This window comes from Patella vulgata, chromosome 2, assembly GCF_932274485.2.
Source record: "Patella vulgata chromosome 2, xgPatVulg1.2, whole genome shotgun sequence".
In the NCBI taxonomy this organism is placed as follows: Eukaryota; Metazoa; Mollusca; class Gastropoda; family Patellidae; genus Patella; species Patella vulgata.
Genome location: NC_065880.2, coordinates 17,839,549 through 17,983,727, shown reverse-complemented (window position 1 = coordinate 17,983,727; position 144,179 = coordinate 17,839,549). Strand labels below are relative to the sequence as shown.

Sequence of the window (144,179 nt, the reverse complement as noted above, 5' to 3'; positions counted from 1 at the left end):
GATCATCCAGTGGGACTTTATCTCCAATTAAAATATTGGCTAGTTACGTCCTCGCCGTGTCGATTAATTAATTGATCGTAACTGCAAGAAACAATTGGTAACAAATGATGCACTTTTATTTCCAACATTATTAAAAAAAGGCCGTGCCCGTTTCATACTAATTCGATTCAACCAATGTATTATTCGACCATATTGGGGAATTAAACTGTTTTTATGATTTCCGGTTTATAAATATACTAATGTTGGTACTCTTACAAAAAGTCCGGACACTATGACATTGAAGAAGGGAATTGTTATTAGTATTTTGCTCTTGAACTCAATGCATTAATTACATCGTAGCATGGCAAATTGAAGATATCGTTTGATGTTCCTACTTGACTGTTATTGTATTCTATAATACATGCTATTGTTTCCTACATTCCATTAAATGCGATTGTTTTCTATATTACCTATATTACATTACATGTTATTGGGTTTTTTTATATTGCTTGCTATTGTTTTCTATATTACATGCTATTGTTTTCTATATTCCATTACATGTTGGTGTTTTGCATATTGCATGCTATTGTTTCTATATTTCATGTTAATGTTGTTTTTTTTATATTGCATGTTATTGTGTTCTTTATTCCATTTTTGTCACATTGCAGTTTATGGTTTTCTATATTTGCATTACATGCTTTTACTTCTACATTCTACTACATATTGTTGTTTTCTATATTGCCTGCTATTGTTTGCTATATAGCCTTTTATTGTTTTCTATATTACATGTTATTGTGAACATAACTGATTTATATTCAAATTAAATCACACATACTATATCCAGAGGCTCTGACACTACTTTTCTGTTTTAATTAATTTAGTTGTTTGTTTGTTTGTTTGTTTACTGTTTGTTTATTTTATGTATTCATGAGTGTTTTATTACTAGTATGTCAAATTAAAATACTACAACAGTTCATCTGAGAGTAACGCCATGAAATACGATATCGTCCATCATATGTGATGCAAAGCTATAACGCTAAATCTTTCCTGAAACATCGACCATTCTTAGTTATATCTTCTTCAATGAAGGCTAATTATACACATCCTTGACATGTTTGATAAGGGTCAGTTGGTTTTGGGCAGTTAAGGTCACCCAGGAGATTTGAGATGAATGGAGATAAAGATGTTAGTATCATGCTATTGATCGCCGTCCAGTAAGATAAGCTCCGTCATGACCAATGGTCAAATTTTATCTATATAGATCAAATGTAGGTGTCATAGTATCTGATAGCTGTCTATAACTCATGCATATTAAATAATCACTGATTTTGTAAACAAATATAATGTCAACAACACATAACATGTCCACTTATCAGTATACATTTAATTCATCATTCATTTTGTTGTTAAGTTAATTGATTGGTATCATGTTGTGTTGTCGCCCGTCACAACCCGATATCACTACATTTTAACCCGATAATACGAATGTCGTAATGTCGCGTAAAAATGTCATATTGTCGGGTAAGATGTTGTGATGTCGGGTTATTGGCCATATTCTTCTCAATATGATTATGTACACTGATCCTGGTGTTGGTTAAGAAAGTTTCCCGGGATTTTGCTGCGTGGTTTCTCCCTGTCAGTAGTGCAGCATAAATGATCTGGCAAAGAACAATATCTAGTTGTGTAGATGTGACGAAAAAATAAGCTCCTGTGTAGGCTACACATTGGCATCCACATGAAAGAATCCTTCACAGTTGAAATTCGATGACGAAATGCCACGGTTCGTTGAAAATTTCCGTCATATCACTCTGCATAGCGTATGCCTATCTTCAATAGTCCGATTGGTGCAGAATGAAATGGAATGGAATGAAATGGGGTTTAACGTCCTTCTGCTCTGGGAGCCACGGTGGCTAAGCGAATAAGACGGTAGCTCACTAACCTAGAGGTCGCGGGCTCGCTCCCGGTGTTGGCTGAGATTTTCGAGATTTTCCAACGTAGTTTCCTCTTGTCAGGGGTGCATGAAGGAGTGCCTGACAAGGACAGCTGTCTAGCCGTTCGGATGCGACGAAACACCGAGGTCCCGTGTATACATTGGCGTGCACATAAAAGATCCCTTGGCAGATGGAATTTGACATCAGAGTAGCGCTGTCCGGGCAAAATGTCACTCATAGCACACTGTATAGCGCATGTCTGTCTTCATTAGTCCAGTCGGAGCAGAACAGTAGGACGTTAAACTCCATTTCATTTCGTTCTGTTCCGACTTGTCTAATACGGACATACGCTATACAGTGTACTATGGGGGTCCAGCAGTATTCCATAAAACTACACAAGGTTGAAACCACAGCTCTTCGTTAGATGCACTGCGATCTCTGTGTTCAGGACACAATGAAGTTGTCGGGGTCCAATCGTAGCTCATACAGTGATCACTCGTAAAAGATATCGCGACCACAATCATATCATGTCGCAAAAGCGGGCATCGTTTCCTATTGATCGTATGGGAACATATTCGAACATATCTGCGCATACCAGATCGTAAACTCAATAATAGGGCCAATCCTATTGGAAGGTATCTGAACGTAGGTGAAATTTCAGAGAAGATAAAAATCCACGATTAGTTAAGAATGGCCAATCGTCGCGTTCGTAACGCATCGCAACGACAGTGCGAACTTAGCATAAAAAAATTAATCCTAACAAATATCAGATTTTGTATGTTTTGTATAAATATTGAAGGACTTTTAATATTGAATAACAACATTTTATGAAAATTAGGTAACACTATACATCTATTTTTGACCTCGATAACCTAGAGGATAGAGGTAGTGTTCTATTGATGCCCATGTTAAATAAATAGAAAAACTTCCATGAGCTGAGATTAGGGAAACACAAGAGTGACACTAGTGTTGGATTCACTTCACTAGAGTAATTAAAAACCAAGATAATGTTACAAATTTGGTTGAGGTCAAAACAGTAAGTCAGTGTTAAGTTTAGAGGTAAAAAGGTAAGTAAAAAATAAAGTTTTAACTGCTTGTGTCAAATGCCTTATATAATTTTCCACTAATAATGTACTTATAGGTTGATAGAACAAAACAATTATGGAAAATGACTATGAGTTTCAATCTTAAAATTTAATGTATTTTTCAAAGTGTAACCTTTTTTCTAACTTGAACATCATATTAAGGGACTCGGGTTAACTCTTTTACTGACACAAACTCTAATACTAGCACTAACGTTTTGGTCTGGCCACACCCATGATTATTGACTGGAATCAGACAGGGTTGTTAAATAGTGCTAAATCTATCCATAGTATGTTTTCGCAATATTTTTCGGTGTAGGGCACCTAGGGCACCATATATGCAATTATCCATTGTACCAAAAACTATACAGGCCTACACTCGGCGTCTATTGCGATTAGTTGAACTTTCTATTGTAACTTTTCGCCGTTTGTTGCTTTATTAATATTCAAAACACATCATGATAGCTGATGATTGACATGATGTCCACGTCAACCTGTCATTTAGCTGATAAAGTGCGAAGGTTTGTATATTTATTTATTTATTTATTAACTGAGCACAGAACAAGAAATATTTTGCTTAAAGTTCGACTTTATCATTCATTACTGGGGGATCTGATTATATTTACAGATCTTGCACGTAAATTCGGCTACTTTGTGGGTCAAAGTAGAATTTGGACCGGATGATGAACCCCGTAGCCCTCAAAAACTAATGTACCGAATAATACTGATTAACTAGCCAATTGCTTTACTAACTGTATACATGTAGTTCAGATTCGGTACATTTATATTGACTTATTTGTGGCGGAAGGCACACGGTGCTCCTAATGGCGATTGCAGAAAATGTGCTATAATATTAGGAATCTGGCAGTAAATACTCATTTAAGTAGACCAAATGTCTGTAATATCGGTCAGTCGATTAAAATGCAACAGAGGAGAACTCCCTTGATTTACAGACACAACTAGGATGGTCGTTCACATAAATCTAAAGTGTAAAAAAATATCACTGATTTCTAATGAAAGGATATTGTTATTATGTATTTGAGCACACCCCAATACCAAAACAACTCACCTTTTATGAAGTACTGACTGAGTTGAAAGAAAAGGACAAAGCAATCAGTATTACTTTATTTATCTAAGATGCATAAAGATGGCGGTGATAAATAGAAACCAGCGTGAGTGTTTAAAGGGCGTATGGCTCTATTTTTTGGAACCCTGAAATGGACAAAAATGTTTCTAAAAGCACATATTAATGTAATATGAATGTATGTAAAGTGATGATTTATATTCAATTTATTAAAAAAAAAGCGTAATTTCTAATCAATTATGTTCGGTGAAATACGTCAATTACTACGCCTGCTTTAATTACTATTTTGTCGTTTGTCAATCAGTCTTTAGTAATTACTTCCACGTTGTGTTGTAGGATATCTTTTTATTTATTCATTACAAAATGATACCCGAAACCATAGGGTTCTCGACTCGTGTACTAATTATAAAATGTTAATTGTGTCTTAATATTGGATATTATGATCCTATAGTTTCACGGCAAGATAACAACATCAATATTGATCGAAATTGATCAATATTGAATTCTAATTCGTCTTTTTAATCTCGAATATTGTGGAAAATATTGAGTTAGAGACTTGGCTCCTTTAAATAGCAATAACAATAACTTTATTATTTATTACTTAGAATGTCCGTTAGTTGTCAATTGAATGTATTAGAACAGTAGGACGTTAAATCCCATTTCATTTCATTTTCAATTGTCGGCGCAATTATACCTGGCTTAGACTGAATCTGTTACCACCTTCTGTAAACGTATGTGGGTCAACTCACTACGATCTTCTTTATGCAAAGTTGGAATTTTAGATTCATAATTCATTTTTTTTAAAATTGTCTTCGAATGTCTAGCAAACGGAAGATATAATTATGTCAGGAAAATGACATATATGTATGTAATGACAAAAAAAACCTTCTGATATCCATCTCTATGTTCACAAACTATACTAGCTCCTCCACTGGTATCTAGATTTTGATACTTATTGTATATTTAACAACATTTTGTACAAATAGTCTGTAATATATGGTCTATAACATTCTACACAGAATAAATATTATTATTATTATTATTATTATATGTGATGAGTGTGCGTTATGTTTCTTGTCCGCGGGATTTTCCTATATATTTGGTGGATCAGTGGATTAGTGAGTAAGACGCTGGCTCATACTATCCATGAGGTCCCGAAGTTGGAATTCGGTGGAAACACTCAAATATATTAAAATCGTATAAAAATGAAGGCGCGATATCAAATTGCTAAAACTATAACCAGTAGTATTGCTAGTTTTAATAATGTTCGAATCAATATGTTGGGTTTTTTTAGTAAGCACACTTACAGTTAGTGGCTAATCTTCTATATGGTTATTTCAAATGAAAGCTCACCTGCGCTTGTTGAAATTGTCGGAATCATTTAATTAATACTATATGTTATTGTCATTACGTTTAACCAAATCTACCAATTACTTGTCTTTTTTCTAGCTTCAAATGTTATATAAAATATCAGTCATTCATTCACATGACAAAGCCCATAACATACTCCCAAGACTATCGGGTGGCTAATAAAACTCTCAAGACCATTGGGTGGCTAAAATATTGTGTGGATTAGGCAATGGCTGCCATATCTTCGTTAAACGTTAATATGGACGTTACTCATTAGAAATCGAGACTTCGTTTATTATCTTACCGATGGTACTTGACAATCGAGTCTAGGTTATTTCTCGTGAAAACTTCAAACATTCAAAACTTCGCTCAAAATAATGTAATTTATGGAGCTTAAAATAATATATGTTTATATCCCAAAGATCTTGGCGCTTAATGGACAGTACCTTCCTGGATTATGGCCCCTGGATGTGCAAAAAGTCATGTTTTCATTTGATTTTAAAAACCGTTTATTTTTATCTGTTTTACACCATGAATTCGAATTTGGTGAAAATCGGACCGAAATTTCCGATCAGATTTTCCCCAACCTATACACATATAGTAGCGAAGAAATACTAATGTTATGGACCCTCTAGATTTAGATAAAACTTAAAATGTATATTAAGGGTCAAAGTTCTTGGATTAGTTAGATCTTGGTGTGCATCAGACCTTCCATTCCGGAGTTATGCCCCGCCCCTGCCTTTAAAGCTTAACCTATATATTAACGCATCAGATGAAACTTTGTGTTAAGAATCAAAATATCTTGGGTGAGTCCGATTTTGGTGCGCATCGGGCCTATCGTCCTGGGGTTATGCTCGTGGCCTTTGCGCAAAATGTGAAATATGTACAAAGATTATCGACCATGTAGAGACCAAAATGTCATTTAGATGAAATTTTAAGTATTTATTAAAGATTAAAAGATCTCAGATGAGTTTGATTTTGGTGTGCATCGGATCGTGTGTTCCAAAGTTATGGCCTCTTTTCCGAAAACCTTATGACCGCGATAAAGGCTACTTTTAATATATTTTTTTTCAAATACGGTCTGAAGCTTTGGGGTCATATAAGAGGTCGATTCGAATCAATAATCAGCGTTCCGCGACCTTATGGTTCAGAGTTATGCCTACTTAGCGGATTTATTTCAAATTTGGCATCTTTAATAGCTGAAGGTGTGTTTATGTAACGCGCGTGATCAATTTCTGAAAAAAGCATACTAGTATCATTCACCTTGATTAGACATCCAAGCATAAGTCTGAATGTTCAAAGTCCATCAACAGAGTTTGAGATATACTATTCTATATAGCTGGTTTTGATACAGTTTGATCTGAGGTAGACCAATCACAACCTGCACATTACCATACGCGACTTTTAATGAAATGTCTTTAGATGAGATAAAATCAGATCTTTTGCATTTTATCAGAAAATAAAAACCAGGCGATAAATTAGATTAAAACTACGGAATATACTATTCAAAAAAAGTAGGGGATATTTGATTTTTAAGTGTTATTAAAGTCACCTAATGAAACTGACGAAGAAACAAATGACAAAATGAAATGAAGTTCACATTCATCGATTTATTCCAAATGATCGTTAGACTAAGTAAGGCACAGACTGACCATTATAAGGGTAAAATGATACCCGGGGTCAAACAGCAAAGTTACCACAGCATCACAACCAAGTCAGTAACGGGTAAATCCTCCTCTGTTTGCCAAACAATCATTGATCCGACGTGGCATACTCCTAATGAGACGTCTAAGGTCATTTTGGTCTAGATTGTCCCATTCCTGTCGCAACGCAGCAGCAAGTTCTTGGACATTGGCAGGACGTTGTTGACGTTGACGTAACCTCTGTCCAAGCATGTCCCAGACATGCTCGATGGGGGAGAGGTCGGGACTCAGTGCTGGCCAAGGTAATGTGGTGATGTTCTGTTGTTGGAGGTAACCTGTAACGATCCTGGCCCTGTGACATCTTGCGTTGTCATCCTGGAAGATGATACGGCGGCCATGACGTCGTGCGAACGGCACAACATGGACTGCCAAGATGTTGTCCCGGTAGTACTGGCCTGTAACACGCCCTGCAACAACATGTAAAGCCGTTCTTCCAGCAACAGTGATGCCTCCCCACACCATAACTGAACCACCCCCAAATCGATCATGTCTGATGACGTTAACGTCTTGGAAGCGCTCGTTTCGACGACGCCACACCCTCCTACGTCTGTCCAAAAAATCAACAGTGAACCTTGACTCATCTGAAAACATCACATTGCTCCAGCGTCGATTATCCCAGTGTTGACGATCCCTACACCAACGACGTCTTGCCCGAATGTGATGATCTCTCAAACAAGGGATCACGCGAGGACGTCGGGCGCGAAGATGACCCCTATGCAGTCGATTCCGAATTGTCTGGCCACTCACTCTCACACCAGTGTCTGTTTGAAGACGAGCGCTGATCTGATTTGCTGTGATGACACGATTTCTCAAGGCCAAGGTACAGATAAATCGATCCTGGGCTTGAGTTGTCGCCCTTGGTCGACCTGAGCGTGGTCTGTCCTGTACAGATTGTGTATCACGGTATCTGGACCATAGTCTGCTTATGACAGACTGAGAAACATTCATCGTCCGCGCCACAACCGCCTGTGTTGTGCCGATCTGTAGCATGCCAAGGGCACGTAACCTTTCATTTTGGGTAACCGACGCATATCAAAATTTGTTTTCTGGTCACTAAAACAATTAAACTGATGTTTCCACCCTGGAATTCAATGCCACAATGACTGTAACATTCAAAGTCAGAGTCGTGCAAATCTTGGGTTGGACCCCCATGATGATCCCAAGCATCACCTGCATTCCATGCGGTAGCTATTGGTGCGTTTGGGCGTCACATGTAACTGGAAATGTTTCTTCTGTTAGGTTCTATAGTGACTTTTTTCGTAGTCATTTGCATATTTTAGTATTATGCCCCCAAAATCAAATATCCCCTACTTTTTTTGAATAGTATAATAAAAAGGGTTGAAATATAATTCATATGGACTTGATGTCATCACCACCTGGGCAATCTACCAATGTAACAGCATAACCTTGTACTAGTAGTAGAAAACAACAAAACATAACCGATGTACTTAAAACATAGAGAGACAACATTCTGATAAGCTACTAGCCAAATATGTAAGCACTGACCTGTGGCAATATTAATACACAAAGCATAAATTTCTAAGATAATATCGCGTAATTTACAGGCAAATAATAAGTGTGGTGCCTTTTAAATCAAAGTAAATGGTTTGCACTGAATAACTTGCTGTATCACCGGTTTACCTACCGCCAGTATTCTGTTTTAGATAATAAATTACATTATGATCTTAAAGGAGCTGGTCTGTGAAGTATATTATAGCAGACTCTGGTGTCTTAGGAACTAGCCATTTAAACTTTCGCAAGCTATGCCATGCCGGATTTAGATAAAACGAGACACTAGACTATTAAAGTTATGAGGCCCCCTCCCAACCACCTCTTCTCGCCAGGTGGACTTTGAAGAAAATTGAACAAAGTCGTGGAAGATTACAGTGTCTATTAGTATAAGGAAGGTTTATGACCGGGTCACAAATATTATACACCATGGCCGGAAGCCCCTTAGATCTTGAGTCCCTAGGCTTCAGCCTGCCAAGCCTATGGTTAAATCCAGCACTGGAATTATGTCATATTTTTACACGGTCAGTTTTCATTTTCTCGGCGCCATGCTTCCTGGACAATTTAGTATACGGAGTACCATAATTGATAACTTATCTAATATTATTGATGATTTCTTTATTACAAGCAGCACAGGAACGAAAAGATGTCATACATCCATAATAATCTAAAACCTAGTACATGAAATATACATCAGGTTGTAGTTCTAATGATCATCAGCACCCTTGATAGTATTTAACAATCATTGATATGCTATAATATATCCGTTATTAGAACGACATACTTTATACGAGATATTGGCGAGATATCTCACTAACTAAATTAATTAATACATTCACAACTTTAGGATCAATAATTGTAGATTAATTTAACAATAAGCCACACACCTGCTATAACATTATTTAACAATAATGTACCCTTACTTCCAAATGTGCAAAGGTGGTGGTCAAAATTTTCAACTGAATCTTCCAGGCAAAGCAAAAAGTAATATTTTGTTGTTTGTGAATCAGCCTTTACTAATTACTTCCACATTGTGTTGAAGGATATACTTTTATTTGTTCATTATAAAATGCCACCCGAAACCAAACTCGTGTACTCGTTAGAGACTTAGCTCCTTTAAATATAATAGAACCATATGTTCGTCCAGGGGTTACGTTGTAAATAGTATAGCAGTTGAGCATACTTGCGTTTATTTTTCTTCATTTCGGTTACCCTCGCTTTAATGTTCCACTAAATAAATTTAGTAATAATATGTCTTCAGAGGACCGGTGTTTTATATATTTTATTATATTATGTGATTAATACAGTTCCGATATGTTTATCATGATGGTTCCTGTATGTCTTTGATGTTGTAATGAAAAAGAATTAAAATAAACTATAATGATGCTGTAACTTTAGTCTGGTATTCTTTATAGGTTATAGTAAGGATGGCTTTAAAATGGAAATATTCCAATGGAAGTTGCATTTAATCATAAAGCATAAGTTTCCATGCAACGCAACATACGTATTCCTCACAATGCTTTGTTTGGCTGGCTTAAATTAAGGTTAATCTCTTTTTAACTTGCAATCTGATTAAAATACAGATCCTATTTCGTTTCGTTTTTATAGTTTAAAATTTCGTTTTACTTGCCTTTACTACACTTCATGTAGTATAGGCCATCGAAAGTATAAAAAAAACCGAAACGAAATATAGATCTGTATTTTAATCAGATTGTTTAATTTGCTACATGGCGATTGATTCGTTGTCCAATGACATAAAATCAAAAGGGGTTTAACTTCCCACTTGTAACGTGACAGACAATTCGGCCATTTTAGCAGGCTCGGATTAAAGGGGGTGGGGCTGACTGGGCTGCAGCCAGAGGACCCCATAATTATTTTTTTTTTAAAAATCGAACCATATATTAATATGTCATTTATTATGTTGTATATGCTTGTGCGAATTATATCTATCTATATATCTACCATACTGACCTACAAATTGCATTTGTGTGAGTGTGACAGACAATGACCAGAATATTATGCCCTTATTTCACTGTAGATGCAAGAGTCCCAGTGACATTTCCGAGCTTAATTCGGCTCTGTATACGTCAAGCATATTAATGTGAAAGAGATTATACGTGTGGGCGAACAAAAAGTGATTCGTCATATGCTAAAATAAAAGGCCGGAATTCGCGAGGTTGATTCACAGCGTCTTAGGTTATTTTTAGTCATTACAAAATTGTATTATATTTCTAATTGCACCAGGGAGCCGTAATGGCTCCGCGAGTAAAAAATTGGCTCGCTAACCTGGAGGTCTGGTGTTTGTTCCCGGTGCTGGCCTGGTAAGGGAGAAGGTATAGCAGTTCGGACGGGACGCAAAACAGAGATCCCGTGTACACATTGAGAGTTAGAATTCGAGTAGGTTGTTTGTCCTACTGCTCAAAACACTGGCCCAATTCAAAGACTGTCGGTGGACTTAAACCTGATCAGGTGTTATCCCCATAATTCTGAAAACTTTTATAATGGTATTTTATACCTTAGTATAAAATGATTGTTCAGTAGGAATTATAGTAAGACAGCACGCGACTCGGATTCGGATGTTTGTTTACATTAGCGAAACAAATTGCAACAATTTCAAATATGAATATATTTTTAAAGAAATACTCTGACTTGCATTTTAATGTTTGTGGGGTATATTTAAAATACATGCATTATTAATTCGTATTAGTACAGTTTAATGTTTTATCTGTTAGCCTAAGCGTTCGGTGATCTTCGTTTACTTATTTGGTAAATATAGTTTTAAAGTCTAATGCATCTTGATGAGTATTTGAGATATGATTTGGTTGAAATTGTTTCGAACCATGACTTTCAATTTCAAATTTCCAGGGATTAATTATTATTAGAAATATAACAATCTTTCTTTGTCACGATTTTCTACTTTCATCATCAAAACACCGGGAACCCTTGTTTGTCCCGACCAAAACACTGGAAATTTTTAATTTTGATGGGATTGGTGACTAGTGATGACACACTAGTATCCTCCCCTGCTGACGCAGAGCAATTTTTCTTCTCCTACTCCAGATGAAATGAAATGAAATGAGATGGGGTTTAACGTCCTACTGTTTTGCTCATAAACTGGGCTAATGATACGCCATACAGTGTGCTATGAGGGAAATTTTGCCCAGGCAGTGGCACTACGGCCTACTCTTATATCGAATTTCAACTGCCAAGGGATCCTTTACGTGCACGCCAATTTGTACACGGGACCTCGGTTTTTCGTCCCATCCGAACGACTAGACAGCTGTCCTTGTCAGGCCCTCCGTCCTGCATCACTGACAAGGGGAAACCACGCCGGAAAATCTGGATGAACTTTCTCGGCAAATGCAGGGATCGAACAGTCGACCTCCAGGCTAGCGAGCCAGCGTCTTACCCACTTAGCCACGTGATCCCCCTACTCCAGATGAACTTTCTCGGCCCACACTGGGGTCAAAAAACGGGTTAGCCAGCCAACCTCTTACTCACTGAGCTACGAGGATCCGGGTACGTGTCTACTGTGTCAACACATCATGACAAACTCGTTGGGTGGGAATTAATATAGACATGTTTAAGAAATGTGAAGGCAGGTGATGTTGTATTCGAGAAACTTGACAAAGGTACATAAATCACTCTGGCGAGAGATTTCTTATACCCATTAGCATCTTAGTATATCTAACGACAGCTTAATTATAGCAACAATAATACATATTCTATATTAAGAAATTAAAGAGCCGGTATGAATTTTAAAGGAGCTAAGTGCTAAGTCGCTAATATTTGGGACCTAGAAATTGACACAAATGGGTTGCAACGCATACATATGAATGTATATAAATTGATTTACATATTCAATTGTTCCTGTTTTTACTGTAATTTCTAATCTGTTAGGTTCGGCGAAATACGCCAGTATTCTCAATCGAATTTCAATCTCTAGCGTCTGGTTTTTCCAGTCTACGCCGATAGTATTTATTGGGCATGCTCTCCAGATAAGACTATAGCGTCACCGTTTGACATGACTTGTTGAATATGCCTAGCCTCGTTTTTCGAGTCCCTTATTACAAACAGCGCTGAAACGCATTATGGTAAACGATTCGTGTACCAATTGTAAAATGTTTATTTTGTCTTAAATATTGGATATCAGAAGGTTATCTTTTCCCGGTAAGTTCACAAAGTCAATGTTGATTTAAAGCGACAAATAAATCGTGTTTTCAATGTCGAAGATTTTTGGTGATATTGAGTTAGAGACTTAGCTACTTTAAGTAAAAACATAAATGTAATGTTAAGCTCTTTGAAAATCTTTATAGGGTATAATATGAGCTATACCATTTTTAAGGAATCCTCAAATTGAACTAGTTGTCAAAAAAACATCAATTTTAAGAAACAGGCAAGATCACCCAAGCACGCATGTCCGTTTAACTGTATGATAATCTTATAATTGAACAGGATCTATCGAATGGATTTTGAAATAGAATACAATCTTTCCTATACACAACTTAGATTTTGTTAAATCACGCCTTATAAGGTCTGTCTTGAGTTTTCCCGACTTTAGTTTATAAAAATATCACCCATGTGACATGCCCAGGAAAATATATAATAAGACTTATGAGTAAAATAAGAGACAACTAGGACTATAAAGGCGATAAAGTTTAAATATTCTCTTTTAGTTTCTGATATTGCAAGATTGTGCACCGGGAACTTTGATATTTCGTTTCAAATAGTCACAATGGATCTACGTTGTAAATTTATAATACTGGTGATATTATGTTTATTTCTAATCAATATAATTTCTGCAGATGTCAGTAAGTATGGGTATAATGTGTGCCAAATTTCTTAAACTTTACTCGACGCTTCGCCAATTCATAGCTCGAGAATATACAAAACACAACGGTTGAACTTTAAAATTACTTCATAATATCTAGTTGTTTATTTTCAAATAATTATACAAGGGGCTAGTTATTTTGTACTTGGTGCAGTATTTAATGCTGGAATTAGTGATTATATTATGGATGTTAGAAACACTCAAAAAGATACCATACTTTTCTAAACTGACCCATTAGCTTCTGGAAATTTCTTTATTATCTGGCAAATCCAAGCTACATAAGACATCCACACGCTTAGTACCGGGCAACTAAGTTTGGTTTAACGTATTTGATTAAGTACTTCAATGTTATTTATGTTCATCAATTGATTATTTAACGTCTTAAATCAGGGGGGGGGGGGTAGATGGCCGAATAGTTAGCACGTGCGCGTTGTATCATAAGGTTTGTCACTGAGTCAACTGGCGTGGTTTGGAATTCCCGGTTGTACGTGACAAGGAGTAGGGTCGCCTGTCCAACGTCGTGGGTTTTCGCCGGGTCCTCAGGTTTCCTCACATTGCTAAATACATTGCGAATTATTGAACTAAAATTGAACCCTGTGTTAGTCCCGAAATGACTTAGTTTGTGTAGAGTGGACGTTAAACCCCATTTCTGTCTCTCTTTCTCTCTCCCTCTCCCTCTCTCTCTTTAATCTTAACGGTTTACATTGGAATGATACGGTTTTGTAAAATGTGTGTAATTATAAAATTAGGCTCGACGTTTACATTATAAAAGAGTTAATTACTTAATGTATTTTATTTTGGAAATTAGAATTTTAAAAAAAATGCAGAATTTAGGGCAGGGTGTACATAAACTCTGACTGTTCCCCAATCCCTTTCAGGCAATTTCCTGAATATGCTTTAGAAAGTTTTAAAGCATTGCGTCACGTGATTCTTATTTCTTTAATCAAACATTGAAAAATATCGATTAAATAAGAATTCATTTTGTTTCAGGTATCCAAGGTCTAACTGGTTCTATTCTTTCCCAAATTTTATGTAAGAGTTGTCGGAAAGATATGTCGTGCAGACTGAGATACTGTTTGAGAGAATGATTCAACGACAATTCTTGTTTAAAGCTGATGCATCAAATAAATTTCTAAAGCTGAATTGGGTGGGCTCCAAACAACAACAAACGACTTTCTGTGTTTCTAAATTTGCAGCTATGGCCTCATTATATACATCAAATCTTGTTTCAAGATATATTCATTTGATTAATTTATAGTAAATACTCTTTATAGTTCCGCCAGAATATATTGTGTAAAACTATTGAATTATGCAGATGTTTGTAAATTATTTTGGTCCACTTCTTTCAAAAGTATGAATTCGTAAAATAAAATTTTGCCTCTCTTTTTTACTCGTAAGAGTTATAAGAAAGGGGATTTTCATTAGCTTGGAATTGTTTATTTCTTTTTGGGTGCGAGAGGGAGAGAGTGGGTGTGGAAAGAAAAAAAACATCCAGTGGTAGTTGTATTTTATTTAATACTTATAAATACATTTCTTACATAACTATTCGAGATTCTAATTACACGACCATGGTATACCCAAATGCCGGGAAAAATGGATTTATTGCTCAGAAAACCAAACATTATTGCTTTACACAGTTATGCATTGTACATCTCTTTAATATACACGCTCTCCGCCCCTTTGTCTCACTATTTCCCAACAATTTTGTTTATTTACTAAAATTAACAGTTTATCTCTTACAATTGCCACATCATGTATTACTCATGAACATCCGATGTTAATATACAAGCGGACAAGTGAGAGACAATCTATTTAACCTGCCACTTTTGAATACATTAAATACAACTAAATGACTCATCAAGTATTTGTAGTAGTTCCTGCGGACTTGATTCAAAATTTCTAAGAAATAAGTAACACTTCGGGATATATAAAGGGTTGATGATATGTTCTGATATAATAGATTACTGGCTACTGAGTAGAAGTTGTGTACGATTTTACAGTATGAATCAAAGAATTAAAATAACCCTATTAATAGTGTGTTTACTATTACTGACAATAGAAGCAGCAAATTTAGCTGATTTAAAGCGTCAACTTAGTAAGTATATGTTTTTGTTACTTAACAAAATGTCGTTTTTTTTTAATTCAATTTTAACTTTGTCGATTTGTTGTTTGAATTCTTGTTTTCTTTAAACTTTATCGAACTTAAAATGGTCAGATCTCTTTCGGTTTCATTGGATTTTTTTACGCTGATTTGCTTTATTGAATATATTTCATCTATAGGTAGTCTAAGTGACTAAAAATTGGGCATGCATGATCATGGTAGACGCGAGGAAAAATAAGTCGTTCATTTGCATTAGATCGACCTTTCGCAGTCGAAAACTAGCGCGAAGAGGGCCGACCTCGTAACAAATTCATTATAGAATTGCCAAATTACTAAATGAAACACACCAAATCTACTCAATCCAATGCTTTATTTTGGCCTAAATCTAAAAGGCTAAACATATCTAGTTGTGACAATATTAATATAGAAATAGTTCAGTATTATTTAGTTGTATATATTCTGGTATATTAAAGACCCAAAACATATATGCAAATAATGTTTTTCTTAAAGGGAGAACTTTTATAAAAAAAATTTATGAAGATTGACAATATTATGATGTTTTGTTTTATTTCAGGAAGATTGGGAATTGCTAGATCCATAATTGCCAGAATTATATGTCATACTTGTAAACAAACAAACAACCAACCTTGTATTAGGAGATATTGCACGTAGACTACAAACATTCACAAGTCCATTACAAAGACCAAATGTTTATCAAAGTGTTTATGTTTAAATGGTACACTCCTTAGGTTTATTATTAATATTTTGTTTCGCTTAATTTTCGTTTTAAGTTCCAACTATATTATACCAATGTCAGGGCTGTAACGTTTGCGCAGTGGTGGAATTTACTGGAATTATGTTGTTGGTTGATTTTGCATTACGGACAGAAGGCAAGATTCCATAGTTACTGCAAGTAGTTGCCAAGGGAGGCTTGTGAGATATCAATCATTATGGAAAATTCCATGGAAATCTGATTTCTGCTCTCTAAAACCAGCCCATGGAAGATTTCTCTTGGTTTTATACAGCAACGTCAATGAGGCTTAGTTTCTAGATTTATTATATCTTGATACAATAAAACATAAAAATATATGATTAAATTGCTTTTTCGGAAATTAACAAACTTCCAAAATTTCTAGAGCTGAATTTCAGCAACACATTGACTGTTATAAATTGACTGTAAACATGAATGTGAATACATGTACATGTATTCTGTAATAACTTGCCCTTGTCTCGGGTTAATCGTACCCGCAAAATGGACTTATAGATTTGCTTTGGGACTTGTTATGTTCGTGACATAACTTTCAAGTTTATATTCCAAAAACGTATCCGAAGATATTGAAACTTTCTCAGCATGTATGCATATTGGTGTCAAATGTATCAATCCTTCATAGATAGGTAACATAGAAGACCAAATTTTAGAATGTATATACATGATCAGATGAGACAAACTGTGCATAAAATTGGTGTCGATCTTTTATAGATAACGTTTCTGTAATATTTCCAATTGTATTATCTTTACCTACGCGGATAATAAGAAATACTCTTGCTGAAAAAGAAACGTTATCTAAGATTACTTGGGGAAATGAAATGGGTTTAACGTCCTACTGTTATGCTCCTGTCAAGAGATTTTTTACATACACGACAATGTGTACACGGGACCTCGGTTTTTGTCCCATCCGAACGACTAGACAGCTGTCGTTATCAGGCCCTACGTCCTGCATCGGAATGACCTTTCTCGGCCAATGCATGGATCGAACACCCGACCTCTAGGCTAGCGAGCCAGCGCCTTACCCAACTTACCCCCGTGACTTACTTGGTAATTGGATACTAAGAAATAACATCGTTAGAGCGACAGATACTTTTGGTACGTCTTCGAAAATCATATGAATATCCAATTCATTTGTATAATTGCTTTAATCGATGGATATATTTAATTGAACATTAATAGTCCAATAAAGATAACTGTTATATATATTGGTTATAGTATTTGGTTGATTTCTGATCATACATCTGTTTACAGCATCATATTGCAGGTGTTAAAGAGTAGGTAAAGGTCCTTTCTTGTTGAGCCTGGACAAATTGTCAGTATATTGGGAAAAGTAAACAGTCTGTGTTGATGATCTGTGTAATCAACCCTGTTCTGAACCCTTCAGCAATAATCGACATACATCTAAACATTTTGAAATAGAGATGACTGACAGACGTAATTATAAGTTGGGTAATTTCGGAACTAACATACGATTCAATTTTATGTCAGTTATTCGCTCGTGCGTATGGGTCTTTAGCAGGGGAACCCAGAGAAAATCAAGGAGAAAAACCACGAGGCTGGAAGGCGACCCTACTCCTTATCACGTACAGACGTGGAATCGAAACCACGCGGCTTGACTCAATTACAGACCTTATAATGCAACGCGCATGCGTTAACCATTCGACCACCCAAGAAAATAAGAAAGATCATGATTGTAACAAAATAGAGCGGGAGTCCAGGGGGTTAACCTAGCTGAAAAGTGTACCAATTTTCTCCTATATGGTATCAATGCATATATATCTGGTATCATCAGAATGTAAGTCTGCCGAGTTTCCGGTGGTGGGCGTGGTATGTCTGTTAGAGTGTTTTTGTAACACCTGAAGATGTACGGTACACTGCTGTACGATTTTCATGTGGTACACTTTTGAGCTAATCTAGCCTAGTTGGGGTGCATGTCATTTTGGGCGTGGAATACCACGCCCACTACCGGAAACTCGGCAGACTTACATTCTGATGATACCAGATATACATGCATTGATAACATATAGGAAAAAATTGGTACATTTTTCAGCTAGGTTGGCCCCCTGGGCTCCCGGTCTAAACGTGCAACTGAATAGGCGAGGACAACTGTGTTTAATCCACATTGAGGGATGATTGATTAATTTTAAACCGTAGTTCAATTCCTCGAGTGTACCGAACACCTGTAATTCTCTCATTGAGGTTTTGTATTCAGGTAATAAATTCTAATCCGGATTTCTATTTAGAGTTGTCTAACATAACAAGTATTGTTAAATATGATATATTAATATACTGCTGTTGGTCTATAGTTGTTAAATCGTCGGGAGTAGGAAGTAATTAGCTTTATTATAATGTCTTTTAATAATACACTTTTTATTATGTACGGTATTATGCCATTTTGTTGAGTTTAACTAATAACCAATCGCAATAGCTTTTGTATCCTTTTTTAATATTTGAATGATTATATTTGTAACAATATTCTTTAAAACCTAATGCCCTTGTTATTTTCATTATGATTTCATCAAATCCGCATTAAAATATATGTATAACATCGATATAATTAATTTCTGTTATTAGTCGATTTTGTAGTAATCCCGTTTAACACAGGTATCTTATAAAATACATAATACGCCATTGTTATTAGCATAATTGGTTTTATCAGTTTTATAAAATCCAGGTATAATTGTATATCCTCGTATAAGCTATTTCATAAGACCCACACGGGTCCTGAATGGCAATACGTTTATATTTTATCACCTGTTATGAAAACAATAATGTATAAGCAGGTGGCAAAATCCATTACAAGAACCTTGTTGAAACAATAATTGTATATTGAGAAGGCGACGAACAAATTGCATTAGTTTCAATTCTATTTTACAAAGCCTTAAGATTATTTTAAGAAACTGTAGAGCCAAGGGTAGACCGGTCTTTCAATTGAACAAATACGATCATATCCGATGGAAGCTTCTGACGGCAGTCAGCTGTGTCCACCCTTTCGAGTGGGTAGGCACATCGACAGCAACTATGGGAAAACTAATTAAAAAGACTTTCTGTTCCAGAATCTTCTGTACAGCTTGGATTCTAAAGTTATTGACCAATTTGAATGAAAGCTGGTATACAGACGTTAAGTGCCAATTTCATGCGATTCCGACATTTTGTTCAGGCCACTATCAGAAAGTTATTGTGTTTAATCGGTTGCGACCCCGCAGTCCGGAGAAACTGGACACAACTTTATCCCGAAAAGAAAAACGTGAGCTACCTGTAGACCAACCCGTTTCCAGCCAGCTACTGGTTGCCGCCATTTGCTTTCAGTCGCTTACAAATTGCTGGCTGTACCCTGTCGCTAACTCGGTCTACGCTAGGCATAACAGGAAAGATTTTTGAAAACCATAAGGCCACAGATCACTAATGAATTCCCCATTGACTTTAATGGTAATTCTCATCTCTTAGACCGGCTCTAACTTTTTCCCAAATTTGTTGGGTAGAAATCTTTCTACCACAAATGAAGCAACATGTGGCAACCTCTTACCCAGAAGCACGTATGAGGGTCTTCATAAAAAACTTGAGATACACAAGTTGGAAGTAGAGAGAAGTAAATATGCAATTTTTGGCCCTACATTTTAACCTAACCAACCGCTCAACACTTGTATTCTTCCGCCTCTTCAAACCCTTTTCTTCGATTCTACGCGAAAAAGTCAACAAAAATCGCCATGCAAATGGGGGGAAAAGGGAAAGGGAGAGAAAATAAAAATAACTTTCGCCCTACATTGGTGAGCTGTGTCCATAAGACGATTTATACGGCACCGGACTTTAATTCATGTAAACATATTTACCGTTATGTAAACAATAAGCAGTAATGCATTTCCACGAAAGAAAATTGAAGAAAAGAAACCACCGCAAAATTGTTAGCCCATTGAATTGTGGTCGCGAAACGGGTTCGAAATTTGATTATTGATGACAAATAATCTGCAGTATAGCCAGTGTATGCCTATAATAAGTCTTCTGGTTCTTTATACTCTATTCGACTGTTTTTTTGTGTCCAAAAAATAACTATAGACTCAAATTGCATTATAAGACCCCATAATCCAGAATATTTGTTAGCACTAAATGTATTTTTCCGGGTAGTTTCAATATAATTTCCAAACGATTTTTATGTATTTAGGATCTAATAAACTGACTATCATTAATAATTATAATAGAAGAAAATAATCATTTAAATCTGTCTATTAAACACTTCAGTTGATCATTTTGTTCGCGTGTCAGTTTCCATTCAAATCATCCAAATGTTATAGTGATCCATTTTTGTTGTTATGTTTGAAATTAACGGCAAATGTTCTAAGTAGTTAATTTTCTGCTGATATTCCTGTTTTATTTATTATGGCAACTAGAAAACTGATCAAATTAGAACTTGGAAAAAAAGGTAATAATGATGCCTCGCAGGAATTTATCCTTGCTGACCCCAGAATTTAAGATGGACGCATTGCACCGAATGTATAGTTCAAACAAACAGACACAGAATATGTCTTAAAATAACTGGAGATTCCATTCCACATTCTCCAAATAATGGCGAAATCAGTAATGACCATGATGACTATTTTAGCATTTGTATATTAAACATGACTTGATTAGGTTAATTATCTTACCTCATCTAACTCTACCAATTGTCTGAATAAATAAACACACGGGTTGCTTAATAACAAGTTTATTATATTAATCTTCCCTTAAATTTAGAGCAAATAATTGGATGCGGGTTGATTCGTACAAAGGCGTTGTGTAAACAACGATGTCTTAATTTGGTTGTTCCTCTCTGTATGTATGGACGTAATACTAATAATTAGACGACTTAACACTTATAAAAATGTGCAAATATATAGTGTTTTTATGATCAAACGACTCTAAATTTCAATAGTGTTCTGCCTAGATCAGATGAATAACGTATAGCCTGGAATATTCCAATAGTAAGTGCAGGAGGACTGCACCATACATAATATACACAAAAACAAAGACACAAGACATAACACGCAGAAATCCCAAACAGACGAACAATTCAAATTAAGTGAATGGATCCGGGGGCTAGCCGTAAGCGTCTAGGGGCTGTAGTGATACAGACTTCACTCAAATTTGAACACAATCAGGAATAAACTTTAAAATAAAATAGATCTCAGTGCCTCTGGACTGTATACAGCGTTTACAGGGTGATAGTGGCGATCATTCCACATAAAAATAATGTGTGATTCTCGATCTTGACAGGGTTATTCTTTATGACTAATCCAACAATCCCCGCAAGTTTGAATAAAATTCTTAAAAACTCTGACCAACTAAGTGTTTACAATTATGAACGAATGAGTGTGACAATAGTACACTGTCACTGGCTATTAGAGGGATATCAAAGTTTTGGTGACAGAAGCTGTATTAGCTGGACTCTAAATTCTGGTAGGATATGTTATTGTTTATGGCTTGTCAGATTATTCCCACCAAATGACGGAACCCGGATGAAGATAAATTCTCAATCTGACACCAACAAGCTTTGAATTGTCCTATGTACTTGGTCGTTGCAAAACTATTTACTTAAAGTAGCTAAGTCTCTAACTCAATATCATTTAAAATCTTCGACATTGAAAACACGATTTTCTTGTCGGTTTAAATCAACATTTGATGTTGTGATCTTACCGGGAAAATATTTAAGACAAAATAAACATTTTACAATTGGTACACGAATCGTGTACCATAATGCGTTTCAGCGCTATTTGTAATAAGGGACTCGAAAAACGAGGCTAGGCATATTCAACAAGTCATGTCAAACGGTGACGCTATATTCTTATCTGGAGAGCATGCCCAATAAATACTATCGGCGTAGACTGGAAAAACCAGACGCTAGAGATTGAAATTCGATTGAGAATACTGGCATATTTCGCCGAACGTAACTGATTAGAAATTACCGTAAAAACAGAGACGATTGAATGTAAATCAATTTATATACATTCATATTACATTATTGTATGAGTTGCGACCCATTTGTGTCAAGTTCTAGGTCCCAAATATTGGCGACTTAGCTCCTTTAAAATTCAACTGTAAGCTGTCTAACACTAAGTAATGATTTACTGATCGCGAAGTCTAAACATTGATCTTTCCTATAACTATGAGTGTAAAGTAATGTTGATTTTTCTATTTACGTGAAAATCGAAAGAATACATTGTCTTGTACGGAAACGATGTGAACTGGGTTAATGTTTCAATCTAAGGAGGTTACTAGTTATCACAAGATTAACCTTGTAAAATACTGAAATTATTAAAGATGCCTTATGTAAGATTTAGACAAAGAACCGTTCTTGCTATAATAAAAATTAATATATTGAAAAGCTCAGATGACCTTTCTTTTTTGTATGTTTGAAGTATGGACAAGATACAATGTAAATAGTACTGATTGTAAGTACCGTTGCTACGATAATAAACGTAGTCTCTATTTTCCATGTTATCGCTTAACGAAACTACGGCAGACATTTTCTAATCCACTAAATATCTCAGCCACCCAGTGGTCTTGTACAGTAAACAATATGTCTAAATAATAATTTATATAACATTTGAACCTGCAATTATCAGATTTAGCTTTTATATAGCGCATCTTTAACAAGAATATATTACTTGTATGTTTAAAGGCAATGCACTTTCAATGCACTTTCAATGCAAGGGTGTTGTCGAAACACGGGGCGGAACTTTACTGAGAAAACAAATGTCGGTTTTATAGTATTTTTTGTCATTTAAAGGAGGCTTGCTTAATAGACACCCTGCGTCATTTCTGATTTATAACAATAAATATCACAGTGTGATGACATTAATAAGTGCGCCAGTCGCTATATAGCTTTATAGTAAACCTACTCAGTGTAAAATTATTTGTATGCACGTATAAGTTTTCCGATTAGATCCGTAATCCATAATGTCTTAAATTTTGAATACTATTTTTTTATTTTGAATTTATTGTCATCTCCGTCGTCCGTCACTCAATCATCCGCCAACAGTTTATGGTTTAATTTTTGTTTATATTCGCAGGTGTCTTTCACTGTATTAAAATGAAGATCCCCATTGAAATTCCGAATGTTTCGATAGCAAATTCCGTGACAGTGAGTACGAAAAAAATGATGTCGAAACCCGTAAATTGGAAAATGAAATCTTAAAATCTTTGTAAATAGTTAACTCACCATTTTGAATTTCGATGGCGCTAATGATTATGCAGCCAAATGAGCCTTGTAAATTTTATGTAAAATCTGAGAAACGGCGATCAGAAAAAAAGATATGTTCAGCGTACCTTTCATGAATATTTGGTACTATATTCCAATATGGTATGGCCGAGTCCACTTGCTCTATATTTTTATATTTTTGAGAAATCGTTGATTTGGCGTTTATTTTGATTGCTGGCTACTGGGCAATTTATATGTTAGAATAACAAAAAGGGCTTATGTTTCATAAAGTCTGACTGTCTAAAGCAAACTAATTTTTAAATGGATTCATTTAATTAAATGGTGTTATATGGTGTCAAGGCAGCTTAAACACCCGGACGACCACCTATATTTTCGTATGGTAAGGTTGCAGAAAAAATTGACCAGACCGACATATGCGAATGTTTATAATCCTAGTAGAAATAGGTTAATGCTACTAATAGTCCTGACCACACTACTTTCCGTTCTGCTGTTTATATATATAATTTGATTTGATTATCAAATAATTTGATTATAGTTGATAAACTTATTGTTAATTGCGGTTTAACTAGAAGTAGATTCTAGTAATACGACTAACGAGCCCCAGAAAGAAGACTACGGTATTAATATTTCTAGGTTAACTTAACGTTTAAACCCCATATCTTTATCATTACCAGAAGCTATAATGAAAGAACGCCCACCAACAGGTAGGCAAGAACTTTACAGTGTGTTGTAATGTAATTGACAGTTCTTGACATTTTAATGAAATAAACTATAATTAAGAGCGCCTAGGCCTAAATGCCTAGTAAATCTGTACTATTTCTGAAATGTTAGGTTTTTATTTTTTTAAGAGAATTTCTAAAAACATATCTTAATATATGTATAGCTTGTGCTTTCATGTGGTTAATCGCATGAGATAAAAATCTCGCCGTCATGATACTTAGTAATCGGACCCCCTTTATATGTATCTACTAAACGTTCCACTACGAGAATATACTTGATTGTGTAATGTAGGTCATAGGTTTAAAAGGTATTATTACTGATGATCAACATTATCTGTTTTATATATTCACATCAACCTCGCCATGTTTACAAGATAAAATGTTATGTAAGCAATGGTAAAAACCAGTACAAAGAAGGTTAATAATGCCTGCTTACATAATAACGACGGTGTTACGAACATTTATAGAGCTTACTCTCACAGGTGACAATAATATTTACATTATGTGGATGAGTCTGATTAAACCATTCCATGTCAGTTTACTTTCACTTACCCAATCAAAACGTAATGGATGCTGCTAATTTTGCAGGTGCACTTAGTCTGTGTTAAATATGTAATGGAAGACATGCAAAGGTATAATAAACAAGCCTTGGTGTAATATGAGAAGCAATATCACGATTTCTAGAAAGGTCACATCATGCCTTGTATATGACACCCGTCACTACTTATAGCTAAATGGGGCTGATGGTTACAAGTCTGTAACCTCGGGGCAAGACATCACCAGCGGTCACCAGATCCATTTTTTTTCCTCTGTGAACTCAAATGAAAACTGATGTCATCAAGAATTAATGTACATAAATCGATGAGCAGTTGTCCAAGGAACAAGCGGCCCGCAAAAACAAGAATAACAACAGCGCCTGGTTCAAAGAGAAACATACCCTGCTACCTGCACGCAAATTATTACTTTAGTGGGTCTCAGCTGTTTAAAGCGTTTCTTATAGTTTAAATTTAAATACTTTTTAAATTATATAAAAATAAAAACATTTAGAAAATGATATTTGAAATTGAATTCAAATAAAAAAAAAACTGGTATGGAAAGCCAACACGGGGTTGTAAACACATTACTCTCCCTACAGTAAGCCATACATAATCAGATTTGAATTTAAGGTGTGCCAGAAGATTATCTACATGTACTTAATTAAAACATTTGGTTAAATTAATAACACTAATCTAAATTTCTCTCTTCCAAGTGGTCTTGGTCATAAACAAAACATTGCCAAAAATCTAGCGAATTAGTGTCACCGTTAGTAAATTATCTTTGCAAGCAGTCTGTCTATTAAGATTCCAAGCATTGTCATTTTGACATCGAAGGAACAGACATATCATTTACCACCCTGGGGCACTATCATGCTTCTTCTTTCATAATGATGGTAAATTATCTGCATCAGGATCCACTTGTTATGGCTGCTTTTGTGGGGAATGAATCAAATTCGAAATATATATATACATGTTCGAGAATGTTCACCTAAACTCATCTCTGAAAGACATTACCTTATAACTCTGTTCGAAAGTGGGGGGGGGGGGGGTTGGATGGCCGGATGGTTAGCACCTGCGCGCTGTATCATAAGGTCTGTCATTGAGTCAATTGGCGTGGTTTCGAAGCCCCGGCCGCCTGTCCAACCTCGTGGGTTTTACCGGGTCCTACGGTTTCCTCCCACTGCTAAAGACCCCAACACGCAAGCGCATTATTGAAATAAAATTAAACCATGTGTTAGTCCTGAAATAACATAGTTTGTGTCGAGTGGACATTAAGCCCCATTTCTCTCTCTCTCTCTCTCTCTCTTTCTCTCTCTCTCTCTCTGTTCGAAAGTTTGAATTTATCAAAAACAACTTCCTGCCTCTTAACTTGCTACCAACCTTAAAACTAGTTATAAAAAGTATGGGATAGGGAGGAGCTGTGCGTCTTAGGTTATGACTTGGTAGTTGTGAGATGAAATCTTTTAACTTACACGAATCGCGTTTATGTCGCCCATGAGGCGTAACATTTTTCTTAAAATCATTTTGCAGGTTTAATGCGGTACCTTGATCGTTTAACATATGTTCAAAATGCGTAATAATTAAGAGGAGTCTAATGTAATCACAAGATGACATTTCTGTAAATTAATTGGGGTTTTTTATTCGCAAACGCGACAATGCCCTTTTAAAAGCTAAGCTGTGTTTATAGGAGCAGTAGCCAATCCCCGGTATGGTCGACAGAAAACTGTCTAATAGATAATAAAAAGAGTATGAATAAATTTATGCTTAATTGGTTATAGAGTCCTGAACTTTATTTGAAGTTCAAAATATTTATAAAAATAAAAATGAAGGACTAACTTCACCTTTGGCTACATATTATGATAATATATATTTAATGTATTGATGTTATGATGTGTAAGCCACTATCACGGCGCATCGGTTAAGATACTCCAGTCATATGAATTGGTAGACATTTTAATATAATTATTTTTTTTTTCAAACGTGACACGCCAAGGTTATGCTATTTACCATGATCAAGATCACGTGAAATCGTTTTTATTTAGTTAATTTTTTGATAATATTCAGTGAATAGATTATATTTTGATACAAAATTGATACACTTATAGGGTTATTCTAGTACATGGCCTTTAACGATATAGAATACTATTACTGTGCCACTTTTCGACAGGGATTCTATATTTTTTATCAAGCAACTGACACAATCCTAAACGTTATGGGACATAATATACATGTAAACAACAATAACAATAACAATCAGAGACATGTCACTAATAACCTTGAAATGAAATGAAATGAAATGGAGTTTAACGTCCTACTACTGGGCTAATGAAGACGGGCATACGCCATACAGTGTGCTATGAGAGAAATTTTGCCCGGGCAGCTAATAACCTTAAACGAGACCTATATTTATTAATTGTTTTAATATAAAACCATTAAAAAGAGGTCACACCTCTTATGTTTTGGTAATAAAGGATCAAACACAAATAAACAAATAATATCACCCAATCTTATTTTAGAAAACAACAACAGCCGTTTACCTGGAAAATGAAGCAAATTAATAAAATGATAAAAGATGATTATGTTTAATCTGGTTCTAAATAATGACAACACCCGTTCTCAGTTTTGTTTTTCTGATGCAACATCCATCATGCGAATATTATATTTGATACACACATCCATTTGGCTCTACATTTAAGAACGCTTATTTGCTCGGTCAAATGAGAAAATTGTATGACTCGATAAAACGTTATTTTACAATTATTGTTGTCCAGTATAACTCTGCATTTAAAAATAAACAATATTAAAATTGTTATATACAGATTATGTATACAACTTTTGACAGAACTTACTGCGCGTGAAGTGTACATCCGGTTTGCGACCATGTATAGTGTTGGTGGGAAGTTTCTGTAAATCCCATGACTGTTTTTGATTATTTTAAAGTAATTATTGATGTATCCTGATCCAAAGAACATTGTGGAAAACCGACGCAAAAATTGAAAAGGTGGTATCAGTTGTTCTAGAGAGAGAGTAACATATGCTTACTTGAGTTTCCCACATGGCGGTCAATCCATAAGTAAGAGATAATGCAAGGAAAACAAAGTTTGTATTAAATGTGAAAATTCTTTTGACCAGAACTAATGGAGCGTAATCTGGCTATTTTGTTTTATCTGTGGAGATAATTTAGCTCACATGAAGTAGTTAATTTACACGTACATGTATGATGAGTTTACCACACAAGATACATGAACTCTTTGATCCCCACTTGATGGTAAAGAGAAGACATGGTAATCAAGTGATAAAATCACCCACCTCCATCTTCTCGTCAGTGTTATTAACTACTAATGTGTGAAGAACCATACAATAATTAAGTTGTATATAATATATCCGCTTGGACAGTTTGACAAAATAGCTTTTTTGGAAAAAAAACGCACCCAAAATGTGATCAACTAATAAAAGCCGACATATTGCGTACACTAAAAGTAATTTCTGGGAGACCTTTCCTCACCGGTGAATTATTTCTGGGTAATGAAATGAAATGAGGTTTACGTCCTACTGTCCTGCACGTACCGTGCTAACAAAGTGTGCTTTGTGGCAATTTATCCCCAGACAGCGGCATTCCACCTATTCGTCTTTGACGAATATGTAGAAGGGGCAACCAAACTGGAAATTCTCGAGGAACTCTCTCTGCCAACACACGCTGTGGTCGATACCCGGACCTCCAGGTTAGTGAGCCGCCGCGGCAAGGAAGGCGGGTGAGTCTTTGGTCGTATAATATATGGCCGTATATGGGAATATAAACCGAGGTCCACCCATTGACTCTTTGGCATGCACGTAAAAGAACCCAGAGCGATTGCTTTCAGAATTCACGGTACGTGTAATACAGGCGACGTGACTCGTGGGCATGTTCGAGCCCAAATTCAGGTTTTTACTAAGCTTCAGTATGTTTCTGTTTAGACAATAAGATTCAACATGTTTTGCATAGATATTCATCATCAGCATATATATATATATATACATATATATATATATATATATATATATCCAAAATTATTAGCACAACCGCAAAGCTGCACTACTTTGTTTCACGGTAAATGATGAAAAGATAAAAAAAAGGTATGCCGACACAAACTGATTTCAACACTGGTTTAATAACATTTTAACATTTTAAAGTACTTTTCGTCCGTCTTAGGACTATTCATAAATAATGTCATTGATATAAATATATATATATATATATATATATATATATATATATATATATATATATCAATCTGTTTATGTCCAATTCTGTTGGCATTGACTTCGCCGAACTGATATTCTGGCAGTATACAACCCTTAAGGATTTATGAGTACCTTACTTATTACTTACTATATAAAACACCACATGAAGATTTATACTATACAATAAACTAAAATCTAGACTGAAGGATGTCATTAATCAAGTATTCAAACATAACTTGTCAGGCAATAACATATACCAGGTTCTGAATAAGACTTACGATTTTTTTCCCCTGAAAACACCGACAATCAATAGGAATCAGCTTTAGCTCAATACTAACTATTTTGGAAATTTTTAAAAACAATTGGGCTCTCGCTAGAGTGAGTACAAATACGGTAATTCAAGTTTATAAACAATCGCATAAGTCAAAGGAAACAACATTGGAACTAGATTTTCAAAAACATTTTGAACCGATTGAGATCATCTCTACATCATCATTACTAACATTTCCAAAAAGTTTGACCAAAGTCTGTTAAGAACTGAATTCTGGAGACAATCGATACTATTGTAATTGAAACAATCAACTCAATCGACCATTTATCAATACAAGGATCGTAAATGGGATATCGATCTAATCAACTCTTGGACATTCAATGTGGTCGTAATGATACGATCCAATCAACTTCATAAGTATAAATTCTTCAATGGTACGCTATCAATACGATCGTACATGTGATATATTATAAACCGAAGACAATCCATGCGTACCATTTTCCAAGTGAGATTTGTTTTCCCATTTGGAAGGTCCACTTATGTTCAATCTTGTCTTATATTAACACAGAGACAGGGGTTAGGACTGACTGTACTTTCTATAAGAATGAAGTTTATTAGCAACGTAAGATCGCCGCTCCCCCGCCCCCACCCACCCACACACAAAGACAAACCTCCCTTGATTCCGTTAGTATGTCAATTGTTGTTGACTAACGTTTCCTTTCCGAATTGGCATCGTTCTGAGATAGAAGCAGATGGGTTAAACAGACATGTAATAGTCGCAGTCAAAATGTTCCTTGGACCTCGAGTAGAAATAAGTCGAGTTAACTAGAAAGCTTTTGCTTTCAAAGAGTTTGACGGTGGGCTTAATTTTGGACCTAATACTACCCCCCCCCCCCTCCCGCTTTTTATTCGAAAGACGTTGACGACAATAAATGAACAGTCGAAATAGTACTGAGTTCTCATAGTCGCGATTTAACTAGCGTGTAGCCTTGTTGAATGGTAAATAAAGTTTAAACAGGTCAAAAAGTTTACCCGTCTTAATTATGGGTTAAAAGTACAATAGCAAGGTCACAGTTTGCACAACCTATTTCGCTCATGACACTAGTATATACATTGGACTAACCGCTTTTCCGTGCAATCTAGGCCCGATACAGATACAAGAAGGCCGAATTTAGTTCTGTAAGATAAAATAAATTAAGTTGTAATGGACGACTAATTCAATTCACGGCGGTAGTGTTTAGCTAACTTTAGCTCACAGCTGGAAATAGCCCCCCCCCTCCCTTTCTCTCTCCCTCTCTTCGTCTTAGCAAAAAAAAAGCTCAACCATTGGCTATAAGCTACAGTTTTATAATTGACACTTCAGTACTCCATCTAATAAATTGTTATTAAGTTTGTCATTAGAACATCTCAATGTCAGTTTAGTGGTGATACTTTGACGCTTAACGCGTGTATATGGTCACTTTTATGACATGAAGGTCACGTTTCTAAGTAAATAATATATAAACAGAAGGCATGGAGAGAGTTTAGACGATATATATGCTACCACAAATCTGTTAAGAGAACAAATGAGAAATCTATCCCGATCTATTATCGTGACAGAATGTGTAACTGCAGGTTTTTCTGTCGTGGCCTACATTTGCATGCTTTGCTTCCAGGGCACTAATCTGTTTAGCATGAAATACTCAGAAAAACTAGTTAACATTTACCTGTTGCTAATTGAACACACCCCTGTTGCAATAAAAAACTGCTTTATTTATTTTTTTTAAATCAAGTAGTTTGTATAGCTTGCAATTAATTCAAAAGAAAATGCTAGGTTTAAACTTTGCGGTTGGTCTTGTATTTCTCTGACGACTGAATATATGATTCTCAGCCAGGATATTTTTATTATCCCCGTGTGTTATCTTCTTGGTATAAATTATCTTAATTTGCATATAACCACACCGATGTGAACGAAAGCATTTTACCGTAAACTGACTTGTTTACTAATGAATGTACCCCCTGTGTTAAAGTTCACTCGTCAAAAGTTAAATTCAATACATACGTGTATGATATGAAAGGATACGTCGTCAGATCTGATCCCGGGGAAATCACAAATAGAAATATCTTAACGTTGTTCTTCATTAAAGTTTATCAAGGCGTGAAGACTGTATAATATTGCCCCATTACTAACAAAGCATTCTCAGACTAAAATTAAGAATTTACTCAAAATTGTTCGCCTTATTTTAACTAAAATATAGCCCTTTATAAAACTTTTGTTTTATCAAATACATCAATACGAAACTATGTGCAAAGTTGTTTGTTTCTAATTCAAAGATATTTCTCATAAACAGTGACTGAAAGTTGAGCAAATTCTGAACTTAAGTCTGAGAATGCTTTGTGAACTCGTTTCCATGGAAAATGGAAGAAACGGCTACTGAATGTAAAGTACACTTGAAGCATGTTCTGCGACAAGCTTGGTATCGACTTCAGTCCCGCCCCTGCGATATATCGGAAATATTTTATTCTTATATTTAACACCCGGTGTTTCCAAATCCATCACGTCCGTAGACACTTGCAGACGCGCTCTAAAGGTAGTGTTTCCCGCACTGGTAGGTAACGAGGTTACCTTTAAACGTGTTATTTATGGATAAATAAGTTTGTCACTAAATACACGAACTTGTCCTATATGACCAAACTATAACAAATAATCATCCAATTGCAATTTTATGAAAATAACAAGGGTATTTGCACTAATTTTAATAAACAGATGTAATATAATATGATTTAAAACCTTTATTCGGGTCGGTTGAGGGCGATTTACACAATGATTACAAAATATTTTCATGAAATATGCCCTATAAATAACATTTCAACATAAAAATAAATTAAAGCCGAACATCCAAATTAATCAAAATTATTCCACAATTTTGTTCCACTTTATTTTTTTTATTTCACTTCTTCTTAGACACTTTTTAATTATACAGCACTTTCAGCCACGTGGAAGCTGTGATTGAACGACTCGAGATCAATTCCGTATACATAAGATCCAAACTATTAATATATCTGTAAAAACTATAAACGATGACAAGGGTCAGACAATGCTTACTCCCCCTGGAACATCCTATATCACTTTTCATTTATTTGAAAAGCTAGCATTGTTTTATTGTATGTTGTCCATAAGTAGTGAAAAGTAACATCGTAGGCTTACTGTTTCAAAAAACCTGATACCTCTTTTCATTTACTTGGAGAGTTCATATTGCTATTTTTGCCTCTGTGATTTATTCAAAGCATAAACAGTTGACACATTTCGTGTCGATGTTACGTATTAAAACATGTCAGTGACCGTGAGTATGTTTATGTATTTACAATTGTCGTATCAGTATTTACATATTGGATGGTAAAATCTTCGCATTTTTCAAATGAAAAGTTACTTTGAACATGGAAATATTAGTCGTGTCCGAACAAAGCAAGGAACTTTACTATAAACTTACATTGATTCGATTACTTTCCATTTATCAGAAAAAAGCGAGACCTGTTTGCAAACTCTTTCAGTTTCTTCGTGTCTGATATACCGAATAATTCGATTATAGTTTTAGGATAGGCCACCCTTTCTTCAAAGATATTTTCCTTTGAGGTCACGATCCTTATTATGAAATAAAATGGGGTTTAACGTCCTACTGTTCTGCTCCGACTGGCCTAATGAAGACGGGCATACGCCATACAATGTGCTATGAGGGAAATTTTTCCCAGGCAGCGGCACTATGGCCTACTGTTATATCGAATTCCAACTGTCAAGGGATCTTTTACGTGCACGCTAATGTATACACGGGACCTCAGTTTTCCGTCCCACCCGAACGACTAGACAGCTTTCCTTGTCAGGCCCGCCTGTCCTGCATCACTAACAAGGGGGAACCTGATGAACTGACTTGGCCAATGCAGGGATCGAACACACGACCTCCAGACTAGCGAGACAGCGTCTTACCCACTTAGCCACCGTGGCTCCCCTTATTATGTAACTATCGATTGCGAAAAAGACGTTTATGGGAAGTATGTATAGCAAATGTAAATATCTTGTACTTTGACTGTACCAATGCTCATCAGAACTATGGACTGCACCTGTATCTGTCAATCATTCACTGTGGCCCTTGGGGTTATTCCTGAGCACGCGCATGCATACTTAAGGTTAACAAGTTCTGTAACGAGGACCGATACCACATCATAGAAAGTTGAGACACGTGGCGAAATAGAATAATATATAAAGGCACGACAGCGCCTACCGGAGTAGCGGACTATATTAGGTTATGAAGCAATCTGCGTATAAACGGAAATAACATAACATTACGCACTTCTGTGAATTCTTTAATAGTTGGGAATACAGACTACGTGAAGGAAATCAATCCAACGATTTATAGTAAGGAATTGTTCCATTATTCTTGAGGTGCCAAAATACGATTTTCAAAATTTCAAACCACTCCACTAGAAATCACGATTTCCAGATGTTGCGATCATATTCGAAGCTAGGTTCTTGACAAGGTCATTGACGTCCGGATGAAACCCGTATTATCCAGGTGCGTTATTACAAATGCCACTATTATAATATCATTATTCATAGACGGTGATATTTTGTCAACAGATGTAATTTGTCTGAACGCAGTTCAATTACCCACCATGGTTGAGCATGACCTGCATTTTAAGCAGATCTTTGCTACTTGATATTAATCGACGTGTTGTTATTATATGTTTAATCTATTCATAAACAGAGAAGTTGTTATAAGAGTCCCAGAGGTACTCATCGGAGTTATTAATTAGCACCACTAAACAGGTTCAGTGTTGACCAGGATAGTTAATGAGTTATGATAATACATTGTGGACATTGCATGTGGGCTTTAAATCGTTTTTATTTATGACTCTATGGGATGAAGCGGTGACCTAGCTGGATTCTGCCCTACGTTGGCTCATAAAGCGGTGTAGTTTGGTGGTTTTTATATATACTGTGTATACATACTTACATTGTATATATTATCGTATAGATAGTAGTATATCGTTAACATCTAGAACATCTTTATGTGGAGTGTATGAAACTATTAGTGTTCAGCTAACCACTTCTGTAACTAGACGGTTTTTCATAGTGTGTGTCCACCTTTTAATACACAGATTATACGTAAAGTATATAAGGATACATATCATTAATAACTCATATACAGTTGGGAGTGACAAGGTAAGTACGTATAATGATTATTTATTTATTCATTCATTCATTCTTTCTTTTTATCTTACAATCCAGTCTATCCATTACTATTGTATAAATAATAGGATGTATATGTGTATACTCCATTTGTATAGTATCAAAACACACTCCCACATCCCAAAATAATTACGCCCGTGGCTTTTTGTTTTTAATAAAGAGCTTTTAAGCATCAAAAATTACTAAACACTATTGTGGCGTATCTTTCTAATTTTAAAAGGTTAATTTTAAACGATTAACTTGAAACGTTTAATTCGAATTTTCTTGACAATACTTAAAGCAGCAATAATGTTAATATTTTGAAAAAAGCCACGTCCAGCCTTTGCACGGAGTTAAAACATGATACAACGTTTGAAAAAACTAATTATTAAATTGGTTGGCTACAAAAAAATCTCGTTTGTTTACAGTAAGTGACATGATAGAGATATTCATAACAAAACACAACACAAGGTATATATGGATAAACCGTGCTTCTAGATGTCATTTTAAAGAATTGAAATGATATAGATACACAATGGGCATTATTCAAGAAGATTGTTAGTACCAGAGTTATAGTTTCTAAATTAATATCCTTATCTTGGACAATGAATATGATTAAAAGCTGATTTATGACAAATTATTTTGGTTGGTACAGACTTTAATTGTTTTTATGTTTTGTCCCTCCCAGAGATGTAGATATTTAAAGGGATTTGTTTAAATCTGTATATATATATATATAACTAAATATCTGTAAGTACAGATATGTCAAATGGATAAAGTCTGTATCTTGGTTGTATTGAGATTTGTGGAAAAGTTTGAATTTTTGTTAGCAATATATAGATTCATTATCCTGTTTCAAACACTTTGAATTTAAATAGATGTCATTACTTGTAAATTATTTTTAAAGTAGGTTTATATTTGAAGCGGAAAAATAATGAATAAATGAATACGTCTTCAGTTTGTACCATTTAAATTGAAGGTCACCTTTCCATGCTGATAGGGTTTAAAATTTGATACTTAAGTTCTTACCCTCTAAAAGCTAACGAACTGTTAAATATGTGTCATGAGTTTAAAAACCAGGTAACGCCTGATAAACACAAAGAAAACAAAACCTGATATGAAGCGTGGAGATGATACTAGAGTAGTATTTCTAAAGAGAAATAATAACGTGATCATCTTCAATGTTATCCTCAGGAGAAGAAAATTATTCAAAATATTCACTAACTTCACAAAATGAGTAATGTCATAAATTTGACTTTGATATGACAAAAAGAAAGGTTACACCAACCCTCCTATATTACCATTAGTATTATTGACGTTATGATAACCTTAGTGTGTCCTTAAAGATGCATTCCCACAAAAGTATTTATCGAGTGTTATTTCCAATAAAAGTGTGGCAATTTTGGTATATTTGGGAAGCAGAGACACTCAGTTTTATTAGAATAACACTGGATTTCGTGAAAAACACCCATGGGGCGCGAACAGTACAAAAATGAGAGGGTGTCGCTAAATGTGAGCCCAACCATTAGGGCTCTCTGCTCGAGTGACGTCAAAGATTGCCCCACAGATTGTCTGACTTCTTTGCATTTAGGGAGCTCTTAATGTTTATGTTGATAATCATGTTGACGAGCAGACGTCGAAAAGGCGCATTCTGAGATTAAACTGTGGAAAAAGAATCGGGCAGGGGATAATCCCGGAATTTACTTAGGCTTCGACAGTAAGTTTATTGCATAAAAACGCCACAGCATGCAATTATAAAATGAAAGAAAAATCACATTAGATATGTATGGTAAATTGACAGCGATTAAAGACAATCTCATTTTCTATATATATAGGGGTTGGATGGCTAAATGGTTAGCGTGCGCGCGCTGTATCATAAAGTCTGTCATTGAGTCGACTGGCGTGGTTTCGAATCCCCGGTTGTACGTGACAAGGAGTAGGGTCGCCTGTCCAACCTCGTGGGTTTTCTCCCGGTCCTCCGGTTTCCTCCCACTGCTAAAGACCCCTACGCGCAGGCGAATTATTGAAATAAAATTAACCCATATGTTAGTCCCGAAATGACCTAGTTTGTGTCGAGTGGACGTTAAACTCCATTTCTCTCTCTCTCTCGTTTTCTATATGCAATGAATTCTCCCTCGGCTTGGCATGTTTCCGCGATAAATATGGATTCATTAAATAGATTTTTATATTGTTGTGGTATGTCCTCGCGAATACAATGTTTTGAGAGATTTGAAGCAATTTTTTGATAGATTAATTAGTTTGAACGTGTTTTTTAGTCTAAATATATCATCAAATCACGCAGTTTGTACATGTGAAACCATTTTTAAGATTTTGCATTTAACCCGACCCCATTATTCGTTGGCCGTATCCGAATATTGTCCGTCAATGGACACTAATTCACATCGCATCCGATATGATTGTAATTTATTTGTGTGCATTATTTTTTTTTACAATTAAAACATTGTAATTGGACCACTTCGAAAGACGTTGACTAAGGAATGTATTGTAGTTGTTTCGAAAAATACGGAAGGAAGGTAAGGCAAGATTCATTTACACAGATCGCACGAAATATGTGCTAGTGGCCGTATATTCGGCTGCGGGACAATTTGTTTTAAGATACACTTTAATATTTTAGAATACACATTATTCAGTCGCACTTGACGAAAATCAGTAATATTGGGATTTAGGAAATTCACCAAACATTTAAAGGAGCTAAATCGCTAACATTTTGGACCTAGAAATTGACAAAAGTGGGTCGCAACGCATACAATACTGTAATATGAATGTATATAAACTGATTTGCATTCAATGGTTTCCGTTTTTACTCCAATTTCAAATCAGTTATGTTCGGCGAAATAAGCCAGCAGTCTCAAGCGAGTGCAAATTTCTAGCGTCTGGTTATTCCAGTCAACATACGCCGTTTGATATGGTGCAATGTGTCTAGCCTCGTCCCTCGAGTCTCTTGATACAACTGGGGCTGAAGCGCATTATGGTACACGATTCGTGTACCAATGGTAAAATGTTTATTTTGTCTTAAATATTGGATATCAAAAGCCCATCTTTTTCCGGTAAGATCACAACATGAATGTTGATGTAATTTGACAAATAAATCGTGTTTTCAATGTTGAAGATTTTTGATGATATTGAGTTAGAGACTTAGCTCCGTTAAGTTGGAGAATGTGGAATTTTATATTATGAGAATCGATTTTAAGGGGGCATATTGTGTTATTTGGGTGGTTTGCTTTCTATTAGTATAAATTAACCCAGATTGTGATATTTAAAGCTGATAAACATGTGGTATCCCACGAGTGCTTTTAGCCAGCAATTGTACTTTGTAATTAATTGAAATATGATATAAAATGTACCGTAAATAGGTTGATTCATTTTCGTTATCTAAATAACATTATCGCTTATATGGCAATAATTTTGTTGTCAAATTGATAGGCAAAGCATAAAATGAAAGAAAATGGGATTTAACGCCCTACTGTTAAGCAAAGCAGGCCCAAGGAATCAATATGGTTAAGAAAAGATGATAAAACTTTAGGTTTAAAACAATTACTGCCCTAATGTTCAAGTAAGGGGGCAGAAAATGAAATTGACGAATTCAAATTATCACAATAATAGTAGATTGTGAGCAGAACATCCAATTTAAGTTGGTATTATAAAGAACAAATTACTAGAATTATTTTTCTTGTGGTGGTTTAAACCTTTAATAATTAAAGCCAAACAATGAGATGGAAGTACTCTCTAAGGACATTCGCCTGCTACTGAATGCTGCGTAGACAGGTTTCCAGTCGTATGAATATTGATAACAATTCATAAATAATTATACTGAAAATACTGTTTTTTCCATGTTTCTAACGACTGGGGATTTAAATCTGCTAATTGCAGGTCTTTCTTTAGGCCTGAAATGTTATCTAAATTATTAATTAGACATTAATTAAGTTATCCAGACCATAATCAACTCTCGATGTCATCGCCAGCCTGTGATATTTCTTGGATTACATGTAGGTTCCGATTTGCTGATCAACTTCCATTCATGATTTAATCATGAAATGTATAATCGAGACTATGTTTTTTATCGTATCGACTTTAGTAATGATAACCGAGGCTAGGCCGAAAATTCAATCGCTAAATTCTCGGTTCCGAGTGGGTCAATTTGACTGAAATTTTCAGCAAATTCCCTTTACATTATCTTGTTTTTAACTATTATAGTGAGAACTGCCAGCTCTTTATCTAATCTCCCATAATATATCTTTAACTATCATTTCTCAAACAATTAATACTTTCTATAATAGGACCAAAGGTGACGTCACAGACATGGACCACAGTTAGTCGTGTAGAATGGCAGCGCACAGCTCGCTCTATTTGAGAACTAATCTAAGTGCTTCTAGTATAATAATAATAGTCCCTACATTTATGCGGTAAAATTGCACCTAAATATTTATAGGGGATGATACAGGGGGTCATTAGAAGGATTTTTTACTACCGTCATCTTACCTACCTGGTTTGATTAACGATTCGTAGCTAACGTATTAACGATTTCTCAGATAACGACCGCTTGTAACAGATGGAAGGGGAGAAACAGACACAGGGAATGTATACAGATCTTATATCGTGTTTATGATTTTAAAGGATCAAATACGGAACAAATGAGAGAAATAAAACACTTCATATTTATATTTCAGATCATGATCATGTAAATATTTTTTATGAAAATGAACACGGTCACGTTGTGGTTATAGGTTTTATACATTCAACAAATATCCACAAAGCCTTTATAATTCAAAGCTTTAAATACATGTAGTTTTTAAGGCAGTTGTAAAAACACTTAACCGTGTTGTTATATTCCCGTATAAAACACAATCAACATGAAACACATTTTATTAAAAAAAAAATAAAAAATAGGATATCGTTCCAGTGTGCAATCAAAAGAGCGTTCGATTTGCGCTATTAATTTTAGTCTTGTAGACTGTGTAGAAAATAAACATTTCAAAGAAGGAAATGTTGTTTGATATTTATTATGATGTATTGTTTGCATGTTAATCAGAACATGTTGGAATCATTTTATCGTGAATAAATTATATTTTTATTTTAGATATCACGTATTGTTATGCTGTATATTGTTATGGCAATGGGTTCGAATTGTGTTCAAATTAGGACAAGGCTTGACTTAATTTCTGCACTGCAGATATCTTGGTTATACCTTAAGCTATAAAAGTAATGTCAACAATTAAAAGGAAAGTAAATATTTTCCAACACCTTCTTCATGTTTATAGTTTTTATGGCGTGCAGATATTTGACCTTAGCTACCCATGTTAACGGCATGGTAAATGGACGACATTCTTGGGCCATACTCCAATAGTAGAATGTTTAATTAGTATACACGAAACGCATTGATGCCTACAGCATTCCACATTCTCCACAAATAATGAAAATTGGAGTAGCCCGGTCAAGTTAATATGAAATGGAATGAAATGAAATGACGGGCATATGCCATGCAATGTGCTATGCGGGTTATTTTGCCCGGACAGCGGCGCTACGGCCTACTCTTATTTCCATTTCCAACTGTTAAGGTTTCTTTTACGTTCACGTCAAAGTGTACACGGGACCTTCTTTTTTTTATCCTATCCGAACGACTAGACCCTGTCCCTTGCCCCCTCCCCCGCCGCCTCCTACGCTGCCCACAATAGGAAACCATGCCGGAATATCTCCAGAAAGTCTCTCGGCCAACATCTGGAGCGAACCCGAGACCGTCTGGACCACCACGGCATGAAGTTAATATGACCCTAAATATAGACATCAGGCCATTCAAGATAAAATTAAACGTTTTCCTTCAATCAGATTTCTTCATATCGATCACATGACTCTCTTCCTTTTCATTATGAAGCCAGAAACATAGCCTGGATAATGATGATAATGAGTCAATCAAGAGAACACGTGCACTAATCCTTAGGTGGCTAAAAAAGTTCAATAACTGTGAAGTATTTCCTAGTTTTGTTCTAACTCTTAAGCCCTCAATCATTGACCATGTGACAGTGTTCTATATTAAATCTTAAAAAGAAATCAACCATTTGGCTTGTTCGATATGAATGAATTGGTGGTTAAATAAGTTAATACATTTCTTGATATATTCTAATTGTTACTGAAAGATAATTAGAACCACTACATCCTTACTTCTTGAACGAAACAGAGATCATAAAAATATATTATGTGTAGTTTGTAATATTGTTTTCAATTATAGGGGTCACAATCTGCAAGTGTACGGGGGGTAGGTGGCCTAATGGTTAACGCATGTGCGTTGCATCATAAGGTCTTTCATTGAGTCAAGTAGCAGGATTTCGATTCTCCGCTTGTACGTGACAAGGAGTAGGGTCACCTGTTCAACCTCGTGGGTTTTCTTCGGTTTCTCCTTACTGCTAAAGACCCCTACGCGCAAGCGAATTAATGAAATAAAACTCAACCATATATTAATCCCGGAATGACCTAGTTTGTGTCGAGTGGACGTTACCCCCTCCACCTCTCTCTCTCGCTCGCGCTCTCTCTCTCTCTCTCTGTACGTAAGTGTGTACATGTTGACGCTTCCTATATTACAGAGTACAAACATTTCTTATACACTTTACTTTTGTTTTAATTAGATTGTCACTTAGGTTTATAATTGGCAATCTACAATAATAACGTGGCATATCTAATCAAATTCTTAACTTGTTTCAATAAATAATATTGATGAGTCCACGTCAATTTGAGCTTTAGTTCGTCAGGTTCGTTGGTGAAACCATTGAAGAGTAAGGACAGGTATTCATTTGCATGTTATAAAATTTTTGAAATTAAAATTTAAAAAGGGTTGTCATTATTTCTTGGTTTACTAATGTCCATCTAATATGGGTAGAATAAATCTTATAATGTGGTGACCGATTTATTATCTTCGCAGAAAATTTGGATTAGATGAAAAGGCAACATATCTTGACTAATTATTAATTTTTAAGCAAAAATAACCTATGAATTAGGGTTTGCTAATGGAGAGGAGTGGGGAATACTATTATTACACACAAGAAATACCCCAAAAACAAATGTTACAGAAAGAAATGAAGGAGAACACCGAATGGTTAAAATCAAATTGGTATGGCCTGAATACAGACACTTTCTTTAGAATATTGACCGTTTATTGACATATGATAAGAGTATTGACATTTTAAAGATAGATTATAATTAAGCAAACCTAGATTTAGAAACAAAATATAGATCTTTACTTCCAGATATAACCCTGACATTACAACTCAAGTATATTTGTAAAATAAATTGGCTTTAAACGAACAATATTTATAAATTTGACATCTGTAATTATATTAAAGAGCTTTAATGTGAAATGAATCATGTAATTGGCAATACACAATTATTCATAACGGTATTTATCAATCAAGATGCTAATTAATAAATTCTATTGGGAATCGTGTAAACATGAATTACTAGTAATAGGTATTACGACCGTTAAGTATCTTATCCCATTGGGACTTGTACTAACACATCAAAATCATCAGATTCTCCATTACGTCTAATGGGTAGCCATATATTTCTCTAGATATAATGCAATAAAAATGCAGTTTCGACGAATTGTGAAAGATGCATTAGGTAAGATTTGGGTAAAGAGCTGACCGTTCTCGCTATGTAGTTGAAAATAGATAATGCAAACTGAATTGAACCTTGCAGTCAAAATAGCTGATTGTCAAATACCAATGCCATGATAATAAACGAAATATGGCGCGGGTGGTCAAATCGATTTAATATCCCATTCATCCGATGATCTAGCGAGTTGATAATGGACTTGTCATCTGAATAAATGTCTAATTAATAGTTTATATAACATTTGTAGCCAAAGTAAATACTCTCAGTAGGCAGATTTAGCTGTTACATAATGCATCTTTAAGGTTCCATGTTAGCATGACGTGCCTACTGTTTCTTGAACACCTGGTACCGTGTGTTCTTTGATGAGTTCATATAGTTAATGAACGTTACTTGCACTTCTACATTGGTAACATCAGCGACGTCAAAATGTTATTAGTGGACAAAATTAATTTGAAATGTTAGTTTATATGTAATCTGTATAAAAAGTACCTTATGGTTATTGTGAATACACCGGGGGTCGATAGAACTGGATTTAAAATTGATCTAATAAAATTCAGCTCCCCCAATTCAGCTCGCACACCATTTCTATTTATTTCTGTCTATTATACTTGAGCCCGGTGTAATGTTGTTGATCTTGTGTTTTATCTCTCTGAATGTAGATTTGCTATCCTTTAATCAGGGCCGGTTTTTGGAACATTTGACCGATTTTCACAAATTGGGCCCCGCAGCTCACCAATTTACAAATTTCAATGGCAGCCTGAAACTCCTATTAATACTTTATACATGTATTAATCAATTACTAATTGTGAAGTAAAGCATAGCTGGCCTTAAATATGAAAGAATATAGATCTAGTTAAATTTATTCATATCCTGCAATGTATTCATATCCTGTAACTTCGGGTCTACCAAATTGGACACCGCATTTTCTACCAACCGGCCCTGCCTTTAATACACTATTTGTTGGGCAATGCATTCTATATTTTATTGGGACAAGAGCTAGCATAATCTTTCCGGAACACTGGTAGTACTGGCTGATCTGTGTGTGTGTGTGTGAGGAGAGAGAGAGAGAGAGAGAGAGATGATACGTGGCAGGTTCATGTAGCTGATATTTTCGTAATTCATCTTGGCATTCGATTTATTCTCAATCTTCGTCAGTTTGGGTTTTAAATACTTGAGACGAGCTGTGCCACTTACTTTGCCATTTTTATTGGTATAATGTTGTGTGTTCCTTGATTGCATTGTCTATTAAACGGGTGCAATATATTTCCAGTAATGGATTCTAAGATTGACTACAAGGACACTTATTCCATTGTAATTAACTATGTTGAAAACTACATAATACCCTCATTTAACATGATCCCAGATTCGTCGCTAATCACCCTCATATATCACACCCTTCACACTTGTAATGGTGGTTACACTGACAATAAAGCAATCAAAATGTCAGGTATAGAATCTCAGACATAACATCATGAAGATGCAGTAATTGAACGCGGACATAATACATCCACTGAATTAATGTGCGGCTTTATGTCATAAAATGGAGAACTAATCATACTCTTTACTAATAGAGACTAGTATTGACATTGTATACATAGTCTGCACAGGATGTTAACATTTCGAAAAGCGAGGAGAGAGAGAACGGCAACGTCTGCTCGACACAATCTAGGCCATTTCGTGAAATCCATTTGGTACAATTTTATTTCAATATTTCACTTGCGTGTAGGGGTCTTTACCAGTAGGAGGAAAGCTACCCTTGTCGCTTACCAGTTTGGGTTCGAAACCACACCACTTAATGACCCAATGACAGATCATTTGATCCAAGGCGCACTTGCTAGACAACTTGTTCTTCTATATATCACCCATGGATGCATCCACCCTTAACTTCATCTTACCTTCTCTATAGTTCACATGAGAGTCGAGGTGCCTCAGTGAATAAGGCACAGACTCACTAACTCTGAAGTCCGGTGTTGGTCGCGAAAGGTGGTCTGGGGTTCAAGTCTGGTTTTGATCGAAAAAGTTCGCTTGTCAGTGGTGTAGGACGGAGGATCGCGTGGGAATGCACGTAAAAGAACCCTTGAAAGTTGGACGTAGCACCGCTGTCTGAGAAGAATTTACTTCCAAGCAGCTGCTTAGCGATATATGAGTAGTTTCAAGTTGTAAGGAGATAATCATAAATACTAATACAACAATGGTGAAAGGCACCCATAGGACACATAAAGTAAAGCGAAAAGACCCCCACCCCTTCCAGTAAACCGTTTTATTGTTTAAAATAGGTCTATAACTTCAATAGTCCCCACACAACAAGTCTTTAATTGTTGTCCACACCAGAGTTACGGCGGTTCCGTACATCCCGGTTCAAAATTTGCACTGGATTATCTGAACAGTCAATGTAATATACAGAAGATATAAGAATAGGTCAGAAAGCAGTTCTGATGCATAGTGATACTGGATTGAGTAATCCGTCTTCATTAGCTCTGCAGTCAGCACAGAAAAGTACGAAGTTAAACCCCATTTCATTTCTAGTTGCTTCCACCCAGTTCTTTGAATTAAAAGTTACTTGTTGGTTGGTTAACTATATATAAAACTCTACAGCTGTATTCTAACAGAAGAAACGGATGAGACAACTGATTGATAGTAAACATATTTAGTATGTTGTTAAATATATTTCAACACTTCTATATAATAAACTAAGTCACATTGATTGATAAAGGCTGGTATCTTGTTAAGTCTAGTATCTCCCACAAACCATACACACACGTACTCGTATGTCTAATAATGGAAACCTACAGCTTCTTATAAAAAGGAAACATATATAATAGTATTGTGTAAAACATGGCGATATGCCTTAGTCACTTTTTTGTTCATAATTAAACCTCAATGCACCAGAAGGCTAATAGCCATTTCCTTCTTTAAATTTAACAAAAATAATGACCAAAATGTATTCTTGTTATAGTGAGGAATATTTAAGCCCAGTACAACTTTGTCAGGCCTTGTGCCTATGGGGCTAACTGAAAAATCTTTTATTTGGTGCAACATTTCTTATGTATTAACATAATTCTGTTTTACTTGTTATTATTAGGTCGCTATATGGTCACTAACATAATTAAACTACCAAGCTAAATCTTGTGCAGTGTCAAACCGCGACATCGCGGCAGTCTAAGGGCGGGTCCAACGTTCTAACATTTTGAGAAGTAACGGGACATAAGTAGCAATTTTGTGAAAATTCCATGAAACCTTATAAATTTGTCACATCAACAAATTTGGTCCTAGTACCCAGTTCATGGCTACTTGTAATTAAAGTCAACCATGTTAGCTGAACCAAAACTCAATAATTAGTTGAAGATTGACCTTTCCAAAATTCGACACAATCTTATTATTAGCCATCAACTACATTAATTGTAAAACCATTCTCAAATATTTTCTTTTCCGAACATCCCAGCCAAGGTAAAAACAGCTTAATAAGGAATTCACTAAGCGAACTTTTAAAAACATGTAAACATCAACATAAATTTTTGGTTTAATGAAAACAGCCGATGCGCGTTTTGACATGAAAGAGGTAGTTTTAGTCTGGGCGTTGAGACTGAATAGTGTTGTCAGTTGTTAAATGAATAAATAAATGTAATCTCTCCCCGTGCATAGAACCTTCACAATATTGTTTGCATGCATACTGAACTTAGCCATCGACGGGAACAACCGTTGACAAATGAGAAAAAAACAAGTGCTTGATTTATTTTAAATTTATTTAGTGCACGATATTACTTTGTGTGCACTTGCTGTTCTGCAGACCGATTTCCAGCATAACCACCCGGGAGAATCGCCTCTTTGAAATATGCTTGATTGACGTCGCGAGGCAGAATAACTACGTTATCTTATAATACATTTACGTCAGATTTGATATCTAATATATATATGAAATTGTTTTTTTACGAGTCATTGGCTCCCTTACGCTTTCATATCTCTCACATTCTCACCCCTAATACAGCATTCATATTGATGGCTTTGAAGTTATAAGACACGTGCACATTGGATCAATACAATTACATATTTATTTCACATCAAAGCTTACATAGAAGTAAACAATAACAAGCAACGGTTGCTACACATCATATATCTATTATAGTGCAGGAAACCATCTTGGGTTTTTTAAGGTTGGCTGGTTTGATTAATTTCCTCTCTTTCTTTATAGACAGGTCACAGTTTATTGAAGGGAATCGCGGAACTCTATTCAAATGCTTTCATTGTGTGACATTTTAGATAGTAGACACTATTGTAAACTACATCCTTTTTGCTAAAGTTTCAAAACTATATTTAACTATTGTGTAAAATCAATGACTTTTAAGTCATTATTCTACTAACTTCATTGATAAAAGGACGTGGGATATGGAGATAAAGATCGACTCGATGTACTGACTTCAGATGAAGGGTAATAGCACTGCATAACGAATTAATTCCGTTGCTTGAGCCTCTTTTATACTACGGGCACTGTTAGGCTGGTCTGCACTTGATCGGTCATTGGCAAACTGGTCTCGATGTAAATCTGAACATATCCTTATATTAAGACAGAGTGAGCTAAAGGGTTAAATTTTAATGTATGGCAGTGTTTGGAATTTATGCATAATAATGACAACGCGGGATTATTTGAAGCCACAAAATCCCGCTTTCCTCATAATCGAGCAGTTGATAGAAGATTAGGAAAACTTACATTTAGATAATAAAGTAGCTAAAACCGTAAAGTAGCTAAGACTCTAACTCAATATCATCCAAAGTCTTCGACATTGAAAACAAATTATTTGTCAATTTAAATCAACAATCAACATTGATGTTGTGATCTTGCCGGGAAAAATGGGCTTCTGATATCCGGCGCCATTTGTAACAATGGACTCGAAGTCATGTCTGGTCATGTCAAACAGTGACGTCATATCCTTATCTGGAGAGCATGCGCAATAAATACTATCGGTGTAGACTGGAATAACAAGACGCCAGAGATTGCCAATCGATCGAGACTTCTGGCGTATTTCGTCGAACATATCTGATTAGAAATTACAGTAAAAACAAAAACGATTGAATGTAAATCAGTTTATATGCATTCATATTACATTATAATATGTGTTGCGACCCACTGGGGAGTCACGGTGGCTAGGTGGTTAAGACGCTGGCTCGCTAGCCTGGAGGTCGGGTGTTCGATCCCTGCATTGGCCGAGGAGGTTCATCTGGATTTTCCAACGTGGTTTCCCCTTGTCAGTGGTGCAGAACGGAGGGTCTGACAGGACAGTGTCTAGTTGTCCGGATGAGACGAAAAACCAATGTCCCGTGTATACATTGGAATGCACGTAAAAGATCCCTTGGCAGTTGGAATTCGATATAAGAGTAGTCGATAGTGCCGCTGCCCGGGCAAAATTTAACTCATAGCACACTGTATGGCGTATGCCCGTCTTCATTAGCCCAGTAGAGAAGCACAACAGTTGGACGTTAAACCCCATTTCATTTCATTTCAATCTGTGTCTATTTCTAGATCCCAAATATTAGCGACTTAGCTCCTTTAAGGTATACCTTCCGATATATTTATGACATAGCACACCTGTCAATGATAACGGATAGTAAACACTGGTACCACAGGTGCCGCTGTTATCAAGAAAAGAAACAAAAATAACGGACTTTCGGTTATGAAGTTCTTAAATACCCTTCAATTAAAAGTAACATACCAGAAGTTACTCCGTTTAACATATTCAATTCACAAGCACTTCGTCATTTAACTATATTAAGATCACTATTTCAAACGCAATGTACATTCTTTTGACCGGGCGTAGCAAAAAATTATGATTCTCAACATCCTTCAATATTTTATCATATGGTAGTGACATGTTGGAATCTTTGGTTATAAAGATTAAGATAATCAGAATGATAAAAAATATTATAGGTCCAAGAATGACAGGCATGGATTTAATATTGAAGTCAATGAGGAGCGGATTACTACTCGTATTCCCGATAGTGATTTAAACCCTATCGATGACTCCATTTTGCCTCTTTTATTTAAAATTCTCAAAGCGTTTCTTTGATGTTCTATCATTGAGATTTCTTGTCATCACATGCACTAGAATAATGCAATTACTAGAAATGTGTGTGTGTGGGGGGGTGTGTGTGTGGGGGGGTGGGGGTGGGGGTGTGACGTTGAACCCCGTTTCTATCGAAAATGACGTCCGCCATCAGGCTTGCCCACACGTTTGTCTTTTGGGTTTTTGTTTAATTCTGATGTGGTTCTTCTGTACTTACTATTAGATACCGCCTTTGTCAGTTATGAAATATTGTGCAGGTCAAAACATAATTTATTTTAGGGACTGAAAGCCATGTAATATTAGAGGAAGGATTGCACATTTTATTCGACTAACCACGGGCAGGCAGAAAGGACTTATGGAATGATAAGTCTCAGATATCTTAGATACTATTCCTTAATAAGCCCGGTTGGAGCAGAATACGGTTTCCTAGCCTCAGATATTTTTTGTAAAACATAATAAGTATTATCGTTATATAAGTTGTTATCAGAATATAGAATTATACCAAGAAGATATTGGTTCTTCAATTCTTCTCAAACCCCAGTTAGCTGGACCTACAGACAGGTCCTTATATTCCGGATGATGTATGCACAAGTGGTATTATCATTATATAAGTTGTTATCCGAATATAAAATTATACCATGTTAAGACACGGGTTCATCAATTCATCTTACACCCCAATTAGCTGGACCTATATGCAGGTACTTAAATTCTGAATGATGTATGCACAAATTCAAACTGTAGTATTAAATTCTAGTGGTATTGTTTACTCGTTGATTTCTCTATCTGATGTAGAGAATTAAAACCACTCTAAAAATTAATTCATTATGTACACGTATATCATACTTTTCAAATTTAACACGAACATTGCTTCAAGAGCTTCAAGTTCTGGATTGAAAGAGTTTAATATCTTTAAAAATATGGGATAAAGTGTGTGGAAAGCGGAGGAGGGTGGGGCTTAGATTTTTTTTCAAGATTCCTGTTTAGTAATAATAGATTGTATAATCTGTATCTACCAGAATGATCCAGGTTTCTCGTGGGGAATCTTTACAGAGTATTGACGTCCTTGTATCTTTATGGTTATCCCAATCTGGAACGTCCACATGATCATATCTCGTCTTTTGGGGGTTATGATTTTTATTAAACATGTTGCTAATGGCCCGATGAAAGTCCAATTGATAATCTATATCTCTGATACACTGACTGTACCCCTGTGAGAGAGAAAAAAATTGCTGGGAAGTCCGACTTTATCTTGTCATTCACTGATTAACTGCCCCCCTCCCTCCATCTTATCCTTTAAAACAATAGCCTTATATATTTTTCTAGATAATGGAAATAATCATTTAGATAAAGGTAGAGATACCAGTAATTTGAAATGTCAAAAACAATTGGAGCTATTACGATCATAAAGAAAAACAATCTTAATGCCTTACGACAGAGTTTAAAATATTAAGATTTACTGATATCGTCTTTAAGCCTTTTATAGCATTGCTGTCTGGTAGTTATTTTCAATACAAGAATAAATAGACCAATCAGGTTATACAAAATATAAAATAAGCTCTAAGATGAAAAACAGCATTAAAGGTGTGCTTCCATAGAAAGTAAAACAACCATTGAAATTTGTTGATGCAGTACTAGTGTAGTATGGACCAGGAAGTACGCCAATCGGTGCGAAATTGTCCAAGGAACAAACATTCCAAGTTCCATGTCGCTCGTATGGATTGGTGGAGGCTAGGCTTTTTTCGAAGAGCGTCGCAACCAAGAATGACAACACAAACAACAATTTCAGTAGCGGTTGGTCCCCAGTTCCTTGTCCAAAAATTTTATAGTCTTTTACACTTGGTCTCTCACAGCAGAAAATCTAATTGAACCACTGCGACCGAGGCTACAAATTATGAGGACAAACGGAACATATTTATTTTACCAATGTGCGTGTTTTCGACAGTTTAAGATCAGATTAACCTTCAAAATTGGACCTAAAGCGCAAATTTAACACCTTTTTAATTGGAATGAAATTATATAAAAATTCAAGTATTTTATGAACAGATATAAGTGTATTCATATAATACCAAACGATGGTGTTTATTTGAGATATATCGTTTAAGTGTAGATATGTGATATATGTGAGTTATAAACTATATATTATTAGTGCTACCTCTCTATAGATAAGGTGTACTTATATAATCTTGTATATCATACGAGAGTTGACAACTCTGAATATGGCATGATTTAAATGATGTAACCTTTGACCCATTCGTGTGTTAACAGTTATATTTTATGTAGTGACGTGATTTTCAATTTTAACACAAATACTATCTATGATTTGTAATTTATCAAGAGAATATACGACCCTGAAAAAGATCCCACATTTTTTGTCATACCCCCCCCCCCCTCCCTCTCTCGGATGAAGTTATCACACTAGTGACTTAAAATCGATGCCCATCTCGAACATTTGATTACCGGTACGTGTTTTGTATAATAAATGTTAGCACAAGGAAGAACGAAAAGCTCATCAAATTTTAATCATTTCTGTTAAACTCTTAAAGATACATTATAGGAGATTAGATAAAGAGCTGACAGTTCTCACTCTAATAGTTAAAAACTAGATACTGTAAAGAGAATTTGCTGAAAATGTCATTCGAATTGATCCACTATGAACCGAATTACAAGCGACTGAATATTGGGGCTAGTCTCGATCATCATTACTAAAGTCGGGGGGATAAAAAAAAACATAGTCTCGATTATCCACTTTTTTGATTTAATTATGAATAAAAGTCGACGAACAGCAAATTGGAACGTAATCCAATAAACATCGCATCGCTAGCGATACCATCGAGAGTTGATTGTGGTCTGGATAAGTTCATTAATGTCTAATTAATAATTTAGATAACATTTCAGGCTCTTGCATAATGTATGTTTAATGGGGTGTTACTCTTGATACGATATAAAATGCCCCCAAAAGTATAAATACACAAACATGTCTGTGGACGCTCGGGCAACGTAAATGCATAATCTTTAATATATCTTATCGGTTCCGTGTTCTTATCTGGTTAATTTGCATATTTTCAAGGCACTTAAACCGTGATTCATTACGATAGCCACTTTGATAAGCGAAGTCTTATTCTTTTTAGCCAACTAGTAGCTAGAATCGCAATGACATTGTGATAAGCAATCCTTCAAAATCACAGAGATTAGATATGTTTTGACATTACAATGTAATTCACTACACGTAAGTATATTTTAATTGTAATGTGTTCCTATAATTATGAATGTGCGTGTGTTGGTGTGTGTGTGTGTGGGGGGGGTTGTTCTGTGTACAGTTTTTTATTCGTATATGCACATAACTTTGTAAGGTTTTTATGCAATAAAGCTTCTACTTCTTCATGGCTTCTATTGAAATAAATATGTAATGGTGCAATAATGTACCTTAACCATACATTATGCAAGAGCTAAATCTCCCAATTGCAGGTCTTTTTTTAGGCCTGAAATGTTCATACATTCATTTAGTCGATCTATAATTCAAATTTCCATCGGCAATATTTTTTATATATCTTCTGTATTCCCCATTCTTTGTATACACGATGTTTGTAATCATCGTGCTCACATTAATGAAACAATCTCAAGCTGTCTCATCTGTTAAAATTTTACAAACAGATCGTCCCGTAAGGCTATCCAAAGCTTTGTGATATCTTTTCGAAAAAATACAAACCACCCGTTTTCGTCGGATAGGTATGAAATAAACATTTTGGTCAGGCAGTGTCAGAATAATTATATCTTTAAATTCATCGCTGTAGTTACGTTTATCCGGGTGCTCATTTTTTTATTTGTGAGTGTGGGGGGGGGGGGTTGGCCGAATGGTTAGTACGTGTGTGCTGTATTGAGTAAACTGGCGTGGATCGCCAGTCCAACTGCATGGGGTTTCTCTCGGTCCCCCGGTTTCCTCCCACTGCGCAAGCAAATTATTGAAATAAAATTCAAACATGTGTTAGTCCCGAAATGACCTAGTTTGTGTCAAGTGGACGTTAAATGGGTAAATTAAGAATCTCGGAACCCAAAAGGCCCAGCGGCGCAACATATTGAATCCTTAACCAGTCAAATTAAAATTTGATTTTAATATATTTCGTTCAGGTTTTTAATGGTTAGCCTACACTAGCGAAGATCCAACAATTTCACTATCAAATCTGTCTGTTGTGTGATCTCTCTATAAAAGAAAGAAAATTCATATAAATAACGCCATTTTAGCTCACCCCACAGTAATCATATACATGTATGCACCTAAATGAAAAGAAATATTGTTTCAAAGCTTCTGAACTTTTCAAATTCCCCCCGCCAAACTTGACGTTGTCTCCAACTTGAACCCCCTGCTGCTCAAATTCCGGGACACGCCCCTGGTTAGATCAGCGATATCATTTGGGACATTCAGTTAATTTTACATGTTATCTAAATAGATGTGATATGATCTCTGAAGATTATGACTGGTTATTCTAAACAGACCAGGAAGAGAAATATAGTAGAATTTGTTTACCATTTGATAAAATTAAATCATTCGACAGATTAAACCCAACATTACGTGACGTATCTCACTTGCTCTTTATCGTCCATCACAAATTCATTTATATTATGAAGTAGAGAAACGCGCCAATCTATTCACTCTATCGTTCATTCATGTATATTACAGCCGTATATTTATTTTGATAATAGCAGGCCCCGATTTCACAAGACATTTTTAAGAATTTACTCAAAATTGTTCGTCTCATTTTAACTAAAATATAGCGCTGTATAAAAACTTTTGTTGTTTTTATGTATCAAATACATCAATGAGAAACTATGTACAAAGTTTTGTGTTTCTGGATCAAACACATTTCTCATAAACAGTGAATGAAAGTTGAGTAAATTCTTAACTTAAGTCTGAGAATGTTTCGTGAAACCGGGTCCAGATGTAAATAAACTTTTATACTTGACAACGTCAGAATAATTTGTATTTCATTACTATGTTGGATTGGGTGGTCAAGCGATCTGGCGCGTACACTGTACGTCATAAGGCCTGTTATGTATGGGTTGGATCGGGTTAGATCATAACAATTGGGGGTGGGGCGGACTGCATGGATAACATCTGGTATTTTTTCATTTCTAAGGATCTCTTACACACAATTATTAAAATTCCTCAAAATCATAATGTAAAGCATAATAGGTCGAACTATGATTGTACACGGCTAACTGCTATTCTGGCGAATTACGATTTATTACTAATACCGTTGTCTTAAATAGAATTAAAATACGATTTCATTATTTTATATGGTGTACTCTGAAACGCCGAACTTTCGGGTCATTATTTACTATGAACTTTGCACTTCCTGTTTATATTAATCCGCATGGTAATATGTCTGACGTTTATCGTCATCCAGCAGCAGGACATTATTAACTTCACATTGACCGGAACTAATGTCTTGACATTTAACCTGTTTTATTTATTTAAACTATCGGGGTTGAAAATACTTAACCAAATTATCCAATTTCTGTGGTAACTTTCTTTTGGGGTAAAATAACGAGATTTTATTTTTGAGCTATATACACAAATTTAATCACGTTTCCCAAATCAAGAACGCGTTCAATATCACGTAATGTATATGATTCAATTTAAAAAATATTCAAATTCCTATACGATTATTTTTGTTGATTTTAAAATTAGAATTTAATATTGGATGATTTGAAGGAAAGGTGTTAGGTGAAATGTACACTCGACTAAAATGTGACTCTCTTTATATAGATAACCTTGTGTTGATTACATTCTTTAATGATATATTGTAACTTTTATTTTCTTTCTCCTTCAGAGAAACTGTAATCTGTAGACCCCAGGCACAAACATAAATATTTATAAACCTGCGGTAATGATAAGGCCGTCTCTAGTATATGCACTAGTTTATTTTAATGCGCGTCATTTCATTTTTTTAGATATGCAATTTGTAGATTTCTTATAATATTGCCGATTAACTGTTATCTGAGAAATATAATTTGATATTGGACTGTGTGCTGAAATAATACATGATTGTCCGATCATGACCTTGCAATCGACGCTTATCAGTTCTTGAACATAGCGGATTTCCCGAATCAGTACGATGAAATAGCGTTGAGCAAGATCTGAATGAAAGACACCTGTAAATATTATAGAAGCCCTTTTGATTTAAATCAAAACAAAGTATGAAACGAGATGATCTAAGACGAATTCCGTCAACGTATATAACTCAACATATGAAAAGGGTTAATATTTGATTACGACTGTAAAACTTAACTCACCTATAGGTGGATCTAGGGCCAGGGCTGTAAAACTCAACTCACCTATGGGTGGATCTAGGGCCAGGGCTGTAAAACTTAACTCACCTATGGGTGGATCTAGGGCCAGGGCTGTAAACCTTAACTCACCTATGGGTGGGTCTGTTAAACTGAACTCACCTTATGAAATGAGTTGATCTAGGACCAGGGCTGTAAAGCTAAACTCACCCTATGAAAAGGGTTGATGGGACTGTAAATCTAAATCCATCCTATGAATTGGGTTGATCTGTAAACAGGACTGTTTAACTTGACCCGTCCTATAAATTGGGCTGATCTGCCACCAGGGCTGTAAAACTTAACTTTGGGTTGATCTAGGACTAGGCTGCCAATCTTACTTCACCCGATGAAATGGGTGGTCATGGACCAGGGCTGTACAATTTAACTTTGAAATGGGTTGATCTGTGATCGATGCTATGAAATTGATTGAACCCAAATGAACAATAATTACACAAACTTGTAACTCGCTTTATGCCTAATATACAATAGTTTTAACACATATTTTGGACTGTATTACCCTGAGCTATAGCAACAAACACTTGAGATTTGAGTATGATCCTGGACACCGATGTTGTATTTTAATTAGTGATGGAAGAAGCTACATACGATTCGAAAGATTAAGCCAATTTTAGATGATAAAAATCTTTGAATTAGATCAGAATGAAGTAAGTATTGAATCGGTTTAACCTGATGTATTATTTTGATTGGTGAGGAGAACAAATTCGAACCAATTTTATTTGGGCGTCTGTCTAACAACGAAAATATATAGCATTAGTGATATATCATCAATATGAACAATGAGTTTCTCAGAGTATGGAATCAGGGGTCTTCGGAGGGGTTACCCTACTTTTTCAAAAATTACTATCATATTTGTTGTTCAGACACACAAAAACTCTCCCCAGGTTTTACTTGATGAATATACCCAGCTTCCCTAAAAATTATATAAGTTAGACAGTAATTTAACCAATACAATTTCTCGCGGATATGATCTTCGAAACAACAGCCAGATTTGCATCGTTAATGACTGATCATTTTGTCGCAGGCATGATTGTGAAACTGGTTTTGGGATTTAAGCAGAAGACATTAATATAATGTTTGTTGGTTTTATATAGGTTTAAGAGTGGCTACGTACAGGCATGTGTTTATATCAGAAAACGACAGAACCAAGACAAAAGTTTAAGACGTACAAATGTCAGGCAGATTTCCGGTCATGACATGCCCTAAATAACAGACTGCGTTCCAACATTTTTTTCAACATTTATATCAATGTTATTGTAGAATATTGATTTTTCGATAATTGAAATAAACCATAACAGTGCTTTCTAAAGGGAAATGTGATCTGTCGAGTCTTTGAGTTAAGCATTGTTAAATTTAGAATTTATATGCAAGATTGCAACTAAAGATTATAACTGTGTGAACTAGCAATCATACTCTTAACTTGGATCTGAATTTCAGAAGCCGGCATTGCTGCGTAGAAGATAAACGACAGTCTGTACGTCTTCCAATTTGAGGTCAATCCATTTTGACATTGGATTGTTGACTGGACGTAGAATGGCTTTCGTAGTTGCCATACAGATCGTAATTATGTTCATAATTTGTATATTTATTAGGTTGACCGAACCTTTAAGTCAAAATTCTAGACACTAGACACGTCGATCGGCCTATTACATGATTGTTGTGCATAGACTGTTATACTTGTTTTTATTAATTGTATAAACAATGTTATTAATTAGTCTCCTGCAGACACAGCAAATTAACTTAACATGACTGAGGTTAATCTGCCCGTTTTGTTTCTAAATTATTAAAGGGTATTTTTGGGTATATCTTTATCAATGCTTCTTGAAAAAAAATAGTACACCGCTCTTCACAAAGTGATCATTAACCGGAAAGTGTACATGTTTCTGCAAAAATCGTTGACGCTAGTATTTATAGATTTTTTTAAACATTTATTTATCATTGCTGCTTGCGTTGCAGACAGCCTTGAAATAGACTATTATTTTGACACAATGATTTTTGACAATGCTTTTAAAGATTTTGATGTTGGTTGTTCAAAGCTATGCATCTTTTACGGGTAATTCAGGTGGTACACGATATTTATTTTTCTACTGGAAATGTTCGCATGTCGGTAATCGATCTGTATTGGATAACCTCTGCATAAAATATAACATAAGCATGCCCGATACATTTTGGGTACATAAGTCACGTCAAATCAGTAACAGGTGTACTAGTATAGTTCGTTTACTATATGGTGGCTGAACACGTCCGTATAGAACGGAGATCGGGGTTAAACGTCCACACGACAGAAACAAGATCATTTCTGGACTAACATATTCATCATTCTTATTTCAGTAATTCGCTCGCGCGTAGCTCTCTTTTGCAGTAGGGGAAAGCGGAGGACTCGGAGAAAATCCACGAGGCTGGACAAGCTACCTCACTCCTTGTCACTCACAAGCGGAAATCGAAACCACGCCACTGACTCAATGACAGACCGTATGATCGTATAGAGTATACTAAAATATATTAGTGTTACAGAAGGAACCATGAAATAAATAATACTGTGTGGGTACAGATATGCAGACATGATGTCACTTGCTGTTAAGTTAGTACACGGGAAAAGTAGCCAAAAACACATACTTTATCGTCTTGGTTTTCGTCGCAATGGCTTATCGGTCACTTACGTGTTTTGTAAGTCGCATGTCGCCGGCAAGCCAGTTTTTCGCCGGGCTGGCTTTCTTCAGACCTTCGCGTTAAATTTGAATACATGTTGTTCAGCCTCCATAGTTTACTCATTCAAATGGTTTCATGCGCTCGTTAAGCTCCATCGACCGTTTTCAACCGACAGTATTGTTAACGCGTCAGTAACGTAACAAAAACCATCTCTAACTCAATAACTTAATCCGCGGCAATCCGATCTGTGCTGCATTGATAAATAGTAAGAAGAGATTAAGAGTTGATGATTTAAAAGGTTTTTAATGATGAATTATGACAGCTCCGTGATCGAATGATTAGCCAACACCGAAAGTGATGGTTATACGTTCCAGAAATAATACATCTAGTTTTCAAAGATTTTGAATTCAATTATTCGTGTGCCAAATTTAGAGCTCCTAAAATAGGTATTAAATATCATAAAAGTGTAAAATGCAATAAATAACTTGATTGATTTTGGTGCAGGATTTAAATAAAATATTATTAACTTTTGTAGTCAGGCATAATACTGCAATTGATAAACGCCCACATCTATCGTGAATTGTCGTCACACTAGTCCTTGTGGACGCTCTAGAGGCTAACGTTATCAGTAGATTGACTTGGAATTTAAACTTACTGTTTATGTCCACGGGAAGAAGAATCCCGTTGATGAAGATTTTCGACAATTACAGTGGGAGGAGGTATCCCCCTTGATGAATTGAAAAATAACGCGGACGCTCTAGAGGCTACAATAAAGTTATTAACCAATTGACTTTAAATTTATATACACACTGTTAATGAGACAAACAATCACTGTTGATTTTCAACAACTAAAGTTATCATCTGCTTAAGCCCGGATTTCACGTGGACCACGAACGCTACGAATCGCCCCGAATGGTGGCGAATCGAAATTAATCGAAATCCGTTACGAATACACTACGCTCTCAATGAACTGCCACGAACTGCTACGAACAATACGAATGTGTCAAACCAAATAAGAATCACTCACAAACTTCAAGAACCGTCTACGATTTAATAATGATATGTACGAATCGGAAAAAGTTTGGATTCTAGGGGATTTGTGGCATTCGTAGCCCACTGGAATGCCGGGCATTAAGTGTTATAAATGTTTGAATTAGGGAGAATTTGAAATAGCCTTAATGGAAAGGACTGCCTGCATATTTGTCTTAGATTTTTTTTCTATTTCATTTCGTAGTTTAGTCGTTTAGATGGGGTTCCACTGTCTACGAATTGTTAGTGCACGTAAAAGATATTTGGAAGAAGTGTTAACGTAGACGCCGCTGACGCCGCTGACCTTAGGATAGCACAAATTACCATAGAAATAAAACTTACCAATGACTCGAGGACTGAATTAACGAGACGTTAAAAGTTAACCTTCCTGCCATTCCTCTCAGTTTATAGCGTCAATCATTTTTTATTCTGTAATTGACCAATCGTCCATATATTATAGCTTTTAATATTACCTAATGGTGAAATGAAATGAATTGAGGTTTAACGTCCTATATTTCTGCACCATGGGGAAATTTATAGAAGTCTGCATCCGTAATACTGATATAAGAGTTGTCTCCCCGAGACAGTGACATCTGCGATATCGTTCAAGCACAAAGGTTGTCAGTGATACAACTTGTAGAAAACATAATACCCGTAATAGCTTCATTATCCTTCCATTATATCTTTAAATAAACAAGATACTACTGTGAAAAGGGTTATATCTACTTTCTTTATAGTTTTCTCAAAATACTAACATGATATTCAAGATCCACTTATGATTACAGCAGGAACTACTTTGACGAGGCGGAAAATTCGCAATATAAGACTTAAAAGCCAAGTTTAAAGTAAATGGAGTACAAGTACTTCTATGTTAACGATGGATGAACTTATAAAAAAATATAGGTACGTTCAGTGTACTTCAATAATATATCTGGGGACTGAAATAAGTATTTGGAGTTTTGCACAATATTTTCTTATAAGGAGATTATAATCTGATATCATTTTTAAAAAAAAATATCATCGGAAGGGTCTCTGGTCCGTTTTTGTTATTGTGTAATACATTACTCAAAGATAACCTGATTGTGCACACAAAATGTCGACCCAACCCTGTATGTGTTTCAATTTATACGTGTGCTTGTTGTAGATAAAACTAAAGGTCGGTGTTATCTTATTCTTGGAATTTAAATCTTGTTAGAAAAACAATATAAAGGTGTGTAAAATCATAATGCACTTTAAATCTGACCACAACAATTAGAGACATTGGTTATTTTTTGTGGATTTTTTGTTCCTTTTACGGTGTTTGCATATTATACTGCTGTTAGTGTGCCTAATAATATTTCTAAGAATTTGTATTTTATTGAATTGTCTTAGACAGTCTTAGACAAAAAAAACCCCAATATTTTTAAGTCAATTCAGGATCGAGGCTGTAGCCTACCTGCCTTAGGCCTAAATCTGATGACACGACATGGATCGAACGTAGCATAATCGAAATGGTCTTTTTCGTTCACACTAACCGTGTAAACGAGGGCAAACCACCACCAATTAAACACTATTCCCATGTACGAAAAGGAACTGAAATGAAATGGGGTTTAACGTCCTACTTTTCAGTTATGTGGGAAATTTTGCCCGGACAGAGGCGCAACGGACTAGTCTTATTTCGAATTCCAACTGCCAGAAAATTTGTGAACTACAGTGTTACATCTTATAAAACTGATGTAATGTTTATTTCTAATCAATTCTAATATAGTAATAGAAGTTGTTAGTATATAAACATAGATAAGCTAATGTAAATATAGATATATACGTACAATATATACGTCTTTTATGTGTATTACGTGTTTACTATGTACCAATAACCGTTCTCATTTAAAACAGTATTGTTCATGTCAGAAAGCTTTTTTTCTATTTGTGCAAAAGAATAGGGACAAATTGAAGTGTAGATTCTGGAGAGGTACGGGGGCAAAGTACACTTTTTTAGAAACATTTACTAATAATTTGTTAATTATAATATCACTTGGAAGTCCAAAATTCCCGACTAGCTCTATGCTGGACAAAAACGAAGGATGCCCCCAGAGTAGCACTCGAACGAACCTCCTCCACTCCCATCCCAGTAATAATAACGTTACAAAGCCCCAAGTTTCTAATTAACAGCAAAAACCAAAATTTGTCTAAAATAACTGTAATAAATTACCTGCTTTACGCGCGTACTTTTATTCGGCTTAAAGGCGACCAAACTGGGAACTATGAGCGCAAATTCCTTAAATGTCCGCTATTTAAGCTGCAACTAGAGGATATCTATTCCTTTTATCTCTGTAAATACTAAATCGATTAAGCTCAAATTCAATAGAACTTTAATAGATACAGATTATACAGAAATAAAGATGGAAATGGACATGCTTCTTATTGAAAGTCTTAACAGGTCAAGGATGAATATAGCGGCAAAGATCACACACAAGCAAAACTAACTTATGAACCAGGGCCCTGTTTCACGAAATCTTAGCTAAAAATAAAATCCAAATTTTAGTAGATACTTCAATTTTGATTGGCTAAGCACTAAAATCAACCAAATATTATCCAATCAAATTAGTAAAATTTGGATTTTATCTTAGTTAAAATTTCGTGAAACAGGCCCCAGGAACACAGAACATGACGTTATCGCCGCCATCATGATCAGTTATTTTTAAAGGCGCCCTTCAAGAGAAAGATTATCTCGTGTCTTTAACCAGTACTAAACGTATTTAAATTATTACTGAAGTTATGGCCATTTAAAGTTTACAGTATTGATTTCGTTGTTCCATCTTTATACGTCATAGACAAATCATTTTGTACACGCAAGGCCGTTGTCTAGATGTTTTACTTTTGGGATATATTTGAACAATCCGGGTTGTTATGTTCTTCTTTAATACATCCCGTTCCCAGTGGATCACAGGGCTTTCGCCACAATAGATTACGGACCCAAGCTGCTTTCATCGCTTCTCCTAATGAGAATCCAAATCCTCTTTAATTAAGACAGGTCGTAACCGGACGTCCACGCTTTAGTTGCCTTGAAGATGGCACTCTTATGCTGACCATCCACGCCTACGACACATACAATAAGGTCTTGTATTGTAGTGTTGTTGTTTCTTCACAGTAGAAATCCGTGTTGTGTGTTATTTTAGGAAATATCTTATGATCATTATTAAGGTTACTATTTGGTCTGTACATGGCCCTCCACTTCAGAAATCTCTTAGCTATGCATCCGCCACAGGTTTGATCCTCTCCTGAATAACTTGGTAGTGATATAAGCTGAAATCCTCTCCAGTTTGAACAGTTTATAAGTTTCTCACTACTTTGGTAACTTTACTCTCTGGTTATTGTGCCTTTAAGTAAATATTGCAGTATATCATAATTTGGCGTTATAAATCTATACATCTCTCGAGCAAATTTATTGTACTCTTACAAAGATGTGATGATCTTAATTATGTCTCCCCGTGCCAAGCCGTGCTAGAGTGGTCAATAAATGATTCAGAAGTAATTTGCTTGAGAACCATTACAATAAGAAAGGGGACGTACAAGCCGAACTCTCTGATTAAAAATAATAAAATTCAATATGACAGACGGATTACAAAATGGGGCAAATATCATTCTACATACCTGGTTAGATTAAAGCCACATTCGAACGGGAATGTGGCTGTGAAAAGTAAGCTTCTTTAAATTTGCATTACAACTAAATTCTAAGAAACAAATGTGGATTATAGATAATTGATAATGGTGGCTTTAAGAAATGGCACTGTATATTAATTCTGTTTAGTCAGCCATGGACCATTATCATTTGTACCATAAAATTGTTTATTAATTACTCAAGCAGTGGGTCTGGTGTTCTGCAAATTTCAGAAATCCAGTAAGACGGTGGTAATGAGTAATAAATCACTCTGGTGTTGCGTATTATATCCAAAACAGCACACCTTTAAAGCCAGGCAAAGAATGAAATTACTTTTGAAAAAGTCATAATGTGTAATTAGTTGAGGCTGATACAAGCCCGGTACAGGCTTTGAAATTGATAATTTCTGAACGGGTTTATTATTTTCTAATATATTTATGATGCGACCCAATATAACGGATACTAGAAAATCTGAGATCACAAACAAGCTAACAGCAACTTTTGTATTTAAATAACATGGTTGCTGCCACTGTTATTGACGTGTGTCTTAAACTTCTCTTCTTTTATTTTTTATACCCTGCTGATTTCCTTTTAACTATTGAAGATTACTGTTTTCGGGTACTTAATTATATGCGTATAATTTTTGTTGTTCTATTCTTTATTCATTTAATAACCAATTAACATTCTTACTATAAAAATCGCCTGCCTTCGTTATCCCTGTTAATGCAGAAAAGTGGGACGTTAAAGCCCATTTCACGCATTCATTCTGCAAAAATAGGATACGATTTTTGTCCGTGCGAACTTGGCCTCATGGTTGTAGCAGTTATTACCGGTTAATGGTTTGTGTACAACCTTTCGCTAGTGTTAATTTCCACAAGGTGATTAGCCTACAGGTTCTGCCAATACTTATTACTACGATACTAATAGAGGTAACTTGCCCATATCCATTTATATGGTTATTTTGTAAAATACATTATATGACATACACAGATTGGGGGTGAAAAAGTTAAGCTCAAAAACAATTTTTTTTGTTTACACGGTCTGAAAATAGTGTTATGTATTATGAATAAAGAAGCTGCTTATCCATTTTATAGTTAGAATTTTTCCATGGTGTATCAAGGTGCCTCATATTAAACAAGCATTAATAGATGTTTGAACATCCCAAATAAATAAGCTAATGTATATGTTTGTATATACACTGTTTTCTATATCATTAGGAAAGAACTGTTAAATCCATTTCAACTGAATAAAATATTGTTTAAAATATATAAATGAGCAGTGTATCCAATAAAATATCGATAATTTCATTTGTTTATTTTCTATGATTTTGACATTGCAACATAAAACAGCGAAACGGGTTTAATTCCGGATTTTAATCACATTGCAGTGTGTCTGGTGTTCTAGAAAGCTTAAACGTACTCATAGACGAATTGTGCCACTTCTTGTAGCTGATTGGATAGTTTGGACTGTGCCATTTTATAATTTTTGGTATATTGTGTTCTAAAGGCTATTACCGTACGTGAACTCTAACCCTTATCCATACTTTGGTTCCAAATCAAATTACTAAAATATGTACATGCATGTTGCTTATAATTGTCTATGCCCCAGTCATTGTTGTGTTAAGGGTGAGGGAACCGTGGTGGCTCGGTGAGTATAGTGTTGGCTCACTAACCAGGGGGTCCAGGATTCGTTAAAAAAAAGTCCCCCCTGGATTTTCCAGCGTGGTTTCCCCTTGTCAGTTTTGCAGGACGGAGGGCATGACAGGACAGTGTCTAGTTGTCCGGATGGGATGAAAGACGGAGGTCCCGTGTGAATGTTGACGTGCACGTAAAAGAACCCTTCACAGTTGGAATTCGATGTAAGAGCAGGTCGTAGAGCCGCTGTCTAGGCAAAATTTCCCTCATAGAACACTGTATGGCGTACGCCCGTCTTCATTAGCCCAGTCGGTGCAGAAAAGTAAAACGCTAAACCCCACTTCATTTTGTTAAGGGTGTGAAGAACTGAATGATATTGCCTATCAAATACGACTCAGTATCTTTCTACGTCTGTATTTAATTGCTAATGCATAAACTATTTTAGAACAAATCGTATATGAAATAGCCCAGTCTCTGAAATGGCTAATCTACTTTTATACGTGTCTTAAATATCAACCAACAATAAAATAAAACGATATACGCATATCTACGTGGTTATGTACATCCAGGGGTATAATGATATATATTCCCGTAAGGAACATCAATCCACGACTTGTAAGTATTTCCATGCTGTTAAAGATACCTCTTAACAATAACGCGCTACTAAAGGCTAATTTTACGATTTAAAGCATGGTCCTTGGTGATTGTGCTTCCTACCAAACTGTTGTTATATGCTCAGATGAAGCTCCAATGGGCAATTCAGTGGGTAATTGTTCCCGATTAATCTGCAAGATATGCTTAAAGGTCAAGGTTTGTTGGTCATTTCGGAATATGGCGCCCGTATCACTGATCCATTTAACGGTGGCTTGATGTAATTGGCTAAGACGTAAATTTGGCTTTATGGGAAGGAGGCAGATTTGCAAATCAACACCAGGGCACATTGACTTGTTGTTCATTGACAATCAACATTACTCTCTAGGGCACGGATGTCGTTATTAATTTTTCCATAATACTTCAGAGTATTTGGCAGATAACACACTAAATACATAAGTGTTGGAGTATATTGACATGTTTTGTAGTGTCGTTGAGTTGTTTCTGTCTATTGTCGACTTCTTGCAAGAAAGATCTATTCAAAAGTTATGATATAGTGCTTTTTACAGGTCCAATGCTGTTTGAAAAGTTTTCCATTTTAAATATAAAAAAATTGCGCACTGACTCGGTGGAGAATTACTTAATTTTCTTTTTCGCGCTCTGTTATCTTTGATAAATGTACTTTAAGTATTTTGTACTGTTAGTGCCGTTTATCACTTAGGCGCCATAAGTACTATTAATTATCTCGATAGACAGGTCATAACTTGCATAAAACCGATTTCGAATATGGATGTTTATCTTACCTGCGAATAGTTCATTGGAGAACGTTTCAGTAACTAGTCGTGGGACCATAGTCAGAGTGGGAGTGAAATGTCAAACCATACTCACTGTGTAGAATGGAATAACCAGGTGCAAAAATCTGCCATTCAACTTGGAAGGCTCACGTTCTTCGTCGAACATATTACAGACTTTTGGCAAGCGTAAATTCCTGATGCGATATCGATTTTGCGTGTGACGTCTTCAATGTGTTTCTATTTCTCAAACGTGATACGGCACACGGATACGGCAGCACGTATCCAACAGCTTTCATACGGAAAAGGTCCGTATAACATCTTCGTCTTTTTACCGTCTTTTTTGCTACTTTTAGACGCTGTGCCATAGCGTTTTAATGAATCTATGTGTATCCTAGAACACAAAGGTGTATATTTGATGTGATTTGAACCCTGCTAAAGATTGGAATTTAATCATAATTTTTTATGAGTTTTTCTCATATTATTCCTGTCTGCCTGTCTGCATGCTGGTTGATCTACGTGCTAAATTTAGGGAGGTGGGACCTTGCAAATCTGTAAATGATGTGATTCTATGGTAGAGGGGTATAAACTTTCTGAAATGATACATCAGTGAAACCAAAAACTGCTGTTGAGTCGAAGTCGAAGATTTTACATTAATTTGTTTTTTAATAGCTCGGCGACTGTCAAACGACTTTACTCCCTCCGGGAAATTTGTAGGCTAGGCACTTGACTAGTACTGATGGTGATCTTGGTAGATAACTGCCATCATGCTGTAATAGAACTAAGCTCAGCTCAGCTACTTATACGTACGCGGCGCGAAAATCTGCCCAAACTCTAACACTACGTTGACGCAACGTATCACGTGACAATACGGATGGGAAAAATTCCGCTTGCCAATAATAATAATAATAATCACTTTATTGCCAAAAGTCTCTATTATTTGTTAACGTGTCGTTGCTGTGAATTTGCGACCGACATACGGTTAATTTTAATATGTCCACGTGTACAATGTTACTGAGGCGACATTGTGCCCTGGCATTAGCGTATGGATTATTGATCAAAACCAATTACCAATGAGCGTCTGTCCCATACAAATAGCCGGCATACTTTTCTTGTCAAACGCCAGTGAGAACCGGGTATAAGAATTATCATAGTTCTCCCAGGCTTCAAGAATATGAAGCAAACCAGGAACAATAGTAATTGTTCTAATATCATTGTAATACACCAAAGTGTTAATATCGTTATTTCATATATTTTCAGCTGATAAATTACAGTGGCCCGAAAAGACATTGGTCAGCTATTTCTTGGTCAGCTATTTCTTGGGTATGTTATGTCATATCTTTTTTTTTCTACCTCTCTCCTTTTCATAAAATCTTCTTAAAAACTATACGATCAACAGAATAAAACCACTTTATTGAACTAGTATTGGACTTTAACACCACGAGTCAATCTGGTATCAAGCGTATTTCCTTATGGCCAAATGTATGATATTACACACCTGATATATATACACATACAAGATTAGTAAGACAATTAGGTATATTACAATATGTTATTAGTCTTATTTTATTATCATTAAACTAGATCTAGCATTGGTCTACCTACATATATATGTCAAGACGTGATATTCCTGGCGAAATATGATCTCATTTACAATCATTAATCAGTGAAAATGAGCATAATATAGGTAAGATCTGATTAGACCCGCATGACCTCCTTGCTAAAAAAGAAAGAGTATCGAGGGCGATGAGCTAGAATTATGGATTTAGGTCAAGCGCAATGTGGCACTCCCTGGTGAGGCACTAATTAACAAAGACGATGGAAACATAAACCCAGATTGACGATCATTCTGAAATATATATTCCACTCAACGACACATTAGCACATAAATCTCTTAAATATAGGACGCCCGTCCTACAGAAGTTCTTAGTTTGTACCTCTGCCACTCAGAGATTAGATTGTTGTCTGCGGAGCTTAGAGTGTATTACTGTCATAACTAAGGCACAGTACATTGTGCATTGTGTAATTGTATGTATTAAGGGGAGCTATATTTGGATACTTAATTCTTGAATAACGGTAAATAATTTTTTTTTCTAATTAATTACAGGTTAGTTAAAATTTAGATAGAATCGTTTGATTTCCATTAAGTAAGTTATTTTAGAATTGAATTACGCGTATCTAAGACGATATTGTTTGTTGATGTTATTGATTCAAATAATACAGATCCACCATTATCTATTCAGACCGACTTACTGTTAATATTTAAACCCATAAACCCCAAAGAGCCCTAATATCAGTTTAGTGGTGGTTTGAGCACACTGTGTTATGTATATGTACACTGCCACGTATTATGTTATTTGATATTCAAAATGAAATCAACCCAGCCATGTTTCCGAAGCAATGACAAGTTGTTATTTTCAAACTTCTGAACTAAAAGTCTGTTCAGCTGTATCAAAAGTTTTATATATTACCCTTTTAAATATGAGACGAACCATTTTCATATTAGTAGTGTGATTTAATCACCTAACAATATAGATGTTTCTGTTTGTATCATACAGAAGTCCCACAACCATGAGAAGTGCATTTAAATTTTCATTCTGCAACAGTTGGTTGGTGTTATCATATTCTTTGTAGTTTAAAAAAAGTACACACAAGCGATGTCTACATCAATAGATTCCCGTTTATCTTTTAACAGCATAATTACGATACCGCCCATCGGTAATGTTCTTCAACTACACAGCTTTGAAATTGTTTTTATGCTTAGATTAGATTTCGACACTTTGTGCACTAAATTAATTTGTAAGGAATGAAGTAACGAAAGGAATGACAAGATTCCAGATCAAACACTATGCGCGGACCCGTGGTGCGAAAAGTGTAGAAAACGACTTGATTGACATTTAATTCTATAGTAATGGTCTACTTTTCTTTTCTGAATTATGTTAGGCTATAGTTTAGTATTTAACTTAGTGAGGATAACATAATGGAATATGGTTTGTAAACAAAACTATAGTGGGGGCGTGATGGTGGAATATTTCACCGAGCGGAACTATGTACTACTATTGTGGATTTTATCTAAGTCTTGTTATATAAGGGCATGGCTTTAATAGCCTATAGAAATTAAATGGAATGAATTGAAATGGGGTTTTAACGTCCTATTGTTCTGCTCCATCCGAGGAAATGAAGTCGGGACAACCAGGTTAGCGAACCAGTGCCTTACTCACTGAGCCACCGCGGATCCCCAATAGCCTATATGGTAAATCACCCACTGACAATCGTACTTCAAATGAGTCACTTTTATTTTCGTACTTTCGACCACTTTTTATTTTAAATTAGTTATTGCCTATAAAGAATTAGTAGATACTTTTCGATTACTTCGATTTTTTTAACTTGAAAGCAACTAACAATATTGAAACTGTTAGTGCCAATCTTGCACAGACAGTGGAAATGCAATCATATCCGGAGTTGAATCTTGAAAATTCAGTTATATCACGAATCTGTTTTTTGTGAAGGCTTTTGAAGCAGAATTTAAGATAAACGATATTAATATAGACAGCACGCACAAAGTCTGCAGAAAATTATGATAAACTATGATTATTATTTCTTGTTCTGTGTATTAAACAGACACTGGGTGACCCCAGAATAAAACAAATTGAAAACAAAACCTAGCAAAACGAGAAAAGAAACACAAATGTTATATAATGACCAAGGACGCCAGATCAGGGTCTAAGCGAGGCAGAAACTGGAAAAGTAAAAGTTACTGAGGTCACAGGTAACACGAAATGTGTAGCTTGATTATTTTCGTTTTCTTGAAAATATCACTGGGGCTAAAGAGTATCGACGCGAAACCTATGTCAACAAAGTAGTGCTTTCTTAATAATTGTTCACCGCGCCCCAAACAGATCTATTTTGCTGCAACGAGGAGTTACGTCCATCGTTTAATCCTTCTGTACAATACCGCTGGTAGAAAACTACTGTACCCTTTTCTGTCCAATATCGATTTGAGGCAATTCCTCTCTCGTTATGTAAAGTTACGCACCTGAAAGTAAAATTTAGATAAAATGTTTAAAGTCTCAGATCTTGATATAAACAGTATGTCAATTACATTAAAGTTACAATTTCATATTTTTAAGTTATATTTTTAAAATGTATTAAAATAAAGCCCTAAAATAGATGGTATCTATAAACAGCCCAACCTTGTTAAAGAATAATCCTATTAATCCTATAATTCACTATTGCCAGTTCAGAAATTGGCAAAAATATAATTTTCAACTTCAAATTCAAACGTTTTAAGATAGCTATTCCATGGAGGGGAATAGGAAAACAAGGGGGGTAATTGGGAGGTAATTGTGTTATTATTTCCGGTGTGAAGATTTTTAAGTGTGAGGAAGATAACCTATGATCGTATAATAGTGAGTTGACAACCTAGAATTATGTTTTGACTTTCTTAGAAAATATGAAATAGTAACTTTAAGAGCGATGACTTTTACGAAAATATCTGAGATGACTAGATATTACCCCAAATTCAATATCTAGTTCCCACAATAGAATAACTGTGTTTTGTGAAGTACCTCTAGGTTTTAAAATTATATCTCCTAGAGATTAGAGAATGTGGTTATATTTTAGCACCACGAAGTCTCCTGTTTAAATATGATTCTCTACAAAAATGGCAAATACTTTTCGCAACAGTTAAAGTTTTAAGTTGTATATGCCTGGAAGCGTGATTTATTTTATCACGATGCCATTATAGAGTGAATAGATGATACATGATGTACTATTCTAAACAAGGTTGTTATTATTCCCAATATAAACACAATGTTGATTATGTATCCATGCTTATCTTCTGTCACATTGTTTTCTATTTCCGATAGTTTTTCGACTGAAAATAACCATGTACAAACACAAAGAGTTAAATGGGTGGCCATTTGTTCGTGCATTATATACACATCGACGAAATACTGCCAGAAGTGTCAACTTTATCTGGAATCAGGCTGGCAATACCATGTTTCATATCCATTTACACTGCTAGGGGAAGGCACAACAGACAATGCACATTAAAGATGCATTATGTAAGAGCTAAATCGGCCTATTGCAGTCTTTCTTTCGGCTTCAAATGTTATATAAATTATTATTTAGACATTTATTCCCATGACAAGCCTATAATCAACTCCATGGGACATCGGGTGGCGGAGATGTATACGGACTGAAATACGATCGCCATTTAATGATTTAATTTAAACAAGTATCTTTGTTACGATAATTAACAATCTATGCCACATCTAGTCAAAACTTCAAACAGTGATAACGTCACTCACAATAAAGTAATTTGAACGGCTATCTCTTTATCTAAATCTTACATAATGCATCTTTAAATAACACTCTCTGTAGAAACAGTCATGGAATCTGAGAGAGAGAGACCTTGACACCGCTGTCCCGATATTTTAATGTACACTGTCTAGAAACCAGATGGTTATCGTTACTTGTTGGTGACACAATATAACAAAATTTAAATAATCGTTTTAAAAAATTCAAGGATGTATCATTTTATGTGCCAGACGAATATACCAGATGTATAATCTATATGTCTGTCTGCTACCTTCAGGGACTATTTAGCTGATCCTAATGCTTCCTGTTTGTTATATTATGAATGCAAATAGAAGTGTTTGGTGTCTTACACAAGATATAACTATATTTTTACAATGTTGTAAACAAATGAAATGAAATGGGGTTTAACGTCTTACTGTTCTGCTCCGACTTGAAGACGGGCTTACCCCATACAGTGTGCTACGTGGGAAATTTTACCCGGACCTCAGCGCTAAGGCCAGATCTTATATCGAATTCCAACTGCCAGGGGATCTTTTACTTGCACGCCAATGTGTATAAGAGACCTCTGAATGATTTCATAGCTTAACATATGCAACCAATATAATTGATCTGTAAAAAAGGACAACTGCCCATGTGGCCAATATATTAAAAAATATTCTCTACTTTATTTATGGCTTAGAGACTTCCGAATTACATGAACCTTGTTCCCGTGGAAACTAAGCACCGGAACACAAAAATAGTTTAATGTACAACTTCAGCTGTGAAAACGATCTTGTAAAAATAATATATTGACAGCATAACGATATTATTATTACCAGTCTGTTGAACCGTAACGTGGGAATGTGGTATTGTCAGACTAGGTTCAGCTTCCCGCTCCAGGAGTACATATAGTTCGTTTGTATTTTCATTATTTGATTTATTAAACCTAAATCGATGGCAGCACAATTTTCATTATCTAACTTCGACAAAAATAAGTCTTATTCAGACAGTAATTTTTGTCTAAATTACAAATTGATTATGCATGACCTTCCAGTTTATTCTGAATAATGTCCCTTTAAATAGCAGAAACATCATCAGCAATAATCGTGATACTGCTTTGTAAATGAAAACAACATAACAAAAGAAACGAAAGTATGGTCTAATTTATGATAGAAAATTAAAAGACCATTAAATATTGTATCCTATAGTTTTGAAATAGAATGGATCACGTAACCTATTTTAATAATACAAACCCAAAGTATATATACTTTAGAATACAGAAAACGTTTATCGGTCATTATGTTTATGGCAGTAATTTATTCCCACATCTAAATTACAAATATACAAAATAATAGTTGTATCATGTTGGCGTTAAGTTGTTGATCGTAGTAGAACGTAGTAGTGGGATGTTATGTACGCATGAACTGTACGTGCGAACATTGATAATTATACCAAATAAACTAATAATACGTTTTAGCCCTTGAGTAATTGAATAGGGTATTGAATAAGGTACATTAGTATGGCGTGCATTTCAAAATTCAACGAAGCAAGCACGAGTCGGATTACTTGTTTCGTTTAGTTTCTGACATCTGTATGTTCCGAAATGTCAATCGACATAACTCTTCGGAAAGCCGAACTAGCGATAATTCGAGAATATCAGTGACAATTCGGTAAAAATATGATGACAGTGATAGTGACCGCCCTTGTAATTGTTTCTATATAATAGAGACTAAGCATGTACTGTAGTCTGTCACTTAAAGAAGCCAAGTCTTTAATTCATTATCATCCACAGTTATCGTCAGTTTAGATCAACATTAATGTTATCTTACTGCGAAAAGATTTATATGAAAATCGCGTGGCAGAATGCTTGGGAGCGCTACTTATAATGCGTAACTCGAGGAACGAGGCTAAACATATCCGACAAGGGAAGACTACCGAAGTAGACTGGAATAACCAGATGTCATAGACTGCCATTTAATTTGCACTCTTCGCATATAGAGAAAGGGAGACAAATGGGGTTTAACGTCCAATCGACACAAACTAGGTCATTTCGGGACTAACATAATATGGTTCAATTTTATTTCAATAATTCGCTGCGCGTAGGGGTCTTTAGCAGTGGGAGGAAACCGGAGAAACCGATGTTGGACAGGCGACCCCACTCCTTGTCACGTACAACCGAGGAATCGAAACCACGCCAGTTGACTCAATGACAGACTTTATGATACAACGCGCACGCGCTAGCCATTCGGCCATCCACCCAACCCCCACCAACCCCCTTCGCCGAACATAACGGATTAGAAATTACCGTAAAAACAGAAACGATTGAATGTAAATCAGTTTATATACATTCATGCTGCATTTTTATATGCTTTGCGACTCTTTTGTGCCCATTTCTAGGTGCCAAAGAATAGAGATTTAGCTCCTTTAAGCAGACGGGTAGCTTGCCACATCACCTTTCGACCCCACAAAAAATGAATTCTTATTCACTAGAGCAGTATTTTCAATATAATTTATTCCAATTTTTAAAGAATAAACAGAAGATTGGAAACTAGTCTAAAGCTACGTGTACAAGTACTTCACACGGAACAATATCTACCTCTTGCGGATGAATCCAGTGTTATGAGATATGGATGCTTCTTAATAAGTAAGCGCGTCATGCCTTGTGCACAATACGCGTAAAGCTGTCTCTTGTTCGTACAGACGAGAGTGATGGTGCGTGATAACATAAGTGTAGAAATAGGGACACATGCCCCAATAACGCATTATGTCAAAACAAACTCGGGTGTATCGTTAATATAGGGGCGTGATAATATCATCACAGGGTTTAAACCAGATACACTAGTTTCTACATAACGATTAGCTCTTATCATTGCGCTGTATTCGTTGGCCAATGAAGGCGTTTATGATCACTCCGTAGTAGAAACTTCGTAGATTGTTATTATTTACTGTTTCAAAAAACAAGTTATGGAGAAGTGTTGGTAGTCAGAGTGTTTCGGGAAACACAGCAAGACTATCGTTATCGGCCCAAAGTACAATGTGTTATCTATTTCGGGATTTTCGGACTGATAAAAGCGTGTTGACCTTGTCCTAGATGTTTATAAAATAATATGATTTGATTACTTTTACGTCAAGATAAGCCAATACAATGTTGTTTGTTTCCATTACTTGGACAGATATAATTTAGGCTGAATAAGACATTATTGGCAATAATTTGCCAAGTCTCCGCCTCACTGATATCAACACGAATGGTAGAAGTATAACTCCGACCCTATATCGATCCCTTCATACCCCAGTCTTCACGGTACGTAATAGATTTAAAGCCTTGTACCGAAGAATAACAAGACAAGTTTGCGGTCGTTTTATTCGCTTGACTTTTTATTTAATATTTCAACGTTAGATCTTGGACAAACTTTTAAAATAAAAGTGCGATAAAGTTCATATCAGTTAAGTAGTATTCGGTTAGTTTCGTATATTTTTGGTTGTCTAGCTACAAGACTTTTGCGGTTTACAAACAACCACGGTCGAAGACAGTTTTCACATTCAATTACTTTTTTTATTGGAGTAGTGCATCAGACTTAATGAACTTAATAGTAATGGACTGTAAGTACCAGCTCTTGTGAATGAATAACCCTGAAGTTGGTTTAAATTATAAAGTGATTCATAAGTAGTAACATATGTAAGTATATGTATTATTTATTATTAGGCAGGTGTTATTGGCATAACCTCATACTGGGACCGTAATGGGTTCTATTCATACTTTATGTAATTAATAGGTCCATTAGCTTTAACATGGCTTTTGTTCTAGAGTTCAGGATCAGGTCGCTAAACGGATTGGGCGAGTATGAGTAAAAGTTTTATAATCCTTTGTTTATTTCACCAAGCATATCAAATGTACATATGAAGAAATTTAGTATGTATATAGCAGAATATATTGTTACGGATATCAGTCATTAATGTTTTTCACTGCGAGTATCTATCACATTATAATATTAGTCGGTAATGCGTTTATCGTCGTCATTCCAAACCCTTGTACTGCCCCCCCCCCTTTCATTTATACGGTATCATTTTCCCCAATGTACTACATGACTTTTATTTCTTTATATTAATTTATCATAACTCACTCATAAAACACACAATAAAACCTTCTATTTCGCGAATACGATAATGATCCTGATCGCATAGCCTATATCACTCCTCTATATAGTGATCAAGAACATAACATTTTATTTTCGATCGACCAGTCGAGGTTGTCGTATGCAATACATTGTTTAAGACTCGCATCATAGACGTTAGTATTGCAACAGAAGAACAAAAACGGTAATCATAACCGGTAGGCTACATTTTATATTTATTTGTTGGCGGCAAAAAAAGAGGCGAACGAGGTTTGATGAACATATGATGAAGTTGCATTCCTTCCAGTACTGAAGCAGTTTCTATATTTTTAAGATAATGTTAGTGTATTATATTTCGAGGTGGCTTGGAGACGAGGAAATGATAACAGTGTAAAATATAATTTAATTTTTCAATTGAGATATATTTTATTTATTTATGCATTTGTTTATTTTAATTTTATTAATTTATTTTTAATTTATTAATGGGGGGGGGGGGGGGGTATGGTTCCTTCTGTTAGAAATTTCTTGTGTCAGCAAGTATATTTTAACATATCTTGCATTATGTGTTTCGGCATTATACAGGGTTGTGCTCTGTTAGATATTTAAGGTTGACGGTGCTTATCGATTCATGACCCGTTAATGATCAGGCAGTAGAGATAGGTTTAAGACAAAATGGTGCATTTAAATAGCTGCATTGTTACATCATATGTTACATCATAAGTTTCCTATTATAAGGCCCTTGCTTTAAAAGTATTGTCGACACGCTATGGAATAAAGTATTAAGCGAATTTAGGGAATTTGGATATAGGATCCAATATGTAGGCCTATCGTTGCTCCATGAAGAAATGTCTTTCATGGGTTCAAACACCTTGTTAAACATTAAAGAAATTATAAAAAGAACAAAAAAATCCAGTAATTAAATTGAAGGAAAACTTTCTGTTTTTTTACCTGTACATAGATTGGCAAAATATATCTCAAAAAGTTGCTGAACCATTATTGTCGTTGTTTGAAAAGAAAGATTGTAGACAAGTTAGAAATCAGGATAGAGTTTCAAGCTGAATTGGGCTAAATACACAGGAAATTTCAATTACCCCAGAAATATTTTCATCTAACAATTATTAGCAAGTATAATTGGTCTATTTAGTGTGTACAACATGTATACAATGGGCTTGTTTAGTGTTGTGTGAGAAATAAACAGATGGCAGTCAGATTATTGCATGCATGGACTATTTAAGTCCCTCTAAAAACAAAGGCTTGATGCATATATGACTTTGAGAAGCTGATAATGTGTAAAATTGATATCGTGATATCGCCGATAAGAGAAGCTGATACGTCTCTCTATACTTTTTTATAGCAGTCGCACTATGATATAGTAATGTCTCTAAAATATGACAATGTTTGTCATAAATCACAAATCCGATCACTCGTTTCTAAATTGTCTTCTTTAATTTGAAGCATCGGTGATTCCCCGTTGGCTTCTTCAAAACACCAACATTTCTTTAAGCTGTGGCAACCTTTCGTTTCATTGCGCCCATTTTCATAACCTATCCATCAAACCAGATGTAAAATGAATAGGTTTTTACGACATATTTTGACAGATTATTTTTAATCAACCGTTTTATAAATATCTCCATAATACTTTTAGCTTTGGATCTTATGCAAGAGGGAATTTTATAGGATTTTTTACATCATAACAAACCACATAGTCCATTACCGGGCCATACTCAAATAATAAGAACGTCTCTTGATGCATCTGTTAAGAAGTTGGTTGCGGACTTAAGGGGGGGGGGGGGATATAACAGACTTGTGTTACATACATAAAATGTATGAAATGACATTGCTCATGACATCCCTAATCTGTTTGAATGGTAGTTAAGGCATATTTCATAATAACCTTAAGGTTTGACTGTAGTCATGGCATCCGTGTTATGTTTGACTGTCCTGGCATGCTTGTTATGCTTGACTGTCATGGCATCCTTATTATGTTTGACTGTCATGACATTGCTCTTATGATTTAAGGAAAAGAAATGATGGGTTTAGGATAAATACCACAGCTCAAAACTTAGCTCACAATCAAAATTATGGTAGTGGCTTTTAGTTAAATTTTTCTCAAAAAATTATAGGTGAAAACGGCTTTCTTCGCGTTTTTTCGATGTGATTTCGTGGTCTGTTATGTCTAAATTGTTTTGAGATCTTCTGATCATTTTACCTCAATTCACCTAAAACGAAAACTTTGTCTTTAAAAAATATCCAATACCATACTGCCAGGGCACCACTAAATATAATGAGATATGTGGCAAAATAACCATGCTCGGAAGTCAACGTGCCACAAAACAATTACATGCTTGCTGATATCGAGAAAGCCTTCAATCCCCGCGCTAAATATACTGTCCTTCGTGTCAATTCACAGCTGCAATAGCAATCCACAAAGGTTAGCTGTATCATTTATTGTGAGATGAAGTTGAAACTGTACACTCAGTTGATATAAATCATTAGCTATAGGTGAAAAATGTCGTCAAGTCAACCAGAGAGTAAATCTAACGTCTATTGATTTTAAAAACACTCTTTATTAGGCTTTTGTATTGGGAGTTAAAGTCATATCTTGCTAAAAAAATATTATAGTTGGTCGGTTCTTCACAATTCTTTGGAATTGTAAATCGTGCCCTTTCAAAAATTGTAGCCTAATGCCCCAGTCAGACCGGGGTGGCGTCCTTACTGCACTACTGCGACTGTACGGCGACCAGAAAATGCACAAGGTCGCCGGCAAACGTGAATTACGATCTTGAAAAAAATTCGCGTTCTTACCGCGACCTGTGCTTATATCGCGTTCTCACGGCGCGCACGTCACGACCTTTCCGCTTTCCAGGTCAGATCGCCTTTATTGGTGACCATGGAGACCACAGCACGATATCTGGCGTTTCCACCATGCATTTACCACGCTTATAGCGATCTTGACGCGCTCTGGGACTATTTTCCGACTGGGGTATAACTAACTTACACTTTTTATTTTAAGAGTTTCGCTCAGCCGATAAAATTTCAAGCTCTGCCAGCTTCGGGAATCGTAGTCACAGCGCACACTCCTTTTAATGCCCCCGTCAGACTGGGGTGGCGTGCTTACCGCGCTGCTGCGACCGTACGGCGGCCAGAAAATGCACAAGATAGCTGGAAAACGTGAACACAACGCGAGAAAATGTCCCCAAGAAATTACTTACCGCGACCTGTGCTTATATCGCGTTCTCACGGCGCGCACGTCACGACCTCTCCGCGCTTATGGCGTTTTTTATGAGATCTATTGGCTTGGTAATGGCTATCATCGGCAAACCCGCTGTCCTCAACGCGACTGCGCGTGCGTTTCTTCCACGTGATCACGCGATATTATATAAGCCGCTCATTTTTTTGAAAATTTCAAGATGACGACATACACACTGATGTATAAACTTTGAATCGCCTGTTTTATAGCAAGTCGCATATAAAACGTATGGTAGCCATAGGAGCTTAATGCAAGCTTGGTAACCGCGCCATGATTGTATTAAGAAGTCCATAAACGCAGTGGGAACCACATACGATCGCCATAATCGCACTGGGAGCCCCATGAGGATGTGGTACGATCATGCAACAGTGGTAAAATCATCGTGACATCGCCATGACAACGTCATAAGGACTCTGGACGCTTTGTGGGGTCGTAGCGGACACGCGTTGATCGAGGTGAACCACCGTTGCAAATGTTACAATTTTCGCAGCGTCTTTGCCATGTGTAAACTGCGCGTGTACTACGTTCATGAAGATGTTGACACGCTTGTCTCGCGACCCCACAGCTTTCCAGGGCAGATCGCAGAAACTTGGCGTTTGTTTTGAACATTTTAAAAACAAGCGCCGTGACGCGGCGATCATTGGCGACCATGGAGGCCATAGCACGATATCTGGCGTTTTCTTCACGCTTCTACCACGCTTATGGCGATCTTGGCGCACTCTGGGACCATTTTCCGTCGCCTTAGTAGCGCAGTAAGGGCGCCATCCGGGTCTGAAGGGGGTATAGAAAACGTGAACTTAAAGATACTTGATTTTACATCACGCAAATATGTTGGTCCCACTTCGTTTCACGAATATATGAAACTGTTTTCGAATCCTGCGAATTAGACGGAACTCTGGAAGAGATGAAGCAAGGGGACCGGAGGTAGGAGTCGTGGATACAGATTATATAACCCTTTTAAGCATGGCAATATACCTTTGCTCGTTATGCTTATATTTTAGCGTTTGATTTATGTTTCTAATATGATTTTCATATTATAGCTTAATCGTACACCCTGGCATAGTTTTTAATATGTTATGATGGCTGCTCAAAATATCCCAGCAACGTTATAGTCCTGCTCTTCTAGTCGTCCATGATTGCCTGTGTTTTCTAAGTGTCAATAACAGTGGACCAACAATTTAATTAGACCGGTAATAAGACCAGTGATATATTAAGACACGAAGCGAACAATCCAGTCTCTTGGTACTCCCTTAATTACTTTAATACAAAGAAGAAATAAGACAATTTCGGCACACATAAGAAATCCGAAACTGGGTCTACCTATTTAATTTACTTGTCGACAAGCTCGGTGATTAACTATGCTAAATTTTCAGTCACAACAAAGAATAATACCGACCACCTGCGTTATTATGCATGTATAGACTCTTTCAAGCCTTTCAGTGGCTAGTTCTGCTTCATTACAAAGAATACGAGACTCCAATTTTCTCAATTTTTTAATGTTCTGGGGATGTTTTTAATTGGCAAATCGGAAACTATTTAGATAACCTTATTTGATATTAAAATTAGATAGTATTATTCATTTCATCTTAATGTCATTTTGTTATGATATTCATACATTTTTGTATTAACTGTTTTTTTAACATTTAAATATGAATCAGATAAATAACAGTAATGTTCTAATTTTCGGGTCGTTTTCCTGTCCTTTAAATTAACTAAATGTGTCACAACAAAAGTTATATTAGGCTTACACTGTTAAAATATAGTGTTAAAACTAGCACATTGTGTTTGAGTGTGTTGATTCTGATCTATATAGACGCCTCTTAATGAGTAATCATCACTTTAGCTTGGTTAAGTCCCCCTAAAAAAGAAAGGGTTAAATTTAAACTAAGAGAAAACACCGTTTTAGACAGTCCCGATACACGAATAACTTCAGAAAATTAGCTTTTGATTTGTTTTATTTTTATGACCTCTCTGTCTCGAGATTTATCCTGATCTTGGCATCATTTGTAATAACTGTTGGGGCCTAAAAGCAGTTATGATCTTTTTAAAGAGAAAATAGTGATCCTGTTTAATAAGTACGTGGGTATTACAATTATATCAGTGGGTGGCGAATAATAAATACTCATTTTGGCGATTGTAAGGATTATAAGAGTACTTGTTTGGCCTATTGAGTTGGTATTCAGATTAGATTTATTAAAATTAGAATAGGCTGTAATGATGCTTTGCGTGCCAACGATCTGGCAAATAGACTTACGTGTCTGTACACAGTGATTTGGCAAGTCGTGTTAAGCCAGTGGTGTAAGTTCACCCCAGTTTACTATAAATATAAGGGAGGAGTGTTTACTGGAGTCTTAATCAGCTCGAGAATGCACTTGTCTAATTAACCTTATATGTTCCCGCTAAGAGCTTCGATTCCTTCAATTAGATTTATATACTGCTGACAAGTGCCAAAATAGGAACCAAACGAAGGAACTTGTAGTGTTGTTATATACAGATGGTATATTATTCGCTTACTTATCTGGATTTAATACGAAACCATTAATGATAATTACATCATTGAGATGATTCTAATGTAATTATTTAAGAGCTATATACTAAATGTTATATATTCTTAGCCAAGCTAGGGTCTAGTATCGCTTACTCATTGGTCTATATAAGTATAATGCTGATTCAGAAATCTGAATTTGATGTTTAATCCACAGACAAACTTGCGACATTTGTTAATACAGCCAACACATTTCTCGAACGGGTATTTCCTTCTATTTAAACCTACATCTGTCTGGTAAACAAACCAATTTAACTTGTGGGGTGAATTGATTAAACCCATTTGAGACTGTATCCCATATGATAGATTTAACACAGTCGTTAATATGTTTCAATCCATGTTTAATGTACGAGAGAAAATTGGTTTTCACTGAAAAAAGTTTCAGTTGAAACATTCATAAACTTTTTGTAAAATGGATTCAGTAAATAGTCCCATGCTAAATTTAAGCTGGGCTTACAATGATTAAATCAATTATAAAAAATAAATTCACACAAAACAGATGTCTTTAAAAGTGAGCAAATAGTCCCATGCTAATTTTACAATTACAATAATTAAATCAATAGTAAAACGAAAATCGTGTATTTTGTCATTAGAATTGAGGGTCAGCTCTTGATGGACATTAAAGATAGGTCAACAGAAAGTTAATACGACCTAGTCACGCTACAGATATACTAATTAGAGTAGTCATCAACACTTCTACATATTTATATGATGATCATATCTTTTACTACAATTTATTTCGATTACCAAGTCTTAGTCACACGACACCAGAAACATTAAATTCATATGGAATAATAATGAGAAACGGTTCTGTTATATTACAGAAGATGGTGTTTATTATGGAAAACATTTAAGCTCATATTTAATAATTAGTCGGTTACATGATCCGAAAATTTTAGAATTTGCACAAAAGATTATGAATTTTTTAAAGAAATTTCTAATCCGCTGAAGCCAGGTTACATTTTTGGTAACAAATACCAGAAATATAAGCACTTGGTTGCAAGAATATAGACGCTTAATTAAGAGTTGAAATGTCTTCCATAAATTTATGTTCGTATTTATTATTAGTTGATGATGGTGGTGATGAACCGGTGATCGAATTAATACAAACACGATAAACTAAGATAAATTAATAATGGACAAGGAATCTATAATATACATAAACTAACTATATCTGGTTAAAGACAATCGTGGATCACTAATTAATTAATTAAATATTTAATTTTACATGTACGTCAATGTACATAAACCAACACGCAAAACACGAGATCTCTGTGGGTGTTTATCAGGTGACGCATGGTCGATTTGTTGGTAATATATTTAAGATTTCCGTAACCTTGCAGATCTATTAAAGTTTAGATTTACAAAATAAATACCATCCCTTTTATAAACTGATTATTTACTTCTATAAATTATCGGCATCCGCTATAAACTATTTGACAAGCGTGTCTCTGATCCACTTTTCAAGTTTAACCCCTCGATTTTATAATTGCTTAATCAGTGTTTTCTAAAAAAGAAGCTCGTAACTCAAAGCAACTGTAGGTATTTGTGACTGTTATAAGACTGAAAGCCACTTCCGGTACAGAACATTTTATTAAAGCGGAAACAAGCCAGATGGTTAACAAGTAATTTGAAATATATATTATGTTTTAAGTTTGATGAGTACATTAAAAGCAAGAGATATCATAATAACATGCCTGGTAAACACACTGTCGATAATGACATACGCAATAATCATACAATATTTGGGAAATACTTCAACTTTTTATCGTGGGTTGTCTCCCTTGTGCGTTTGTGTGACTACAGACCCGCCCTGGACCATTTTATTTGATTTAATCATACTTTTATTGTTTTTTGTTTGCATTGTGCGTATATTCTGTGTCTTGTCCGTGGGTTTCTTTTATGTGTTTATGTTCACCAGCACTTTTTTCCAGCGTGGTGTCCTCTTGTCAGTAGTGCAGTCTTGCAAGGAGCAGCTGGTATTCGTTCGGATGGGACTCACATGCCAGTGTGTACACGCTGCCAAGCACGTAAAATAGCCATTAACAGTTGGAATTGGATAACGAGTAGGCTTATACGCGGCTGCCTGGGCAAACGTTCTCGCAGGTAGGGTTCTGTTGTGGAAATTTTGCCCAGTGAGGCAACAACCTACTCTTATTTCGAATTCCAACTGTCAAGAGTTCTTTTGCGTGCACGTCAATGTGTTCGCGAAACCCAAGTTTATCGTTCCATAGCACACTGTATGGAGTATGCCCGTCTACATTGGCCCAGTTGGTGCAGAACAGCAGGACGTTAAACCCCATTTCATTTTATTTTGATTTAGGTGGTTTTATATACTACTACCCTTTTAAATATAAACTAGAAATGAAATGAAATGATATGAAATGGGGTTTAACGTCCTACTGTTCTGTTCCTATGCTGAGCTAATGAAGACGGACATACGCCATACAGTGTGCTATGGGGGAAATTTTGCCCAGGCAGCGGCACTATCTCCTACTCTTATATCGAATTCCAACTGCCAATGGTTCTTTTACGTGCATTCCAATGTATACACGGGACCTCGGTTTTTCGTCTCATCCGAAGGACTAGACAGCTGTCCTTGTCAGGCCCTCCGTCCTGCATCACTGACAAGGGGGAACCACGCCGAAAAATCTGGATGAACTTTCTCGGCCAATGACGGGATTGAACAGCCGACCTCTAGGCTAGCGAACCAGCGTCTTACCCACTTAGCCACGTGATCCACCAAATATAAACTAGATTATACTCGAAAAGACCTACATGAAATTTTGTATAATTAGTACTGTCATCTTTCATATGTTACGTATCTTTTGATGTTTCGTTTTTTAATACTACGATACTGTTGATATACATTCTATTAGCATTTCTTCTCCTTAACATCTATATCCATTTCAATAACCGCCTGTAGTGTAAAATAAGCTAGTGCTCTAATCATGTAATTACCAATGTTCTATCTTCAATAGTTTCTCCTCAATGGTATTCATGTGTATTTTATTAGCAATTGTCTACCCAATTATCTCAAGTAGTCTTTGGAATAACTTTGTAAACAGTAATTAGACAAAACTGATTTTTAACACATTATTTAAGTAGTCATCAAATGTACTAGCCAGACAAAGTAACTTTTGTCTGTATTACAAATCGGTATACAATTCAGGATGGTGTAAGCCCTGGTGAGATCAGTGGCCCAAATGGTATTTGCTGAATTCTAGCTGCCTAAAGCAATCATAAGAGATAAACTTCGCATAGTGTTGGTTTGTAACAGCATTGTTACACACTCAAACCAAGGAATGGATTAATGCGTAGACAAAATCAACCGTTTATGTATATATATATAACACCCAATAAGTAAGACTATGGGATTTCGCGAATTCAGAAAGGATCCCTTTGAAAACTGGAGATAACTACAGACTCACCTGTACGAAAATATGTCTTTTATAGGGTTTGTGTTAGATGTGGATTTCACATTTATTATTAATATTTCACTAGTCAAGAGCTTATGATATTTCATTTAGCACAGGATAACACGTCGATCTGCAGAGACTGACTAAATGTTTGGACAGTTATTTGTTAAATTCAGTCGTTATTAACATTGTATCTATGACAACAACTTTATTGCAAATTAGTCTAAGAATGTTGTGAAAATAATGCTAAAAGAAATTAAGGAACGTCAGGTATGCACACGTATTAGATAGTAGTAATTATGTAAATAAGTAATATTATTTTCTCAACATTCAATAGTTCAAAGAACCTATTATGTACTTTGTTTTTGCTTAAAATGGCATGATTCATGTTTAGATATCTTTAAAGGCACTAAATTTCAAATTAAAAATCAAATATGGGACTTTCAATCAATTTATACATATTATGAAGAAGTATTTTCAAAATATATATATTAGTCCAATAATTATTAAAACTGGGTAATCGTAACTTAAAATATAGCCATCCAAAGTTCCCTTTATTTTCTATTGATTTCATGGCGTCATAACTTTATGTCATAGAGTGTTAGCCAGTTGCTAATGAATTGCGCGTTGATATCCAAGAACTTTACAAGGCCGTCCTTCCTGCACCACTGACATGTGTAGCACCATGGGTCGTCTGTCAGACCCGGGAAAACCGGTAGCCACATCCGGCGTGTAACCCATGCATCGTTCCTTACTACATATTTTTGAAAAGCCCTTGATCGTCTAGTATTGTCTCTGGTCGCATTTGTAATTCTTTAACTGGTTAAGACGTATCTTTTAATGTCATTTTGACATCCCACATTAATGAAAGCTTCACGTTGTGATTGAATATACTGTATCTTAATTAGTATCACTAACAGACAAGATGACAGAACCAAAAGTATGGTTTCTACAGCTTTATATCAAGCACTGCTGCATATAGGTTACATAGTCACAAGCATAAATTATAACAAAGTCACTCTCCACTCTCTCGATCCTATCACTCACAGACAAGATGACAGAACCAAAAGTATGGTTTCTACAGCTTTATATCAAGCACTGCTGCATATAGGTTACATAGTCACAAGCATAAATTTTTACAAAGTCATTCTCCACTCTCTCGATCCTATATTCCTATAATAAATGGTTAATTTAAAAAACAAAATGATAGTTGAAAATCAGTTAAAAACTAGACTGTGTAATCAAATCACAATATATCATAGGATTCCCCATAGACTCTCTTCTATAGAGTATGGGAGCCGAGCTGTCCATTGATAACTGACATTGAGGACAACTTAATACTTTTCTGGTAACATTAAAGAAATCCTATTATGATACAAGTACTCTTAGACCCGGTATCGCCATAACATACAAGAATAAAGCTTTAAACGGGTTGATTTCTCAATTAGGCACCCATTCAAATGGACTTCAATTCGCTTTACTCTTTTTGATTGCTTCGGATGCCGTTAGGTTTAATGTCTTACTATAGATTTTAAGTTAGTCGCTGTTAAGACGCCCGCCGATTTCAATAGTATCGATTTGTCTATCTAATTAGCTACTTTGTGTATTCCCCTTTTTAAGGATGTAATACATTCATAATATTTCACCTCGGGAGCTCTGTAATCTCTACGATATCTCAGAACCCGAAATTATTTCTAATTAATAAACCCTTCTTGTAGACGTATTCAGTGATAAAGTTAGTATATTGTTTGGTAATTGATTTTGTCTGTATCACCAGCTTCCATCAATAGGCATCACTAACTTGTATGACTTCCAGAGTTATGATCACAATTTATAGCCTACTTATAAGGAAGGGAATGAGTTAATAAGTGATAGGCGAAATTGACGAAGTTAATAAGACGTATCTAAAAATATGGTTTCAAATATCTAGCAGTATAAATGAAGGGAATGGAAGTTCCAATTAGAATTCAAATGCCTCGTTGGATGGAGCTGGGACCCAACCGCTACTCATCTTGAAGGCGACGTTTTTCGAAAAACGTCCAAGGCTCCTCCAATTTTGTACGATCGTCATGAAACTTGACAAGCGTATTCCTTAGACAATTGTGCATCAATTTAAGTACTTCGATTTTTGATATGAAGCCATATATCCTGGTCCATAGTACGCTCCTACTTGTTATATCCCGTTTTGGTATACATACGGTGTATGTAATGGGTATTCAAAAAATTGTTTATCGTTATAAAACATTACATCATAGGGTTTGTTATAAAGATATTTAAACACTGGATGACGTAATTCTATCATCTACTAGAAGACAAACAATGTTAGTTAGCTCATCTTGGGGAGACGCACACTGATCTATATAAAATATTATAGTGATCAGTGGGACGACGGTAAAATCTATTTCACATGGCCAGCTGCAGATTTCACCAACGTCACGAGATTAAACAGGGTTAGGGCACGGGATGGCTACCGAGGATTAGGGTAAGGCTTAGGACAAGGTCTTGGTTAGAGTTAGCGCTAGTCCTGTTTACATCGCGTGACCGATGACGAAATCTACAGGTGGCCATGTGAAATACATCTAAACATGGGATGACGCCTTCCGAAAATAGCCCAAGGCTTTGTAATGACGTCACAATTCCAAGATGGCTCCGATGGCGTCACACCATTTCATGGTCCATAAAATACGCCCGTACTAGTTTATTATCAAAACTGTATGATGGGTTGGGGTTTTTTTTTGACAGAAGATGACAAATTGATACGTCATTTTGTTATAATAAATATTTCTGCGAAATCTTTTAAAGGTCTATCATTTAGAGACACCCCAAAATGGTATGAAATGGTCTTCAAAGCAAGCAGAATAAGATAATTAGAAGGATATTTCTGATAATGCATGACACGGTATATTACATTGATTGGAGGTCAAAGTGTAATGTTTGGGGTGATGTTCCCGTAATTTGCTAACATCCCCAGGTCAGTTTCTAAATGTATTCTATAAATGTGACAGTTATCGCACAAGAAACTGGGTATTTTTTCGGGAACATGGTGTTTTTGAGCGACTCACTAGTTTATAGCTGTAGTTTGACATTTTAAATTGCTTCCAATGTATTTGTATAGATGTTAGGACAGAGCGATTTACCCAATACCAAACCCAATACTACCAAATACCACCTCATTATTGGTTGTAATTAGATAAATTGCCCTATCCTTGTAAATTATAAAGTTATTACAAATTCAAAATGAATATCCTACTCCACTTTTAGTTTTAAGATATATTTTATAGTCAAAGAAATAACATAACTCTTCATCACTATTTTATCGTTAAAGACGAATTTTGAGAGATTTTTGCGAACTAAATCAACTTGCTATTTGTAAAAAAATAATGAATATCAATCTATTTGTGGAAAAGACACGAAATCTCTTTCTGGTAAAAGCGAAATACATTTTCGACCGGATATTGTATAACGCATGTTAGCTATAGTGATACCAAAAATGCAATCTGGCTTCAGATTTGTAATTTGTGACAATTATTTCCATCGTTTTTTAACCGCTACGTATAAAATAACTGCGTTTTTTAAGTGCTTGGTGTGAAAATTATTTTATACTTGATCATTATTGTACGACTTATGGTATGAACGAAATCCTATGAAATTACTTTTAAACAGAAGTAGTTTTAACCAAAAAAGATTAAACATGCATTATGCAAGAGCTAAATCTGCCTATTCCCGGTCTTTCTTTAGGCCTTACAGGCTATATAAATTTTAAATTAGACATTAATTAACATGGCAAGCCCATATTCAACCCTCGATGCCATCGGATGGCCCCGTTTAGAACGGTTCGACCATTTAATGATTTAATTTAAAAGTGGATAATCGATACTTTGTTTATTGTCTCAATAACGGTAGCAATGACCATCGAGGCTACAATGTTTTTCTAATGCCGATAACTCGGCGTGAAGTAATTTGACTGAAATTTTCAGCATATTCTGTTTTCATTATCTATTTTTTAACTATTATATCGAGAACTGTCAGATCTTTATCTAATCTTACATAATGCCCCTTTAAGCTGGGGTTTAAGGCCGAGTGACTTTATATTTAAGTATATACATGGGTTTGTTTTCTTTGCTCGATTGAACGCTGCCACTCAGTATAGAACGCTGGTGCGTGTACTGCCTTGTACACGATATTTCAACCACCATCTAGAAGCCCAAAATGTAAGTGGATTTTTATATTAGTTATGTACTTGAATATCAATTTCCACATTAGATGCAAGTACCCGATATGGAAAAAAAATGCATATACGACCTCGTTCATGATACTTTCATCTATTTTTAACCCTTTCATACAAAAACGAATCTGAAATCTAAGCTATTATTTAGTTGTTCGTATATATCTATGCAACAGATGTGTGTACATTTATTATACAATAAATCATACCGCCTTGGTGCTGTAGATGTATATTAAAGATTATTTATGTGCATTTGTCATAATAATTGTTGGGTGGTGTGGGAGATAATTACCATGTCAAAATCATTTGAAAACAGATTTGATGGTTATTGTTTAAAGAATATTATTAGTCTTGGAATAGATAATGGAGATCCCAGACTATCTATTTTAGTCTAATGGTGGGTTGATAATTAAATATAGAAATGCTAGTTTTTGTGATGTCTCGCCTGATAGCGTTATGCGGGGCCCGCGGTAACCGAGCCTCTTGACAACAATATCCCGGGTTCATTTTTCGGCGCGGCTCGAGACGAAGCGTCCGGATTTTTATCCAAGCGCAGTTCTCACTTGTAAGGTGTGGCACCGGTGGGGCTGACTAATCGTCTGGATGAGGCAAACAACCGCGGTCCATCCGTGTTCCCAATGGCATGCAGGCTAAAGAGCCTTTGGCACTTAGAATTTGACTAAAGCCAGGTGCCCCTCCAACCCCCCAATGCATAGAAATACCATTTACCACACGTTAATCTCAATATGGCCGAGGTATTGTGTTGACGAGACTCTTAAGTTTTCGAATCGTGAATCACTAACATTTTGCAGTAAAGCCGAAACGAAAGATCAATATAACAGCAACGGCATCGTATTATCCCAAAACATTTCAAAATGATAATAGACTAATAGAATATGAAGGATGTCTCAGGATTCCCAACCCGTAAACAAATCGAACTCCACTCCATTCTTTGTTTATTATGTGACATAGCTAGCTTGACATCACTACCACCGATATACACAAGGTTTACAAAAACATCAAGTTTATTCAACTTGTGCGATCCCTTCCAATAGTTCAAGTTATTTTGTCTGTATTCAAGATAGGATTAATGACCCAGGGCAGAAATTAATTCTACTCTATTCTTCTTTATTAACTGTTATTTTATTTACTTTACCGAGTATTGTCATCCAACATGTCCGACTGATTTGGTTTCAAGAATCGGTGAAAACAATCAACAGTTCACCATGAGCTATTACCCCATTGCTAGGGCAATAAGCTTTACAAGGGGATTGATAGACAATTTCGTGATATGGGTTAATTTTGTCGTAGATTTGTCTTCGATTTCTTCTATTGGAGCGACATTTAAATCATTGACGTCAAAAAACGTCCCATCATACGTCGTTCTTGAGGAGTTTCTATCCTCCACTCATACATGTAAACTCTATTACCATGACACCTGGTGGCGAGTTGTAAATAACCTAATTATCTCCCTTGACAGCGCTCGACAGACATCATTGATTCCTGTCCAGTAATAGCTCTTCACTATCCTATAACTTTGATTGTTGGGCGCTAGAAAGTTTCCTAACTAATTTCATTGGTGTGTAACTTCAGTGAGTAAAACGATTAGCTTCGTATCGATCTTTTTACACTCGAGCCACTTTTAAATAACAAGTTGCGTTTGGCTTTCTGGTTTTCTTGTACGTAACAAAACATCAAGATTTGACTTGCAGCTGGTATGGACATGCGATGAGCCTTACTAAGACACAGTACAAGTCTTTGAACCTCTAGCAAGTAGAAGATTAAATTACTGTTAAAATCAGATTTCTTTTCAAAACTACTGTCTGTAAATCTCCGCTTGATAAATTTTGCTTCTGGGTGATTTGTTGTGTCTTATATCACACAAGACGTATAGCACTGCTATTGTACTGTAAATAAGCTAACAGATATGCATTTAAAAAATCAGATCAAAATTACCAAGTAAAAGTGAAGATTGTTAGCAAACATTACATTTACATGTGCATATAAATCCTGGTTATTAAAAAGTAAAACGGATATACCTGTTTCCGAGAAACCATTACTAATAGGCTAAATGTTTTATATTTGATTTAAACAACATTTTATTAACGGGATACCGAAACAACCATCATCGATTTTCGTTTGAATCGCCTATATAGGCCTGTCAATAACCGTGTCAACGTATAATCCTATTAATTCACTATAATGAGTTGAGACGTTTTACAATTATATCATTTTCAAGTTAAAACAGCAACGTTGAGCTTCGCCGATTGCATGGAGCATATAGAAAACTAAACATGTAATTATGCGATTATTTCCGGTGTTATTATTATCATATTATAATACAAGTTCGGTTGCAAAGAAGAATTAACTGGTTTTGGCGCAGAGTTTAGCCATTTTATATTACGAATAAAATCCCATTTTTTCTATTTTCTATATTTTTCCCTTGAATTTCCCTTTTTTTTGGCAACATATTTTTTCTACTGCATGGTGGGTTGGATGGCCAAATGATTAGCACATGCGCGCTGTATCATACGGTCTGTCATTGAGTCAACTGGCGGGGTTTCGATTCCCCGGTTGTACGTGACAAGGAGTAGGGTCGTTTATCCAACTTTGTGGGGGGGGGGGGCGGATCGTCCGGTTTAACCCCACTGCTAAAGACCCCTACGCACAAGCGAATTATTGAAATAAAAAATTGAACCATGTGTTAGTCCCGAAATGACCAAGTTTGTGTCGAGTGGGCGTTAAATTCCATTTCCCTTCACTTTCTTAGAAAATATGCAAGTTAAGTTATCCATATTAATATCGTAGAGACAGATTTATGAATATTTTTTGGGGTCATGTAATGATTATTGATGCTCACCTCTCCCAATCCTTGAAACGGAGTAGCTTTTGGGGCAAAGGTGTTTTGCTGTCGTCTATCTTTTACAATGGTTGAAGTTGACCCTGTAAAATGTTTCATTATCCTGTACGCTATATTATCAAATTTAAAGCTGAATATCTATTACGTAATACTTCGATGGCGTATAGACAATATGTTAAAAACAATTGGAAAACGGAAAAGATCATCAGAGACTGGCCTCACACGAAGAAAGAAGTGAAATAAATATTGGTGTGGAATCCAATAAAAAATGAATGATTTAACATGTATTTTACGGTAACCCGTGGTGTTTATCCGTGTAGATATTGCTATCAGTAGTCCGATCAATTTATTTTTCTACAAATCAAACCAAATATTTATTTTAACATCCGTGTTATTTCCAGCTTTTGAAAAGCCAATTCGTGTGGTTTTAATCGATCTGTACCACATCCTAACTCAATAAAACTGGTCCCAACGTTTACAGAACCAATTTGTATTAAGCAGAATAACAGCACTCTGCCAACTGTGTGCAACGATTTAAGTCGTAGATAAGCGTAAATAGCTTGTTAAAACCAATTGTCTAGACAATGATCAAAAAAGCATGTTTTTCAGAGACAAACTGCTGATCAGAAAAGAAAGGTGTTTGTATTACACCATTTTATTTTTCTAATCAACCAGTTTCCGGTATTGGAAAAGTTTACCGGATAATTCCCATGATAACTGAATTTGAAAGATTTGACTGACATTTTCAATATATTCCCTTTTCATTATCAGCTCTCTATCTAAATCTTACATAAAGCATATCTAATGTTAATTTGCGTTTGCTTTGTCTTATATTTTGTATATTCAAACTATCATTGCGTTTGCGAACAGATTTATAGTTTTATATTATGTATATGATCGATGGTGATTAAAGATGATTGATCCAGAGGACACGAGGAAAAAACTCAGGCTATCAATGTCCATCAATCATCGAGTTCCGGAAAGAGCGCACGAAATCATCCCTTCAATTATACAATCCACAGTATGGAATCCAAAATTAAACCGATGTTAGTTTTCTAGAGTTACAGTTCCAGGCCCTTAGTTCTTACAGATAAATAATGGTCTCCCGCCAACAGAGGACAATTCCTTGCCACTTCTTAAAGAAGGACAATTCCATGATATTTTTTGTACCATAATAGGTAAAAGTACTTGTTATTCATTTAACAAGCACAATAACGGCAATTCCATGGCATTTGTGTAGTCAGAACATTTCCTTGTTATTTTGGGGATATGGTCACTGCATTTTGCTGCTCTCTGTAATTCTACGGAAAGATATCTGTACATCGGTAATAGGAATCCTTTCATTCACCAAATCATTAATTATTTACTATACTTTGATCCAAAAATATATTCTCAAAGAACTGATTCGTGTTCTGTGGCCTTAACATCACGAAACCAAACATAAATATTTGAATATGATTTCAATTACATTATGTTATTTTTAATACAACACACGATATTATGAGTCTACAAAATCTTAGCACTGTCTATATAAAGAAGACAGAGGGAAAGATTCTAGAAGACTTGTTTTCTGCAAAGTAATTCCTTAGTTAAATAACAAGAGAAAATAGACAAACCGAGATAATCTGGGAAAATTGGCACATTTAGTATAGTAATGACATATCTCTTGTCAATTTACTGTCAATTACCAAAAGACCAAAGCTGTCGACATAGCGATCAATCAGCGTAATTCGAAAGCCTCCAGTGTTCCTGTATCTGATGTTTACTGTCGGAAATGAAGGCGTGATCTCTAGGCCATAGGATCCTACACGGAGGTTATTTTGATTAAATCATCGTCTACGATAGCAAACATTGCAATTTTGCCTATGCTTCTAAATTTCCTTTTGTCGTAATAAGTAAACAGCCCAAGTTGCAACGCTTTTGTGGTGAAGTTAGATTTTGTTCTTTGATACAGGCACTTTATTCTTCAAATACTGGTTGTTTACTCTGTAGAGACCAGGTCATACAGACCTCGTCATTCCTTTCGTTTCTCATTTACATTAAGACATCATCTTGTAGACTATAATTTTCAGTTTTAGGTTGGCAGTTTATTGAATAAAGCATTTTGTTTGTATCTAATACAAGGTATTTCATTTTAAAATAATAAATGATAGCAATCGTCTCCCTTGCGACAATAATCACATTTTGACAAAATCCATTTCGGTTTTAATTGGATACTGTGATGGTGTCAGGACATTCTAATCCAGAAATAAACTCTCTTATACATTAAGGTACATTAAAGGACTAGGGCTAGATAAATAGATCATAACAGGCTGCAGTCAGTCGTGCCAAGTATGATAGGTTGTGCTCTATTTTAAAGGAGCTAAAACCCATTGATTTTGGTCAAAATAAAGCACTGAACTGGATTGATCTAAAGTCCCCGGCAAACGTCAACACAACACGAGAAAATGTCAAAAACAATTTACAAACTTGAAAAAAGTCGCCTCCTCACAGCTTTCCAGGTCAGATCGCATAACCTTGGCGTTTGTTTTGAACGTGCCCAAAACAAACGCCGTGACTCGGCGATCATTGGCGACCACGGAGACCACAACACGATATCTGGCGTTTCCATTACGCTTTTACCACGCTAATGACGATCTTGGTGCGCTCTGGGACCATTTTCCGTCGCCGTAGCAGCGCAGTAAGGACGCAACCCCGGTCTGACGGGGGTTTAATGTGTAGTTTCGATTAGTGATGGAGCAGGATTTAAAATTAATATTTGGCTTACTATGTTGAAAAATCTGTTATTATCACTGGCATCATCTATAGACGTAAAACGTTCAAGAATATTAATACAATCATATAAGTCGACAATTAATGATTTTAAGAAAACAAAGAGGTCGAATTATTTTAATTTCTTGAAATACAAAAGTACAACAAAAAAATCGTTACATTATTTAAGTTCAAGCTCAAAGGTCTTCTCATATCAAAGATTAAGTGTCCGAGATTTTTTTATCCCCGACGAATAATCATTGTTCCCCCGAGTGTATGTGTGCTACCGGCAGTCAATCCATCATTGAAAAAGCATCGAAGTTTTCCCAAATGCACCCATTTATAAAGGAGATTATTTGAGCAAGTCAAGGCCAGTGTGTTTAGACTTGTACAAAACCGGAAATGTGGGCGCTTAAATAAGCATCGCCATATAACCATGATAGTGAATACTCGTGCACGATACTCAATCACCGACGCAACGTCGGTGGAGAAAAACCGATTGGTGGGAATAGTGTGCCGAGTCCTACAGATTGTCACAGACGATTAATAATGCGACAAATCCATGGTGTGAACAGTCCTTAAATTGAAAGACACAGGCGACACGCCATCTTTCCGCTCGTAGTGCACTTTTTATCATCCATCGAAGTCTACCTACTTTCGCTAGACCTACGTTTTATGTGTAACGCATTAAACGAATTTATGTCATATAATTTGACTTTGATTGACACCATGTAATTTAGTACCTTTAGTTATCAGTAGTAACACACATATAGTTATTTTTAAACATTGTTTCTTATCTGAACATTCGCTTATCAAATCTGTGTAATATCATAGTCTAATGGTCAAGCAAGTCGATACTAAAATAGTTATGCTCTAACAAATAGAATACACGCTTTCAACTTGATAAGGGTATTCTAATAAGGATAACAATATGGAGATTACTTTCGAAAGGTTAGTAATATGATCAAGACTTCTAATAATTAATATATTTTTTAAAGCTGGGGTCGGGGATCCCTCCAACCTTATAACACAATATGTTAGTATTATTTCGTTTCATTTTTATTCGTCTGATTTCCGACACCCCCAAAACAAAACTATAAAACAGAATAAACGAATCGAAGTACATGTAACTTCTTTCTTCAATCCGAATGTTTAAAATAAATTTTAAAGTAGATCAAGTATTACCCGATTTCACTGTATGCTTTGTCGTGTATCTATAATTTATGAGTTGCACGTCACAAATAACTTTCTTTATTGAAAAAATGGTGTTAATCAATTTAAAGAATGGGCGTTGGTGTGAAAATACGTAATCTATATTATAAAGGATGGTTAATTGAGCGTTATTGCAAATCAAATCGGAATCAGTTGCGTGTTAATATGTTCATCAGAACATTAACTTTACAGTACTTTGATGTAATCAGAATTACTGAAGATCTTAAAGAGAAATTAACGGATGATTTGTTCATGTTGCTCATCAATTTATCTACTTTAGAAAAAGTAGCCACCATAGAAAAGGTATTCAAGCATTAAGCTATATCTGTGAGTGAGTGGGTGCTTGTTTATGGTTTATTTCTTTTGATGTGATCATCAAGTATTTATACATTCATTAATTAAGAAAAAACAAATAATTAAAAACAAAAAGTTTTCCAGTTCTTATCAGCAATGTTACTTATGTGCATTTTCTTTTTTACCAGTTAATCGTTTTCGAGTAGAAATATACGTGATTGGAAGATATACAAATCATCGTCATGGATACTACTTTTTGAATGTGTTATAATATTTTATTAAATACATGACATAAGCAGACATTGAAATTTATTAAAGTTTTATAAAATTCTCTAATTCTTAACACGAACATTAATAATCAATAATATGTTATGTATATACTAAAACTACATGTGGGTTACACATAAGGTGACTGATATTACTGAGTGAAGACATCTAAGAACAAATGCGGTTTCATGTGACGAACAGCTTCTAATATTTCGAGGTAGTTTGTCCTCGAGAAGAGAAGTTTGTACATAAAATGAGCGATTACCAAATAAGATTGTAGAATGTCTTCCAATCTAATTTTGTTTATAAAGAAGTCTGAAAAGTCATTTATTAATTTAAGTTTACATTCATTAAAAGGAAGAATTTCCAGACGAAAGTATCGGATAAAGAATTGTCTACCCTACTGTTTCAATTCTGTGAATATTTAGCGTCTCATGATTCACCGCATAAGTTTTCTGTTAACATCGGTGTCTGGCAATTAATAAAGAGCTGACAGTTTTCGCTATAATAGTTAAATAATAGATAATGGAAAGAGAATATTTTGAAAATTTTAGTCAAATTACTTCACTCTGAGCCAAGGAATCGGCGATATAATTATAGGTTAGCCTCGATTGTCATTAATACCGTTGTTACGATAATGAACAAAGTCCCGATTGTCCATTTTTACGCTTACTGCATCCAGCACAAAACGTATTTGAATCCACTAAATATCGCAGGCATCCGGTGGCATCAAGAGTTGAGTATGGTCTTGGTAAGTTAATTAATATCTAATTCATGATTTAGATAACATTTCAGGAATAAATATTTAGGCAGATTTAACTATTCACGTTGTTAATATTGTAAATCAAGCGAAACATTTAATGATTGGAAGCTATACAATTCGGACCATTAAAGTAGATTGTCTGCGAACTGAGTGCTACGTGTCTAACGAATATAATGAACGGATGCTGGCTTCAGGCTTGGCTAAGCGACGATGTCCTAAATCATATTTCACTATTCTGCATGCTGCACTATTCAATGCTATGCTCAATGTAATACCAGTACATTTTTTGCCAAAGATGCTAAATCGTGTCACTAATCAATTTATTAGAAAGACAGATAGAAATGAAATAAAATGGGGTGTAATGTCCTAATGTTCTGCACCGACTCGGCTAATGAAGACAAGCATACGCCATTACGCCTATGTGTTCACGGGACTTCGTTTTGCTTCCCATCCGAAGGACTAGACAATGTTAGAGACAGATAGAGACGGTTACGAAGCAAACTCTAATTTTGATAGAGAACTGTTGACTACTGACTTGGTAACCAATGGGTTATTATAGATAAGCGTGTACGCGTCTAGGGCAATTTGTCAACGAGTCCTTATGCGATTAAACGGATATATCAGACCGGTAATTAGAACCTTTAGTCGAGGTCATCCTGACGTGACAGGTCATAGTCTGGACTATTCTCTTGATCGGATCTTCAAGATGTAATTAGTGGTTAGTAATAATTAAAGTAGTAGGTAGTTGCCTATAGAGCAAATATATCATTTAACAAATCTATGATTATCTTATCGATATAAGCACAAGATGACAGGTTAGAGTTTCCATATGGAACTTTCTCAAGAACACATCAATGTAGCTCGACTACAAAGAAATCTTACGGTTAAGGACATATTTTAAATGATTGTGAAAGTACGACAAGGTCGCTAAGGTTAAAGATATCCCCAGATGAGATTGAAATATGGAGAATTAACTATGTAAGGTGCTTGGAACGACTATGAAGCAGGAAACAGTCCATAATTTTGTATATGACCTAAATTTTAGCATTGTTTGCTAATTTATACATTGAAAACTGATAAGATTGGGTGAGTTATTTGATTAGGTAAGGTGCTTAATATAAAACTATCCCAAATTGGATTTTAGGGGAGTCAAGCAGAGCAAGCGCATAAGCTATCCATTCGTTTCAAGAAATGTACCGTTTACAGGATCCAAGTTTAATTTGAAAGTTTCTCTTAAAATTTTACCATTAGATATTTTTGTGATGCTCAAAATTCCTACCGTAACAAATGGTAATTTCCAGTAAAGTATACAACAAGGGCAAAATGTGGTTAGTTGCTATATAATCCAATTTTGATAACCTACATTGTTTATCTTGATTATTTATTAGCCGGTCAAAGAGCAATAAATTTAAATATATGACAAACTAATTTTGCATATCGTAATTTACGTTACACCATGGTTTTCACTCAGCTTACTTTGCCCTTGATGGTTAGATTCGCAAGGATGGTAGGTTTAAATAACGGTATGTACGTAAGTGGCTTGGTTTTTGGGATGACCTGGTGTCGTTGCTGGTATGCTCACCAGTTCTGACGCTTACTTTTTGATGTCATACTGTTACATCGTGCATTTTAAAATTCAACATTTGTGACAAATCTGCTAGCAATCGCTGAGACGCACACATCTTGGCTACTTACTAATTTACTATCAAAAACGTCCGTCGACTTGTCAGGTTTCAGTGATTACACTTAATTGTTATTTTGTATTTATGGACTAATAAGTATGGATTGCCCTGCAGAATCGATGGATGTTATACTTTGGTTACTTTCACTTTAGGAGCCGAGTCGTACAGTTATTTCCGTTTTATTATATAATATGGGTACTTTTATTGCTTTTATATTTTTCAATATATTTATATGTTTATGTAATGTCAATAGGATTCTATCTGTTATCCAGTCCATTTTCTGTATTGTTTATAAAAAGAAATAATTTTAATGTTTTTTAAGGAGTTTAACGAACGCTCGTGAAAAATTGCCGTAATCAACTTGCTTTAATAGTTAGACGATTTTAAGGTTATTATGTATAATATATTATTAAAAATTAATTATATATATTTTCTTGGTGAGAGCGATATAATACGTTAGCTCGTACCGTTGCCCTAGAACTTTGTATTGGTTTGCTGTGGAAACTGTAAGAATGGAAGATATACTGATAGAAACAGCCTTATTTGAACTATTTAAAATTTAAGTTAAATTTAACAAAAGAACACTGAACATATTTTACAGTGTATGCTAAATACCTGAGAATAATCGGGTGTTTCTCGTGTCGTTAATCAAACTAATCATCTTTTCAATCTACCTGTCCCGGTTGACAACTAACTTACCTGTGTAATTATTAAATCAATATTTGCCTGTAATTAACCTTCAATCTGTGTATGCAATAAAATTGAATCAAGATGAATAATATTATGCATAATTTTCATTCCAATCAATGACATATATTGATTTATATTAACGTGTTGGTAAGGCATAATATAGTTTAACGTGATATAAATTTTAAATTGGTACACTTTGCACTATCTATATGCAATGACTGATTTGTTGCTGGCGTCCATGTTTTTAATGGGGATGGGTTTTTTTTTCGTATCTGATTCTAAAACTTATCAAAAATGACCACCTGTTATATAGTATTTTACGATTTCAAATGGTACTCAACTGAATGTTAATGTGCAACTGTAAATAAATCAAAGATGTGTGCAAGTATGTGTGTATAGTCACCTATCACGCATTAACCATTTGTTTCCATCCATTCAGACTGCGACAACATTGCCATTTGTCAAACAGGTATAAGATCTTTCCTGTTGGTAACAATATAATGTTTATATGTGGGATCTGACTATACAGTTGTGCATGTTCAGATTGTGTTAAAAATCTGAAACATATTGTCGATCCATCGCTGAGATATATACTATCGAAGGGTATCGCTGCCAATATTAAATGCTCTGCGACAATGTCGTTTCCATTGATTATATGTAAAAAGTACAATGTACAAAGTCCTAATACCGATAATGATAAAGTTAAAATACATCTAAGGCAAGAGTTAAATGTAAAACGTCAAATGTTAAGTGTTAAATGACAAATGTTTTGTGGGAAAATGATTTTTTTGACGTATCAACATTTTACATTTCTCTCATTACATTTTACATTTGCGCTCTGCCACATCCCATTTGTCCTTCACGCTTTCTACATAGCAACTTTCGCACAGAATCAACTTGCATATGCAAATGTAGGATATCACGTGACTTATTAACATATATGGAAACCCAGCACAAGCACACTATAAGGATATTCACCGCACGACAAAAGAAATCAAGCTGGCACACCATAAGAAACTATCTAGACGACCGTGCGTAATTTTGAATGTGCCAGGAAATAATTGATAGATTTCCAGTAATTTATAACACAATAACTGGAATTTCGTATTAATACCCGTATTTTTATATTTTAAACACCCCCACTCTTTCCGGTCTCTCTATAAACAGAGTTGAGTAGCCTACTTTGATCCATTAAAAAAACAACAATATATAAGCATTGTGCCCAACAAATAAATAATATATTTAAAGAGAGGAATGACTATACATCTTTTAGTATGGACATAGATAAATTTTGATTAAGCCCTGTATCTTTAGTTTAGTGTAGTTCAGTCCCCCCTTCACTTCAACTTGAATCTTATTTTGTAAAGTTAAGCAAATATGAATGTGCCAGAAAATTATTTGCATATTTGAAAAGAGCAATCAGTTATACTTAACATGGTATCTGGAATTTCGTATTTAGATCAGTATTTTTACTTGAATACCCCTTTAATAGTGTGATATTTATTGGATTTGAATTATGAAAATACGATTGTACCAGAAAACTATTTACATATTTACAAACAGAAATTAATGTGATTTTTACTAATATGAAACATGACACTTGAAATTTCGTATTTGGACATTGCACCCCCCCCCACCCCCTCCCGTAATCATCATAAAGTGCCATCCAAAGTGTCAAGGTGAGTAAATTTTTATTGTGTGCTAGGCTGATTTCCTGTTATAGTGTCGTGAATATCCTTGTTCTGGCTTATAGTGTGCCAGGTTTCCGTATATGTTAATAAGTCACGTGATATCCTAAATTTGCATATGCAAGTTAATGCTGTGCGAAACATGCTATGTAGAATGCGTGAAGGACAAATGGGATGTGGCAGAGAGCAAATGTAAAATGTAATGAGAGAAATGTAAAATGTAGACACGTCACAAAAAGCATTTTCCCTCAAAACATTTGTCATTTAACACTTGACGTTTTACATTTAACTCTTGCCTTAGATGTATTTTGACTTTATCAATATCGGTATTAGGACTTTGTACATTGTACTTTTTACATATAATCAATGGAAACGACATTGTCGCAGAGCATTTAATATTGGCAGCGATACCCTTCCATAATATACGTTTTAACTATGATATTACGAGTCGGACAAATGTGTTTCTGTGGCTTCAAGGAGTTTACCAAACGTTGGCACCAAATAACCTGCTCTAAGCAGACCTTTGCTTGACTGTTGGGTGACTAAGAGAATCTAGGGTTATTTTAAATATGATATTATTCAGAATTAGTTACATTTATTTTCTTGGCGAGAGTGATAATGCCCCTCTTTTAAGACGATTCTTGCCTAAGACGCGGCATCCATTCATTGGCTAGAAGGTCGAGTCAATTGAAAACTAAATTTTAACAGATGTTGTTAGACTGCACTATTGTGCTGTAAATGTTAACTTCATAAATAAAAATACAAAAAAAGAAGCCAAAGGACAGTCATATTTCTTGGGAATGTCTGAATAGAATCGCCTGAACGCGGTCAATTGATTATATATATCTCTTGACTTGGGTAATAATACGCGTTTTTAAAATTGTTACTCTCTAAATGGGAATGATTTGTGTCAGGAAATTGAAACCCCTCCTTCTAATCTGTGCACATATATAGAGTACCACAGTTTAACGTACATTATCCAATAAGCGCTCCTTCTTCTATATAATGTCATTCACCCTTTCCGTGTGGTTATGACAATATTATTATGTTGATAGATTGTGCCTTAGGATTACGACGGCATATAGGAATATATCTGGATGTCAGATCAATTAATAAGAGAGAGAGAGAGATGGAGAGAGAGAGAGAGATGGGGTTTTATTTCCACTCGACACTAACTAGATCATCTTGGGACTAACATATGGTACAATTTTATTTCAATAATTCGCTTGGGAGGAGACCGGAGGACCCACAGAAAACCCACGAGGTTGGACAGGCAACCCAACTCCTTGCCACGTGCAAGTAGGTAATCGAAACCACACCACTCGACTCAATAATGGACCTTATGATCCTACGTGTACGCGTTAACCATTCGACCACCCATCCCCTAATTAATACAGTAATTGTTAGCTAAGTGAAATAAGAAGTGGTATCTCATGTTACATTATGATGTAACGTACTCATTTTAATACAGATTTGTGCTGTCTTGCTTTGTAAAAATCACAATGTGAAAAGTCATTAAGACAAGATTTGTTAGCCCCAAAGTAAATTATACAAATAGTGCTTCAGAAGCCTTAAAATGCTGTAGTGATGATAACATGAAAATCTTGTTTGTAAGTTATAGCAACTTGTACTTTAAATATGTAAGAGTACATCAATTATAGTATTACATCAGTTCACAAAAGGAGAATTTATCATATACACTACAGTACGCACTGAAGAGTTTAAATTATGTCCGTTGTATTTTATAAATTGGTTACTAACAAGAGCATTACGTAGGAGTTATTCTATTTTAGATTAAGGATATGAAATTCAATGAAATTGGATTTAACGTCCTACGTTTCTGCACCAAACGGGATAATGAAGGCGGATTTAAGGATATGACACATATTAAAGATACATTATGGGAGAATCGATAAAGAGTTGGCAGTTCTCACTATAATAGTTAAAAACTAGATAACGTAAAGGCAATTTGCTGAAAATTTCATTCAAATTGATCCACTATAAACCGAAAACTAAGCGAATGAAATTTCTGCCTAGCCTCGGTCATCATTAGTAAAGTCAGTACGATAAGCAGCATAGTCTCGATTATCTATTTAATCGTTTAATCGAGAAGGAAAGTTATGCAGTAAATCGGCTCACAATCCACTTAAGATCGCAGGCTAGCGATGCCATCTAGAGTTGATTATGGTCTGGATAAGTTAATTAATGTCTAATCAATAATTTAGATAACATTTCAGCCCTAAAGAAAGACCTGCAATAGACAGCTCTTGCATAATGCATGTTTAATGTAGCATAATCATCCGCCCATTAATTTATCCCACTGTATTTTTTAAAAATCTTTATGATCGATATTATTCTGTATTTTATTGTTGTTTAATTCAAAAAAGGTATTACTAAGTCTATCTTGTATCTTCTTCCCGTGAAACACATCTTTACGCTTTTCCTGGATACCATTTACAGAAGCCACGGTAGCTAAGTGGGAAGATGCTCGCTCTCTATCCTGGAGGTCGCGTGTTCGATCTCTACATTGGCCGGGAACGTTCATCGGGATTTTCCGACGTGGTTTCCCCTTGTCAGTGGTTCAGGGCGGAGGGCCTGACAAGGACAGTGATCTAGTCCCTTGGATGGTACGAAAAACCGAGGTCCCATGTATACATTGGCGTGCACGTAAAAGACCCCTTGGAATTCGATATAAGAGTAGGTCATAGTGCCGCTGCCCGGGCAAAATGTCCCTCATAGCACACGGTATGGCGTATGTCCGTCTTTATTAGCCCAGTCGGAGCAGAACAGTAGGACGTTAAACCCCATTTCATTTCATTTTCATTTCATTTACAGTACATTAAACGGAATGGCTCATTTCTAAAACTTATTATGGTCTGAACCACTCATTATTTCAAATAGTTCCATTGAGTAGTGAGCCCTAACAAGGATACTAGAACCAAGATTACTCATAATTTCAGATTGTTCTATTGAGTAGTTAGTACTAAAGAGTTTCAACTAACAAACTGAATTCTTTCAGATTGTGGTATTTATTTGAAATAAGAAAGGCATATACTGAGATACAATAAAACGCACTACTGATTGAACTGCAAGTGTCGGTGAGACATTAAGCAGCTGAAATGTGATTTTGGCATGATAGTAGCTGAATATTTATCGATGTATGGGCCGAAACGTATGAAGGTCGTTATGGTGTTGAGGTACAATTGATCCAATGTAAGGCTGTCTAGAATGTAATCCGCCAGACCTTCGGCATGTTGCCTAATAATGTGGCGGTCTTCTGGACGCATTGTCAACCTACTATCGACCAGTCTAACGATGGTAGGGTAATGGCACCCAAAATTTCGGACGAGCCTGGGTTCTGGTGCGTTATTTTTGTGCCGGTTTCACCCCAATCTGATTAAAACACAGATCTAATTTCGTTTCGTTTTTATACTTCAAAATTTCGATTTTAGCCTACTTGTCTTTACTACACTTGGATCTGGAAGCGTTGTTATTTAACTTGTGTTCTGCTTGAAATGAGGGGTCAGACAATCAAATGATCTGTCGAATCGAGCGTTTGACCTTATAGCCCAAATTAGCGAATTGCTTCTTCGGGGTTTCCGGGAACGATCATGAAATAAATTCTATTTATATGTTTAGTTGACTAATTTTAATCTGCTTCGTGAAAGTCTGAGTGTTTTGATGTTTTAAAATGATTTTCATTATCGACAGTAATGCACCTTTTTTGTCTGTTCTTAATAGTTTTCGCTGAAATAATACACCTTATCTGGGTTCAAAAGAAACTTGATAGTCGTAATCCAAGTAACATCCCTAATCCAGTCATTCTATTGATCCCTAACATTGGTTCACCATTATAAGTCTGTTTTTTGGCCAAGAGGGTGAGACGCGGTGGTTCAGTGAGTAAAACCAGGAGGTCTAGGGTTCGCACCCGGTGTTGGGCGAAACAGTTCCTCGGGATTTTCCGGCACTGTTTCCACGTGCCATTTGTGCTGGACGGAGAGTCTGGCAAGGTTAATATCCAGTCTTTCGTATGACACGAAAAAAATAGTTCCCGTGTATATATTGACGTGCACGTAAAATAAACATTGACGGTTAGAATTTGAAATAATATTTCCCTAATGCACACTGTATGGTGCCTGTCCGTCTTCATTAGCCCAGTTGGTGCAGAAAGTAGGACGTTAAACCCCATTTTATTCATTCATTGGTCAAGTTGGCTTTAGGTTGCAATTTTAAATTTAACCCACGGTCTAGTATGGATTCTTACAAGAACGGACTGTAATATACTGGGCTGTCATATACATTAACATAAATAGCATCAAACTGTTATACAGTACCTGTATAAATAATCTCTGTCTTTCTATTACAGTTTGAGGAGTAGCTTAATCGAAGGTGATATAGTTACAGTGTTATTGATTTCAACCCCGCATCCAACAATAGCAATCATCAACCAATCAAACAGCTCGTTACAATGATTCCACGGATGTGATTGGTCCTGCAATGAATGCGTCTCGATACCTTCTTATTGGAAGTGATTATTTTGAACCTGTATCTTTAAAAACATGATAGTGGTCAGATAGATAAAGGTGTCAATCAACAGATAGAGAAAACCAAGAGACGCAAACGAGACCAAGATGGCCGATTACAATAAGAATACGACGGAAATTTTAAACATATCTCATATGATTTTCCAAAATCTAAACGAATCAGTGACTTCAAAAAATGTGTCTAATGTTACAGAGGCTGTGTCTAATTTACCGCCGAGTTCAAAAGTTATTTTAATAATAATGTACACATTTATATCAACTGCTGCCATTATTGGGAATTCCATAGCCATAACAATATTTGTCCGCGGTAAACGTTCAAGGACGGAACTTCGTGCTTTTCTTACAAACTTGGCAGTAGCGGATTTAATTATGGCTATATTTTGTATACCGTTTACTTTTTCTTACCAACTTATTGGTGACTGGGTGTTTACACCCCCAATGTGTCCTGTGGTGATATTTTTACAATATGTGGCCGTTACGGCTAGTGTCTTTACTAACATGGCCATAGGAATAGACCGTTTTTACGCCGTCGCCTACCCACTTCGGAAAAGATTAACTACATCGAAATCGAAATTTGTGATAATTGCTATATGGACTTTTGCAGTGGTCATCAATTCCGTGCAGTTACTAATAGGACGCACGCAAGAAGGCCTGGATGGGAAATTACATTGCACTGAATCGTGGCCGGAACCGAAACGAGAATTACGTCAATCCTATTCATTGTTTGTGCTTTTTCTTACATATTTCTTACCCCTGTGCATATTAAGTGTGACTTATTCCATTATTGGAAGAATATTATGGAAACGAAACGTTCCTGGTAACAGTGATGAAACCCGTGATGCCTTACAAATTAAATCGAAACGCAAGGTAAGAATGGCTTTTATAATTAATTTGTGATTTTAAGGAATGGAAGTAACAGTTTTTCTTTTTAGAGAGAGAGAGAGAGAGAGAGAGAGAGATTGGTTTAACGTCCACTCAACACAAACTTGGTCACTTCGGGACTAACACATGGTTTAATTTTATTTCAATAATTCGCTTGCGCGTAGGGGTCTTTAGCAGTGGGAGGAAACCGGAGGGCCCGGAGAAAACCCATGTGATTGGACATGCGACCCTGCGTCTTGTCACGTACAACCGGGGAATCGAAACCCCACCAGTTAACTCAATGACAGACCTTATAATACAGCGCGCACGTGCTAACCATTCGGTCACCCGCTTATTTCATATAAGACAGGAGCAATTGTCTTACCATCGTATCCACGGCGGCCCAATTAGCATGGTCGGGTTCAATCTAGGTGTTCCTAGGGATGTTCTGTTCTGGTTTCTCATTGTCAGTCGTGGGGGACGGAGGGCTCGCGAAGAAAATCCTCTAGTTGTTTCGACAGCACGAAAACCTGACGCCCACCCCTTTAGTGGCTGGCGTGTACGTAAACAAAACCATGACAACTGTTGGAGTATGCAGAAAAGCCCCTGCCCGGACAAACTGTCAATCATAGTACTATTGGTTTAGAAGAGTAGCACGTTAAACCCTTTTTTCATGTTCCCAAAGTATGCAAAATAGCCAAATACAATGTTCGGTAATGCCACCCACAATAGAATCTTATATTGATTTTGAAACTAAAGTGTAGTTATCTGTAATATAATTTATTCAAAATCAAGTCTAAAATGTAGAGTTTTCATTGTCTGTTTGTTTACCTGTTTGTGCACTGATGTTCATTTAGAGAGGTGGAATAAAATTCAGTTATTTGTCATAAGACGCTATGAGGTTCGTAATTTGAAATTGCACCAACAGCGAAAAGATTGTCTGGTAATATTTTAACCTCATACTTCATTTTAAAACTGTACTTTATAAAGACGTGACGATAATTCAGTCCCAGAAAATCTCCGTGGAAATACAGCAGATGTTGAAATTTTACAGATCAATCTTTAGGCATCAATTTGCTTTCGCCACAGGAACGATTGCTGTATCTTGCTAATCTGTAATAACTAGTTAGTGTATGGAAAAGCATACGTCCCCATAGTGCCATATCAGCATGACCCGAATTTGCGATTGTGCGTCAAAGAGATTATTTTAACTACAGTATTTAGGATTAGTGACAGGGTTGAGGCAACGTTTTTTTTAACCCTTCGTATAAGAGAGAGAGAGAAATGTGGTTTAACGTCCACTCGACACAAACCAGGTCATTTCGGGAGTAACATTTGGTTTAATTTTATTTCAATAATTCGCTTGCGCGTAGGGGTCTTTAGCAGTGGGAGGAAACCGGAGGACCCGGAGAAAACCCTTGAGGTTGGACAGGCGACCGTACTCCTTGTCACGTACAACCGGGGATTCGAAACCACGCCAGTTGACTCAATGACCGGCCTTATGATACAGCGCGCACGTGCTAACCATTGCCCCCCCCCCCTTTGTATAAGAAGCAAGCAGAAGGGATGTATGGTAGCTTCCATGCGTTACGGTTAGGGTTAGGTTAGGTTATCGATGTTTCAAAAGTATTTACGAGGTAATCTTTATTCGTAAACATTGTGGTTATGAATAAACCTTTCCAAATAAAAAAAGTGTGTTTTGTACAACAATTACATACTACCAATTTCAAATATTATTATCTGTATGATAAAATTTGTCCGCGATAAACGTTCAAGGGCGGAACTTCGTGCTTTTCTTACAAACTTGGCAGTAGCGGATTTAGTTATGGCTTAATAAATGCCGGAAGACCTGCTATCGCGGTGAAAACATTAGTATAAAAATGTACTTTTATTTTGCTATCTTTAATTTCAATTATTTATTACCAAAGAGCAGCATTAATTAACTATTCTAATATATATATAAAATGTGAAACTGCTTGTATTCGTATTTATTTGTTATCGTTCTAGCTGAACGTTACTAGTTCATAATTAATCATTTCTATTATTGTTTAGTGAATAGAAAGGATTCGTCATAAATAATAGAATAATATACAACCATAAACAATCGTATATTGCCGAAAGCCTACATCTATACGACAATAAAAACAGTAATTGTTGTAAACTTTGTATTGTTGTGTTTCTTCGTTGATTTCTAACTTTAGTAACTCTCCAGTGTCTTATAAAGTTCAAAACGATTAATTCTACTATGAAACCAGTAAAAAAGTTCGTGAAATCTGGCAATATCCCTTTAAGAAGTATCATTCTCAGTGGCACTGCCATGGATTTATTACTAAATTTAATCAATTTAATCAATTTCAAGTCGCGTTTACATTGACCGGATTGTAACAATTCGTGTTTTTAAAAGATAAATGATAGAAGATGCTTTCTTCTATCATACCACTTGTTCATTTTCTAAATGATAATATTGTTATAACATGAATTATTCTAAGTCAGGATAACCCCGTCAAAACACATAATGTTATCTAATCATCGATTAAATAATTGATTGTTACATGCAGTATTATTGAACTAAAATTATGTCCTTATTGCTATAAGGAAGCCATATATGCTACAGTATTTTCTTTGAATGGCATTTAGTAATTGGAACATAATCAAAAACACATTTTTATGGAATAACAATTACTATGGTTTATTTCACTGCGACGTTTCAAGCATGATAACGACTTGTGAAACCTTGTTGAAACATCGCAGTGAATGATAACGACTTGTGAAACCTTGTTGAAACGTCGCAGTGAATGATAACGACTTGTGAAACCTTGATGAAACGTCGCAGTGAAATAAACCATAGTAATTGTTATTCCATAAAAGTGTGTTTTTAATGCTACAGTATTATTGAGTGTACTCTTATATTACACCCTGCTTCCCATTTGAGGAATTCTCATGTCGTAACTAACAAACTTATGAATTATTAGTCACGGATAATGTTGCCATCTTGGATTGACACGCAGTGGGTTTACACAAAAAGATATTTTATTATCTCATTTCTGTCTCTCTTTTTTTTTCTCTTGAATGGTTTTATGATTATTTTATCGCATTATATAAAATATGGGACCCATTTACGATTGGTAATAAATTGTTCTAAATTATTTAATTGTAGCTGGAGGGGGTATAATTATGTTCTGGTTGCATTGCAGTTTGAACAGCCCTGGATTCAACAGGGTACCAGTTGTTTGAAGTGGGTATACGTATACAAATTAAAAGCAACACTGCACAGAAAGAATCTAAATAATCTGAAAGTTTCAACTCAAAATAATGAGCTGGTCAGAAATCCTCGCCTGATTTGCTGAACGGGGTTACGCCATGCATTTGAAAAATACTATATTATTCAGCTGTATGTGTGACGTGGTAATCGCGACGATCCCTTCCACTATAACCCAGGAAGGTATGTAAATATGCATATCCAGACACTTGGAAATAGCGTGGAATTTAAGAACTTGCCGCCAACCACATGAGGAAATTGACAGTTTAGATTTTTACGAAAAGGTACCAAGCATAAAGCTTCACATTCTTGTATAGGACTAGGGTAATGGTGTTTTTATACACTGAAATATATATGGGATGATTCCTTTAATAGTGAAAGTATCCTTGGTTTGAGTATAAATTACTACAAGAATGCTTGAATCGACGGTCCACAGCCCACAGTCGTGTGCTTCACCACAGCTCCACTTGACATAAATTAACCTGAATTGGGACAATCTTGACCTTTACTATTCGATCCCCAGTAGCAATGACCCATATCCATAACCCTTCATACAAAGTCCATTTTGTGTTGATCTCGTAGTCATAGCGAAAGGGATAAATTTCAATTTCATTACTTATATAATGAGTTCTACAAACGTCAAAGGTGGGTTATTATTTCATCATATATGTCCATAAATCATTACAGATTATACGTAGTGGTCAGATTAGATCTTGTCGTAATCTATTTGTGTTTATAATTCGGGTAAGACACATTCATCAAAATAATCAACTGATAAACTTTGTTTGAAGTAAAGCGGTTTGATTTTCGGAGATATAAAGTTTGTAACATCCTGCTTTTTTGCACCTACATGGATAATGAAGACGGTCATATGGCAGACGGTGTGCTATGAGGGAATTCCAACTACAAAGGGTTACGTGCACGACAATGTGTACGCGGGATCTCGGTTTGTCTCCCCATCCGAACAACTGGGCGCAGTCCCGAAGACGTTCGTGGCCAACGCCGGGGTCGAACCTGGGATCTGCAGGGTATTTTGCATCAGGCTTATATCACAATAAAAAAATCGGACACATTTAACAAAATGTCGCTATGTATCTATTTACTCACGAATCATCTAACCACTGTTGGTTGTCATTTCTGGTGTTAAATTAATGGATATACATCAACAAAATATCGTGTTCAACGCGTAAATGCCGTAATGGACGTCAAAATAATTCCTGTTTTTCTACAAAAGAAACTACACGTATCATTACATCTATGACGTAAACGATTGACACTCGAAATAACCGACACTGTTAACCACAGCTTACATGGGTTTTTGTTAGGTATAATCTGAGCTAAGGTGGTTAAAGAAAATCGACGTCTAGTTAATGACGTATACGATGTTGTTGGTCGAGCTTCTATCCATCAATGTCGATGGCTGAAAGTTAGACACGGTAATCACAGATGAAAAACAATAATAGCTTTTGAATGTGGTTTATTTAAATCTTCGTTAACTCGTAAAGTGTTGGAAGAAGTAAACCTAGTAAATGTCACGTTATTCCTTAAAGGACCAATCCTAGGTTCATTTTTTGCAGTGGGCAGAAGTCTGTCCCGTCAAACACCAATATAGGTAAAGGTATGGATTACATGTAAACTATTTAGACCGTCGAAAATGATCGTTAGGCTTAAATAACGGGGGTTGCATAGCACATTTAAAGAACTTCGTTATTCAAATATTCAACTTGATTATCGAGTTCGAGTGAGGAACGGGGTAGGGGTGATAATCGAGAGTTCGAACAAGCTCTATAATTCGGAAAATGTATGAAGACCCTTATCTAGTGATTTATTTAGCGTGAAATATGGGGTTTTATCACCAAGAAGAGTGTAACTTCGAATTTACCCGTTTTATTCACTACTAAATATATCTGAGACGGTGGAGTTGGCGCTTGGAGTTTAAATATATAAGAAGTGGTGTGTGTCGTGCACGAAGTTCATGTTTACTTTTTGTAGATCAACTGACACCACTCTTCATACATTTTGGAAATTAATATAGCCGAACATTTCTGTTATACTGGTGGCTGCTTTTAGTTCCAAAGTTACCCATCTGCTAAATAATTATCGAACAAGATATGACACATTATATAGTAATGATAATTTTTCCAGAAGTTTTTTTTAATATTATATACTTAAAATAGGTATGCTTAATTAAATAATAACATCAGTATGTTATTATAGTAGCACAAATTGTGGAAGTGAAAATTCGACACAAAGTATAGACATGGATAGAATGCTGGTGTTAACCTTGAAAGTTTTACAAAAAATACGATACGTTGATTTGTTACTTTGTTTTAATTGCCACATTTTAAAAATAAAGTAATTGATTTTGTCTAAGTAAATGTTGGTGCATGGAAGCTAACAATGATTAAGTAAAAAATGTAATTACGTGGTGTGATGTTCTCATAACATATTAAAGACGGTAATTAAATATTGGCAGGGAGCAACACATTTAGCTAGTTCTTACATGGAAATGAAGGTCAGCGAGGAATTTAAAGGGCATCTAATCAATTGCTGGATGAGAACAATTCTTTGATCTGACTGACTGGATTATCAAACACTTTTTGTAGTCTTGATCATGAAAGTTTACTTTGAAATAAACACTGAAAGGGGTTGATCTATACACTTTTAACAAAAAGGTATGAGGACGTGCTAACAGCCGGAAATGGTGATTCATCGTTGGATTTAAGCTTTAAAAAGGCCATTCTGAAATTAAATGGGAGAGAGAGAGAGAAATGGGGTTTAACGTCCACTCGACACAACTAGGTCATTTCGGGACTAACATATGGTTTTTAATTTTATTTGAAGATTGGGATACGTTTATGAGAATTCGTCCTACATTTATTTCTATTGGCTAAACTAAGTTACTGTATTTTTTACTGCCACGATTGTGATGAAATAGTTCTCTGTCAACGCGTTTAGTTAAACCCGTTTTATAGCCCATATTTCAAATTGGACGTATTTTGTCGTCATTCTGTCGATCGGTCCTGTGTGGGCATATTTTGAAAGTAATGTGTTAAATATCTATAGATATAAACTCTTCATCGAAGACAGGTCATCCCTCAACAAAACAAATCAAACATTAAATTCAATCTAATCATAAATTTCATTTTCGATCCGAACAGATCTAGCTAGTTTAGTTTTGTGAATTCAATACTTCATCATACTATATATTCTTTTCAATAGAAAAAGTTACCTTTCGCAAAATAATGACATCCAGAATTAGATAACGGCCTCTATAATACTTTAATCTCGCGTGTTGTATGTGGAGCTAAATCTGGAAGAAGTCTCTGGGTAGAGCCGTTTAAAATCACACGATATAACCCTTTCTATGGATCCAGGATTTGGAACAGTTACTATATTAATAGAAAAAAATATTTGCTAAGTAATTTTTTAAATTAAACGAAAAGTGGTTTCCTAAGTAAAATTATGTATACCTTGTATCCTGTATGGGACCCATCATTATGTATAGCTAATCCAAGAGGCCGATTTTCAACCTCTATCAGCCCAGTTAAAAGAAATTTAATTTCTCATTATATCAGTGTGGAATTTGATCTGTTGATAGGAATCGTGAATGTCTTGAAAGGCCAATTTTTCAAACAGAGGATTAATCAATCAAATAAAATAAATTGAGAAGGAAAATGACATTCTTTCAGTCATTGACCATGCTTTAAGCACATTCTGATCAATGATTTTTACCTAGGAAACTAAGAAAAAAAAATTGTCTCGAAAGTTAGTATGTCATTCAACGATCAAATGTTATTAAGTCAGTGTTATCATGTTTGATTCCCAAACTTCCTTTCCCCCAGGTGGAAGTTTTAATCACCATAATTTATATCATTTATTACCAATGTCCGTTATTGATCTAGGTATAGACAGCTTAAAAATGATTTTAAAAAATGATTCTATATATAAGATTGGTTTCAAGTCTTCTAAATATCGATTAATGCTACCGTTAAAAAGAGACTATTACCATTTCTATAAGGTCTGGGGATTTAGCGATCGTGACGTTGCAAAATTGGGTGCTGTCACCTGACCTCATATTTTCATCCAATCACCTAATTCGCTCTCGAAATATATCGATGAACGTAATATCGTTAGGGTTATATAACATTTTCGAATATAAAAGATGTTAGAAACGAAACGAAACTGAAGAAATATTAATAATAAAACAAACATGGGCTAGTCTAGGACTGTTCAATTAGAATATTTGTTATAATATTATATCATAGCTCGTATTCCACTTAACATTCAAATCGTGACAGACTTTATCTAGAAAACCTTGAACCACTTTCTATTCAGAGACTTGTAATTTGCTTAATTTATTTCGGTTGTATATGGCAATATATTTTCGGAACACCGGAACATGATCACATTTCTGTGCCAATGGGTCATTAGCGGACATCAGCCATAAATCTACAATGACTGATGATGTATTGTGTTTAGTGCCGTAATAAGACAATCGATCTCACTGTTGGAATTTCCTTCAATATATAAAATAAATCTAAGAGCGATGACTATGAGGCAATAATGATTCAGAGAGATCCCTACTATCGGTCAATAGAATAGATCTATATTTATTGTCAAAACTAATTGTTCATATGCCAAGTGATAGAATTGGCTAACGTAATTGATGTCTAATTGGCCTGCTTACAGACGTTAAGAAACGTCCCTAGAGACAAGAGAAGACAACTATGATTCAACTACACTGATTACTTACACTCGCTATACTTCTCACAATGTTCTTAATAAAATAAATGCGAATGGATTAAAGGATTCATGCCAATATTTATCTGATATAGATCCATCAGATTATTATCAAGCTAACAATACTTTAACACCTATCTTCCTTCAGGTCACGAAGTATCACGGCTCTTATATCTGTTTTTGTAACTCATAAAACATTCTAAATTGCAGTCATTCGAATGTTCGCCATTACTCTTCAGAATGATTAACGAGATTGCATACGTGGAATTTAGTTCGTGTTTATTATCAAAATTCTGTAGGTATGCTAACAAATATAATAAATGACGATTTCCCCGGAGAATACTGATGTGAATTTTGATGATAAAATTGTGCAATTGTCAGTTTGTTCATAACCTGTGTAAACTAACCAGAATATTAAGACGATCAAATTTAAAGAGAGGGAGTTAAGCGTTATTTATTTTATAGATAAAACAATAGATTATAGATAAAACACCTTCAGATCATTGTTTTCAAAATTATTGGTTTAGTAGCACTTTTGACTAATTCTGATGTTGGTTGAAAGAGATGTGAGCAAATTCTCTGGGCAACTGGATGATGCCAAATCATCATTTTCGGTTTCCCCGCTTCTAATTGGGCTAGAATGTTCAATATGAATTTTGGCTTGTTTATTTATAATATAAATTGTCAATAGACTCTATATATGCCGGCAATAAATTAAATAAGATAATCATTACAGAGCGTTAGCTCTGAATCTGTCGTAGATATCGTAGATCATGCATAACGTTTCCAAGTAACACCAGCTCTGATCCATTCAACATTGTCGATTTGGATACGTTTCGTTGATAGTACTCGCCACTGTCGAAGAAGTATATTTTTAGAATAAACATTAAGTTTTAAAAATAATGGTTAGACTGTATTTATTTATATGTGACGTCTAGGTCAAACAATGTTCACAGTAGCTTTAAACTCGCCGATCCATCCACGGTCATATCTTGTCTGTACATAACGATAATTACAGTTCTGTATATTTTATGGGAAATTTATGTTGGCATAACAATGGGCAAAACAATATCAATTGTTGATGGGTTTTCGTCCGAGATGATTATCGTCTAGACACATAATATACTCCATTTTTGATATTATAGATTGTATATCTGAAGAGTAAATAATTATTGGGTGCCATTTGCGGATTTTAATCACTCTAAGCAATAATTTTATAAGAATCTGGGTCAAAAATAAAATTGCTTTTTAACGTTTTATTTTATGTTTTGAATTGTTATATGGGTTGTCAATCTGTCGTTGTTCAAATTTTTGCTCCCCTTTGATGAAGCCAACCGAATGAAGGGGGATAGGGGCTCTAAACAATTTCATTTCGGCCTACTCTTCGTCGAATTCCAAAGGTTATTTAACGTGCACGCCAATATGAACACGGATTTTCTTGAAATGCATTCCTATTCGAACGGTTAAGCATACTATCATTATCCGCCCTGCCCCCGCCACCGTTGCAAAGTGAAAACCGTGCTTGGAAAATCCCGAAGGTTCTACTCAGCCCAAACCTGAATTCGAACTCGGACCCTACCACTTGACCACCGTGTTTCCACCAAAAAGGAAATATCGATAATATTTTTAATTGCCTATTCTACCTTCATTGAAATTTGAATTACTTACGCCAAAACATTTTAAGCCATAGGCCCTGTATTTGAAAAAAGTGCAGTTTAATTAAAAATATTACTTTCATGAAGAACAAACTAACAAACAACAACTATTTGTATTAGCTTATCGGTATACACAAAGAAGCCATTTCATACCTGCCACAAACAACAAACGTTATCCATCATAAAAACACGAAAGATATTTTCAGGTAATACTTGTCTTAATTAACATTTAAATCAGGGGAAAAAATAAAAAGCTTGCAATGAATGTTTTAAAAAGAAAGGGTGATCACGAAGTTTCGAATCCAATTAATTAAGACAAATCACAAACATGCATCTTAATCTTTGCCAAGTCCATCGAGGCTTTGTGAAGTTTTCCTGGCATTTTTTTTATTTATTCTGAAAGATACTTTTTTAGTTGTTCTCTGTGTAATTAGTTTACTATTTCTGTTTGTATGTTAAGAATTTCAAGCCATTTAATTAGACCAGATTCTCCTTTTAACTGTTTAGAACTAGTCATAGTTTTACTTTTCCTTGCACAGTTTCTGTTCTTTTTTAAAGATGTACATGTGAAGTTAATCATTATAACGTTTGAGTTAAAAACCATTTTTTTTTTAATTCAGAAACTCTTATTCTAAACAAATTTACTAAATCATGAATAACATATTAATCTAAAGGGTAATGTAAAGGGGGTTGTTTGAAGTGGTTTTGATACGGTGTGTTGAAATCATAAAATGTTTTTTATTGTTTTTATCGTTTGGTTATGAAGAACTAAGATCGCTATTCCAGTTTGCCTTCACTAACCAACTGTAGTGATGTTTTACATTATTAAAAGAAAGATTCTTATCTGTTTTTGCGAGACCAACAACTGAAATCTTTGTTGAGAATCTTTGACACATCTTGAACAAATGTTGTATTAGTTTGTTGGGTGTTTTTGTATAAAATAAAAAAAGAATTGATTGTATAATCAACCTGTTAAAAATTCTTCGATTTATCTGAGAATATCCAATTTGGACTATTTAAAGATCCCTTGGTAGATGGAATTCGATATAGGAGTAAGCCGTAACGCCGCTATCCGGGCAACATTTCCCTCATGACTCACTGTCTTCGTTAGCCCAGTCGGAGCAGAACAGTAGGACGTTAAACCCCATTTCATTTCATGTCATTTCATAAAATATCGGGAGCAGTGGCGGCTAAGTGAGTAAGGCGGTGGCTCGCTAACTGGAGGTCGCATGGTTGATCGTTGTGTTGGCTGCGAATGTTCTTAGGGATTTTCCGGCCTAGTAAGAACAATACTTAGTCGTTTGGATGAGACGAAAAACCGAGGTCCCGTGTACACGATGGTGTGCACGTAAAAGAAATTTAATTTCTGTCCGGCCAGAATCAACCCCATCCCATTCTGAACATCTGAGGCACGCTACCTGCGGAGAAGTATCTCAGACACAGTCAGTAGCCATGATATCCATATCACGTGATCTACACATCACAGATCATGACATTGGCGTCAATGGGTCAAGAGGTCAACATTGTAAACAATAGGTTTATCTTCAGCATTGTGTCCGTTGCACCCATAAAGACTATATAATTCGTACAGTCCTAACATGTTCTCTCTTCTTCCAATGATTTTTCACAAAAATAACATCTACAACTCATAGAATTGACGTTGTCTTCAATGACAGCGTCTGCGAGGGTTATTCATAGAGGCCGCCATATTGCACTATTTTGTGCGTCGGTCGGGTCTATTTCAGATATACACAATCAATTCTGTTGATGTTTTAGCGTTGGGATTGACTAATAGTTAATGTGTTTCAGTTCTAAAACAAATATTTTAAACTTTAACGCAAATTTAGAAAATAGCCAAATTCTGACTGGGATTACTGAGCAAAATCGACATTCACTGTATACGTGCGAAAAAAAAGCTAGCCACCAATTAATTTTCGTACGTTAGTTACGTACGACCCCATCCTTGTCTTCATTAGCCCAGTGTTTCGATTACATTCCTGGGATGACGAGTCTCTCTACGTTCAAAATGTTACGCCCATAGCTAAAGCCAAGGTTGAGATATAATCGAGTTTTACGAGCGAAAAATGAAACTAAAGCTAGTAAGCACACAGAGTTCCACTTTGTCTTTCGAAATAAAAAAAAAATAATCATACTTCAGATCAACCCAAAGATGATGAATGGGGTTAGCTCCTTTAAATAACAAATTATGTCGTGATCGTAAAATGTACTCCAGTATACTTTAATTTGACTATAACCCACCATACAGCAATGGAATCATAATGGCGGTCGCAACCCCCTCATCATTCATCAATGAGTAGGTAGTACTATTCTTGTCTGAATAACGAAACTTTAGCACTATTCCATCATAATATATCTAACACTTATTTCAGAAATTCCAATAAGTCCTTTCTTTTTAAAAGTCCTTTATATTTCTCTCTATTTCATTTTTATCACGCTTGCCATCGTTTTCGGATTTTTTTTATCCAGTTTGGCTCGGTATCTTATTTTGCAAAGGACCAAAAAAGATACTAGAAAAACCAGGAACCAAATAGCTACGTTACACATACGGGTCCCGTGCACGGGGAGTCGGTCCGGGTAATGAATCAAGCTCCGATATTGATGTACAAAGGTTGACATTTTTAAACATCTAATAACATCTCTTTTCTAACATTGTACACCTAACTATATGACACAAAATGTAATGTACAGATCTCAAAATGACCTTTGTGTAGTGTTGAAATGAAATGGGGTTTAAAGTTCTACTGTTCTGCTCCTAAACTGGGCTAATGAAGACGGGAATACGCCATACAGTGTGCTATGAGGGAAATTTTGCCCGGGCAGCGGCGCTACGGCCTACTCTTATATCGAATTTCAACTGCCAAGGGATATTTTACGTGCACGCCAATATGTACACGGGACCTCGGTTTTTCGTCCCATCCGAACGACTAGACAGCTGTCCTTGTCAGGCCCTCCGTCCTGCATCACTGACAAGGGGAAACCACGCCGGAAAATCTGGATGAACTTTCTCGGCCAATGCAGGGATCGAACACCGACCTTCAGGCTAGCGAGCCAGCGTCTTACCCACTTAGCCATGAAATGAAATGAAATGGGATTTAACGTCCTACGGTTCTGTTCCGACTGGGCTAATGAAGACGGGCATACGCCACACAATGTGTCTATGAGGGAAATTTTCGCCCGGACAGCGGCACTATGGATTACTCTTATACTTACATCGAATTCCAACTGCCAGGGGATCTTTTACGGGCACGCCAATGTGTACACAGACCTCGGTGTTTCGTCCTATCCGAACGACTGTACGCTGTCTCTTGCCATGTCCGCTGTCTTGCACCACTGACAAGAGGAGGGGGGGGGCACGCCGGATTATCCCGATGAACTTTCTCGGTCAACGCATTGATCGAACACTGGACCTTCAGGTTAGCGAGCCAACGTCTTACCCACCGAACCATCATGACTCCAGTGCAGTGTTGATAGCTAGATACTGTTCCATTTATTTCTATACATACCATAATCGCCTTAATGATTCGCACTGGACAAACAGTTTACTAAATAGTGTTGGTTCCTCAGTAAATGTTAAGCGGGATTATCTTATGACCGGTCGTATCTGTACCCATGAATCACTGTATATCATCGCTAGCAAACGTTGGCGCCATAATTATTAGACTATAGACTGATGATAGTTCTATTTTAAGAATCATATGAATATTTCATTTCTTTTCGTTTTTATGAAGTGCTTTATTATTTATGGTTAATATACTTTAGCTTTTTTAGAATCCATGTACTTATTTATTATATAAATAAATGGAGAGATAAGACGCAGACCACGTCATCGCGTGTTTGATATTTATTTACATTTGATATATGCATGTATTGTTTTCTTTTATCAACTACATAGTATATCATAATACTTATCATCACATGCTGAAACAGAACATAATTTAGAACAGGATCTCGTTATCTTTGTCATATCTATCTGTAAATATATCTCACTTGTGTATCCCCCGGATCTATATACTTGATTTGATAGTAGTTGTTTTAATTGGTGAAATGTCTGTGTAGTTTGTATTGTCCGCAGGTTTGTCTTGTCGGTTTTGTTTGCATCTGGTGCAGTCTTCCTGCACTTATTACTATTAATAGTTTTGCAATTTTAAAACGTGTGGTTACTCAAAGAACTGTATAATGGCCCATGGTTCACCTTGTAGAATTTTGTGAACACTCCAGTCTATAAGGGCTTGGCAATGGATAACGTATAGTCTTTCGGGCGGGACGAAAATCCGAGGACCCGCGTACACATTGGCGTACACGTAAACGAACCCGTGGCAGTTGAAATTCGATATAAAAGTAGGCCATAGCACCGCTGCCCGAGCATAACACACTATATGGCGCACGTCTACATTAGCCTAGTCGGGGCAGAACAGTAGGACGTTAAACCCAATTTCATTTTATTTCCATTTTCTCTGCAATGTATATGCATTGTTCAACTTGTATTATTTTGTCAATTATTCACCTACATGTTTACAATATGGACTGCTAAGAGCCACTTCGTGGGCTGAGGATTAACTGGTTCTATGTCCACTTTTTGTTAAATTGAGAAAAATGGGTGTGGAGTTTGGCATCACTGTGTATTTTGAAATTCTATGAATTTTTACCAAATTTTGAAGCTATCAATATAAGAAGCTAGTAGAGTGTGTGGTGTTTCTTGATGCAGTGTGATTCAATTTGGTCTAACTGAAATACGATAAATAGAGATGGCTGTGGTTTACAAAATGTAATGAATTTGTTAGAAACATGGAGATAGAACTTTGTGCCCCAAGAAGGTCTGAATAGTTGTAAAAGAGGTGTTTTTCATAAATCTCATAACATTCTGATAAATATCACGACTTTTCGGGACAAAAACAGCGTTTTTGGCCTAATTTCATGCCAATTTGCTAAAATTCTGAAAGAAAACGGAAGTAAAAAGGCAGAATGAGAGTCAGTGGTAATCGGAACTAAACGCACAGCCTTTGTAGTTAAAAATAACTCATGTCGAAAACTCTCCGCGTTTGGCATTCTAATGGAAATAACCTGTGTCGAGAACTCCCGAAGTCCGGCACCAAAAGGCAATCCATCTCCATGAACTGTATACATTTTACATGTACATACAATACATGTTTGGGCGAGAATTAACTAGTACTATCTCAAAACGACCCCTTTAAACCAAATAAAAAAGGAGTTTCAACAAAAAATTAAGTCGTCTTAAGGTGCCGTACAAGACTTCCTTGTCGGACAATATTCTAAGCGCTTTCTGCCCTGGACATCCATCTATGCTATTTTCCTTTTCGGCCATTTTGTCACAAGATCACATGACACCAGATCCAGGAATTCTATTGGTGAAAGTGGAAATAGAACTTTGTGAGTGGGAATGAACCCAAAATTAAAACAAAGGCCTATGTGTTTTTTGATAATTTAACCTAGAAGGCATTCCTGTATTAATTCATGCTCACGGGACATAACACCCGTTGATTCACAGATTGTGTGTATGCAAATATCTCACTTTTAGCGAAAAGTGGAAATAGAACCAGTAAATTCCCAACCCACGACTTGGCTGCTGTGGGCGTATCTTTGATTGTTTTGCAACCTATCTTGAGATATATTTAAAAATAGCATTTTATACTGAGATGTACCCGGAACAATTAGTATTTGTATCGTGACAAAAATAGAAATATGAATAAAGGAAATAATCAGGTTGAATAAAACTCAAATGATAAAACACAGTAGGCAAATATAGACGTCCGGTACAATATCAGTATATTATAAATAGTCTACAGACCTATGCTTACGTTGTTGACCGCCATTTCCGCCAAAGTACAGACTATACAAATACCCATGTGTTAATTCGTTACCTTTTCAATAGCCTATATTGGATAAAATGTATTTTAATTGCATTCTGCTTATCATCAGATACCGAATGATAGACGTGTTGTCTGTTTGGTAAAGCCCGAGAGAATCTCCCTACTATACATTATAACGAATAAAACCTGTTTAATTTGACAGACGTTAAAATCGGAATAATGCGCTCGCCTTAATCGATAATTGAAAACTAAGAAAATCCGCATCACTTGGGATTAAATCTCGTATAGAAATAATTTATTGCACATTGATCATGATATTCCCATGAAATATTGAAACATGGGGAATAAAAAGTTTAGTTTTTAAATAGAAACCTGTGAATTACAACATAAATTTGCAAGTAACACTGATGATCATTCCCTTCTCGGTGCATTCACCAATAGTGCAACGGTAGCGGTTAACAATTAGAAAATGACGAAGACTGCATTATGTCTTCCAACCTTGTGGGATTTCTCTGCTAAATAACCCTAGTTGCCGCCGAATTTTTAAAAATAAAATTGAACCATATGTTGGTCCCGTAATGACCTAGTTTTTGTCACTTTCTCTGGTCAAATGTTAACAGTACTAAAGACACCGATCACCGTGTACTTTCTAGAACACTAATACCACTTATCAAATGTAAACATTTTGCTAGAGATCGCTCCACGAAAGGTTAGATTGCACGATCACGTATGAAGTGCCATGACTATAACTAATCAACTGTATTGTTTAAAAGCATGATCTTGAAAACCGTTGGGTTAAAATTCACCCGTTTTTCAACTTAAATACCAAACTATGTGAGGGTTTTAGCACAAATTCAATTATTATTCGTAATTCTATAAAATGGACATTGGATATCATTCTAATTTCAAAAGCATATAATGCAGATAATTTCGTCACCTCTGGGTATTACAATTTTAGAAGATATAATTTCAGTCGATTTTTTTTTATCTAGTGCATTTAGTCGTTCCATCAATTATGAATAACTTTATAGTAATCTGTGGGAAATTTATTGATGTGGAAAAAAATAAAGGAGATAATTAGGAAATTATTAAGTTAAATCTTTCATTTGAACATCAGAAGGGTAAACGATATGGTTTGCAACACTGCATTTTACTGAAATCAAAGTCTTTTGAGATTTAATATGCAATTGTCAAATCTTTGATATCGTATTGCTATTGAACGCTGTGCACTTAAATTAAATGGCCATCGCGAAGATTTGTTATCTGGTTCATTGGTAACTATTACAATCTTTGATTTTTCCTTTTATAAAAGTTAATACGTGTAGTATATTCTGTCCTTTGTGGAATTGGTCCAATTAAGTACAAGATAATGAGGATATTTGTGTTTATTTCGAGACAAGGTATTGTGAAATTTTATGGCGAATTGGGCCATGATTTGTTAAGGTATAAATGACGAATTGGGTCATGATATGGGCAACTCATTTGTGTATGACTATTCAATCGACTGTCTAACCAGATAATCCAAAACTTTCCTCTTTTCGTATATTTTACTGTATTTCAATTAGTAGTAGCGCAAATGTATTCTTGGAATATAAAAATAAACCTTTAGTCCGAAACAAAATTACATTCATAATTTAAGACAAAATTAGTAAGTGGACTTTCTGATTGGAAGGACAATCCCATTTAAAAAATAATATAAGGATATAAGAATAAATAACTCAACCTCTACGATTTGGAACAATTTGATGGTAACTACCGTACCGTAGAATATCTGAAATTCTCTACCAATAAAGACGCAAAGTCGAATAACTTTCGATCTGTGAACTAACCAGTACTGGTCATTATTGGTGTGTCACCATATGTCCATCTCTGGCCATAACTGGCTATAAAACTACTCACACAAAGTAATAATACCCGGACGTTCTCTAGGGAGCATCCTTACTTCACACTCCATATTGGCTCATCGTTTGCATTCTGGGGTATGGTACGCGTGATAAGAATAGATTATACGTTCCTATTAAGTCTGATCCATATTAGCGAGAATTTTATTACCAATATTGTGTTGATATAGAATCAATGGTTTATGATTAATTACGCTGCGTCAAGGCAAGATGCGGGCCACCAAGCCACCTTCCTTCCTAATAGTGATAAGGAGAATCACACTTCTTACAGTCTATAGAATTAGATTAAGAAATTTAACAATAGAAAATCGTTTATCAAGGCGTTTAGATCGATTATAGCTGTCTGAATTTTAAATAGTCTTGAGCACGAAAACCCAAACTCAAATTTCCCTTGTTTATCATTAGAAAAACGTTCTCGGGGGTTCTCAGTCTTCCTGTGTATGAGGGTTCGAAATGCTGGGTCATTCGTCGAATAAATAAACTTTTGAAGGAGAAATAAATGTGTTATACGAGTTCTTGAACGTTCTATACGTGTCTCTTCTTTGATTAAAATAGTATACGATAATTTTTATCGTTTCTAAATAGATAAAACAAAATATGTTGATAATATCTATTGCAACTAAGTGTGAGCATTGATAAAGGTGAACAATGGCGGGATGTAGATTATTTTCTATGTGTTAGACTACCCTAATCTATCTTATTCTAAAGTCGGAACAAAATGTATATCGTTATATGGATCTGTAGAACAGAGGCGGTTTCAGCAATAGTGGGATCTTATCTGTAACGACCCAATGTTCACGGTGGGTATATAAAAGTATAAAAAAAATCGGGGAATTACTGAATAACAAAATCATTAATGTTCAACATATTTTGCACATTGCTCTGCTACGCTTTGACAAGAACTGAAGGTCGTGGGTGAAAAATAACTTCTCATTTATAGGTGTATTGGCTTCCTAGCAGTGAATAATGGTCGATTTAGAGATTAGATGCGTTTGGGTCCATCTACCCTGACCTTTTGAAGATTAAAGAAACTAGCCATAATAACAAATTCTCAAAACTGAGACAAAATCAGGGATTTATTTTTATTGTGCAAAATGGAGGATTTTAATTCTCTTATTATTAATAATAACTACCCTTTCGTATGCAGTAATATTCCCCTATCTTTGAATGATTGGGTTTACATTTCTCATTTGAATCGAAATGCCAGAGTGTCTACCTTTTATAATGATTCCTTGTTAAAAGGAAAGTGTCGAGATTAAAGGCGATTCGCCACGTTGTCCTACGACCCCTGACGTGACCTTCCAGTACAACCGGTCAGATCTTAATGTGGTGTTGGACATCGAAAGTATAAAAAACGAAACGAAAAATATAGATCTGTATGTTAATCAGATTGGGGTAGAATATGCTTACTCTTTCTGGGACATCTGAGCATATTATATGACTACATGGAGTTAGTACTATTCATTTTATATATACCTTTGTAGCATGAGTCAAATTGCATCCTCTTTCCTTCGTTTGTTCGTAATTCAACTATATTTTTCGAGTGGTGAAGATTAAGCAATGCGAGTGCCACACCGGAATAATAAAACGAACCAGGACCATATATTGAAAGAGGGTTAATATAGTTCACGTCATTTTTACAAAGGGTCGTAATTTAAAAATTGAATGTGCGTGAAAGATTAGTACAGCAATAGTTTTACGTTATGGTGATAAAGTTGTTAAATATAACCAATTCTTATAATGGATTATTTTTTATGACTCGAGTATAAAATGAATCTAACTTTATTACCCACATTACACCCCGAATCAATAGTTAGCAATAATTGGTATTATTCATACACTTCTGTAAGGCCATTTTAACCATAAAGAAGTACATCTTTGGGTTCCGAATGAAATGAAAATCAAGCCATTCCCTCACTTAAGAATCTTCGGTCTGTTTTCCAAGGTCTGATTTTATGTACATGCCTGTTAGATATTCATTAAGGGGGAAGTGTCTGTTTCACTGGGTCACCGAAAGAAGAACTCATTTAATTATGCAAAGTTAGAAGAAATAGCACATTTACTTTGTCTGAAATACAATTTCCTAGTCGGCTTGCTGACACGGTCCCTAACAACCACATCTGAAAAATTATAAAGATATTCCTTGGCCTACGCCGGGAAATTCGGGTTTTCAGAGCAGTGTCTCTTAACAACAATCAAAACCGAAAACATAGTAGTAGAATCAACATCTAAAAGAATGATGATTTAACACAAGAAAAAAATATAACGTTTGATTTTAGATTCTCTACTATTATAATGTATATTCGAGAAGATATTTTTCAAGGTCATGTTTTGTCTGGCTTTTCTTAATACACGCCTTATCACATTCATGTATCAAAACATTGATGATTCTGGTTTGTCGATGAATAAAATAACAACCTATAGAATCAATTTTGATCATCTTAGTGGCAAACAAACCCCCCAAATATCAAAATTATGTCTGGGGCTTTAAGTCCTGCGTCTGAATGGAAGTACAAAAATAACAACAAAACATGGTTAGCTCTAATTCTAATGAACTAAATAAAGATTCTCCTACGGGTCTTTTTTGATATCAAGAAATATCAACACAAGCCGATAATGTTAAATGGGATATTGCACAGCAGAATATGAAAGTTAACACACAAGAGATATCTACTGTAGAACGTGTTATTGGGTAATAATAAATGATATTTGCCATGGTACATTTTAAAGTCTGAACTGCAGTAACTGGATGAACAGGTAGATAATTTCCTCTAATTTGTCATGTGAGAAATAGTATATTCTTTGCTAGCTTTTGTTAGGTATTAACCAGAGTCTATTCCACATTCACTCTGTATCATTTCTATCATTGGACCATTGACAGAACTCATACATTAACAAATGTTACACTGGAGATTTCCATCTTTCAAGATGGATATATCGCCTAGGTCTGTTTTCTATCCGAAACATCTCAACCGTTTCTACATGCTTCTGTTTTAACGTCGTTGGCGTTGAGTCCAAAGATTGTCGAGTGATAAAACCTCTTAAATGGTTAGACGGTTGATTTAATATGTCGGAACGTGGCAACTTAAACAATAATATTTTTGGCTCAATTTTGAATAAAAACTTGTCAATCATTCAAAGTTTTTAAATGAGTTTCTTGATAACATCAGTGAAGCATCCATTGGATATTTACAGTCGTATATTGCCTCTTTGTTTTTGTATTAAACTATTTGAAGCTTTGGCTATTGATATTGCAGACTAATGTTCAAGGATCAAAGCAATTTGGCGATTGTTATGATCTATTGATTGCTTTTGTTGCGCAACCTGGGAGACAAATCATTAGATATATATGACCATGAACTTGCTCATGTTAAATTAATAACCCCCCCCCCCCCCCCCCAGTATAAAATAATAGACAGTGCACAGCATTAAACGCACTACAAAAACACTGAATTACAAAGACAATCCAATACGTTCTTGTTAATAGAAAATCCTAAAGCGACATAAATTTTCACGAATAACAGATGTTACAGTGACCCCGATACGCCGATAGGCGGAAACTCAATCGCGACTGGAATGTCCGGGTTCAAATCCAACCGTGAGCCGACAAGCCCAGAATTCTATAAACAATGTGCTGGTCTCAAAATTGCTGAAGTATATTGTGTTGAAACACTTTAATATGCATCCTTTCTTGAAATATAGCACACAAAAGGATTTAGTCCCTTTCATTTCTTCTAACGTCGTTAAAAGAAGATGGGTGCACACCTGAACGTCATTTCAAGACATCTTACACTTAAGTGTACTACTTGCCAAGGCCGTTAATATAATTTTCTGATTACCGAAGAGATAGGAATGTTCATTATAATTATACTCGCCTTTCTTTCTGTATAAGAAAAGTAATAAATTTCTTATTGTTAAATAACGACCGATTGTCAATCTAGCGTGTGGCGTCTTCTATGTATACGAGGAATTATGAACAAGAAAATTACTACTGACACACATTGACCCCCTTAATGACAATTTGCCAAATTTTCTCCTGTAATCTTAATACGCGACCGATTGCTATTGCGGCGGACTTTTATGCGTTTCTTTTATAGATACGTAAAAAAACCTCTAGCTTCCATTCAGTAGAACAGCGTTTAATTCCCATTACTAATCTGGAACATAGAAATAATCATAGTGGAATTTATGTCTATGAAATAACCATTTAATACACTAGATATGACATGAGCTATAGCGATCGTGAATCTTAAGAACGGGCAACATACCATAGGTCACACTATATTTTTGCTCTACATCACCAGACTTAATTGAAAGTAACTCATTTTAAACATAATTTACAGTTTGAAAACATAGTCATGTCTCCGAAAAAACTGTTTTCGTTGAAATGGAACAATTCTGTCACACACGTTTGTTCCGAACAAAATACTAAAATGTCACTTTGGTTTACCTTAATAGAATGACGAGAACTCTTTGAATTGACTAAAAAAATACGAGACTTAATTGAATATAGATTGTTTTGTGAATTGGATATTTGTCTACATTTGTAATTTTAGTACCACCGTAAAGTCACTTTTGAAATAATATGATTGATTTTGTCGACGCTAAATCCGAAAAAAATGAATATCACTTACTGAATCGTGGTCAGATATTTAAACTCAGAACTAACAGATGTTCCTGATAATCGAAGATAGTATGGTTCTATCAACAGGCTGATTGTGGTGTTATGGCGTTTTAGTTGACTGTGTCATGATTGGATTTGAATGATACAGAATTAAATTGGATAAATGTAAAGAGGGACTCCAGGGGCGTGAAATACGAGAGACTAGATTAAGTATTACGTGCTAATGGGGGAAAAACTAGGTAATTTTACGTTTGAAAAGATTTGTAATTTCGAAAACTTTATTATACAATACATGTGAATAATCTAAAAAAATATGTCTCTCTGAGACCGACATTTTTATTATTCGTAGGCTGTTATTATTTTAGTCGAAATATTTTGTCAGGCTAACAGTAGAGGCTCCCAGAAATGTAACTGTCTAGGTGCATTTATTTTATTTGGCTCTTTCTTTATTTCGTGGTATTATGTTGTTTATTTAAATCTAGGATCCCCCGAGCATAATTAAGTCATGCTCAACCCGCGTAAACTTAGTTCTATCTGCATTTTTGGCATTGTTGCTTTAGATTTAAAGATGTGTTCCGCCGAGCATGATCATGATCAACCCGCGTAAACTTAGTTCTATCTGCATTTTTGGCATTGTTGCTTAAGATTTAAAGATGTGTTCCGCCGAGCATGATCAGTTTAAATGTTCGACCCCCTCTTAAACTTATTTCTATCTAGATCTATGATATATGTAATGACTGAATTTAAAGGTTCAAATTGCCTAATAAATCCACAATAGATTATAATCTTTGAATGGCATTTAGCGATTGAACAAAATACAACACAACACAGTTCTATGGATGACAATCATGTTATCCACAGAACTGTGTTGTGTTACACAATAACTTAACCGAGTTCATTATTACAGAGCATCAACCACTGAGACGGACGTTGGTATATTAGCTCTCACTATGTAACACAGAGCTCGTCAATTCAGTATCTTGCAAGTGTGATACATAATTGAAGCTACATCAGAATTGGTAGATTCTCAAGAATGATTCCCTTGAAGTATCTCGAAATCATGATGTTTTGGTAACAACAATGTTTTCCTGGATATGTTTTCCAATAGATGGTGATGTATTTAGAATCCCAACTATCGAGAAAATGTCTTTCAGTTAGTATCGCATGATAACGCCTAATATATTAATGCATTAATATATCCAATGAAATAGTGCCCCCCCCCCAATATACTATCTATCCTCCTACACAGCGATACACAAGTGCTCTCCGTCTGTGATAATCCCAGTACGCCCGAAATCGATAGTCAAAAAAACAAATGTAAATGGATGTGGTCGGGTTATTATTTCGTCTATTATTAGTGAAAAGTAGGCTGTTGAATGTTAATGGGCATGTCTTTATGTATCTAAAACTATCACGTCTCCTGCAGATTACATACTTTGAACAATCTCTAATATGGATCTTGTCTTACATGGAAGTCTTTGGAATTAAACCAATGACTTTTAGATAGTAAACTGTCTGCTAGATACATGAAAGGTCGTTTATTATTCTATAAAGGCGATGCAATAATTGTGAACATAGAAAGACGTGTTGAATTTTTTAAGTTATCGCCCCCCTGACAAGAAATAGTTAATGTTGCAGTTTGAATAAACAGGACGTGTCAAATAAATTAATAATATAATATTATACTTATGAAAGTTACCTGAACTCCTCAAGTTATGAATTCGAATTGGTCTAAGCCTAAGCTACCCTTTATAGTACAAGACACTATTTGTTTGTTTATGGTTTTGTTGTTTCTTTTCTTTTGTCAAGCTAATCATTTTCTTGACAATGATTGATCTGTTTGTCCTATCAATTATTAGATATTGTCTGGAGACTATCTATATTTCTATATGATGACAATAAACAATGAGATAACTGGTGTATTTATATAAATACAGACAATTTACAGCCACTAAATGAACTGAACAGTTTTCCAAATAACAAATACAGACAACCAAGACGCGAATATACAGTTTATGTTGTACCCAGATGGCACAGGACGAAAACACCGAAGGATGTTTGTGCCGCCTGTATCGATCTCTAAGTTTGAAAACCATTAACGGTTTGTGACATTTGTTGTTGTGATTACTACGGGTGTTAACTTAATTTTATTGTTTTGACTGAAATGATATGAAATGGGGTTTAACGTCCTACTGTTCTGCTCCGACTGGGCTAATGAAGACGGATTACTCATACTAGTAGCACTATCCATCAGAACTGCTTTCTTATATCTTCTGTATATTGCATTGACTGTTCAGATAACCCAGTGCAAATTTTGAACCGGGATGTACGGAACCGTCGTTACTCTGGTGTGGACAACAATTAAAGACCTGTTGTGTGGGGACTATTGAAGTTATAGACCTATTTTAAACAATAAAACGATTTACTGGAAGGGGTGGGGGTCTTTTCACCTTACTTTATGTGCCCCATGGGTGCCAGTCACCAATGTTGTATTAGTATTTATGATTATTTCCTTACAACTTGAAACTACTCATATATCGCTAAGCAGACAACGGGGAAATGAGTAAACAATCATCTACCCCTGAGTATTATTTAGTTGTGATATATTCGTGCCTTGTAAATTATTGCTATTGTCTGGGTTATAATATACTGCAGATTTTCAGTCTGATCATACATCTAGATCTAGGTTGAGTTCGGTTTTAAATTACAGACAAACTATGCCTAGCAATAAAATCATTTTTGTGATGGCATATTTTCTGTAATAGCAAGGGTTTCATGTATTACTTAGTACGGAATAAGCCTTCGCTTTGTTAACTTTCAGATGACTTTTAGATGATTAAAGTTTTTTTTCTAGGGAGGGTTTTTTCTAGTCGAATAATCAGAGGTTTTTTCTGTATTTTTTTTTTCTTTTGGGGGTAGTGTTGCACATCCAAAATGACCCGCCAATCAATAATCATTTCTATTAGTGCTTTCAAATTAACAAACATAATGGATGCCGAGTGAGATGTAATAGATCATTGTCGTCTACCAGTGAGAATTGGTGAAAATTTTCACGTGGGTTATGCGACATCTTGCTCTCTCGCGCTTCTTCTTGAGACTGCATAGATATATAAGATTTTAAATACTTTATTTATCCCGTCTTTGCTATTTAATGTGAGATGGATTAAAAAACAATATTTTATTGCAATCTAATGGAAATGTATCAATATTTAAAAATATCTTTGTACATGTACGCCATTGATGACTTATCAGCCTCATTGTCTGCATTTAACTCGATTTCTGATTGAGACCGTGTTTGCTTTAATTCAAATCCATCTTAGATACAAGATGAAAACTACAAAAAAAAAGTTAAATTGATGAGTTTTAGGACTGACATTTTCTTGTCTAAATAACCACAACCATTGCATGTAATCCGTCACTGTGCTTTTAAACTATCAAAAACAATTTTTAAATACGAACAAAATCCTGGTGAAAATCAGTTTGCCATTGATTTAGTCAGTTCTCGAATTTATCTTAGAACATATATTTCTGAATGAAAAGTGCCACGAATCTGTCTGTGGTGTTCTGCAATAATCTGTGTCAAGGTTTTCTCATCTTTGCTGTAAAACGGTTTGAATGCTGTGCTGACGTCAGCTTATTAAAATAAAATGGGGTTTAACGCCCTGCTGCTCTGCTCCGATTGTGTCTAAGTTGTTCGTGTGTTAGGAGGGGATTTTCTCCCCGCACAGAAGCGCTATGTCATAATCTTATATCGAATTCCAACTGCTAAGGGTTCTTTTGCGTGCATGCCTATGTGTACACGAGACCTCGGTTTTTCGTCCCATCCGAACGACTATACACTGGCAAGGGGGAACCACGCCGGAAAATCACGGTCAACACAGGAATCGAACACGGGACCTCCGAGCCGGCGCCTTAGTTACCGAGACACCGTGGCTTCCCGGAATAGCAAATTGGGACGTTAAACCCCATTTCATTTCAATTCGAGTATCATTCTGAAGCAATGCTATATTATATGTTTTGGATGTGTAAATCATTTTTAAAGAAAATATATATGTATTTTCAGGTAGTAAAGATGTTGGTAACAATAGTAATGTTATTTGGATTATGTTGGTTACCTTTACATTCGTTTATTTTAATACTGGACTTTAATCCCACGTTAATCAACTACCATGTACAAGAAAGAATATATTTTGGCGTCCATTGGTTAGCCATGTCCAATAGTTTTGTTAATCCAGTAATTTACGGCTTTATGAATGAAAGTTTCAGAGTAAGTATATATTAAAAATCCCAATACGATTTTCTTTACGGATTTGCTTTCTAGCTAATGGTTCCCCAGCTTGGCAAATTCGACAGCTTACTAGCTACCCTTGGTAAGGATGCCAGAATTGATATTATGACCAAATTTAATATTTGATTAGGCCCAGACCGGAAATAATGAAAGAGATTGTTATCAAACTGTTGGTGTTTAGTCTCCATCATTTAGTTATACAATTGTAGCTGTTGACAAAGAGGCGAGCGGTGAGGCTCGAGATATTTGTTCTGTCGTAGCGTAATTAAGGTACACAACTATAGATGTACCGGACCATGCATATACTTTAATATGGGAAGTTTAAATGCTTACATTACTATGCAATCGTCTGGATATACGAATTTCCCGAATCCACTCGATTAAAGATACATTATGTAAGATTTAGATAAAGAGCTATAATAGTTCGAAAATAGATAATGTAAAATGAATAATTTGACAATTTCATTCCAATTTCTCTATTGCGAGCAAAGATATTAGCCTTTGAAGGTTTGACAAAACGTTTTGCAATAATTGCAACCACCGTACTGGTTGTTTGAAGCTAAGTGTTGCTTCTCCATTTTTAAATTAAATTAAAATATGGCTGAACCGTTCTTATATATTTAATATCGGAGAAATCCGATGCCATCGACAGTTGATTATGGCCTGAATTAGTTAATTAATGTCTTATTAATAATTTAGAAAACATTTCAGGCCTAAAGAAAGACCTGCAATAGGCAGATTTAGCTCTTGCGTAATGTATGTTTAACTACGTGTAAATGAACCACGGCCCTCACATTTTTTCAGATATTCCCAATATTGAACAACCGCCACAGAACACAAATACTGATTTCCCCAACAAGAATAGAAGTAATACTAAATGGGTCCCCGGCTACCCAGAAGTAAGACATGTAAAGCATTATAATGTTTCTATTTTTATTTTTATTTCAGGCTGATGTGAGGTCCATCATATGTAAAATGTTTCCATGTTTTAAAAAAAAGTTAGTATACCGACCAGGCGCCAAACGATGGAAAATGTCGGGCAATGTTCAGGACGTTTGTTATATGAAATCTGCTGATAAACACGCTGTGAAAGGATTATTATCCACAAACGATCGCCAGCATGAACCCTGGACAAATGGGACCTCAAATACGGGACTAGTGGTGTTGACGCGATCACATAGTCCTAGTTTCACCAGGTGACATACTGCTTGGTCGTGTTTCAACTGTGCTTAACAATAAAGTGAAAGTGATGTTTTACATAACACGAAACTCTGGAAGATAAAACTTCCAGGATAAACTACCAAGCGTATAACTGAATATAATAATTGACTAATAAAGTATATTATAATCATTTGATACTTAACAACTGTGTAAAGATGTTTATAAAACTAAAAAATATACGGTATAAAAATAATTATAATATATAAATTACCAATTAACTATAATGGTGCACGTAATTAATTCTTTTTTTAAAACTTAAAAAAAAACTTGGATCAAATTCTAAAGAATCAAACGATTAATTGATTTGTAGTTTCCGGGTGATTGTACGAGGAATGAATTGTGCTAAGGTGATAGCATTCTCGGAAAGTGATTAAAGACGGTGTAAACAGACAGCGATATCCCAAAACAGGAAAATAGTGATTGTATGCGAGGAATAAGAATATATTAACGTTATAATTACGCTATTGTTGAATTGTTTTATTTTTGAAATGTTAAATTTTATCATATATAAGGAGCCAAAAGTATGATATTCCACGGTGCCGCCTGTTACACGGAATGTTGAGTGTATGGTGTAAGGGACTCATATTGTTTAATAATAATAATAATATATAATATATAAATACACTATTGCCATTAATGCCTGTCATCATATCATATCATAATAATCTATATCTTTAGTGTCACTAATACATATAGTTTTTGTTGGATTAAATTCTATGGTTTGAGTTTTATGTGGCACAAATCTGAAATTTCCTCGAATCTGAACATCGCCATGAATTGGACTATAATTCACTGCGGGCAATTCGGAAGCTCAGTGAGTAAGGCGAAGGCCCGCGAACCAGCATATCCCGGGTCCGATCCTGGTGTTGGCAGTGGTGCAGAACGAGGGGCATGGGGAAGATACCTAGTCGTCCTAGATCCCTTCTACACGCTGTCGTGTACGTAAAAGAACCCCTGACCGTTGGAAGTCGAATTATGAATAGGCCGTAGCACACTGTATGACCCATGTCCGTCTTTATTAGCCTGAAAGGACATAATTGTTTAATTCTATGTTACGGGTTGGGGGGAGGGGGGCGGGCTTAAAAGTTCTAAGCCCCAAAAGGATAGATCAGTTGAGTTGAAACAAACCTTTGCCACCAGCAAGTACAATCATTAAATGAATCATGGACATAAGTACTGCAACTGTAGTGTTATTATTGTCTTCGTACCAGACCATCTTGTGAACCTACCCATTGAAATAAGCAGAAATGAACAAAACTGGCTATAGGGCAGTCATCAAGTACCTGCAACTGTTAGGATTAATTGCAACACAGATACATGCCAACTTGGTCTCCATTTTAGGTGATGATGCCCCTTTCTTTCCACAGTAAAGACGTGGGCTGCGGAATCCAAGCGTGGCAGAGAGCGCCTTGGCGGTGACACGCGTCCTGGAAGGCCATCAACCATTCAAGATAACATTACCCAAGTGCATGAAATGGTGATGGCTGATCGATGATTGAAAACTCGACATATTGCCAGTGTTGTGGACATCTCATGATAGGGTTGAGCACATTATTGCCTACGAGTTAGGAATGACAAAAGTTTCTGAAAGATGGGTGCCAAAGCTCTTGACTGCGGATCAGAAACGTGTCAGATTCCTGACGTCCCGTGACAATCTACGCAGTTTTGAAGCAGATCCTGATAAATTTTTGGCCAGATTTGTCATCAGACTTGCACCTGTTCTTAAAAATAAAAAAGCAACTAGCCGGTCGTCATTTTCTTAGTAATGATGACGTCATGTCAGATGTGAACGACGTTTTTGGGGTGGCTGAAGAAAATTTCTTCCTGACCGGCATCCAGACCTTGCAAAGTCGTTGGCAAAAGTGTGTACACCTCGAAGGGGACCATGTTGAAATATATATGGGAACCATCGACTTTTTACAGGTCTTTCACAGATAGGCTTAGAACTTTTCAGCCAGTCCTCGTTGCATATAGTCCTGGCAGAGAGGGAGAGAGAGAGAGACAGATAGAGTGGGTTTAACGTCCACTAGACACAAACTAGGTCATTTCGGGACTAACACGTGGTTCAATTTTATTTCAGTAATTCGCTTGCACGTAGGGGTTTTTAGCAGTGGGGGGATCCGGAGAAAACCCACGAGGTTGGACAGGCGACCCTACTCCTTGTCACGTACAACGTCACGTCTAAAAGCAAAGGTATCCATAGCTGGAGTAAATATTTCACAAATCTGGGGCCTGTTTCACGAAATTTTAACTAAGATAAAATCCAAATTTGAGTAATTTGATTGGATAATATTGGATTGATTTTAGTGCTTAGCCAATCAAAATTGAAGAATTTACTAAAATTCGGATTTTATCTTTAGTTAAGATTTCGAGCAACTGGGCCCTGACCAAATTTTCCAGGGCTTTCCCAAGTCAGACCACACCCAATATCTCCTTACGGGAGCTAATAATATGGTCATCAGTTACATGTCTGAAACTTAACAGAAACAAAGATTCATACTTGGAAAATATAATTCTCAAAAATCTAACCCAAAATTTGGGGGCTTGCCCAAAGTCAGATCGCTCTAAAGTCTGCCAGACCACGTCCTAAAAATGGGGCTAAAAATATGGTCATCAGTTGGCTGAAAGTTAACAGAAACAAAGATCCATACTTGGAAAATATAATTTTCAGAAATCTTACCAAAAGTTTGAGGGCTTTCCCCAAGTCAGATCGCTCTAAAGTCTGCCCGACCACGCCTTAAAACTGGGGTTAATAGTATGGTCATTAAATCATAGTAGAACATCCCCGGCAACAAGCTTGACTTAGACAAATTAAGATCATTAATGTACATCAAAATTTTTAAAAAATAGAAAAAATGATAAATATGAATAAAATGGATGTACAGACAAAATATAATTATTTAAAAAAAAAAAAAAAATTTAAATGTCTAAATTTATATCATTATTATTTTTTTAATCACAGTATAGGGATTAATAATCCTCAACGTTATGCGCATGCGCAATAATTCTATTGTCTATATATACCCGGTTAACGGGAGTATTTTTGTAACCAGTTGATAAAGGGCAAACGCCCGAAACGCTTCCTGGAAATATAATACTTTAATTAACTAACACAGTCCTGACAAGTTTGTTGCAGGGGATATTCTACTATGATTTCTCTACAAGGACTGGTTCCTGTCTTTCCTCTGAGATCCAAACTTGCCTGTACGGTTATAGGGAATCTTCCGCCCTTCTGTTCCTATCGAGTGTGGGGTTTTATCGTCTCTATCTTGGGAGTATGGTCATTGGTTACATGGCTGAACCTTACCAGAAACAAAGATCTGTACTTGGAAAATATATTTTTCAAAAATCTAACCAAACATTTGAGTGCTTTCCCCAAGTCAGAAACAAAGATCTGTACTTGGAAAATATAATTTTCAAAAATCTAACCAAACATTTGGCTGCTTTCCCAAAGTCAGATCGCTCTAAAGTCAGTCAGACCACGCCCTAAAAATGGTGATTTTTGTGAGATCATCAGTTACATGGCTGAAACTTAACATAAATATGTATCAGTGCATGGGTAATGTGATTTTTTCGAAAATCTATCCATAAATGTTGGATCTTTCCTCAAGTCAGGGTGACATTTATAACTTAGCTCCCACCCCATTCCCTCTATTTAAAGCTTATAAATAATAATGTATTATCAATGATATCGTTTTGAACCGCGGCAGGATTCAAAATACTAACACAAAGTAGAACAAATGTTTGTTAGCTATGCGAAAAACTCAAATGAGAAATGGTATCTGGTGTTGTAAAAAGATTAAGCATTCCATGCCCAGTTCACGGCACACTGCATTAATTATAGCTAAATGTTAGATAGTTAGGATTAGTATTAAATTTATGTCTCAAAACGTTCTGTTTTCCCTTTGTGGAACATCACAACCCCCATTCAACAATCATTCGGAATGTTATTCAGTATCTTACAACATTGTGAAAAAAAAAACAAATAAATATTTCAAATATTTGTATTGGAATGGTGTAATAATATGGAGCTTTGTTTCTAAAAGTTTTGCTTTTCTGATTCTTTGATAATGAATAAATACCTAATGGATTCTGAAAAATGTTAGTGACAGATGAATTATTGCATTTATGAAAACTATTCATTTATATAGTTTTAATACACTATACAATTCCGGAAAAGGCATTTTGGGCTGAAGAAACATGGGAAGCCTTTTTCAAGAAAGCATTTAGATTTGACTTTGGAACAAACTATTAACGCAGGTGCTGCTAGCCAAAGAACAGGAATCAGCCCATTTAATTATTCGACTTTGGCTCGACAAACCATTAATTTATTTTCAACATTGGGTCTGCAGCAAAGGCAGCCACTATGGTAAGAAAGGAATTCCTATTCAATAAAAAAATATTAAAAAGAGACTGATTCAAGAATATTCCACACTTATTCCCTACTAGAGCTCCTAGTAAAGTTGTCATCCGCACAGATGATATTGATAATCCTGCAGGTAATATGGATGTTATTGTTCCGTGGATTTATAAATGTGAATGTGTTACACAAGAATCTTGGAGCAAGGTTATCAGTCTTTACCAACATACAACACTCACTGGCTTTGAGCATACTGCATCATTTAGTCGGGAAGGGGAAGTTTGTACTTCAAAATAAATAGAAAAAGCTGTTGATGTTCTGAAAGCCTTGCCTCTTTTATAAAAGTAAATACGATTCTTCTTGTGTAAATACTGTTAATGAAGGATTTGTCTGTATTATCTGTGGCATAACATGTAAAATGTTTTCAGTTGAAGTTTTTCTTCTAGAAATATTTTTAAAGAAATACAAACCAAACAAATGGCGATATGTGTCTCTCTAGTATTAAAGGCATAGAAGCGAGGTCTTTGCTATCGTGCCCACGCATATTACCTTTGAAAATCAAGAGTGCGAATTACACTTGTACTGTAAGGATAAACGCATCAACAAATAATCCCCCAAATTGCCATTCAGAAAAATAGCGGATGTGTTTTAACTGATGATGAGGTGAATTAAAGTGGTTTAATGGTGATGTAACTCCTAGATCAATTGACCGTATTTGCGTAGATGAAGAGGATAACCCAAGCGAGGACTCCAGTGACGAATAAAACCATCCCTATGGACATTGACAGCTTTTTCTAATAAAAGATGCAGTATAATCACAGCCGGTAAGTGCATGGTTTGCTCCGATAACGCAGCTCCAAGATAACGCAGCTCCAAGATGCTTGTGTAACTTATTCACACTCGAAATGTTTGTTGCTATAAACAGCCAAACAGCTCAAATCATGGGAAATATCGTTTGCATCTAAACCATGTTCGTTAAACAAGTCGGAAAGACACGCATTGAATGACTATTTGCCCATCGAGTACAGTGGACGGATCCTTATTCCTTGGCTCATCTGCGTTAACAGTTTGTTCGAAAGTCAAATCTACAGCCATTCTTGGAAAAGGCTTCCCAGTTCTCTTCAGTGCAAAATACCCTTCAATAAGTTGCCACGAAAACGAATGAACAACCAAACATAGTTTCGCTTACAGTAAAAGGCAAAAAATTAATAATTTAATTTTGGCAAGCAGTATATAATTCGTAATCTCCAGTTCGAATAATATAGGGGGGGGGGAGGGTTTGTGGACAAAAATTTAGCAATGTAAGGGGGAAGGATAGCTCAATTTATATAGTGTATTAAAACTATGTAAATGAATAGTTTTCTTAAATTCAGTAATTCAACTGTCACTAACATTTTCTGCAATCCATTAGGAGGTTATTTAGGATCAAAGATTCAGAAAAGCACAAAAACATATAGATCTAATCAAAGCTCCAAATATTACAGCATTCCATCATTTTTTGGTAAATATTTGTTTGTGTTTTACAGTACATGTACGTTATAAGATATGGAATAATATTCTGAATGATTGTTGAATGTGGGTTGTGATGTTACACAAAGGGAAAACAGAACGTTTGGAGACATAAATTCAATACTAATCCTAATTATCTAACATTTAGCTTTAACTAGTGCAGTGTGCCGTGAATTGGGCATGGTATGCTTAATCTTTTTACAACACCAGATACTATTTCTTATTTGAGGGTTTCACATAGCTAACAAACATTTGTTCTACTTTTGTGTTAGTGTGTTGAATCCTGCTGCGGTTCAAAAAGGTATCATTGATCATACATTATTATAAGCTTTATATAGAGGGAATGGGGTGGGGCTAAGTTTTTAAGATCACCCTGACTTGAGGAAAACCCCAACGAGAGAATTATTCAGTAAATACATACATTACACTACTTACGCCTGCAGTATTTGAAGCTAAATATTTCCTGGATATAAAGTTACCTCAATTGTCCAGACGTTAATTTTTAAGTCTCAGTCATACTGACATATCACTGGTTTCAGAATGGACTTCCGTCGGAATAAGGGTCAAAAACATTGACGTGTTATTGCGTGTGGTTATTTTCATATTGACATCTCATTACGCCCGCCGCTGTTTCGATTGTCAACTGCATCGTTACACATTGCCGTAATATCTGGCAATATATTATCACTTAAATGGAAAACCTATGGCGGTGATGCAATAATGTTGGAAAGTTATCGCGGCAAGACGGCGGGGATTTGACTCTTCTGTCTAAAATGATAACGCAATCAATTGTAGACATTGCATTGTAAGTAATTTTCCACAGGAAACATTTTGTCGTCGATTGCATTATAAAATTTATGTAATTTATGACAGTGCATTGTTTAGTCGCAAAGCCAGTACCACAAACAGAAAAGAACTGAAACAGTATCCGGTTCGTGAAAAATAGTGATTTGCTTACTAAAGAAAATAATGACAGAGATTACGGAATTCGTCATTATGCATTGTTGGTTTGCTCCAAAATTTACCTCGACCAATACCATCCCCTCCCCAAATTAGCGAAAGGTATTTGATACAACCTTAAAGAAAAATGAAAGTGTGTCGTCACCATATTTTCATCTTCGTATTACCGTTAAAGATGCCTTCCCGTGTAAATTAGACTTAATACATATTCATAATTTATCTGTCAAGTTTGCTTTAAATCCCTCTCAAAATATTTTAATTGCAAGGAACTACCCTAAGCCGTAAATATCTATTTTAAGTATCCTTGTTTGTCACGGAAAGATCCATTTTCAGCTTTTATTTGTCTTTAATCGCTGTTCATTTAACAAAAATATCGAGACCTAAGTAAATTATTGATTAAAATTTGTTCTCACAACCGCTAGCCATTCCATGATCATCTTGGGAATCCATTATTTTTCCTGTAAGACTAGGTGTCTCTAATTTTCATATATATCAAAATTACAATACTTTTATTGATTGTTGGTCTTAGTGTTTAACGTCCGCTTCTACCAAAGGTGATATCGCAGACAAGTCTTATTTTTATTATTATTATTATCTTAGCGCACGTGCAGGGGACTTTTCTGCGGGAGGAAACCGGAGTACCCGGAGTAAACCCACTAGGTTGAGAAGGCGCCCCTATCTTTTATTAGAGATCACTACCCTATAAATACTGTCACGGGAAAGTATCTTTAAATAGGTTCACAGAAAAAAAAATCTTTGTTTAATTAAATCCACGTACTGGTATGATGGACGAAAAGCCTGTGTCTTGTCTGTTTTAGGGTTTGCTTTAACTGTGTCTAATTTCCATTGAAGTGAAAGAATGCTATATGAATTTAATGATTACGGCTTTATCTGTAGCCTAATCCATTTTATAGTCTGTCGAACATGGTGAATTCACGTGGAGACAGTGCCAATATGAATTCAATACTACATTTCCTTTGCCGATTTTCATTTTTTGACGTCGTGGTCTAGGTCACGAAACCTTTTCCCCTTAACTAAGTTTTGTCAAATTTCAATCTTTATTATTTGTGCTCAAATTACAATTCAAAGTGGCATTAATGTTTTCCTTATAATCAGATTTGGACGTACATTATCTGATGCGCACAAAGATGTCTGCCAAGGTCCGGAAAAACTACCCGAGTGTAAGTAAAAACCTTACCATAAACCGTGTGCATGATTTCGCGGGGGAAAACAAACAGCGCATATTTTTTTTAACATTTAGCTTGGTACACTTGCTGACAACATAAATTTCCACATTTATTATTTCAGTTAATTCTATCAATCTTTCCCTACATACCCCATTAATATTCACCGACACAACCACCCAGTAAACACGAGTATTATTTATTTTTTGATCTAAGATGTATGCTAAGTCTACAATAGTATAATTGGTAGTGATGAGGACGTAGTAATTACGTTATGTTGTCGTAGATTAAGAATAATGGTCGTGTTTATGTCTTGCTTACATTGAATTTAGACGAAATGCATACGTAAGGTTTTTGTTGTATATATTTTCTAGCCCTTCCTTCACCAGTTAATGATATTCGAGAAATCCATAAGCTATTCATTTCAATAACAAACACATTAAATTGTTCTGAAAACGAATATCTGAAAGGATATCTGAATCCGAATAATCCATATCCCAAAACATGTTCCAGCTCTACGGCGAATCCCACAGCTTTACCGCCTTTCCCGAATGTGTAATATCCACTAGGTATATATAATATCCACTATGCTTCAAGAACTTGGTGATTTAACTATAGTCCTTAATAAAGACGTAAATAACACCAGAAATTAAATCTTTATTATTTAATAATACGACTCGAAGGACGCAAAAAGGAAAACGATAATTTTCTTTCATAACATCATCCCACTGGAAATATGGACTGCGTGGCTAATATTTAGCTGTAACCACTCATGAAATGACCCACAAAATTGAAAGTTCATTTCAGCGGTAAATGTTAACAAGTTTTCAACAATGTAATGTTAGTCGACGTAATACATTCATAATTAAAGCAGGAATCAAATTTGCTCTCCAAATCAATTTGTCTTTCGAAAGAAGAAAATTAAAGGAAATTGATTTGGAATGAGAACACTTCAAATAATTGGAGATGCAAAAAAAACCTTCTACATTTTGATATCCATCCAGATAATTAGCTATGCTTATATATACCGCCCCAGATCAATTATTTAGGAAATTTTGAAACAAATCAAGTTATTTGAAACTGATAAAAAAAAATATTTTATATACTCGATAAGACACGAAAGTAAGACGACTCGAGTCGAAAGGGCATTATAATTTAGTAATGGCATTTTCAAGCTTTGATTCGGGACATTTGTAGGCGTGTTGGGCCCATTATTGTGAAATGTGTATACCCTTTTATTGGCTTAGAGTGAAGTGAGGCTAAACATATAACCTAGACCATCATAAACTAACTTTTGCCCTTTTCGGGACCTGATTAGAAATAAATATTTTGAATAAGTAATTTTCATTTTTCGAATGGGTGGAGCATAATACAGTCCATTTGTTTTATAATCTATATAGGCCTACAGTAAATATAAATGCATGTATATAGTGTATTTTCGCAGTGTGTTGTTTCTAATTATTTATTAACCTGATCTAAAGGTTCAGTGGCTTCTGCTAATGTTTAAACTTTTCGGAAACATTAATCCTCAAAATCTTAAAAACAAGTACGATCGTACTATGGACCTGGAACTGACCATGTTATTGGAAGAAATTCAAAAATCTAATTCACCCATGACGGAGCCTTGGGCTTTTTCAAAGAGGGCCACCCCACTAACAAGGAACAAGAACAAGATGAGTAGCGGTTAGCGACCAGTTGTTGATCCAAAAACCAAACCCGTCATTTATCAATGTGATGTACATTGTAAACTGTATCTCGAAAAGTTGGACCTCCAGTTTAGCGAGCCAATGTCTTACTAACAGAGCCACCGTGGCTCCCTGTAGACTGAAGCCTCTGATGCTAACAAGATTTTGGGAATTGAACTTAAACAGGGTTTTCCGTCCTACTTTTCTGTACCAACTGGGATAATGAAGAAAAGAATGTACCATTCAGTTTTTGTCCCATTAGAATGACTAGACGCTTTTCAGGCCCTCCGTCTTGCACCATCAGAGGAACTCGCTCGGCCAACAACGCAGCGACCCTGCGCCCTATATTTGGCAAACAGCGCCGGAATTTATTATGTTGAAAATCATTAAAAATTTGTTTGGTTCTTCGTATCAGTGAGAAGAACAGACAACAAATATAAATTTCAATAAGGTCTATAAACCCAGACTATAAAGTTCAAAAAAGATTTTGTAACAAAGGGGCACAACTCTGGGGGTGATTATTGAATACTATAAAAACATACCCAAACCATATTGATTTGCAATAGAGAGTAACACATGGTTCGATTCTTTAGCAGTGGGTGGAAACTACGCCAGTTGACTCAATGATTCAAAAACACATATTTATTTCACTCCCCCCCCCCCCACAGACACACCCACCCCCTCCAAAAATTTACTAGAAATATACGTTAATATTTACACCCTACAAGACTACAACTGAAAACAATTTCTACAACCTTCCCGTCTTTGAGATAAACTAGTGACTAAGATATATCTATGTGTAAGAGTTGGTCTGTCGACTATCAATCATAAAAAAAGAACCTGGCCAGGTGCGGAAACAGAAAGAATGAGTATGGTGCTTAGCACACCAGATGAATCAACATATATAGACAAGAAACTGAAACGACGTCCGCACTTTCGGAACGAAAGAAAACGAAATGTCTATCACTGGTTAAGGTAAAGAAAACAACAACCTTACAACCAACAACAATATTACAATCCTCGTCTTCTGTGTTACACACCCTGTCTTGTGTATGACAAATGTGGATGTTCGGTACCCTAGAAACAGGCGATGTGGGTATATGAGGAAAGGGGATTAAATGACAACGCTATATCCCTCGAATGATCGGGCGATAACCAACATACCCCCTTTGGATTTTGACAACAAAATGTCTTTGAAACCCAAAAACTATATCGGAATTGATAGGATTGTTTCCAGAATAAAATAATGAAGGGGCATAGTTTAGAATTTAGATTAGATTAGATCAGACATATATTCATTGCACACAATGGAACAAAGGTTCTTACGGAAGAAAAAAATGCTGACCTACATGTCAGAAATAAATACATGTCCCTGTTTCTCGAAATCTTAACTAAAGATAAAATCCCAATTTTAGTAGATACTTCAGTTTTGATTGGCTAAGCACTAAAATCAATCTAATATTACCCAATCAAATTACTAAAATTTGGATTTTATCTTAGTTAAAATTTAGTGAAACAGGTCCCTGAATCGCGGGACTGGAAGTTGATGTTCGGATCAGCCTGTATAAATGCAAAACCAATAGAGTTTACCGTCCTAAAGATGCATTATGTAAGATTTGGATAGAGAACTGGTCGTTTCTG

General features: G+C 35.6%; 1 protein-coding gene and 1 long non-coding RNA gene across 4 annotated transcripts; both read left to right on the top strand.

Annotated features, from left to right (window-relative positions):
* The first annotated feature begins 15,290 nt into the window (after positions 1-15,290).
* Positions 15,291-17,542, top strand: LOC126811821 (uncharacterized). The gene is made up of 2 exons (XR_007675746.1): positions 15,291-15,564; positions 16,145-17,542. It is a non-coding gene; the product is annotated as an uncharacterized LOC126811821 (long non-coding RNA).
* A 16,446-nt stretch (positions 17,543-33,988) lies between these two features.
* LOC126811817 (tachykinin-like peptides receptor 86C) lies at positions 33,989-133,541 on the top strand. Of its 3 annotated transcripts, XM_050537740.2 has the most exons (5): positions 33,989-34,475; positions 66,097-66,159; positions 104,262-105,306; positions 131,395-131,598; positions 132,568-133,541. In XM_050537740.2, exons 3-5 carry the CDS (start codon positions 104,527-104,529, stop codon positions 132,817-132,819), a joined length of 1,236 nt encoding a protein of 411 aa, XP_050393697.1. In that variant the 5' UTR covers positions 33,989-34,475; positions 66,097-66,159; positions 104,262-104,526; the 3' UTR covers positions 132,820-133,541. The 3 variants fall into 3 exon arrangements, with proteins under 3 accessions (XP_050393697.1, XP_050393699.1, XP_050393698.1); XM_050537742.2 differs by lacking the exons at positions 33,989-34,475; positions 66,097-66,159 and adding an exon at positions 66,798-66,912; XM_050537741.2 differs by lacking the exons at positions 33,989-34,475; positions 66,097-66,159 and adding an exon at positions 73,125-73,813.
* The last annotated feature ends 10,638 nt before the right edge of the window (positions 133,542-144,179 follow it).

What these genes read in the sequence shown, in the direction of transcription:
- LOC126811817 (XM_050537740.2), top strand. Translation starts at nt 104,527, where the DNA reads ATGGCCGATTACAATAAGAATACGACGGAAATTTTAAACATATCTCAT. An exon ending in AAATTAAATCGAAACGCAAG is followed by an intron (nt 105,307 to 131,394) that starts GTAAGAATGGCT and finishes ATGTATTTTCAG; the next exon opens with GTAGTAAAGATGTTGGTAAC. An exon ending in TTATGAATGAAAGTTTCAGA is followed by an intron (nt 131,599 to 132,567) that starts GTAAGTATATAT and finishes TTTTTATTTCAG; the next exon opens with GCTGATGTGAGGTCCATCAT.